Source organism: Pan paniscus, chromosome 10 (genome assembly GCF_029289425.2).
Source record: "Pan paniscus chromosome 10, NHGRI_mPanPan1-v2.0_pri, whole genome shotgun sequence".
Taxonomy (NCBI): domain Eukaryota; kingdom Metazoa; phylum Chordata; class Mammalia; order Primates; family Hominidae; genus Pan; species Pan paniscus.
Window position 1 is genome coordinate 48,127,104 of NC_073259.2, and position 132,897 is coordinate 48,260,000.

At 38.7% G+C, this 132,897-nt stretch overlaps 1 protein-coding gene across 5 annotated transcripts; it reads left to right on the forward strand.

Moving 5' to 3' along the window:
• The first annotated feature begins 44,660 nt into the window (after positions 1-44,660).
• SCAF11 (SR-related CTD associated factor 11) lies at positions 44,661-121,530 on the forward strand. Of its 5 annotated transcripts, XM_063593084.1 has the most exons (16): positions 45,282-45,400; positions 46,466-46,936; positions 76,301-76,382; positions 78,634-78,791; positions 88,978-89,055; positions 92,149-92,249; positions 95,377-95,441; positions 106,181-106,239; positions 106,401-106,510; positions 107,450-107,551; positions 109,075-109,181; positions 111,823-114,540; positions 115,607-115,953; positions 117,529-117,747; positions 118,099-118,218; positions 118,487-121,530. In XM_063593084.1, exons 3-16 carry the CDS (start codon positions 76,322-76,324, stop codon positions 118,631-118,633), a joined length of 4,392 nt encoding a protein of 1,463 aa, XP_063449154.1. In that variant the 5' UTR covers positions 45,282-45,400; positions 46,466-46,936; positions 76,301-76,321; the 3' UTR covers positions 118,634-121,530. The 5 variants fall into 5 exon arrangements, with proteins under 5 accessions (XP_034791881.1, XP_034791880.1, XP_063449154.1 ...); XM_034935990.3 differs by lacking the exon at positions 46,466-46,936 and having other exon boundaries at positions 44,661-45,400; positions 121,352-121,530; XM_034935989.3 differs by lacking the exon at positions 46,466-46,936 and having other exon boundaries at positions 44,663-45,400.
• The last annotated feature ends 11,367 nt before the right edge of the window (positions 121,531-132,897 follow it).

Below are 132,897 nucleotides of genomic sequence, written 5' to 3' on the forward strand. Positions count from 1 at the left end.
ACATGGAACAGCAACGACAAAACTCTCCCTGTCTTTGCCAACACTCCCTGTGTGGGTTAGGGCACTGAGCCAAGCAGTTTACAACTCTACCTTAGCCTTCCCTTGCTGTTTGTGTGGACTCTGAGGGTCAGATAGAGATGAAGACATAAGGCCTCCTGAGGTATTTCATAAAATGCACCCAGCACTGGGCAACATATGCCTTCTAGATTCCCCATAATATGCAGGAATTTATCAAGGTCTTTATTCCCCAAAGCATCTCTTCTCTACTCTTGCCTTCCAGGCTTTTTAGCTTCTCTGTTGTTCATCCCAACTATTATTCCTTGCTCCAGGTGGCAGCAGCAAATACATTTGCATTATAAGTTAGGCAAAATAAATGCAAAGCTCTGAGCTGGTATTTAGGAAGCCACCAGACAGGTCAAAACTAACAGCCACTATTCTTTGAGAATAACACCTATATTGCTCTTTCAGGTACCAGCAATATATGCCAGGAATAAGGGCTGTGGTTCTTAAAGGTCACTGCCATGCTGGGGAGTGAGAAATGATACCAATGGTTCCAAGGAAAATTGTACCAAGCTGTGTATAATTTATTAATGGTCACCTTTCTTGTAATCTTTAATTAGATTCCATAATCTCCACCCCCACCCTCGCAACACACACACAGACATACACACACACACACACACACACACACACACACAGAGTTAATTCTGACAGTTTTTGTCAGCTTATTCATTGCTTTTGTGGAATGATGGACTTTTGGAGTTCCCTTTTCTGCCATTTTCACTAATATCTCTCCAATCATCAAATTGGTTTCTTTGTTTGTTTTCCTATTGATGAGTTTTAAGAGTTCTTTGTGCATTTTAGATACAAATTCTTTACCTTATATGTAATCTGTAAATATTTTTTCCTAGTTGATGACTCGTTTTTCATTTTCTTAACAGTGTTTTTTTGCAAAGCAAAGTTCTTTAATTGTATTAACCTAATGTATCAAAGTTTTTCTTTTACAAATCATGCTTTTGGTATTGTATCTAAAAGCTCACCACCAAACTCAAAATCATGTAGATTTTCTCATATGTTTTCTTCTTCAAGCTTCATAAATTTTGTAGGTCTATAATCTATTTTAAGTTAACTTGTGTGTAATGAGTAAGGTCTGTGCCTAGGTTCACTTTTTTTTCTTTTTGCATATGGTTGCCTGATTATTCCAGCACTATTTGTGAAAAGACTATTCTTTCTCCATTGAATTGACTTTGCGTTTTTATCAAAAATCATTTTACTATATTTGTGCCAATATATTTCCTGATTCTATTAATATATGCTATTTCATTGATCTATGTGTCTATTCTTTCACCAATACATGCTGCTTGATTATTGCAGCATTAGAGTAGGTATTAAAATAGGGCAGTGTCAGCTGGGTGCAGTGGCTCACGCCTGTAATCCCAACGCTTTGGGAGCCCGAGGCAGGTGGATCATCTGAGGTCAGGAGCTCAAGACCAGCCTGACCAATGTGGTAAAACCCTGCCTCTACTAAAAATACAAAAATTAGCCAAGCGTGGTGACACACACCTGTAGTCCCAGCTATTCAGGAGGCTAAGGCAGGAGAATCACTTGAACCCAGGAGTCAGAGGTTGCAGTGAGCTAAGATCATGCCACTGCACTCCAGCCTGGGCAACAGAGCAAGACTCAGTCTCAAAAAAGAAAATAGGTTAGTGTGAGTCCTCCCATTTCTTTCTATTTTTTTTCTAGGGGAGGGGGGTCTTGCGTTGGCTATTCTGGGTCCAGATCTATATCTTTGCATTGTCTTTTTAAAACACCTCATAAATGAATAACCACCAAGCATGGTGAACTTTAAAACTATGAAATATTAGGTAAATGTGTTTGAGAAAGAGGAATAAAGGTGTACCAATGGTCCTCTGTTAGTCAAACATGAAAAACAATAAAAGGATTTGTTGAAAAGACATTTAAAAATGTATGAAAAATTAGAAAATGTGTGAAGCCTGCTACCCTAAAAAACTGTGGAGAATGTGGAGTTATTAACACCACAATTTTGGATCCCTAGACTCCATATATGATTATCATACAAAAGATTTAGTTAGATCAATGTTCGAATTTGTGAATCTACTATTAAAAAAAAACTATTACTATTACCAGAACCACTATGACACCTTGATCATCATGACAGAGGTCTAACTTTACTAGATTTAACACACAAAGGCTTCGACCCAAGCCTATGCTTTAAAATTAGGATAACTAAGAGTGTTGGGATTTTCATCTAAAAGTAATGTCTGCGACAAAATGCACCCAAGAGATAGTCTGTCACATTCCATGCTAGTATTGCCAATGAATAATTTTTTAAAATTTATTTTTTTATTATACTTTAATTTCTGGGATACATGTGCAGAATGTGCAGGTTTGTTACATAGGTATACACGTGCCATGGTTGTTTGCTGCACCCATCAACCCATCATCTACATTAGGTATTTCTTCTAATGCTATCCCTCCCCTAGCCCCCCACACCCTGACAGGCACTGGTATGTGGTGTTCCCCTCCCTATGTCCATGTGTTCTCATTGTTCAATTCCCACTTACGAGTGAGAACATGCAGTGTTTGGTTTTCTGTTCTTGTGTTAGTTTTCTGAGAATGATGGTTTCCAGCTTCATCCATGTCTCTGCAAAGGACATGAACTCATCATTTTTATGGCTGCATAGTATTCCATGGTATATATGTGCTACATTTTCTTAATCCCGTCTATCATTGATGGACATGTGGGTTGTTTCCAAGTCTTTGCTATTGTGAAGAGTGCTGCAATAAACATACATGTGCATATGTCTTCATAGTACAATGATTTATAATCCTTTGGGTATATACCTACTAATGGGATTGCTTGGTCAAATGGTATTTCTGGTTCTAGATCCTTGAGGAATCACCACACTGTCTTCCACAATGGTTGAACTAATTTACACTCCCACCAACAGTGTAAAAGCATTCCTGTTTCTCCACATCCTCTCCAGCATCTGTTGTTCCCTGACTTTTTAATGATCGCCATTCTAACTGGTGCAAGATGGTATCTCATTGTAGTTTTGATCTGCATTTCTCTAATGACCAGTGATGATGAGCTTTTTTCATGTTTGTTGGCCACATAAATGTCTTCTTTTGAGAAGTGTCTGTTCATATCCTTCGCCCACTTTTTGTTGGGGTTGTTTGATTTTTCTTGTAAATTTGTTTAAGTTCCTTTTAGAGTCTGGATATTAACCCTTTGTCGGAAGAAGAGATTGCAAAAATTTTCTCAGATTCTGTAGGTTGCCTGTTCACTCTAATGATAGTTTCTTTTGCTGTGCAGAAGCTCTTTAGTTTAATTAGATCTCATTTGTCAATTTTGGCTTTTGTTGCCATTGCTTTTGGTGTGTTAGTCCTGAAGTCTTTGCCTATGCCTATGTCCCAAGTGGTATTGCCTAGGTTTTCTTCTAGAGTTTCTATGGTTATAGGTCTTACGTTTAAGTCTTAATCCATCTTGAGTTAATTTTTGTATAAGGTGTAAAAAAGGGTTCCAGTTTCAGTTTTCTGCATATGGCTAGCCAGTTTTCCCAACAACATTTATTAAATAGGGAATCCTTTTCCTATTGCTTGTTTTTTTCAGGTTTGTCAAAGATCAGATGGTTGTAGATGTGTAGCATTATTTCTGAGGCCTCTGTTCTATTCCATTGGTCTATATATCTGTTTTGGTACCAGTACCATGCTGTTTTGGTTACTGTAGCCTTGTAGTATAGTTTGAAGTCAGGTAGCATGATGCCTCCAGCTTTGATCTTTTTGCTTAGGACAGCCTTTGCTACACAGGCTCTTTTTTGGTTCCATATGAAATTTAAAGTAGTTTTTTTCTAATTCTGTGAAGAAAGTCAATGGTAGCTTGATGGGGATAGCATTGAAACTATAAATTACTTTGGGCAGTATGGCCATTTTCATGATATTGATTCTTCCTATCCATGAGCATGGAATGTTTTTCCAATTGTTTGTATCTTCTCTTATTTCCTTGTGTAGTGGTTTGTAGTTCTCCTTGAAGGGGTCTTTCACGTCCCTTGTAAGTTGTATTCCTAGGTATTTTATTCTCTTTGTAGCAATTGTGAATGGGACTTCACTCATGATTTGGCTCTCTGTTTGTCTATTATTGGTGTATAGGAATGCCTGTGATTTTTGCACATTGATTTTGTATCCTGAGACTTTGCTGAAGTTGCTTATCAGCCTAAGGAGGTTTTGGGCTGAGACAATGGGGTTTTCTAAATATACAATCATGTCATCTGCAAACAGGGACAATTTGACTTCCTCTCTTCCTATTTGAATATGATTTATTTCTTTCTCTTGCCTGATTGCCCTGGTCAGAACTTCCAATACTATGTTGAATAGGAGTGGTGAGAGAGGGTATCCTTATTTTGTGCCAAACGGAATGCTCCCAGCTTTTGCTCATTCAGTATGATATTGGCTGTGGGTTTGTCATAAATATCTCTTATTATTTTGAGATACATTCCATCAATACCTAGTTTATTGAGAGTTTTTAGCATGAAGTGATGTTGAATTTTATCAAAGGCCTTTTCTGCATCTATTGAGACAATCATGTGGATTTTGTCATTGGTTCTCTTTATGTGATTGATTATGCTTATTGATTTTCATATATTTACCCAGTAGTCATTCAGGAGCAGGTTGTTCAGTATCCACGTAGTTGTGCAGTTTTGAGTGAGTTTCTTAATCCTGAGTTCCAATTTGATTGCACTGTGGTCTGAGAGACTGTTTGTTATGATTGCCATTCTTTTGCATTTGCTGAGGAGTGTTTTACTTCCAAATATGTGGTCAATTTTAGAATAAGTGCAATGTGGTGCTGAGAAGAATGTATATTCTGTTGATTTGGAATGGAGAGTTCTGTAGATGTTTATTAGGTCTGCTTGGTCCAGAGCTGAGTTCAATTCCTGGATATCCTTGTTAATTTTCTGTCTCATTGATCTGCCTAATATTGACAGTGGGGTGTTAAAATCTCCCACTATTATTTTGTGAGAGTCTAAGTCTCTTTGTAGGTCTCTAAGAACTTGCTTTATGAATCTGGGTGCTCCTTTATTGGGTGCATATGTATTTAGGATAGTTAGCTCCTCTCGTTGCATTGAATCCATTTACCATTATGTAATGCTCTTCTTTGTCTTTTTTTATCTTTGCTGGTTTAAAGTCTGTTTTAATCAGAGGCTAGGATTACAACCCCTGCCTTTTTTTTTTTTTAGCTTTCCATTTGCTTGGTAAATATTCCTCCAGCCCTTTATTTTGAGCCTATGTGTGTTTTTGCACGAGAGGTGGGTCTCCTGAATACAGCACATCAATGGGTCTTGACTCTTTATCTAATTTGCCAGTCTGTGTCTTTTAATTGGGGCATTTAGCCCATTTACCTTTAAGGTTAATATTGTTATGTGTGAATTTGATCCTGTCATTATGATGCTAGCTGTTTATTTTGCCTGTTGGTTGATGCTGTTTCTTCACAGTGTTGATGGTCTTTACAATTTGGTATATTTTTGCAGTGGCTGGTACTGTTTTTTTCCTGCCATGATTAGTGCTTCCTTCAGGAGATCTTGTAAGGCAGGCCTGGTGGTGACAAAATCTCTCAGCATTTGCTTGTTTGTAAAGAGTTTTATTTCTCCTTCACTTATGAAGCTTAGTTTGGCTGGATATGAAATTCTGGGTTGAAAATTCTTTTATTTAAGAATGTTGAATGTTGGCCCCCACTCTCTTATGGCTTGCAGGGTTTCTGCAGAGAGATCAGCTGTTAGTCTGATGGGCTTCCCTTTGTGGGTAACCCAACCTTTCTCTCTGGCTGCCCTTGACATTTTTTCCTTCATTTCAACCTTGGTGAATCTGACAATTAAGTGCCTTGGGGTTGCTCTCTTCCCGAAGAATATCTTCATGGTGTTGTCTCTATTTCCTGAGTTTGAATGTTGGCCTATCTTGCTAGGTTGGGGAAGTTCTCCTGGATAGTAACCTGAAGAGTCTTTTCAAATTTGGTTCCATTCTCCCTGTCACTTTCAAGTACACCAATCAAACGTAGGTTTGGTCTTCTCACATAGTCCCATATTTCTTGGAGGCTTTGTTTATTCCTTTTCATTCTTTTTTCCCTAAGCTTGTCTTCATGCTTTATTTCATTAAGTTGAGCTTCAATTTCTGATACCCTTTCTATCGCTTGATCGATTTGGCTATTGATACGTGTGTATGCTTCACGAAGTTCTCATGCTGCATTTTTCAGCTCCATCAGGTCATTTATGTTCTCCTTTAAACTGGTTATTCTAGTTAGCAATTTCTCTAACCTTTTTTCAAGGTTCTTAGCTTCCTTGCATTGCATTAGAACATGCTCTTTTTGCTCGGAGGAGTTTGTTATTACCCACCTTCTGAAGCCTACTTCTGTCAATTCGTCAAACTCATTCTCTGTCCAGTTTTGTTCCTTTGCTGTCGAGGAGTTGTGATCCTTTGGAGGAGAAGAGGCATCCTGTTTTTTGGAATTTTCAGCCTTTTTGCACTGGTTTTTCCTCATCTTTATGGATTTATCTATCTTTGATCTTTGATACTGGTGACCTTTGGATGGGGTTTCTGTGTGGATGTCCTTTTTGTTGATGTTGATGCTATTCCTTTCTGTTTATTAGTTTTCCTTCTAACAGGCCCCTCAGCTGCAAGTCTGCTGGGGTTTGCTGAGGTCCCCTCCAGACCCTGTTTGCCTGGGTATCACCAGTGGAGGCTGCAAAACAGCAAAGATTGCTGCCTGTTCCTTCCTCTGGAAGCTTTGTCCCAGAGGGGCACCCGCCAGATGCCAGCAGGATCTCTCTTGTATGAGGTGTCTCCCAGTCAGGAGGCATGGGGGTCAGGGACCCACTTGAGGAGGCAGTCTGTCCCTTAGCAGAGCTTTAGCGCTGTGCTGGGAGGTCTGCTGCCCTCTTTGGGGCTGGCAGGCAGGAAAATTTAAACCTGCTGAAGCTGCGCCCACAGCTGCCCCTTCCCCCAGGTTCTGTCCCTGGGAGATGGGAGTGTTATCTATAAGCCCCTGACTGGGGCTGCTGCATTTCTTTCAGAGATGCCCTGCCCAGAAAGGAGGAATCTAGAGAGGCAGTCTGGCTACAGTGGCTTTACTGAGCTGCAGTGGGCTCCACCCAGTTTGAACTTCCCTGTGGCTTTGTTTACACTGTGAGGGGAAAACTGCCTACTCAAGCCTCAGTAACGGCAGATGCCTATCCCCCCACCAAGCTCCAGTGTCCCAGCTCGGCTTCAGACTGCTGTGCTAGCAGCGAGAATTTCAAGCCAGTGGATCTTAGCTTGCTGGGCTCTGTGGGTGTGGGATCCACTGAGCTAGACCACTTGGCTCACTGGCTTCAGTCCCTTTTCCAGGGTGTTTCATGTGTCCATGTGAAGAGACCACCAAACAGGCTTTGTGTGAGCAACAAGGCTGTTTATTTCACCTGGGTGCAGGCGGGCTGAGTCCGAAAAAGGAGTCAGCAAAGGGTGGTGGGATTATCATTGGTTCTCATAGGTTTTGGAATAGGCGGTGGAGTTAAGAGCAATGTTTTGAGGGCATGGGGCGGATCTCACAAAGTACATTCTCAAGGGTGGGGAGAATTACAAAGAATCTTCTTAAGGGTGGGAAAGATTGTAAAGAACCTTCCTAAGGGTGGGGGCGATTACAAAGTACATAGATCAGTTAGGTTGGGACAGAAATAAATCACAATGGTGGAATGTCATCAGTTAAGGCTATTTTCACTTTTTTGTGGATCTTCAGTTGCTTCAGGCCATCTGTATGTATACCTGCAGGTCACTGGGGATATGATGGCTTAGCTTAGGCTCAGAGGCCTGACATTCCTGTCTTCTTATATTAATAAGAAAAATAAACAAAATAGTGGTAAAGTGTTGGGGCAGCAGAGATAATGGGTGATGTTTCTCAGGGTTGCTTCGAGCGGGATTAGGGGTGATGTGGGAACCTAGAGTGGGAGAGATTAAGCTGAAGGAAGATTTTGTAGTAAGGGGTGAAATTGTGGGATTGCTAGAAGGAGCATTTGTCGTATAGAATTATTGATGATGGCCTGGATGCAGTTTTGTATTTGTCAGGCCTCTGAGCCCAAGCCAAGCCATCACATCCCCTGTGACTTGCACGTATACACCCAGATGGCCTGAAGTAAATGAAGATCCACAAAAGAAGTAAAAATAGCTTTAACTGATGACATTCCACCATTGTGATTTGTTCCTGCCCCACTCTAACTGATCAATGTACTTTGTAATCTCCCCCACCCTTAAGAAGGTTTGTTGCAATTCTCCCCACCCTTGAGAATGTACTTTGTGAGATCCACCCCTGCCCACAAAACATTGCTCTTAACTTCACCGCCTATCCCAAAATCTATAAGAACTAATGATAATCCATCTCCCTTCGCTGACTCTCTTTTTGGACTCAGCCCACCTGCACCCAGGTGAAATAAACGGCCGTGTTGCTCACACAAAGCCTGTTTGGTGGTCTCTTCACAAGGATGCGCATGAAAGTATGAATTGAGAAACTAAATGGAAGACACAAGATCCGAATAAGAGAAGGAGAAAAACAGGTATTAAAGGACTAAGAATTGGGAGGACCTAGGACATCTAATTAGAGAGTGTCCAAGGGGGTCCAAGGGGGTTTAGGGGTTTAGCATAATTACTTGCTTGGTTGGCAAGTTTTTAGGCTCTATCTTTGACAGGTTTTTTTTAGTGTTGTCATATACCAGGCCAGATTGATTTAGGGAAAAACAATACTCTTCATTTAAAAATATACAGAGTCCCCCCTATTTTTTTAGCAGTGAGTAAGTCGAGGCCTCAGTGATTTTAGAGGAAAGAGAAATGCAAAGCCAGCAATTGTTTGTTAAAGAAGGATTAGAAATGGCTAGGAGAGAGTGACTGAGATTGATAGTGTGGTGGAGATAGCTGGGGAGAGGTAGAGGGTGGCATAAGAATGGGAACCAGAATAAGAGTAAATACAAAAGTAAAGAATAGGACTTCATCAGGGTGAAAGTATTGGAGGGTACCTTGCCATTGAAGATGTTCTATCCACTTAAAGAGAGACTTAAGGGTGGCGATTTGAGGTAAAACCAGGAGCCACTAAATACCAAGAGCCTGAGAAACTGCTTGGGTGACTTGACTAATAAAGGCCAGCCCGTTATTGGACTGTATAGAGATGGGAAGGCCAAACTGAGGAATTATGTCTGACAGAAGGGAAGAAATGACGGCGGTGGCTTTCTCAGACCTTGTGGGAAAGGCCTCTACCCATCCAGTGAAAGTGTCTACCCAGACCAAGTGGTATTTTAGTTTACTGACTTGAGGCATGTGAGTAAAGTCAATTTGCCAGTCCTGGGCGGGGGCAAATTCCCGAGCTTGATGCATAGGGAAGGGAGGGGGCCTGCAGATGGAACACTGAGAAGTGAGTTCCTTGAGGATAGATTTCCACGATGGAAAGGAAATGAGAGGTTCTAAGAGATGGGCTAGCGGCTTGTAGCCTATGTGGAAGAGGTTAGGAAATGATGACAGAATAGAATGGGCGTGTGAGGCTGGAAGGAGATATTTTCCTTGGTCCAAGGACTATTTGCCTCATGTGGGAAGAGATTGATATGTGGAAACTTCAGTAGGAAAGTAAATAGGAGTGACCAATGAGAAGGAGAAAAACTGGCCATGAGAGACAGAAGTTGGAATGCTAGCTGCTTTTTTTAGCTACCTTATCAGTATAATCATTGCCCTGAGCGATGGGATCTGATGCCCTTTGACGGCCCTTGCAGGGAATGACTCCAGCTTCCTTTGGAAGTAAAGCAGCCTTGAGAAGAGTTTTTATTAAAGAGGCATTAATGATGGAAGACCCTTGCATAGTGAGGAAACCTTTCAGCCCATGAAACAGCATGGTGGTGCAGGATATGGGGTCAGTATAAATATTGACTCATAGTCCCTTTGCAAGAGTGAGAGCCCGAGTTAAGGCAATGAGTTTGGCTTGCTGAGAGGTAGTGGAGGGGGCGGAGCAGTGTCCTCAATGATAGATGTGGAAGATACCATAGCATAGTCTGCCTTTGCTGGTGAGTGGCTATTAGGCCTGGTGGAACTGACATCAATAAACCAAGTGTGATCAGGGTGAGGAAAAGGAAAGAAGGAAATATGGGGAAATGGAGTGAATGCCAAGTGTATCAGAGAGATACAGTCATAGGAGTCAAGTGTGGTATCAGGAATAATGTGGGAGGCCGGATTGAAGTCCGGGCCAGGAACAATGGTAACTGTGGGAGACTCAACAAAGAGTGAGTACAGCTGAAGGAGCCAGGGAACAGAAAGTATATGTGTCAGGGGTGAGGAAGAAAATAGATTTTGGAAGTTATGAGAACTGTAGAAAGAGAGTTCAGCATAGTTTGTGAGTTTGAGGGCCTCTAAAACTATTGGTGGCAGTAGCCACCACATGCAGACATGAGGGCTAGGCTAAAACAGTAAGGTCAAGTTGTTTGGACAGAAAGGCTACAGGGCGCAGTCCTGGTCCATGTGTGAGAATTCCAACTGCAGAGCCCTTACTTCAGCTGTGTGTAATGAAAAGGGTTGGGCTGAGTCAGGGAGAGCTAGTGTGGGGGCGGTCTCTAAAGCTGTCTTCAAGGAACGGAAAGAGGAGTGGGGAAAGGATTTAGGATCTGTGGGGTCAGCTAGGTTTGCTTTTGTGAGTTTACATAATGGTTTAGTCAGGATGGTAAAACTAGGTATCCAAAGGTGGAAGTATCTAACCATGCCTAGGAAGGAAAGGAGTTGTTGTTTTGTAGAAGGGATTGTGGTTTGGGAGATTAGCTGGACATGATCAGCAGGGAGAGCATGTGCATTTTCATGAGAACTATGCCAAGATAGGTAGCAGATGAGGAAGAAATTTGGGCTTGACTGAAGTAATGGGGGCTGTCTGTAAAGCCTTGTGGCAGTACACCCCAGGTAGTTTACTGAGCCTGATGGGTGTCAGGGTCTGTCCAAGTGAAAGCAAAGAGAGGCTGGGATGAAGGGTGCAAGTCATAGTGAAGAAAGCATGTTTGAGATCCAGAACAGAATAATGGGCTATGGAGGGGGTGTGGAGGGAAGTATTGAGGACAGGAGACTATATGGCTTTGGCACCACGGGGTGGATAGGCAAGACAATTTGGTTGATAAAGTGCAGATCCTCAACTAACCTGTAAGACTTGTCCAGTTTTTTGACAGGTAAAATGGGGGAATTGTAAGGAGAGTCTATAGGCTTTAAAAGGCCAGCTGTAACAGGCGAGCGATAACAGGCTTTAATCCTTTTAAAGCATGCTGCCGGATGGGATATTGGCGTTGAGTGGGGTAAGGGTGATTAGGTTTTAATGGGAGGGTAAGGGGTGCATGATTGGTCACCAAGGAGGGAGTAGAGACATCCTATACTTGTGGTTTAAGGTGAGGAGATACAAGGCAAGGATGTGAAGGAGGCTTTGAACTGGGAAAAAAAGGCGGCAATGATGTGTGGCTGTAGCCCAGGAATAGTCAGGGAAGCAGATAATTTAGTTAAAATGTCTTGGCCTAATAAGCGAACTGGGCAGGTGGGGATAACTTAAAGAGTGCATAAAAGAATGCCCAAGTTGGCACCAGAGTTGGGGAGTTTTAAGAGGTTTAGAAGCCTGGCCGTCAATACCCACAACAGTTATGGCGGTGAGGGAAACAGGCCTTTGAAAAGAAGGTAATGTGGAGTGGGTAGACTCCATATTAATTAAGAAGGGGACAGACTTACCCTCCACTGTAAGAGTTACCCAAAGCATCTGTGATGGTCCAAGAGGCTTCTGAGGCGATTGGGCAGCGTCAGTCTTCAGCTGCTAAGCCAAGAAGATCTGGGAAGGAGTCAGTCAGAGCCTTGGGCCAGTTGGACCGTCCAATTTCCAGTGGGGTCCCACACAGATGGGACACGGCTTAGGAGGAATCCTGGGCTGTGGGCATTCCTTGGCCCACTGGCCAGGCTTTTGGCATTTGAAGCAAGGCCCATGAGGATGTTTTGAAGGAGCCCCTGGGAGCTGTGGCTTGGATGTTCTGAAGTTTTTGTATGCTGGAGATGTGGTTGTGGGCTGTCTTACAGCGGAGGCAAGTAGCTGTAACTCAGAAATGCATTGCTGTCTGGCTACCTCCTCTCTATTATTGTACACCTTGAAGGCGAGGTTGATTAATTCCTGTTGTGGGGGTTAAGGTCAGGAGTGAACGGTTCTGTGTCGCTGGCATTCCAGGTGCCACTGAATATGAAAAGAAACTCCTGCAGCTAGTTTGCTGTCTGCCCAAACAGCCTCCCAGTTTTATGCTTGAAACCCAGGGCCCTGGTGGCATAGGAACCCGAGAGAATCTCCTGGTCTGAGGGTTGAGAAGACCATGGGAAAAGAGTAATTTCTGGGTGGGAATGCACCATTCCTCACGACACAGTCCCTCATGGCTTCCCTTGGCTAGGGGAGGGAGTTCCCCAACCCCTTATGCTTTCCAGGTGAGGTGACACCCTACCCTGCTTTGGCTTGCCCTATATGGGCTGCACCCACTATCTAACCAGTCTCAATGAGATAAGCCAGGTACCTCAGTTGGAAATGCAGAAATCACCCACCTTCTGCGTTGATCTCACTGGGAGCTGCAGACCAGAGCTGTTCCTATTCAGCCATCTTGCTAGCCCTCTACCAATGAATAAATTTTTTAAGAAAATGTTGCTAATATGGACAAATGCCCTATATTGATTCCTGATGTCTCTGGAAGACGTGAGTAAATCTGAGAAAAAGTCATGAGAGTAGGTTCTTTTAAAGGACTGTAAAAACCCTTTTAGCTTCAGGGACAATTCAAGGCTGCAAACGAATTAATGTTCCTGCCTCTAAATTAGTCAAGGTACTCAGAATGATGGGTTTTTTTAAACAAGCAAGAAATCTCAGGGAAATTCATTTTTAATATAATTTAAAAAGAAACTTAATAATTCTCACTTCTTCCCTTGAGTAATATAAATTTCAAATGTCTTCTCTTTAGTAAAAAATGTTTCAGAATTTTCAGGAAATGTTAAATGTTAGAACTAAAACAATATGATATTAAAATAATCAATGAGGATTCCTCTTGAAATAACTTTATCTCTGCTTAAGGGAAACCGTCTATCCAGTATTTTCCTCAGGAGACAATACAGCAGGACAGCATTACATGGTCAATTATCTAACATCTCACTTCCTTGTGCCTCCAGAACACAGGAATTCTTTCTTTGGGGTTCTGTAATGAAGAAACGTTTTCTATTAGATGCTATTAAAGTTTTCTTTGTGTGTTTTAATTTGGAAGAAACAGTGTTGAGGTTGGTGGTCTTTAAACTAGATTTGTACTTTATTTTAAAATGTGCTGTGGGTGGGGGAGTGGAAGTTCTTCAATTTCCTTAGAAGAAATTAGGAAGAGTCCTTTCTTCAATATAGATTAATACAAAAAAATCATTTTGAAGAATGAATAATGTGACTTATGGGTAATAAATATTGGCTTGCTCTATCCCCTTTCACACTGTATGTAAGCCAATATGAGTGATACTTCATCCTCTCAGCAGATGAGTAGTTGTGATTTTAGTAGAGGTTCTTTCACCTTACTTGCCTCATTTCCTCAATGATTGCACTTCAGTCTAAGAAAAAAATCTTCTTCTTACTTATGGTAACAAGAGTAGGGAGGGCACAAGTCAAGGTATTGCATGGATATTAATATAGTGCAGCCTAAATTTCATTTGGCATCACTAATTATGACACAATGTTATTAAGGCCCACATTTATCTCCTAGTTACTCCCTGATGATGATGCATAGTCTCTGATTTCTCACAAAGTGTCTCTAAGTATTCCTGAAATGTCTCATTTGTCCTAAACTTCTACCATATTTATTCCACTGGACTGCAAAAAAAAAAAAAAAAAAAATCTCCTGTTGTTCCATCTAGCAAAGTAATTCTCTCCTGATGACTAGTGCTACTCTATCAAGCACTTGTGGAAATTTAACGCCATCCCATACTGTTCCTCTATATTCAATATAATCCCTACTGAGACTTTGCCACATGCAGCAGTTCTCCAGAGGTACACTTAGACCTCAAGGTGTGCAAACTGCATCGCTGTGCATATCAGGGATTAGCAGATGTTTCCTCAGCATTATAACTCACTCTATGAGTGCAATACTAAGGACATTTGGGAACCCATGGGTTAAAGATTTTAATGAAACAGTTCTTTTGGTTTTTACTTAAATATGTAGCTTTCTCTCCCTGAAACCCAGAAATGTATCCAGAAGGCTGGACTGAAGACAGATTGATCAACAACCATCAGGCTATATGCAGAATCCTTATTTTCTCAGAAGAAAATATGGCCAAATCTCAAGCTGAGATTTGAGAATCTTCTATGCTCAATTAGAGAGAAACTTCAACAAGTTGTTGTTTGTCTTATTAAATATAGAGTGTTCAAAGGGATAATATCTAACTTTCAACTGTTTTATTTTTGATTTGGCAATTATTTATTATTCCTTCACGTTTTTGTTTTAATCACTGTAAAGCTATCATGAGACTTTTGGTCTCTGCTCTAGCATGTAAAGAGGTTGAAAGTCACCATGCCATCCTAATTACAAGTAAAAGCCTGAACAAACTGAAAAATGAACAACTCTTCTTAGATCTGTCAGAGAGCAAGGTCACAGGGCAAACAATTGTCCTACAAATTGGAGAGACAGAGAATCCCAACTTACAGGAGCTGAAACTCCCAAGAAAAAAAATCTCCATGAGAACCAATGCCTGGGTAGCAAAATGTGAACTGTAACTGACAAATTGCCGGAGGCTCAGTGTGGAAAAACTCCAGTGCAACCCAGTCCTAGGGCTGAAGCCATAGTTTTGTGAATTTTAAAATCCAGAAGGTTGACCAGGTTTTCACAGTGAATATTGGAGGAAAATTCCTTCATGCTTATGGTGATGAAGGGGGAAAGAAACCTTTTGAAATTTGCCAGAACCTTTTGTTCTTCTTAAGAATGTCTGCTCTCCAGAGAAACTAATTTACCAGAGCCTAAATTATTGGGGTTTTGCTAGAGCTTAACTGACTTGAGGGAAGGAAAATAACCAACTCCAGCCTACTCTAACCATCTTGTCCCCAAATCTAAGAGGTTGGGGAGAGTGTGGGAGACGGAGAAGCACTTGGGAAATTCATAGTCCAGATACACAGTTTCACTAAAAGACTGAGACCTAATCACAGGACTACAGAACACATCCCCATCCCCACATATTACCACCACATTAGTAAAGTACCGTTTATAGTAATTCTTTAACTGCAATACATCAAAAAAAGATTATAAGGCACGCTAAGAGGCAAAAGACACATTTTGAAGAGAAGAACAAGCATAAGATCCAGACTTCAATATGGCAGGGATATTGAAATTATCAGAAAGGGAATTTAGAACTATGACTAATATGCTTAGTGTGGCTACAATTAACCTGCAGATAATCACCAGAGGTCCTCCCCTGGCTTAGCACAGAAAGAGTAGGCAATAAACTCTAGCTCACAGCTTCTTCCAGAAGAGCAAAAGAGTTGGACTGCACATCTAATGCCCCAAATTATTTAGGTGCTACCTGAGGAGCTGGCTTCCATCTTCCTGTCTTAGAAAGTTGACATGGCCTGGCATACACTGTCTTCTAGGAGTGACAGAGAACAAAGCAGTGGTTTGAACTAGTATCCAGGCAGTCAGCACAACTCCTCTCTATGGCTCAATTCAGAGCAAGTGGATAAAAAAACAAAAACCCCAAAAACCTCAGCAACCAGCTTATCCCTGGAGAGGGAAAGAGTTGGACCATGCATCTAGACTTCCAACTTCTATAGGAGCTACCTGATGACTTGGCTTCTTTTCCAGCTATCTAAGAGTGTTGACAGAACCTGGCATACTCTAAAGACCTGGAAGCCACTAAGAACAAAGACAGAAGTTTGAACTAGCATGAAGGTTTGAGAGGCCCACAAAAGTTTGGGCCAGGTTGATTGGTGAAGCTCTTCTCCTGTACAAGACAAATCCAGAAAGACTGGGAGATGGTAAAGTTTTTTCTAATGCATAGATACCAACAGGAAGAATCAAGGAAAATTAAGAAACAAAGAAACATTATCCAAACAAAAGAAAAAGATTAAACTCCAGAAACTGATCCTAATGAAATGGGAATATATAAATTACTTCAGAGAAAAATCAAAATAAGTGTCACAAAAAATACTTCATGAGCTTGGGGGAGCAATGTAAAAACAAAAGGATAATTTCAACTAAGAGAGAAAATTTTAAAAAGGACCAAACAAATCATGGAGCTGAAGAATACCAATAGCTGAACTGAAAAAATCAAAAGAGGGGTAAAACGTATGAGCAAAGCAAACAGAAGAAAAAATGAGAGAACTTGGAGAAAGATCACATGGAATTATTCATCAGAGGAGTAAAAGAAAAACAGCAAAGATAGCTTAAGGGATATACAGCACACCATTAAGAAAGACCAATACAAGCATTATAGAAGTCTCAGAAGAGGAAGAGAGACAGCGAGAGAAAAAATAAGCAGAAAGCTTATTCTAAGAAATAATGGCTGAAAAAGTATCAAATGTGAGAAAGGAAATGGACATTTAGATGCAGGAAACTTATGGAACCCAACTTAAGATGAACCCTAAAAATCCACACTGAGAAATATTATAATTAAATTGTCAAAGACAAAGAAAGATTTTTGAAAAAACAACATGTCACATATGAGGGAATCCTCATGAGACTATCACTGGTTTTTAGCAGAAATCTTGCAGGTCTGAATGGCATGGGATGATATATATTCAAAGTGCTGTGGGAACAAACAAACAAACAATCAAATAATAATATACATGGCAACACTATCCTTCAAGAATGAAAAAGAGATAAAGACAATCTGAGACAGAAAGGGGCTTTCAGTTCCAAAAGTGGCATACAGTGCTGAGATTATCACCAGCAATATCCCAGAACTCAAAAATGAAGATAAAGCAGTTCCTGGGGTCACAGGGAAGTGAAAAACCTCTGAGTAGATGATAAAAAAATCAGACTTCCATGTCCATAACACCCCTTCCCTCAATTTGCCCCACACCAAACATGCAGAAAATTTCTCCTCAACTCACAATTTTTACACTGGAAAAAGTGAGATCAAGATGAATAATCAGCTTCCCCACTATGTTGAGTTCCATGACAGAAGACACGTCCCTGCCCCAACCCACAGGAAGCATTGTGAATGCCTAATGGGAGAAATAGCCCTGTGGACAGCCAGAGACAAAGGGAGATGGTGGGACTGCCATCCCCTACCCTGGAAACTGCTCTGTAACTCAGCCAAAGATGATACTAAACCAGAGTGAATGTTCAGCAGCACCATGCTGTAGGAAAAGTGTTCCATAGGTATCCTGGACATGAACCCCTAACCAGCCTTCCCATACTGCTGGGATGTACTTTTGGGGCATTCTCCATTTGGGACAGGCAGCACTCTGATCCTTTTCTAGACCTGAAACAAACCTGGGCTTAAAATACTATCTAGTGCTAAATGGACACAGCAATCTAGTGGGAAAAAAAAGAAAGAAATTCAACAGGAAGGCCAGGTGCAGTGGCTCATACTTGTAATCCCAGCACTTTGGGAGGCCAAGGCGGGCAGATCATGAGGTCAGGAGATCGAGACCATCCTGGCTAACATGGTGAAACCCCATTTCTGCTAAAAATACAAAAAAAAATAGCCGGGCATGGTGGCGGGCACCTATAGTCCCAGCTACTTGGGAGGTTGAGGCAGGAGAATGGCATCAACCCAGCAGGCGGAGCTTGCAGTGAGCCGAGATCACGCCACTGCACTCCAGCCTGGGTGACAGAGCGAGACTCCATCTTAAAAAAAAAAAAAAAAAAGAAATTCAACAGGAAAATTACCAAAAAAAAAAAAAGTCTAAGAAAAATATCCAATTAAAAAAAAATAAGCTAGTCAAAGAAGACTGGAAAAATAAATAATCAGTGCAAAGACATAGATGCACATCATCAATAAACAACAGCAAACAGGGAATCAAGACCTCCACAAACTAATGAAGCAAGAAACCAGTGACGGACCCTAAAGAGATGGCAATATGTAAGCTCTCTGACCAAGAATTCAAAATAGCAAATTGCTGGGTGTGTTGACTCACACCTGCAATCCTAGCACTTTGGGAGGCCAAAGTAGGAGGGTCAGTTGAGCCCAGGAGTTTAAGACCAGCCTGGGCAACATAGCAAGACCTCATCTCTACAAAAAAAATTTAAAAATTAGCCAGGCATGGTGATACGTGCATGGTGATAGTTGCAGGTACTCAGGATAATGAGGCAGGAGGATCGCTTAAGCCCAGGAGGTCAAGGCTGCAGAAGGTCAGGTTCAGGCCACTGCACTCCAGTCTGGGTGACAGAGTGAGACCCTGTCTCCAAACACACACATACACACACACACACACACACACACACCAAGGCACAGTTTTAAGATAATTCAATGACCTCCAAGATAACACAGAAAAGCAATTCAGAATCTTATCAAAAAATCTAACAAAGAGATTGAAATAATGAAATCAAACAGAAATCTTGGAACTGAGAAATACATTGGCTGAACTAAAAATTTCATTAGGGGGTCCTCAATAGCAGAATGGATCATGCAGAGGAAAGAATCAGTGAGCTTCCCCTCTTCCCCGCAAGATGGGGAATTGGAGGCAATGTCAGCATGCCTCTCCACTTGGAAGGACAAAATAGGTGTAGAGATTCACGTTGTGAACTTTTTTCCAAGAAGCAATACAGGAACTTAACAGGAAAAGTGAAAGAATCCACAGACTCTTTGAAAGAAGTGGCAGGCTTCAGCCTACACCATGAAACAGGCCAAAAACTAAGTCCCCAGAGTGTTAGAGTGGGAGAGACTGCCTCCAGGATACATATCCCCATTAAGGAACTTAAAAATCCAGGCCACAGGTGAAGCCTTAATCCAACACAGAACTGGAACTGATTTAGGGAGCAGTGAAATATAAAAGTAGAAGCAGCAGTGGGAAGTGCCTTGCAGGCATTCCCAATCTCCAGTGCAGACCAAGGGAAGCCATTCCTTATTATATCTCACAGGAACCTCAGCAAAGTCAACCAACCAGCTCAGACAGTAGTCACAACTCCCAACTGAATTTCACAATATAACATCAAGTAGGGACAAATTCTCTTGGTCAGAACCCTGGAGGGGTGGGGACGGCAAGTGGAAAGTATGCTATATTTGTGAGCACAGGAGCCAGGCACCCATCCTTGCAGGTGGATGGGGAAGGATGTGGCCTGAAAGCTGTGGTTGCTATCCTCATGGGGAAAGTTTATGGCCTGAGGAAGGTTTGAGTTCTGAGTGCAGGCTACCTGAAACTTAGCCCAGTGCTACTAGCAGGGCACTGTGGGAGTGAGATCAGCCTGGCCAACTGTGTGGGATCTAAGTGAGGCTTACTGCCACATGTTACTCCCCACCTCTTGTACAACTTCTTCTGAACAGCAGAGCAGTTACACTCACCTATGGAACATTACCTCAGAGGCTTAAGAACGACCTTCCTACCCCAACAGGGGTCACAGCTTGCCCCACACACAGGGAGTCAGAATGCAGACCCACCTGACTCAGACCCCACCGGGTTATGGCCCTCCACACACCCTGGTAGCTTAACACAAAGGACAGAAATTTTGGGGAACTTTATGTCCTCACCCATCACCTGAGAAACCAAAATACCTCCCCTGGGCAACATAAGGCAAGCTCAAATCCCACAGTTACTACTGAAGCTGCTGCTCTTTTGCAGGCACCACCTGCTGGCTGGAGGGTAACTGACAGTCCATTACAGCATCTGCAGGCACACTAACATAGCACCCAGGAAGAAGAAAACCAGTGTGTGACCTCAGCTATCACCATTGTCAACAAGAGGTCCTGAGTCTGTCCACATGACCAGTTTACTACTATTGTAACCAGCATTTGAGAAAGACAGCACGCTAAGGCTATCTATAACCAAGGAATCTCACAGAGTTTACATTACTCCCCTGCCACCCTCATCAGAGCTGGTGCTGGTACCCACTGCTAGGAGACTTGAGGACAGGTCACATCACCAGATCGCTTGCAGACATTTCCTGGCACCAACCTGGAGTATGGCAGCCTCACGGGTGGCTAGACCCAGAAGAGCAATAGCAATCACTGCAGTCTGGCTCTCAGAAACTCCTACTCCTAGGGGAAGAGGGAGAACACTACATGAAAGGAACACCTCATAGGACAAAAGAATCTGGACAGCAAGCTTTGAGTTCCAGATCTTCACTCTGGTGGGAAGTTTCTTTCTGTAGAGATGCAATTGCAGTGCTGGGCTCAGCAGGGAAAGTCTGCAGTACTATCCCAACAGTCAGGCAGCCTTGGTGCTCATGAAGGGTCTTGGAGAAGGGGTCTTCTTTCTCTCCTTGTCCACCACTACAGACACAGCTGAGGCTTCTCCCGTGGTAGCTCAGCATGGGTGCATCTACAGACATCCTTCCTGGAACATTGCAGGGTGACTGCATCTCCACAGGAGGAGCACCTTCCAGGTTCAGTCTTCCATGAGAGGCAGAGTCACAGTTCTTCTCTATGTGGAACATCAACATTCATGCAGAAGAAAAGGGGTGCCTGTCTAATCTGAATAGCTGAAACATTGGGACAGGAGTGAGTCTGGGAGGTGGACAGCTTTCCTGCTGGCCTGGCAGGGGAGCTGGGGTGGCTCCTACCCTTTCCCCTGTTAAGACCTCAGTGCATCTAATTGAGAGCTCCCCCAGCTACCATCATCAAGGCTGGGATCTCTGCCCACCACTGGCCATTGCACTTACCCACCTGCTTTAGCTACAACCAGTTTCTCCCTAGGAAAATCTTCCCTACTCACCTGAGACCTGAATCATCAACTCAGTAAATAGAATACTGGGGAATAAATAAATAAATAAATAAATAAGTGCACACCACACGGAAATGGGATAAGCTTCAAAAGACCTCTGTCATTCCAACCCCATAGGAGATAGTGAACTTATCCACACACCAAGTACATAGCTTCTACAACCAGTATCTGAGGAAGCCATCATACAAACACTCTCCATAACCAAGGAACTCATACAGAGTCGTCACCCTAAAAGCACCACCAACCAAATTAGGCTATAATAAACTACACACATTAAAGTCACATCCTTAAGGGTAGAAAGAAAGAAAGAAAAGAAATCTTAAATTCAAGAATAATTAACAGAAATAGTCTACCCAAATGAGAAGGAACCAGAAAAGTTAATTTTGGTGACACACACACAAAAAAACCAGGGTTCTGTAACAGATCACACTAGCTCCCCAGCAATGGATCCAAACCAAGATGAAATCTTTGAAATACCAAATAAAGATTCAGAAGGTTATTAAGCTACTTGAAGAGATACCACAGAAAGGTGAAAACCACCATAAAGAAATTTTAAAAACAATTCAGGATATAGGCCAGGCACAGTGGTTCACACCTGTAATCATAGCATTTTGGGAGGCCAAGGCGGGTGGATTGCTTGAGCTCAGGAGTTCAACACTAGCCTGGACAACATTGTGAAACTCCATCTCTACAAAAAATATAAAAATTAGTTGGGTGTGGTGGCACATGCCTGTAGTCCCAGCTACTCAAGAGGCTGAGAGATCAAAGGATCAATTGAGCCTGGGTAGTCGAGGCTGCAGTGAGCTGTGATCATACCACTGCACTCCAGCCTGAGTGACAGAGTGAGACCGTGTCTCAAAAAAAAAAAACAGGATATGAATGAAAAGTGTCTTAGACAGACACATATCATAAAGAAAAACCAGTCAGAACTTCTGGAAATGAAAGACACACTTAGAGAAATATAAAATGCAGTGGAAAGTTTAAACAATAGATTAGAACAAGTAGAAGAAAGAATTTCAGAGCTCAAAGACAAGGCTTTTGAATTAACTCAGTCAGAAAAAGATAAAGGAAAAAGAATAAAAAGAAATGAACACAGTCTCTAAGAAATACAGGATTATGTAAAATGGCCAAAGCTAAGAATAATTGGTGTTTCTGCAGGAAAAGAGAAGGCTAAAAGTTTGAAAAACTTATCTGAGAAAATAATTGAGAAAAACATCCCTGGCCTTGCTAAAGATTTAAATTTCCAAATACAAGAACCTCAAAAACAAACAAACAAACAAACAACTGAGAAATTCACTGTAAAAAGATTACACCAAGGAACATGACCATCAGGCCACCTAAAGTCAACAAAAAGGAAAGAATGCCAAGAGCTGTGAGACAAAAGCAGCAAGTAACTTTCAAACTAACAGGAGACTTCTTAGCAAAAACCTTACAAACTAGAAGAGATTGGAGTCTTACATTTAGTCTCCTTAAAAAGAATAACTGTCAGCCACAAATTTTATATCCAGCAAAACTAAATTTCATAAATGAAGAAGAAATGAAATTATTTTCAGACAAGTAAATGCTGAGGGAATTTGCCACTACCAAACCAGCACTACAAGAAATGTTAAAAGGAGTTCTAAATCTTGAAACAAAAGCTTAATATGCATCTAAATAGAACCTCTTGAAAGCATAAAACAGGGCCTATAAAACCATAACACAACAAAAAAGTATCTAGGTAATTCTAACATGATGAATGGAACCGTATCTCATATCTCAGTATTAATGTTGAATGTAAGTGGCCTAAGTATTCCGATTAAAAGATACTGGATGATAGAGTAGATAAAAAAAAATAAAAAACCAAATATCTGCTGTCTTCAAGAGACTCACCTAACATATAAGGACTCTTACAAACTCAAGGTAAAGGGGTGGAAAAGATATTCCATGCAAATGGAAACAAAAGGCGAGCAGGAGGAGCTATTCTTATATCAGACCAAACAGACTTTAAAGCAACAACAGCAAAAAGAAAAAAGGTCATTATATAATGGTTAAAAGACCAATCCAACAAGATTACAATCCTGAATTTATATGCACCTAGCATTGGAGCTTCCAAAATTATAAAACAATTACTACTAGATCTAAAAAATGAGGTAGACAGCAACACAATATTAGTGGGGGACTTAAATACTCCACTGACAGGACTAGAAAGATCACTGAGACAGAAAGTAAACACAGAAACAATGGACTGAAACTACATTCTAGAACAAATAGACTTAACAGATATTTACAGAACATTCTACCCAAGAACTGCAGAATACACATTCTTCTCATCAGCACATGGAAAATTTTCCAAGATAGACCATGTAATAGGTCACAAAACAAGTCTCAATAAATTTAAGAAAATCAAAATCATCTCAAATATCTTTCAGACCAAAGTATAACAAAACTACAATTCAATGGCAAAAGAATCCTCAACACTATACAAATACATAAAAATTAATTAATCTGGTTCTGAATGATTTTTGGGTTAATAAAATCAAGATGGAAATTGTAAAATTATTTGAAATGAATGATGGTAGTGAAACAAGTTATCAAAACCCCTGAGATACAGCAAAAGCAAAAGCAATGCTAAGAAGAAAGTTCATAGCCTTAAATACCTACATCAAAAAGCCTGAAAGAGCACAAAGTGACAACCTAAGGTCACATCTCAAAAAACCAAAGAAACAGGAATAAACTAAACCTAAAGCCAGCAGAAGAAAAGAAATAACAAAAATCAGAGAAGAAATAAATGAAATTGAGACCAAAAATACAAAAGATAAATGCAACAAAAAGCTGGTGCTTTGAAAAGATAAAATTGATAGAACTTAGCAAGATTAATCAAGAAAATAGAGAGAAGATCTAAATAAGCTCAATTGGAAATGAAACCAGAGACATTACAACTGATACTACAGAAATACAGAAGATAATTCAAGACAACTCTGAACACGTTTATGTGCACAAGTTAGAAAATCTAGAGGAAACGGATAAACTCCTGGAAACATACAACCCTCCTAGATTAAATCAGAAAGAAATAGAAATCCTAAACAGACAAATAACAAGCAGAAAGATGGAATCAATAATAAAAAAAAAATTGCCAACAACAACAAAAAAAGCCGAGGACCAGATTCACAGCTGAATTCTACCAGACATTCAAAGAAAGAAATGGTACCAATTTTACTTAAACTTAAACTATTCAAAAAGATTGAGAAAAGGGGTGATATCTTGAGACACATGCCAAATAAACAAATAAAAGAGAAAGAGGGAATCCTCCATAAATCATTCTATGAAGTCCATATCACCGATTCCAAAACCAGGAAAGGTATTAAAATAAGAAAACTAGAGACCAATATCCCTGATGAACATAGATGGAAAAATCCTCAACAAACTCCAGCTAACCAAATCCAACAGCATATCAAAAAGAAAATTTATCATGATCAAGTGGGTTTCATCCCATCGAGGCAGAGATGATTGAATATATGCAAGTCAGTAAATATGATAGATCACATAAACAGAATTAAAAACAAAAAACATATGATCATCTCAATAGATGCAGAAAACACATTTGATAAAATCCAGCATTGCTTATGATTAAAAACTCTCAATAAACTAGGCACAGAAGGGATTTACCTCAAAATAATAAAAGCCATATATGACAAACCCACAGCCAACATTATACTGAATCAGGAAAAGTGGAAAACATTTCCTCCGAGAACTGGAACAAGACAAGGATGCCCATTTTTACCACTTCTATTCAGCATAGCACGGGAAGTCCTAGCCAGAGCAACCAGGCAAGAGAGAGAAATAAAGTACATCCAAATTGGAAAAGAGGAAATCAAACTAGCATTGTTTGCCGATGATATTGTGTCTGGAATTGGTGGGTTCTTGGTCTCACTGACTTCAAGAATGAAGCCGTGGACCCTCGCGGTGAGTGTTACAGCTCTTAAGGTGGCGCGTCTGGAGTTTGTTCCTTCTGATGTTCGGATGTGTTCGGAGTTTCTTCCTTTTGGTGGGTTCGTGGTCTCACTGGCTCAGGAGTGAAGCTGCAGACCTTCCCGGTGAGTGTTACAGCTCATAAAAGCAGTGTGGACCCAAAGAGTGAGCAGTAGCTAGATATATTGCAAAGAGTGAGAGAACAAAGCTTCCACAGTGTGGAAGGGACCCGAACGGGTTGCCGCTGCTGGCTTGCAGCCTGCTTTTATTCTCTTATCTGGCCCCACCCACATCCTGCTGACTGGTAGAGCCAAGTGGTCTGTTTTGACAGGGTGCTGATTGGTGTGTTTACAATCCCTGAGCTAGACACAAAGGTTCTGCAGGTCCCCACCAGATTAGCTAGATACAGAGTGTGGACATAAAGGTTCTCCAAGGCCCCACCAGAGTAGCTAGATACAGAGTGTCAATTGGTGCATTCACAAACCCTGAGCTAGACACAGGGTGCTGACTGGTGTGTTTACAAACCTTGAGCTAGATACAGAGTGCCGATTGGTGTATTTACAATCCCTGAGCTAGACATAAAGGTTCTCCAAGGCCCCACCAGAGTAGCTAGACACAGAATGTCCACTGGTGCATTCACAAACCCTGAGCTAGACACAGGGTGCTGACTGGTGTGTTTACAAACCTTGAGCTAGATACAGAGTGCCGACTGGTGTATTTACAATCCCTGAGCTAGACATAAAGGTTCTCCACTTCCCCACCAGACTCAGGAGCCCAGCTGGCTTCACCTAGTGGATCCCGCACGGGGGCTGCAGGTGGAGCTGCCTGCCAGTCCCGCGCCGTGCGCCTGCACTCCTCAGCCCCTGGGTGGTCGATGGGACTGGGCGCCGTGGAGCAGTGGGTGGCGCTCATTGGGGAGGCTCCGGCCGCACAAGAGCCCAGGGAGGGGTGGGAGGCTCAGGCATGGCGGGCTGCAGGTCCCGAGCCCTGCCCCGCAGGAAGGCAGCTAAGGCCGGGTGAGAAATCGAGCGCAGCACCGGTGAGCTGGCACTGCTGGGGGACCCAGTACACCCTTCGCAGCCGCTGGACCGGGTGCTAAGCCCCTCATTGCCCAGGGCGGCAGGGCCAGCCGGCTGCTCCGAGTGCGGACCCGCCAAGCCCACGCCCACCCGGAACTCCAGCTGGCCCGCAAGCACCCGCGCAGCCCCGGTTCCCGCTGGCGCCTCTCCCTCCACACCTCCCTGCAAGCTGAGGGAGCCGGCTCCGGCCTTGGCCAGCCCAGAAAGGGACTCCCACGGTGCAGCAGTGGGCTGAAGGGCTCCTCAAGTGCCGCCAAAGTGGGAGCCCAGGCAGAGGAGGCGCTGAGAGCGAGCGAAGGCTGTGAGGACTGCCAGCACGCTGTCACCTCTCAATATGATTGTATACCTAGAAAACCCTAAAGACTCATCCCTCATCCAAAAGATTACTAGGCCTAATAAATAAATTCAGCAAAGTCTAAGGTTACGGAATCAATGTACACAAATCAGTTGTCCTGCTGTACACCAACAATGGCCAAGCTGAGAATAAAATTAAGAACTCAATCCCTTTTACAATGGCTGCAAAAATAATAATAAAATTAAAATACCTAGAAATATCCTTAACCAAGGAGTTGAAAGATATCTACAAAGAAAACCACAAAACACTACTGAAAGAAATCATAAATGACACAAATGAATGGAAACACATCCCATGATGATAAAAGAATCAATAGTATGAAAATAACTATAACTGCTCAAAGTAATCTATAGATTTAATGCAATTTCCATCAAAATACCATCATCATTTTTCACAGAACAATAAAAAGCAATCCAAAACTTCGTGTGGAATCAAAAAAGAGCCCAAATAGCCCCAGTAAGCAAAAAGAACAAAGCTGGAGGCATCACATTACTGGACTTCAAATTATACAGAACTAGAATAAACAATTCTAAAATTCATATGGAACTGAAAAAGAGCCCACATAGCCAAAGAAACCATAAGGAAGAAGAACAAATCTGGATTTGTTCATATTACCCAACCTCAAACTATACTAGAAGGCTATAGTTAAAGTCAGGTACCACACCTGACTTTTCTTTTTTTTTTTTTTGACAGGATTTCACCATGTTACCCAGGCTAGTCTTGAACTCCTGGGCTCAAGCAATCTGCCCATCTTGGCCTCCCAGCTATAGGCATGAGCCACCATGCCTAGCTTTTAATTCTTATAGTAAGAAGTAATATTAAACTCGTATAGTAATAAAAATTTGTTTTAATTCTTACAGTAAGAAATGGACTTTTCCCCCTAGCAAGACTCATAAAGAGTTCCATTTCCAGGCACCAGAATGAGTGAAAAATGACCAAAACAGTCTTATCTGGGGAAATATCAGGAAGTGGACATGCCCCCCATTTGGCCTAATATCTGGACATTGACAAAGAATCAATTGCAAAGTACAGAAGAGAACTAGCAAATGGAATCCAGAAACACATAAAAAGAATTATACACCATGACTAAGTAGGATTTATCCCTAAAATGCAAGCTGGCTAATATTAGAAAATTAATTAATTTAATATACCATATCATTAGGATAAGGAACAAAAATGACATAATTATATCAATACACGCAGAAAGAGCATTTGACAAAATCCTTTCAGGATGAAAACATTCAACAAACTAAGAATACAAAGGAACTTCTTCAACCTGATAAAAGATATGTCTTTCATCAGGCATCTCCCTCCGACTTCTCCCTCCTCAACCACCTAAAGTGTTAAGATTACAGGCGTGGGCATGGTGGCTCACTCCTGTAATCTCCACAATTTAAGAGGCCAAGGTGGGAGGATTGCTTGAGCCCAGGAGTTCAAGACAAGCCTAGGCAACATAGTGAGACCTCTTCTCTATCAAAAAAAAAAAAAAAAAAAAAAAAAACTAGGCATGCTAGCACACACCTGTGGTCCCAGATACTCCAGAGGCTAAAGTAGGAGGATTGCTTGAGCCCGGGAGGTTGAGGCTGCCGTGAGCCAAGATTGGACCACTCACTACACTCCGGCCTAAGTGACAGAGTGAGACCCTGTCTCAAAAAAGAAAAAAAAAAAGATATCTACGAAAAGCCACAACTAACATTATAATTAATGATGAAAGACTGAAAGCTTTCCTCCTAAGATCAAGAAATGAAAAGAATGTCTGTTCTCACAACTTTTATTCAACATTGCATTGGAGGTTGTAGAAAGGGCAATTGGGCAAGAAAAAGAAGTAAAAGGCATTCAGATTGGAAAGAAAGAAGTAAAACTATATTTGTAGATGACACAATCTTGTATATAGAAAATCCTAAGGAATCCACTAAAACATCATTACAAACTAATAAATAAGTTCAGCAAGGTTTCAGGCTACAAGATTGATATATGAAAATTAGTTATATTTCTATATGCTGCAATGAACAATCTGAAAATAAAAGTAAGAAAACTGATGCAATAGCATCAAAAAGTATAAAATAGTTGGGAATAAATTAAACCAAAAAACTGTAAAACCTATATCCTAAAAACTATAAAACATTATTAAAATAAATTAAAGAAGAATTAAATAAATGAAAAGGCATTCCATGTGCTGGATTGAAAGATTTAATACTGTTAAAATGGCAATACTTCTCAACTGATCTACAGATTCAACCTATCGCTGTAAAAATCCCAGTTAAATTTTTTACAGAAATTGACAAGCTGACCCTAAAATTTATATGGAAATTCTCTTGAATTTCCTTTAGAATAAGTTTGAATTTGCTTTAGAATAGGAAAAACAACCTTGAAAAAAAAGAGCAAAGTTGAAAGACTCACACTTCCCAATTCCAAAATTTACTACAAAACTACAGTAGCCAAAATGGTAAGGTACTGGCATTAAAGATAGACATATAGATCAATGGAAGAGAATTAAGTGTCTAGAAATAAACTCTCAAATTCATGGTCAATTGGTTTTTGAAAAGGGTGTCATGACAATTCAATGGGGAAAGGATAATCTTTCCAGCAAATGATGCTGGTACAACTGCATATCCAGAAGCAAAATAATAAAATTGCATGTACAGAAAATTTATGCATATACATAGGCAAAAATCAATGGATCAAAGGCCTAACTGTATGAGCTAAAACTGCTAAATTCTTGGAAGAAAACATAGGCATAACTCTTTGTGACATTAGATGAGACAATAGTTTCTTAGATATGACACCAAAGCACACTCAAGGGAAGAAAAAAAGGATAAATTGGGCATCATGAAAATTAAAAACATTTGTGTTGCAAAGGATACCATCAAGAAAATGAAGACAATCCATAGAATGGGAGAAAATACTTGCAAACACATATCTAATAAGAGACTTGTATCTACAATATGTTAAGAATTATTACAACTCAATAATAAAAAACCAAATAGCTCAATTAAAAGTGGGCAAATGATCTAAGCGACATTCAAAGAAGATACACAAATGACCAACAAGCACATGAAAAGATGTTCAGCATCATTAGCTATCAGGGAAAGGCAAATTAAAACCACAATGAGATACCAATCCACACTCAACAGAATGGCAATAACCAACAACACGACTATTGCAAGCGATGTTGAGGGCATGAGGAAATTGGAACTCTCATGCACTGCTGGCGGGAATGTCAAATGGTGCAGCTGCTTTGGAAAAGCAGTTTGGCAGTTCCTCAAAAGGTTAGACATAGAGTTACCATATGACATTTCACTCCTAGATATATACCCAAGAGAAATGAAAACATATGTCTACACAAAAACTTGTATAAGAATGTTCATAACAGCATTTTATTCATAATAGCCAAAATGTAGATACAACCCAAATGTTCATTAACTCATGAGTGGATAAATAAAATGTGATATGTATATACAACAGACTATTATTCAACAATAGAAAAGAAGTACTACTACATACTGTAAGATGAATGAATCCTGAAAACATTATGCTAAGTAAAAGAAGCCAGTGGCAAAAGCCCCCATACTTGACTATTCTATTTTTATATAATATCCAGAAAGGGTAAATCCACCCAAAAAGTAGATTAGTGGTTGCCTAGGACTGGGGGGTTATGATAAAATAGGGAGTGACTGCTGAGGTATATGGGGTTTTAGAGGGTGATGAAAAAAATATTGCGGCAGGGCACAGTGGCCCACGCCTGTAATCCCAACACTTTGGGAGGTTGAGGTCAGTGGTTTGCTTGAGGCCAGGAGTTGGAGACCAACTTGGGCAATATGGTGAAACTTCATCTCTACCAAAAACACAAAAATTAGCTGGGCATGGTGCTGTGAACCTGTAGTCCCAGCTACTTGGGCAGTTGAGGTGGGAGGATCACTTGAGCCTGGGAGGTGGAGGTTGCAGTGAGCCGAGACTGGCCACTGCACTCCAGCCTGGGCAAATGAGTGAGACCCTGTCTCAAAAAACAAAAAGAAAAGAAAAGAAAAGAAAAGAAAAGAAAAACATGTTCTAAAATTGATCGTAGTAACAGTTGCATGTTTCTGTGCATGTCTCTAAAAACCACTGAAGTGTACACATTAAATATGTGAATTGTGTAGTGTATGAAGTATACCCCAGTATAGCTGTTATTTTTAAAAAATGGAAAAGAGAAATCAATTAAAGTCAGAAATTAAACCCAGGAATTACTAGAAATAAAGTAAAATCCTGGAACTTTCAGAATCACTTGAAGGACTCTACCCCAAGACACAGAATAGAAATTTTAAGAAAATCTCAACTAGTTTTTAAGGGAAGAGTGACTGGCATATGCAAGAGGACTACATTTGTCACAGTCCACTTAGTGTTGCTGTAATGGAATACCTGACGCTGGATAATTTATACATAAAATAGATTTATTTGGTTCATGATCCTGGTGGCTGGAAAGTGCAAGATTGGGCAGCTATATCTAGAGAGGGTCTTGTACTGCTTCCTTACACTCATGGTAGAGAGTGGAAGGTGGGGGAGGTGTATGCAAAGAGGCCACATGGTGAGAGAGGAAGCAAGAGAGAGAATCCAAGGAACCCAGGCACTATTTAGCAAGCTGCTCTCTCTGATGTAAAATAATCCATTCCTGAGAAAGGAAGAACTCATTGCAGCCGGAAGGCATTCATGACAGTGGTGTCCCCGTAACCCAAACATCCCCAAGTAGGTCCCACCTCTGAATACTGCTGCCACATCGGGGATCAAATTTCAATATGAGTTTTGGCAAAATAATCACATCCAAACCATGGCAACATTATTGTTGGTGAATATATGAGGAAACTGGCAGTCTCATGCCCTGTTGGTATATAGGTGAATTGGTACAATATGCCAAATTTCTGCACATGTGTACCATTTGGCCTAACAAACCCACTGCAAAACATGAATATACAAAGATGTTCATCAGAATATTTTTAGTATTGAAAATTGAAGATACTCTGTGTCCATCTACAAGCAGTGCTTCTCAATCCCAGCTGACTTCATGCCCTTTTTATAATAAATACTTTGTAACACTCCCTTACAGTCCTGAAATGAAAGTCATAGGTACATACAACAAAATATACCTAACTGTAATGTGAAAAAAGAAGTAATTTATAACAAAATATGTATTTCATCATGTAAATAGTCGAGACACAAAACATACTCTAGAGGGCAGTACCACTCAATTAAGAATTATCTATAGCAAACTGGTTAATTTATGTTATATAAAAATAGTGTTTAATCAAAAAGCAGCAATTTGGATGGGTTCAGTAGCTCATGCCTATAACCAAAGCACCTTGGGAGGCTGAGGAGGGAGGATTGACACCAGGAGTTTAAGGTCAGCTTGGGAAACACAGCGATACCTTCTCTACAAAAAACAAACAAACAAAAAACAACCAGATGTGGTGGTGTGCCTATAGTCCCAGCTACTGGGGAGGCTGAGGTGGGAGGGTCATTTGATCCCACGAGTTGGAGGCTGCAGTGAGTTTGATTCTGCCATGGCACTCCTGCCTGGGTGACAGAGCAAGACCCTGTCTCTATAAACAGAGTAAATAATAAATAAAAAATAAATTACAGACATAGTTCTATTTGTATAAATATATAGTAAAAGGTTTAAAATAATGCTCACTAGGATATTGATGAATCGACAAATTGTCTCCAGTTATAGGATTTGGAAAGATTTTTATTTTCTTAAGCATTTCAATGTTTGAATTTCCTTGCCTTTGTAAAAATAAAAAAGTTTACATCAAATCCCATTTGAAGAATCACAACACAGATCTCTATGGTTATGAAGCAAGGTCATGCCATCTGCAGTGCAGACTTAAATCCCTTTGGTAAAATAGTTCCTGGCCTTTTCCAAGTGGCTGTTGAAGATGTTGAAGGGGCAGGTTCTGGTGATCAGATGGCCTAGGCCTCTCCTGAGTTGCCTGGTGGTCATAATGACCAAGCAAGTACTGCTGGGCAGGAAGCTGGAGGTCCTGCACTGCAAGGACATCAGCATTTTTGTCAACTTCTACAGGAACAAGTTTCAGTATCTAACCTTCCACAAGACCAGGAGCACCAACTCTCTCTTTAGACCCTACCACTTCTGGGTCTCTTCTACTTTCGGGCACCTAACTGCATCTTTTGGCTGAACCATGAGTGGTATATTGCCCCATAAAACCAAGTGAGGCCTGGCCACCTGGACCACCTCAAGGTATTTGATGGGATCCACACCCCCTGTGCCCTGCCCTTTGCAAAAGTGGATGGTGATTTCTACTCTACTCAAGGTTGTGCACCTGAAGCCCACACTGAAGTTTGCCTACCTGGGGCACCTGGTTCATAAATTTGCCTGGAAGTACCAACCAGTGACAGCCATTCTGGAGGAGAAGAGGAAGGAGAAGGTCAAGATCCATTAGGAGAAAGAATGGGTAGGGGCAAAGGGAGAAGGAGCAGTTTATGAGGCTGCAGAAACAGGCTGAGAAGAATCTGAAGAAGAATATCGACAAATACGCAGAGGTACTCAAGACCCAAGGACTCCTAGTCCGAACCCAATAAAGACTGTTTATTCCTCACTCTTGGCCTAGCCTGCCCTTTTTCCATTGCTGCCCTAGTTTTTGGGGGGACCCAAAGGTGACAGTTCTGATGTGCAAGTGCCACAGGCAATCACTTAGGAGTGTCCTGAAAGACAGTAGTGAGGGGAATATCTCTAAGTGGGCAGAGCTTTGGTTTGTGGCTCAAAGTAAACTTATACATTAATTTATGGGCACTAGCAAAAGGCTTACTGTTTGGTCAGGGGCTGGAAAGACAAAGATTGGGGATAAAGAGTTCTGGGAAAGAGGCATGTGGATGACCCTATAAAATGGATATGAAATGTGAAGATCTTTGCTTCATGTGTTAATAGGCAACAGAGAGAATCCATCACAGAATAAGCACTAGACAACCATAAGGAACAATGTCCTGGCCAGATGACATCAGCCAGTCTCTGCCATTGGCTACACTAGTATTGGCCCAATAGGCACATGACAAGGGTAGCCACAGGTGCAGAGATGGAGGTTATACATGGGCCTAATAGCATGGTTCCTATTAACAAGGCTGATCTAGCTACCACCACTGTCAAATGTCCAATTTGCCAGCAACAGAGGCCAATGCTTGGCCCCCAATGCAGCACCATTCCTTCAGCAGACTTACCAGCTACTTGGTGGCAAGTTGTCTACACAGGACTCATTCCATCCTGGAAGTAGTATCAATTTATCTTTATTGGAACTTAAACATATTCCAAGTTGGATCTCCTGCCTGAAGGGTCTCAGGTAGTACCACTGAGGGCTTAAATTGTTTGATCCACTGACCTAAGATTTGGTGCAGCAGTGGGCACAGGACCATGGGTTCCACTGGTCCTACAATATACTACACTACCTTGAAACTGTACTGATTGAGCATTGGGATGACCTGTTAAAGTTTCAGCTGGGGTGCTAGCTTGCAAAGGATACCCTGTGAGGAGGCATCATACCCCAGGACTCAGTGTACACTCTAAATTGATATTCTCAAAAGTAAGAATACAAGAATCCAGGAGCTAAAGAGTGCAAATAGGAATATCTCCATATATTATGATTCCCAGGGATTTGCTTAGGGAAGTCGTACCTTCTTTCTCCGTAAGTTAGAGATTTTGGCTACGAGAGAGAAAATGTTTCCACTAGCAGACACAGGAAGAGTCCCATTAAACTCTAGCTGCTGCCTGGTCATTTTAGTCTTCTCATTCCAAGAAACAAGGAAAGGAGTCACCATTCCGGCAAGGGTAATTGACTCTGATTTCAGTAGGGCAGCTGTTCCACAAAAGGGATAGGAAATAATATGTTTGATACCCAAGTGACCCATTTGTTTTTCTCTTGGTTTTTGCTTGCCCAATTTACATGGTCCATGGAAAAGTGCAGCAGCTACAACCTGGGAAAAATTTGGTGATGAAGGACTTGGCCCCCTCACTGAAGAGAGTTTGAGTTATTCCACTAGGTAAGCTACTGTCTTAGTGTGTTTGGGCTGGTATAATAAATATCACAAATTACATGACCTATAACAACAGAATTATTTCTTGTAGTTCTGTAACCTGTAAACTCCAAGATCAAGGTACAAGCAAATTTAGTGTTTAGTGAGGGCCCACTTCCTGGTGCCTTCTTGCTGTGTCTTCACGTGGTGGAAGAGGCAAGGCAGCTGTCTGGGACCTCTTTTATAAAGGCACTAATTCCATTCATGAGGACTCTGTCTTCATGACCTAATCACTTCCAAATCACCCACCTCCTAATACTATCACATTGGTGACTAGTTTCAACATACAAATTCTGGGGATACCCAAACATTCAGTCCATAGCAGCTACCTAGACCAGCAGAGAGTGAGGGGACTCTAGAATAGGTAGTGGAAGAAGGAAATGATCAGCACCAATTATGACCCCAGGAGCAGCTTTCGAGGCTGTAATTAATCCCACCAACCTTCTTCTAGTAAGTTTCTCCAGTTTCTTGGAAGCCCCACAGAATTTTGGAAGAGCTGCTCCTAGATCTTATATTCATAGAGGTAGACAGTAGTGGATATCATGCATGGTGTACTGTAGATTTCCCCCAATCCAGGAATGAAGCAGTCATTCCACCAGATGCTGAAAGTGTTTGAGGCTGACAACTCTCAACTGAATCCTTCACTATCACTTACCCTCTGCTGAAGAGGGCCTCCTCACATTTCTGGGTACAGCCAAAATGATTGGTCAATGAGATGGCATAAAGTCTTCAGAGTTCCCTGTAGGAATGGCTGAGGCCTCTGTTGGACTTCACTGCAGGTCAACTTCTTCCTTTGCCTAAGCCTGCTTTCTTTACTCTCACTACAGGCGGATTCTAAGAGCACCCACCAATGACATTTCTGCACTCTAATCTTTATCTTAAAGTGTTTCCCAGGGAATTTGACCTGTGACAGTTTCCTTTCCCCACATATCCCTTAACTGCGAAGACCCTTAGTATTGTAAATTTTTAAAAAATCAAAATTGCTTAAATAATGAAGGGGACTTATTGGCTTACATAACTAGGCAGGTATCAGGATTTATTTGATCAGTGGCTTACTAATTTCAACAAGAAACTAGTTTTGTTCCACCTCCCTTCTGGGCCTTCCACAGAGGCAGCATTATTCCAAAGCTAGACTAGTTTATGATAACAGAGTAGCTACAGTAATTCCAGGTTTAAATTCTCACCTCTCATCATCCAAACAGGAAGAGAGCACACTTTTAGTAGCTTTATCTGAAGAACAAGGAAGTCTTTCTCAGTCACCAGCTCTTCAAGTGTTACTGACACAAATTGGCTAAAGAAATGCTTGCGTTTCCTAAACTACCCACTGTAGCAAGAAGTATAGGATTACCTTGAATGATCTAAAATAGTCAGGGCTGATTCCTGGAATTGGTGTTGTGTTTTTTTTTGTTTTGTTTTTTTTTTAAGTATTTATTGATCATTCTTGGGTGTTTCTCGGAGAGGGGGATGTGGCAGGGTCATAGGATAATAGTGGAGAGAAGGTCAGCAGATAAACACGTGAACAAAGGTCTCTGGTTTTCCTAGGCAGAGGTCCCTGCAGCCTTCCACAGTGTTTGTGTCCCTGGGTACTTGAGATTAGGGAGTGGTGATGACTCTTAACGAGCATGCTGCCTTCAAGCATCTGTTTAACAAAGCACATCTTGCACCGCCCTTAATCCATTTAACCCTGAGTTTGCACAGCACATGTTTCAGAGAGCACGGGGTTGGGGTAAGGTTATAGATTAACAGCATCCCAAGGCAGAAGAATTTTTCTTAGTACAGAACAAAATGGAGTCTCCTATGTCTGCTTCTTTCTACACAGACACAGTAACAATCTGATCTCTCTTTCTTTTCCCCACATTTCTCCCTTTTCTTTTCGACAAAACCACCATCGTCATCATGGCCCGTTCTCGATGGTCGCTGTCTCTTTGGAGTTGTTGGGTACACATCCCAGATGGGGCGGCCGGGCAGAGGCGCTCCTCACTTCCCAGACGGGGCGGCCAGGCAGAGGCACTCCTCACTTCCTAGACGGGGTGGCGGCCGGGCAGAGGCGCTCCTCACATCCCAGACGGGGTGGCCGGGCAGAGGGGCTCCTCACTTCCCAGATGGGGCGGCCAGGCAGAGGCGCTCCTCACCTCCCAGACAAAGGGCGGCTGGGCAGAGGTGCTCCTCACATCCCAGACGATGGATGGCCAGGCAGAGGCACTCCCCATTTCCCAGATGGGGCGGCCGGGCAAAGGCGCTACTCACTTTCCAGACGGGGCGGCGAGGCAGAGACGCTCCTCACTTCCCAGACGGGGTGGCTCCCAGAGGGGGTGGCGGCCGGGCAGAGGCGCTCCTCACATCAGAGACGGGGCAGCCAGGCAGAGGTGCTCCTCACTTCCCAGACGGGGCTGCCAGGCAGAGGCGCTCCCCACTTCCCAGACAGGGCAGCCGGGCAGAGATGCTCCTCACTTCCCAGACGAGGCGGCTCCCAGAGGGGGTGCCGGCCGGGCAGAGGCACTCCTCACATCCCAGACGGGGTGGCCAGGCAGAGGCGCTCCCCACTTCCCAGATGGGGTGGCGGCCGGGCAGAGGTGCTCCTCACATCCCAGACGGGGCAGCCGGGCAGAGGCGCTCCTTACTTCCCAGACGGGGAGGCCGGGCATAGGCGTTCCTCACATCCCAGATGGGGAGGCCGGGCAGAGGCGCTCCTCACATCCCAGACGATGGGTGGCCAGGCAGAGACCCTCCTCACTTCCTAGACGGAGTGGTGGCCAGGCAGAGGTGCTCCTCACTTCCCAGATGGGGCAGCCAGGCAGAGGGGCTCCTCACATCCCAGATGATGGGCGGCCAGGCAGAGACACTCCTCACTTCGTAGACGGGGTGGCCGCCAGGCAGAGGCTGTAATCTTAGTACTTTGGGAGGCCAAGGCAGGCGGCTGGGAGGTGGAGGTTGTAGTGAGCCAAGATCACGCCACTGCATTCCAGCCTGGGCAACATTGAGCATTGAGTGAGCGAGACTCCGTCTGCAATCCCGGCACCTCAGGAGGCCGAGGCGGGCAGAACACTCGAGGTCAGGAGCTGGAGACCAGCCTGGTCAACACGGCGGAATCCCATCTCCACCAAAAATACAAAAACCAGTCAGGCAGGGCGGCGCGTGCCTGCAATCCCAGGCACTCCACGGGCGGAGGCAGGAGAATCACAGGAGCCCGAGGCAGGGAGGTTGCAGTGAGCTGAGATCACGGCAGTAGAGTCCAGCCTCGGCAACAGAGGGAGACCAAGGAAAGAAGAGGGAGAGAGAGAGGGAGAGGGATTCGGCAACAGAGGGAGACCCAAGAAAGGGGAGAGGGAGAGGAAGAGGGGGAGGGGGAGGGAGAGGGAGAGGGTGTTGTGTTTTATTCTTTGCCCCCCTCACAATCACATGACTACTACACGAGGGGTTAGAATGGAAGGGATGTTGTGGAGGCAAACTCTATTGGTTTGCTAGGGCTGCCATAAAAAAAAAATCACAGACTGGGAGGCTTCAACGAACAGAAATTTATTTTCTCACAGTTCTAGAGGCTTGAAGTCCAAGATCAAGGTGCTGGCGGGATTGCTTCTTCAGAGGCCTCTCTACTTAACTTGTAGATGGCTGTCTTGTCTCTGTTTTTATGGTCTTCCTTCTGTGTGCACACATGTCTGTGTCTGTATCCCCTCTTCCTATAAGGACATCAGTCATATTGGATTGAGGCCTACCCTAAAGAGCTCATTTTAAAACAGTCACCTCTTTAAAGACCTTATATCCAATATGGTTATGTTCCCATTACTGGGAGTTAGGACTTCAAAACATGAATTTCAGGGGACATATTTCAGCCCCTAACACAAACCCAACATCAGCATCAATTACATACTAATTATGTTCATCTGCTTGACTGCTGCATTAAACCGTAATTTCTTTAAGGGCAAGGACAACATGCCTAGTGTAGAGCCCAGTACACAGTAGGTACTCAATATGAGATAATTGCTTGTTGAGGACTATAAAGAGTTCATTGTAGGCCGGGTGTGGTGGCTCACGCCTGTAATTCCAGCACTTTGGGAGGCCAAGGTGGGTGGATCACCTGAGGTCAGGAGTTTGAGACCAGCCTGGCTAACTAATAGTGAAACCCCTTCTCTACTAAATGTACAAAAATTAGCCAGTCATAGTGGTGCATGCCTGTAGTCCCTGTAGTCTTGGGAGGCTGAGGCAAGGAGAATTGCTTGAACCTGGGAGGCAGAGGAGGTTGCAGTGAGCCAAGATTGTGCCACTGCACTCCAGCCTGGGTTACAGAGCGAGACTCCTTTTCAAAAAACAAAAAACAAAACAAAACAAAACAAAAAAAAGAGTTCACTGTATTTGGCATGTATGAGGTCACAGTGACTTTTTCCAGGTCAGACTTGACAGTATAAAAATTAAAACCTTCTTATGACAAAAGCTACCATGAGCAAAGTCCAAAGATGATTATGAAAAAAAAAATAGTACCTGCACATATGGAATGCCAGGAGTTAAGAGTTGTAATACACAAGGGATCATATAGACAGATCAGAAAAGGATGAAAACTCAACACAAAAATACAATGACTATGAACAGTCCAAAAATATACAAAAAGAAATCAACCGCACTAGCAGTCAGCAAAAAGCGAATTGAAACAACAGTGAAATAGCATTTAATGCCTATCAGACTGACAAAAATTTAAGATTCATGCGTTAGTCCTGGCAAGGGTGTGGGAAATGGGTTTCTTCTACATTTAGATTGGAAAATGAACTAAAATAATTCTAGAGGTAGAGGTAATCTGGCAGTGTGTCAGTCATAACAGCATTGGTCACAAGTAACAGCAAACCCAACTCAAAAAAGTTACTTATTAAGTCACATAATTGAAAGTCCAGACACAGCTGTATTTAGGTTACCTAAATGGTATCATTAGAACCTAGTCTCTTTTCATGTCTTACTTTTGTTCTCTGAGGAGAAGTCATTCTCAGTAAGGGTCTCTCTTTGTGAAGGGAGCTTACATATTCACATCGACAAGTCCAGCATAGAACAAAAGTCTTCGATGTAATTCTGCTTGGCTTGAATTGATTCATGTACCTATCTCTGAACTACAGAACATTAAAACTAGTGGGGTACTACATTCTTGTTAGCCAGTCCTGAGTTGAAGTCCAATGTAGAAGCCAACGGAGGACCCAATTCCATTGGTAACCCACAGATTAAGAGAGGAAGAAGACTAATTCATCTGAAAACTGTTACCAAAAAAATCCCAACAAAACATAAAACCCCACAACCCTCTGCAGGCAGTATCTATTAAAATGTATTTTTAAAGGCACGTATCTATGGTTTTGACAATCTCACTTTTAGGATCAATTCTACACAAAAATGCATAATTTAAAAAAGATATACATATAAGGATATTTATTCCAGCATCACTTGTAATGACATAAAATCTGGAGAAATCTGTATTATTTATCAATACAGAAATAGTTTTAAAAATTATGGTACAACAGGCCAAGTGTGGTGGCTCACATCTGTAATCCTAGTGCTTTGGGAAGCTAAGGCAGGAGGGTCACTTGAGGCCAGGAGCTGGACACCAGCCTGGGCAACATAGCAAGACCCTGTTTCTACCAAAAGTTAAAAAAGAAAAAATTAGCCAGGCATGGTAGCTCATGCCTGTAGTGCCAACTACTGGCAAAGCTGAGGCAGAAGGATCACTTGAGTCCAGGAATTCAAGGCTGCAGTCAGCTATCATCATTCCTGAGTGATGATAGAGAAAGATCTCAAAAAAAAAAAATGGTACATTAATACTATATAATATTATGCAGCTAGTTAAAAGAATGAGCTAAATAAGCTAAATATTTATAATTAACTGTTGAGTTAGAAAATTTGCCGAAAAACATACATAGTGTGATTGCTTGTAAAAACAAAAATAAAAACCTCCTATGTGTTTCTAAAACACATTAGAAAAAGCATTGAGAGAAACGTCAATCTTTTAACATTGGTTTTGTCTAGGACTGGGATAGGGAGAAGAAAATGATCTTTTTCTTTATATACTTCTGAATATATTCTATACAGTTTTGTGTTGTTAGAATTGTTAAAATGCATGCTTATTACCTTTTAAAAAGAGTAAATAGAAACTGAAATGAAGAAGTAGTCTTAGAATTTAAATTGTGTTTAAACCTGGAGCAAAGAGACATAAGTTAGTCTTTAGTAAAGGAGACATTAAACCTATCGAAGACCAACTAACTCACGGAGCCACATCCTGAGGGGACAGAAGGGAGCTGTTTCAGAGCAGAGCCCCAATGTACAAGGGCTGTGATGGCTTCACTGTTCCATAGGGAAATGTAAACAAACAGAATAGTATTTCATAAAATTTAGGTTTTTTTGGCTTGAAAATGTACTTAAGAAATCATGGTGACAAACATGGAAGGACTTTACAAATATATAGTTATTTGTCAAGATTAAAAAGTTACCAGCCCTATATCTGTTTTCAAATTGTTAGAAATGTGAATGGTCTATAAATCAAAGTCTGAAAAAAACAGATCTACAGCACAAGTAGAAAGCTAAGCCATGCCTAGTGTTCCATTATTGGAACGCTAAGCATGTGGGAGTTATTTATATCCTACTGCTCAAGATCATCGCCGAGGTCTGATTGCAAAAATTCAAAAAATTGTGGCCTTGCGCGGTGGCTCACGCCTGTAATCCCAGCACTTTGGGGGGCCGAGGCAGGCAGATCACGAAGTCAGGAGATCGAGACCACCCTGGCCAACACGGTGAAACCCCGTCTCTACTAAAAATACAAAAAATTAGCCGGGCGTGGTGGCGGGCGCCTGTAGTCCTAGCTACTCTGGAGGCTGAGGGAGGAGAATGGCGTGAACCCGGGAGGCGGAGCTTGCAGTGAGCCGAGATCACTCCACTGCACTCCAGCCTGGGCGAGAGCGAGACTCCGTCTCAAAAAATAAAAAAAATTGCAACCTCAGGCATGAATGGGTTAAACAAGAGACTAGATAGTTCTTCCTCTGTGATAGAGGAAGACAAGTAGTCATGGATGTACACAGTTCTAGATAGACTTTGTCGGTAGAGGGAAAGAAGTTGAGGAGTTTCTCTCTTATAATGACTGTGGTGAGATCCTTTGCTGGGTTCAGGGTTAAGGGGCTCAGCAGCAGTGGCTGTGAGGTTGAGACTTCAGGGGAGTGATAAACATGTAGAAGAGGTGGTGTCGGGGATGGAAGACCAACCTGAGAGTGTACTAGAGTCTTCAAATTTGGAATAATACCTGTCTGTATTTGGTTTGGGTTACCACTTCTTTAATGAAATTGTCTTTGGTTCCTGTATTAGGGTTCTCCAAAGAGAGTTCTCCCTGTCTCAAAAAAAAAAAAATTATGGTACATTAATTCTACATAATATTATGCAGCTAGTTAAAAGAATGAGCTATTTATAATTAACTGCTGAGTTAGAAAGAGTTGAAGAAAAATATATATGGCGTGATTATTTGTAAATATCCAAATGAAAACTTCCAAGTGTTTTAAAACATTAGAATAAGTATTGAGAGAAACTTCAATCTTTAACATTGGTTTTGTCTAGGACTGGGATACGGAGAAGAAAACAATCTTTTTCTTTATATACTTCTGAGTATATTTTACATACTTCTGTGTTATTTAAATTGTTAAAATGAATGCTTATTACCTTTAAAAAAGAGTAAATATAAACTGAAATGAAGAAGTAGCCTTAGAATTTGAACTATTTTTAGATCTGAGGCAAAAAGAACTAATAGGATATATAGACACATGAGGGGGGCTTTATTAGGGGAATTGGCTCATGTGATTATGGAGGCTAACAAGTCCCACAACAGGCTATTTGCAAGCTGGAGATGCTGGTATGCTGGGAGTGTGGCTCAGTCCAAGTCTGAAGACCTGATGGCAGGGGTGCTGGTGTTAAGCACTAGAATCCAAAGGCCAGAGAGCTTGGTATTTTGATGTCCAAGGCCAGGAGAAGAGTGTATCCCAGTTCCAGAAGACAGAGACTGTTTTTGTTCTACCCAGGCTCCCAGCTGATTGGATAGTGCCTGCCCACTTTGAGGGCGGATCCTCCCCTTGTAGTCCACTCAGACTCACATGCCAATCTCCTCTGTAAACACCCTCACTGACATACCCCAAAATAATGCTTTACCAATTCTCTAGGTATTCCTAATCCAGTCAAGTTGACATCTAAAATTAATCATCACAGTTTCCTTTCTATTCTCTCCTTCTTTTATTCCATCTCCCTCCCCAGGCTTTGTTTTTATTATTTTATATTCTTTTTATATTTATATTCTTCCTTTGTTTTTTGTTTTCTATTTTCTTTCAAGGAATGCAGCTTTGTCTTTGTACATATTTGAAACCACTATACTGTCTGTGAGACACTGTATTCATTTATATACAAGCTCAAAGCACCTCCCAAATAGATGTCCAATTAATTGTTGCTGAAATAAATTTAATTCCACATGGAAAATAATTGGATAGTATCATCCTGATTAAAATACTTCATAGTTGTGACATGAAATAACTATTCTTCTTATTATTATTGGAGACAGGGTCTTACTCTGTTGCCCAGCCTGGAGCGAGGTGGCATGATCATGGTTCACTGCAGCCTCAACCTCCTGGGCTCAAACGATTCTCCCACCTCAGCCTCCCAAGTAGATGGACTACAGGTGTGTGCCACCATGCCCAGCCACCACTGGTTTTTAAAAAAATTCCTGCAAACTATTTTTTCCTCACATGGATATTGTATATTTGGTCATGTTTTCCTTACATGAATTTTAAAATTTACATCACCCCTTTTTGTTGAGACAGGGTCTCACTCTGTCACCCAGGCTGGAGTGCAGTGGCGTGATCACAGCTCACTGCATCCCTGACCTCCCAGGCTCAAGCAATCCTTCCAGTGCACGCCACCACAGCTGGTCATTTTTTTAATTTTTATTTTTAGTAGAAACTAGGTCTCACTATGTTGCTCAGACAGTATATCCTTTGAATTCACACATTTTTATTGCCATAAAAATGCCAGAGATCATTAAAATAAAAATGTCCTCTCTTATAGAAACTAAAGACCAAAAAGTTAAGTGATTTATTCAAAACTGAAAAGGTGTTAAGTGACAGTATTAGAACCATGTTTTTCTTTTTTTTCTTTTTCTTTTTTTTTTTTTTTTTGAGATGGAGTCTTACTCTGTCACCCAGGCTGGAGTGCAGTAGCGCCATCTCGGCTCACTGCAACCTCCGCCTCCCAGGTTCAAGTGATTCTCCTGCCTCAGCCTCCTGAGTAGCTAGTAGCTGGGATTACAGGCACATGCCACCATGCGGGCTAATTTTTGTATTTTCAGTAGAGATGCGGTTTCACCATGTTGGCCAGTCTGGTCTCGAACTCCTGACCTTAAGTGATCCAACCACCTCAGCCTCCCAAAGTGCTGGAATTACAAGCATGAGCCACCATGCCTGGCCAGAACCATGTTTTTCAATCCAGTATATTTACAGCATGATTTCCTCCCTTAATTTGAATTTTATATTGTATTCTATTTATAAGTTAAATTAAAATAGCAGTTATTTCTGAAAAAGCTCCATCAAAATCAATACGTTGATTACCCATTTTTAAACATGCCACTGTGGGTTTCTGTTGCTATGTGACAGGACTGATATTTTAAGTGCAAAGTGCAACACACCAAGTGGACATTCAGTTTAAGGCTGTTTTATGATGCATATCATTTGTGCTTTTTACGGTTAAAATCAAATCTAAAATGTTGACAATGATGGTTCATATATCAACTTTACTCCTCCATTTTATAGCCCATCTTTTATTGATTTAGAACTCTGTACCTCTTTATTATATTGTAAATTTTAAAAATATGAAAACATCAGAGAGAATAATAAATCTTTACGTCCAAACATAATAAGGAGGATGCTGCATATACAGAAATACACATGAACTTTTCTCTGGGAAGAATGGCCTATTACAAACCACCACTCTCTTCTATTTGCACATGAAGGTAGAAACCACAGTGGCATTAAGAGCATTTTTCCTTAAGACATGCTCACATGATATCTAGGAGGCCAATAGTAAGAACGTGAAAACTTAATTCTCTGCTAGGAAACAAATACATCAAAAGATTTGGTATTTTTAGTTTTGATGAAACTATACTGTTATTATCAATTTAAAATAGTTTTCTATTTGGCAGATTTTATCATTTGGGCTTTAATTAAATTTTGAGAAAAAACACTTTCCTAAAACAAAACTGAGATTTTTAAAAATATATTTAGATTTTAAATATATATAGATTTTTTAAAATATAAAACATACACAGAAGCATGTTGCACCAGGAGTCCATATCAGGAGTTACACTCTCTAGAGTGAATCCTAGAGATTGTATACATAAAAAAGCTACACCCTTATTCTGTTGGATGGCTCATAAATGTTGATCTGGTTATAGCTTTCCACACTAATTTTCACTATTTCTCTTAACAATCATCCTTTATAATCATTCTTTATATCCAAATAGTATATATCCTTTACTATTTGCTCTGATTTTGACAGGGAAAGGTCCTTCATAAGAATTTTGTTGTTCCATCAGAAGAAAGCATTTTAACGCCTCTAGCTCATTTTCCCCTCAAATATCCCAAATACAGTAAAGCCACCTAAATTCCCAAACCCCATATCAAAAACAGTACACTGAAAAACTCCAAAGACTTTGACAGCGACAAGACCGCCATTCATGTGTTCCTTCAGCAAGTGCCAGACGCTGTTATGAAAGTGATAAGACACTGTCCCAATCCTCACAGTGTGAGACAGTGAGCAGACTCAACAGAATGCATAGGAAGAAAGTGCCAGAAAAGCGACGTCCTCAGGGCGGGAGCAGGGGACGCCGCAACGTAGTCTGCGAGAATGCGGGAAGGCGGCAGTGAAGCGGCCGGTCGGCGGGGCCGCGGCAAAGTGGGGAGGAAACTCATCCCGGGCAGGCGTCAGGGTGGCTGGAGAGCGCAGCACGCGCGGACAGAACGGGGGCAGGCGACAGGAAAACGTGTGAGCGCGCGGCTGAAAGCGACTGGGACCTGGGTGAGCCGCGCGCGGGGAGCAGAGCTTAGTCCTGCGGGAGCCGCAAGCAGGACAAGGGCGTGGGTGGGAGGACTGGAAGGTCAGCTGGTAGATGGGGGACACTGAGGGCAGGCAGAGCAACCGGAAGCTTGCTGCAGTCGACGAGAAGAGAAACTAGGAGGTTAAATAATCAGTGACTTTGAAAAAGTCAAAATACCTCCGAGGTAAAACAAAACATTTAACAACCCGCCGGGGGAAAAAGTGGAGGATAGCACACACGTCACTATCTAACCACAACGCGGAGGCCTTTTAAGTAAATAATGCTAAAGTTTTTGTTGTTGTTTGAGACAGGGTCTCGCTCTGTCGCCCAGGCTGGAGTGCAGTGGAACGATCTCGGCTCACTGCAACCTCCGCCTCCCGGGTTCAAGCGATTCTCCCACCTCGGCTTCCCGAGGAGCTGGGACCGCAGGTGCGCGCCACCACGGCCGGTTAATTTTATTTTTTGTAGAAACGAGATCTTAATACGTCGCTCAAGCTGGTCTCGAACTGCTGAGCTCAAGCGATCCGCCGGCCTCGGCCTCCCAAAGCGCTGGGATTACCGGCGTGAGCCACCGCGCACCTGGCCCAAATTTAATTTTGTGATGTGGGGTTAAGACATGGGAAAGCCCCTAGGCTCGGGGAGTCAGGCGGGAAAGCTCTCCCCCTGGCATCTAAAAAAATGCCCACCAGAAAGGAGGAAAGGTGGGCTTCCAAACTGCCGACTCTTCACTCCACAGGCTGCATTTCAGGTGGGCAGCGCAGCCAGGTGAACACTCAATCCACCGCAAACATACGGACACTCTTTTCAATATCAGATTACCATAAAGATAGAGGAGCACACCCTGCGCAAAATCCTTCCTGTCCAGTCCCCTTAAAGCCTCTTTCATTGTCCTCCGCGACGCAGCCTGTAAAACTGCCAAAGGAGGGCAGAGGCCAAAGTCCACGCGCTGCGCATGCGCACCATCCGCAGTGTGGGCGAAGGGCGGTGCTGGAAGGACGTTTCCCAGAAGGCCCCTCCAGCGCAGCTGCCCTTCCTCCCGCTCACAGGCCGCGTGACGTGACTCCACCCACCACGCTTCTCGGTCTCAAACAGCAGTTTGCCAGCGCCCCCCTGCGGCCCAACTGGGTACTACGAACATGCACTCAGGGCCAGAGCGAGCGAGTAGGCAGAATGTGGCGAGTCCGGCTGCCGCCGTCGTCACCTTAGCGCGCCGACAGTGAGCAGAGCGAGCGAGGGAAGGGAGGAGGAGGGAGACGCGCAGGGAGGGGAGGGGAGGGACAAGGCGGGGGAAGGGGGAGTAGCGGTGGCGCAAGCCGCGCGGAGCAGCGCAACCTGGGTCGCTCCCTGCTTCGCCGCCGCCTCCGGACCGAGCCAGCGGAGTCAGTGTCCCAGAGACCCTGTAACACCACAAAGCGGACGAAGGAGTCCATGTTGGGGAACTTGGCAGCGGAGTGACTGGGACCTGGGAACCTGCTGTCGGGCCGCGGCCGGACCGAGCGCCTCGACCTCGGTCTGAGGTAAACACTGGTCGACCCGCGGGGTGGATGGGCTTGGGCAGCTGTCTGGGCGAGACGAGGGTTAGCGGCCGGCGCAGAGCGCTGGAGCGGGCCTAGGGCGACGCGAGGGCTGACAAAGTTTCGGAATCTCGCGCGGCCCGTGCGACGTCGTGCGCTGGGAGGAAAGTTAGAGCTGCCTCTCGAAGTGGGGGAGGCTGCGGCCGGGAGGGCCCCTTTCCCTCTCGCTGCCCCGCGAGGGAGGCTCGGCCCGGCCCTGGGCCGCCGCCGCCTCTCTGTCGCACTCCGTCCCATTTCCTCCTTGTGGCCTACGCGCCTCCCGCCGCCTTAGCTGGCGAAGCCTGTCCCCGTCCGGGTGCAGGGTCCTACGGGGGGGGAAGGGGCTCCACGCCAGAACCGCCACAGACACCCTCCTCCCTGCAGTGGAAACGTGTCCTGCTGAGCTTCCGGGCGCTCCCGACCGCGGTGTCGGCTTTTCTTGGGAGACTTTGGTCGCGAGCGTCCAAGCCCGTTAGTGAAACCAAACTTCACTACGCCGTGACCTCTCGAGTGCGCGAATGGGGAAGAGCCGGCGCTTCTAAGTATCAGCCTTTTTCACTCCTTGATCTGAACTTCAAATTACTCATCCACCCCCAGTGTTTTAAATTCGCTACCTGGGCTGACAACTACGGGGCCGGGAGATATAAATTTAGCCTAATCAGTCGCCCCTTCTCAGACCTAGGAATTTTGAACCATTAAAAAGATTTCCTACAGATGGCCGGCGGTCTTGCCACCAACACGTATTTTGAAGTATTGTTTCAAAAGTAGACGCCTGATTTGGAGTACTTGATTTAGACATTCACGGATTCAAATGTTGAATTTTGAAATACTTCCAATATATTTCCGTATTGTATTACATACAGTGTCTACCAGCTGACTGTTGTTCATTCATTTTGGATTACATTTTGGCTAACATGCTACCACTGACCTAAGATACTTAAGCAAAACTGCTGAAAAATGTTTTTAATGCTTTGTGTAGTAGATGCTGATGTTAAATTTTTTTCTCCGATTTGGGAATTTTCCCCGAATTTTGGGAAAAGCATATTAATAAATGCATTATTTTTTCGTTTTAAAAGAAAAATTAATTTCTACATATCACTACCTACCTCAGCAGCAGAATATCAGGGCAGTACATTTTAAAATAACGGTTGGTTTTTGTATCTTATTAGTAATTGTATTAAAATTTTCACATGTAATCAAGTCTGTTTCTAAACAATTGCTTTCTCTTTCCTGTTTCTTTGGCAGTTGGGTTGATCATGTCACTATTTTGGTTAAAAGATGCAAGAAAAAGTTTATGGGCCTTTTGTTTTTGTTGTTTTAACTAAGCAAGAGAAATGAAATCTTGAAACTGTCTTTGGATTTCTTTTGTTTTATATTATCCTATCGGATAATCTGAATTTATATTTTTTATGCAGTGTGAGTTTTTTAAAAACAGTTCTTAGGGTAGCTGCATTTTAGCTATAATATTTTTTGGTGCTTGCAGATATTTTAACAGTCATTCAGTTTTTCACATTCAGATAGTGAACTTTTTGCCTGAGAGTTTGAGTACATTTTAAGATTTCACTGGGGTAAAATTTGAATGTTTGCTTACTGTAAGTATACTCATGCTTTAAAGACATTCTTCAGTATAAAGAGGAAGAAAACTGTAGAAGAAAATTTAAAGTTTCTAAATATGTTGCCAGAAAACATGTCATGGAGAAAATTTTACGGATAATTTTTTAATTTTTTCTGTTAATACCTTCATGTGGTAATAGGGCTAGTGTGTTAAGATCGAAGCTTTTCAGGAGTTACTTAGCTCTCTATCGTCCTTTGGCACCAACTAGAGCTTAGACAGTTTTCTTGAAAACCTGTGCTTTTATTCAGCAGAGATAGGATGAATCAGTGCAGTTACATGATACTGTTGATTCATCATCAGTAACATCTTTTAGTAATCAGAAAATACAGTACTGTACTACCCATCAACTTAATACTGAACTTTTAAAGTATATCAGAGATAGTTGTAGCACCTTAATTAAAGAGAGTAGCAGGCATAAAAGTAATAAAAAGAAAGTCAACTATAGAATAATTTTCATTGTAACTTCCCTTTAGCAAGCCCTGCTATCACCTGCTTTTGTCTTTTAAGATGTAAATTGTACCTTGACTTACCTTGCCCAGTGAAATAAACTTAAAATCCAGATTTTTAATTATAGTCTGTCCCCCAAAATAAGTTAATAACCTTGCACCTTGTCTTGCTTCTGAGCAGTAATAACTGTTAGTAGTGCTGAGTAGAGCCCAGAGTTAAAATATCCAATATCATTCTCTTGCTATTCCCAAAACTCATCTTTGCATTGTATTTTTTTAAGTTGTGTCTATGAACTTAATGTATGAATTCCTAGTACATAGACACATAAAAATTCAATACCTAACGTAAAAACACAACCACTATTTTGCTTTCAAAAATATCTTCCTAAAAAGTCACTGTGACCTTTGCTGATCTACAGTCTTTAACACTCCATAGCCAGAGTGATCCTGATAAAATGTCAGGTCATGTAACTTCTTTTCTCAAATGGCTTCCCTTCTCAGTCATAGTAAATTCCATACTCCTATGGTCTACAAGGCTCTATGATTTAAGTCTCTTCTTCCTCTCTGACTTCATCTCCTCACCCTTTCTCCAATCTCCTTTCCCCTACGCTGTTGTGGTCTTCTCTAACTACTGTGTATAAAACAACAGCCTTCCCGCGATATTTTGTATCTGTTTTTATGCTAGATTTTTCTCCATTGCATTTATCATTTTGCAACATATTATGTAATCTAACTTAGGTTTATTGTTTATTTTCTTCACTCTAATTTATCTTCTGTGAGATCAGCATTTGTCAGTGTTTGTCACTGTTTTGTCCCTAAACACCTGAACAATGCCTTCAATGTAAGTTAATGAATTAACCTGCTTTCAGCTGTAAACGTTACAAATAGTGATTGTGGTTTGAAACTTTAGACTAAGCAAGTCTCAGTCTGTGGCATAAACTGCCAAGTTACTTATATCCAAGCATGTGGACCATGTTCATTTCAGGGGTCCTTGTTTTTTGTTGTTGTTTGTTTTGTTTTTGCTTTCAGATAGCATCTCGCTGTCTCCCAGGCTGGAGCGCAGTGGTGTGATCACAGCTCTCACTTTGGTGCCCAGGCTGGTCTCAAATTCCTGGGCTAAGTAATCATCCCGCCTTGGCCTCCCAAAGTGCTGGGATTACAGGAATGAACCACCACACCCAGCCTAAGGGGTCTGTGTTTTTAGAGGAGTATAACAGTATGTGACCTTGAAACTATCATTTGTCTTAATATAGAAGGAGCTAAGAATGCCTCAGCTAAGAGTAGAGCAGTGCATTAGCCTGATTTCATGCTGCTGACATACCTGAGACTGGGAAGAAAAAGAGGTTTAATTGGACTTACAGTTCCACATGGCTAGGGAGGCCTCAGAATCTTGGTGGGAGGAGAAGGGCACTTCTTACATAGTGGTTGGTGGCAAGAGAAAATGAGGAAGATGCAAAAGCGGAAACATCTGTTAAAACCATCAGATCTTGTGAGACTTGTTCACTACCATGAGAACAGTATGGGGGAAACTGCCCCCATGATTCAAATTATCTCCCAACAGGTTGCTCCCACAACACGTGGGAATTATGGGAATACAATTCAAGAGGGATTTGGGTGGGGACACAGCCAAACCATATCAAGCAGTATAACTATCTTATTGTTAAAAATGTTGTCATTTAGAAGCCATATTAATTTCTTATAGTTCCAGAAGGCAAAACTAGGATTGTGGTGATGTGTATTGAAAGGGAGGAGAGAGGCAGCAAGAGATCTGGGAGAATTAGTTAGCAGGCTTTTTTAGTAGTCTGGGAGAGATGAGGATAGCTTGAATTAGGATGATAATTGTGGAGATGGGCTCAGTGGATGGGATTTGAGACCAGCAGGCCTCAGTTAATAGATTGAAAGTGAGGGAGAAAGAAATTTGAAAGACGATTTCTGGATTACATTCCTGGGTTGTGCCAGATAAGGACCAGAGCTCTTTTGGTTTTAACATATCAGGCTTAAAGTACCTTTGGAGCTTTCAGGTAGAAGTTCCTGTAAGCAATTAGATACATGGTTCTAAAATTCAGAGGAAAAGTATTGGCTGTAAATGGAAAACTGGAATCGCCCATACAGGTAATTGGAACTATAGGTATGGATGAAATTGCCTAGGTGAGGGAATATAGCTTGGGGGAAAAAAAGCCTAGGATGGAACCACAATGACCTCTAACATTTAAAAAACTTTGCTGGAAGAATGTGAGCTCCCAGAGAATACCGTGAAGATCAGAGAAGTAGAGGGTGAGTGGGGTGTTACAGAAACCAAAGAAAGAGAATGTTACAAGGAGAGAGAAGTCAAGGAGAGTTGGGTCAAGTGTTGATAAGAGCTTAATAAGGTAAGAACTAAAAAAAATTCTGTTGAGTGTAACAATGTGAAGCTCATTGGCCTTTTGAACAAGCAGGACAGTAAGGTTCTTATTTTCAGATTGATGCTTCTCTAATTGCTTAACTAGATCTAAAAGTATTGAGATCAAAGTTTAAGAAATTATCACCCATATTACAGAAGACAGCTAATGTTTATCAGATATTTACTATGTGTCAGCCACTCTGTTGTGGACATTTTACATACATTTTCATTTGATCTTTTTGGTAGCCTTGCAATGTTGACTGTGTTAGTCCATTTTACAGAAATGAGTCTGGGGCTCTGGAGAAGTTAAATGACTTGTTAAGTGTCAGAGAAGTTGCTAAATATCTATAGCTGGGTCCATCTGACTTTCGGCCTTCAGTTGTTTCACTGATCTAGAGGAACCTCTAGATCAGATTAAGGTACTAGAGCTCAAACAGAATGGTAAAATCTTCAGTATGGGGTATCTAAGAAGTATGGGGTAAGGGGTGCATCCCAGGACAGGATGTCAGAGCCTAAGTAGAGAAAAAAGTTATGCAAAGAAGGTAGGGAACAGCAAAGGCAATGGGAAACTGGCCACATGCAGGGGGTTGATCAAATTTAGTAAGTAATGATAATGAGTCAGAGTTCTCCTGGTGAGAAGGGAGTTATAAATTTGGTAATGGAGAAAACAAGAACAAATCTTGCGGACTGAAATTGGAGAAATTGGTACCAATTCATGGTTTTCTACACATAGACATTGAAATAATTAGAGCATCCAAATCTTGTTTTCTAAATACCTTTCTCCACTAAAAGCAACCACTCTTTGGAGGAATGGTTGATTCCAGTGCTGGGGCAGGGAAAATACAAGGTGAGCTTCATTTTCTTATGTCCAAAAGTAAGGAAGTGGCTGGGTGTGGTGGCTCACACCTGTAATCCCAGCACTTTGGGAGGCCAAGGCAGGTGGATCACTTGAGGTCAGGAGTTCAAGGCCAGCCTGGCCAACGTGGCAAAATCCTGTCTCTACTAAAAATACAAAATTTAGCCAGGTGTAGTGGCCCATGCCTGTAATCCCAGCTACATGGGAGGCTGAGGCACAAGAATCGCTTGAACCTGGGAGGTGGAGTTTGCAGTGGGCCAAGATCACCACACTGCACTCCAGCCTGGGCGACAAAGTGAGACTCCACCTCAAAAAAAAAAAAAAAAAAAAAAGGAAGTGCGAAGAGCAAGTCAAAAGAAAACAGAAACTATCTTGAAAGGCTTTCACTAGCCAAAGCTGAGATAATCTCGGAATAAATAAATAGCAAGTTTAATAAGGAATGGGCTATTTTACAGTCTCAAAATACTTTTCCACAAAAATGCATGTTAATTACCAATGGGACAAAAGTAACTTTACAGTGAAGACGCTTGGATGATATTACCTCAATCAACTTATCAAAGTGCACATCATTAGTAATGAGACAAACAGAAATTGTATGCCATTTGACAGGACACAATGAGAAAAACACATCATAATTACTGTCAAATAGTGTACAACCTGAATCTAACCATAAGGAAATATCTGGCATCCTACAGAAAGAAAACTACATCTGAAAAAAAAAAAAAGGAAGTATCAGGCAAACTCAAATTGGAAGACATTTTGCAACAGAACTAATCTATAAGCTTTAAGGAGTACAAACAATGTCATGAAGGTCAAGACTGGGGGACTGTTCCAAGTTGAAGGAGTCTAAAAAGAAGTAATCCCTTTTTCTTTTTATTAAGGTAAAAAGAATCTTAATCTGGGTTCCCTCACTATTCGTAACATGGGCATTTTGCTCACTAACTTGGGCTCCAATGCCTCCAGCCAGAATAGCAGCATACAGACGTGTTCTTTTAAAGTTTATACTTATTCCTTTTTGTAAAAGATTATTATACCAACACTTTTAGTGAAAATTAAAAGTGTTCTCAATCTTTAAACCCTCTTGAGTAAATTTAAACCCTCTTAAGACTCTCACATCTCTATTAGGGATAAGACTAAACTTCTTCCTTTTTTATCCTTTCTTTTACCCTAGACTTCTCAGATGTACTTTTAGGGTTGTCTTTTTATTGTAATTTTGACAGTAAGGTAAAAATTAGTTCAGTCGTGTGTGTGTGTGTGTGTGTAGGTTTAGGAGTCAGTCAGACCTGGTTTTGAACTCTGGTTGTCCTAGATGACTGATTGTCACCTTTTATAGGTGATCTAATCAGTATCTCAATTTCCTCACCTAATTTTTTAATAACATTTATCTAAGTCCAGTGGTAATAGCAGCTAACTCTGTCTCTGTTCATACTCTTAAGTTAGCTTTGTTTAGTGGGTGATTTTTAAGCCTTTTTAATGCAGTGTTCTGTTGTTCAGTATTGACGGTGTTTTAATTTTTTAAATGTATCGTGTTCTGGTATTTTGAGGATTAAATGTGGAAAGACATGCCAGAATGTGTAGTTCATTACGTAGTATATTGTAGGCATTCACTCTACCCATAGTTCTGAACTCCAGGTTTGTTGATATCTATGTGTCTATTAGGTCTGTGCCCTAGGGGAGCTTAGTCCTAATCAGGCCTTCTTTATTGATATCTAGTCTTCTTTCCATTTTCTCCTAACTAGTTTCTCGTACTTTCCATCTCTCCACCACTGCCACCTTTCTGCTACTACATTAAGCTCAAAATCCCCAATTTAAACATCTTATAAACCACTTTCAAAACAAATAAATGGGAGAGAGGTAGACTTGAAGTCCACCTAAGGAAACACAACGTAAGTCCTAATTGGACTTAAGAACATTAACTTTTTGCACTTTATTATCATTATTTTTCTTTACTTGCCTCAGTCGTTAGTTACTCCCCCACTGGTACATTTAAAAAATGTCTTAGAAACTCTTTGCCTATTTCTCACATTTGGCACTTGCCATATGCTATCTTGTTCATCTTCTGTATCCTATGTCTCCAAGTCTACTCTTTGTACCGGGAAGGGATACAGTATCTTAATCCGTCTTTATATTCCAATACCAGGCTCAGTACCCTGACCACAGTAGTTATTTGGCAGCTTAAAGTAAACCAAAACAGAAGTACAAACATGAAAGACAGCAACCAAAACAACACTGTTATAAAAATTCTCTGGGATCAATGAAACAGCCTACAAATGATAGGTTTTATTTGGTTTGTTTTGAGGCACAGTCTCATTCTGTCACCCAGGCTGGAGTGCAGTGGTACAATCTCGGTTCACTGTAACCTTTGCTTCCCAAGTTCAAGCAATTCTCCTGCCTCAGTCTCCTGAGTAGCTAGGATTACAGGCGTGTACCACTACACCCGGCTAATTTTTGTATTTTTAGTAGAAACTGTTTCGCCATGTTGGTCAGGCCGATCTCGAACTCCTGACCTCAAGTGATCTGCCCGCCTTGGCCTCCTGAGTTGCTGGGATTACAGTCATGAGCCACTGTACCCGGCCCCGATAGGTGATTTTTTAATGTAAATATACGTATAGCACTATTTTGTATGCCTAGATGGCTTGTCAAGAAGAATGATTCTGTAAGCTGTTATAATGGGGAATAAATATTAATGACTCAAAAAATTTATAAGCTATCATTCACCTGAAAACTTCATCATAGAAAACCCTTCAGATAGGACAGTTTTAATGTAATAGGTCATATTTCTTTAGAAACTGTTGTGCATGTCCAGTTACTTAAGGCATCAGCTTGAGTAATATGAGGGAGATGCATGAAACGAAATAGCTTCATTGTTTCAAAACTGCCACAGAACTAGATATAATTAAAATTGAATGGAGGGTAAACAAATCCACTTAGACTCTTTAAAAAGGTTTAAAATATAGTTCATATTAATATAGCCATTCCAACCATCGTTTATTATTATTTGACATATCTTGTTCTATACGTTTAACCTATCTTTATTTTTAAAGGGAGTTTCTTGTAGACGGGCATATAATTCAGTCTTTCTTTAAAATCCAGTTTGATAATCTCTTTTAATTGGTGTGCACGATTATTTACATTATTTACATTTAATATAATAATGTTTGTTCCTCTGTTTTCTTCCTTTTTTGGGAGGTATGGGGAGAGACAAGGTCTCACTCTGTCCCCTGGCTGGAATGCTATGGGATGGCCATAGTTCCCTGCAACCTTAACCTCCTGGGCTCAAGTAATCCTCCTGCCTTAGCCTCCAGAGTACCTAGTACTACAGGCATGCCACCACGCTCGGCTAATTTTTTAAATTTTTGTTAGAGATAGGTGTCTCACTCTGTTACCCAGGCTGGTCTTGAACTCAGCTGCAGGCAGTCCTCCTGCCTCAGCCTCCCAAAGTGTTTGTCCTTTTTTAGATTATATGAATATGTTTTGATATTTTATTTTCAATGTATCCCTTGGTTTTTTAACTCTTAAGTCTTTGTATTATTTTTTAGTGATTGCATTAGGGCTTCATGGTCCAGTTGAGTAGCCAGTAACTAAGTATGTGACTCTTGAGCACTTGAAATGTGGTTAATTTGAATTAAGATGTACTATAAGTATAAAATACACACTGGATTTTACAAAAAGAATGTAAAATAGCTCATTAAACAATTATTACATCGATTACATCTTTAATAATTTTTAAATTTATTACATGTTGAAATGATAATATTTTTGACATATTGGGATCTGCCATTTGATCCAGCAGTCCCACTACTGAGTACCCAAAGGAAAAGAAGTCATTGTATGAAAAAGACACATGCACACACGTTTATAGTAGCACAATTCGCAATTGCAAAGATATGGAACCAACCTTAAGTGCCCATCAACCAACAAGTGGATAAAGAGAATGTAGTATATATACACCATGGAATACTACTCAGGCATAATGTCTTTTGCAGCGACTTAGATGGAGCTGGAGGCCATTATTCTAGGGGAAGTATCTCAGGAATGGAAAACCAGATATTGTATGTTCTCATTTATAAGTGAGAGCTAAGCTATGAAGATGCAAAGGCATAAGAATGATATAATGGGCTTTGGGCTGCGTGCTGTGGCTCATACGTGTAATACCAGCACTTTGGGAGTCCGAGATGGGCAGATCACTTGAGGCCAGGGGTTTGAGACCAGCCTGGCCAACATGGTGAAACCCCGTCTCTACTAAAAATACAAAAATTAGCCAGGTGTGGTGGTGCGCGCCTGTAATCCCAGCTACTCCAGAGGCTGAGGCGTGAGAATTGTTTGAGCCTGGGAGGTGGAGGTTGCAGTGAGCCGAGATCGCACCACTGCACTCCAGCCTGGGCGACAGGGCAAAACTGTCTCAAAAATAAATAAGTGGAAAGATACAGTGGACTTTGGGGACTCAGGGTGAAGGTTGGCAGGGAGTGAGGGATAAAAAACTACATACTGGGTACAGTGTAACACTGCTCAGGTGACAACTGCACAAGAATCCTAGAAATCACCACTAAAGAACTCATCGATGTAACCGGGAACCACTTGTACCTCAAAAACTATTGACATAAAAATAAATGTAAAAAAAGGTTTTTTTCTTCATGTTTGCTTTGTTGCAGTTGATTATGATTGATTGATTGATTGATTGATTTTTCAGACAGAGTTTCGCTCTTTCTGCCCAGGCTGGAGTGCAGTGGCACGATCTCAGCTCACTGCAACCTCTGCCTCCACGGGTTCAAGTGATTCTCCTGCCTCAGCCTCCTGAATAGCTGGGGTTATAGGTGCCTGCCAACATGCCCAGATAATTTTTGTATTTTTAGTAGAGACGGGGTTTCACCATGTTGGCCAGGCTGGTCTTGAACTCCTGACCTCAGGCAACCCACCCGCCTCGGCCCCCCAAAGTGCTAGTATTACAGGCTTGAGCCACTGTGCCCCGTCTTTGATTATGATTTATAAGCATGTTTTTCTATTGCCTTTATCTTATTTGGTGTTCTCTGAGCTTGGTGAATTTCTAAATTTGTGCCCTTCTTCAAGTTTGGGAGGCTTATGAACATTATTTCTTCAAGTATTTTTTTCTGTACCAATTTCTTCCTCTTTCTGGTACTCAAGTGACAAATAAAACTTTTGATGTTGTCCACAGGACCCTGAGACTCTTTATTTTTTTCTTCTTTCTTTTATTTCTCTGTTCAGATTAGATCGTTTCTGTTGATTTGGCTTCGTGTTCACTGACTCATTCCTTTGCATTTCTATTCTGTTATTGTACCCTTTTTTTAGACATATTTCTTACCTCTAAAATTTTAATTTTTTAAACTATTTCACTGTTGAGAATTCTGTCTTTTCATTTTTTTGAAAGTGTTAATTTTTTTCTCCATGGAGAATAGTTATAATAGCTAAAATCCTCAATAATTCCAATATTTGAGTTATGTTGGGGTTGGCAGTTATTGATTTTCTGTTCCCTTGAGAATTGGTCACATTTTCTGGTGCTTTGTATATCAAGTAAGTTGGAACTGTATCCTGGACAATATTGTGTTATGTAGATTCTAGGTCCTGTAAATAGTCTTCTAGAGATGTTTTGTTTCTGTTTTGTTTTAGCAAACAGCCCCTTAGATTCAGACCGTACATTTTGGTGAGGTTTTTGTTGTTGTTGTTGTTGTTGTTTTGTTTTTGAGACAGGGTCTCACTCTGTTGCGTAGGCTGGAGTGCAGCGGCACGACCATAGCTCAAGCAATCCTACTGCCTCAGCCTCCCGAGTAGCTGGGACTGTCTGTGTGCACTACCACACCTGGCTAATTTTTTTTTTTTTTTTTTTTTTTTTTGGTAGCAATGAGGTCTCACTATGTTGCCCAGGCTGGTCTTGAACTCCTGAGCTCAAACAATCTTGCCACCTTACCTCCCAAAGTGCTAGGATTACAGGCATGGGCCACCATGCCTGGTCTCAGACTACAAACTTTGTCTTACCTTTTGGGGTTGATAGTTCACCTTTAGTTTAGTTTTCAAAGTCTTTGCTGTATTGCCCTGGGTCTGTCCTGTGCTAACTGAATGCTTGCATAGCTCAGCTAGGACTTGTGTAGATTCATGCAGAGAATTAAGGAATCCCCTTGATCAGACTCTCTCCAGGATTTTTTCTCCACCCTGCAGTGTCCCCTTTTCCTGGTTCCTTTGGCTAGAAATGCCCAGAAAAATGGGACTTCTCTCAGACTTTTAGCCACCTGCCACTGCCACCGTGTAGCCACCCTTAGGACAAAGCTATGAGAGAAAAGATGAAAAATAAAACAGGAAGACTCAATGCAGTTCACTTCTCCAGATTTTTACTCCCCTCCACATTCCACCCGCTTTAATTTACTTTTCAGAGTGTAGTACTCAGATGAATTCCTTTAGTATTCTGCCCAGATTTTTTGAGATAGGCTATAATGGGGCCTACTTTGTGTTGGCCAAAACCATATTCCAAAATATGTCTGAAAATAAAATTTGAATCAAATATTTCTAAAACTTAAGAAATTTGAAAACCAGTGGGCTAGGGAGAATACTCCAGATTTTCAGACTGAATAGCCCCGTGAACAGCCTAGAGTTAATCTGTAACTAGAATAACTTGGGGAAATGAGATAAAAAACAAAAACGTATTTATTCAAGGATGACGGATTATATTTATTCCTCAGAAAATGGGAGAATGGTGTTTCGGTTTTTGGATCTTTTTGGGAGACAGGAATCTCAGAGCTGTAAGGGGCTATTTGTTTAGAGATTATTTTGATACAACTTTAAGGGACTTGGATTAATATCAGGGTTATTTCTTTGGCATGGATTTGTAAGACTGTTCTCTACATTATCACATCATTTAGAATAGTTTATTTTAGGGATGAGTTCATTCATCGTTTTTGACTCTTCATCCCTGTTTCCTTTCTCATTAACATGTCTTACTGATATACTTTTATGGTGTCGAACAAATCATATCCTGTGTTAGTCATGGTGAACATAGCAGAAGACTGGCCAGTTAGAAATTTCACTTGAAAAGGTAGTTGGCAGTTTGTAGCATTTATAATAAGATTACATTTAGGTGATAATCCGAATATCACTCAATCTCTAACAGCATTATTTTGGTCTGAGTTGTCTCTTCCAAAAACCAACTATATATACTCTTTGACAATATTTCTTTATTTTGTTAATTTATAAATCACCTGCCCTGTTTCCCTAAAACAAACTATTCTAAATGATGTGATATATTAGGTTATGTCCTAAGACATTGACAACTAGTATCTTACTAATATCAGTTTAGTTTTTCCTATTAGTGTATTTTGGGAGGAGGAACACTCCTCCCAAACACAGGTATTTTGGAACCTGGTGGAGCAGGACAGTCTTAATCCAGTTATTCTACTCTCAGGTTCTTTGCACTAAAAGGGCATGAGAGTCACTCACTAAATAGAGCTAATTTAAGAGAATGGAACATAGAGTTAGCTGCTATTTATTACCACTGGAATCAGATAAATGTTACTTAATTAGTTACATAAATACTGTAAGGATATGGTGTTCAGGTGAGTTGTTGGGTAACTTATGACCCTTATAGAGATCTTTTTGTGTATTAGGCCGTTTAGTGTCAATGGTTAAGAGCATAAGGGAGCCTGATTATCTGAATTTCAGTCCCAGCTCCATCACTTGCTAGGTGTTTCCACAATAAAATGGGGGTAATGACAGTATCACTGTAAAATGAAGTTAATCTCTCAAGATCATAGTGGTTTGTTAATATATGTAGAGAGAGGGACTAAGTGTGTTTAGAATCATGCCTGACAAATAACATGTGCTATGGTTGCTAAACATATCCATAAATAATTGGGCATTCCTTTGAAGGCATGCTGTTGGATCCTAGTAATATAGTGATAAAGAAGGCAGGTTAAAAGCTTAACATTTTTGCAGTCATTTGAATCATTAAGAATGTTACCACTTCTTGTTGTTTGAATACTCATAATTTCTGGTGACTTGGATTAATATTTGTGTTATTTGTTGGTAAATTGCTGATGGGTTCCAGTCCTACTACTTAATGCTGGCTTTTCGATCTTGGGCATGTTACTTATTTTCATTGTATGTAAAATTGAGATGCCTCTTTCACCAGGTTCTATAAAAGTTAAATGAGATCATTCGTGACCTGTTAGAAAGTAGTAGCCAAAAATAATATGAAACGCTTACACAAAAATCTAGGTTATGGGCATTTGTAGCATTTGTGATATGATTACATTTAGGAAAGAATCCCAATATCTATTCATGCCTTATGCTAATGTGGCAGAAATTTTTTTTTTTAATTTTAAGTTTGCATAGTATGTAATACAATCGGTATCTGGGTTAGAGTTGTATTTCATAGGAGTAGGATTGTGAAATGCTTCTTTAAATTATGTGTAAAATATTCATATGAGGGCACATTGATACATATACATTTATGTAACATAATTGTACTTATCTCTGAGATACCTAGAAGGATGAGTTTGTGTTTAAGAAATTCAGATAATAGGCATAGCTAGAGAAAAGAGTAGATGTCCTGTTTACACTGTGCAAGATAATTGCTTTTTTCTGTCTTGGTTTTATAATAACTACTTGTACCAATTTGTAAGGGATTAGTATGAAGAAAGTGATCAGTTCTCGAGAAACCAACAAAAGAGTAACTTTCAGCATTTGTGCAAAATAAACTAATTTCTGGAATTGAAACTCTGTAAAGTTTTAAAAATCTTGTTTAAACAGAACGGGGTAGAATTTCAGAAGTAGTGTTTTGAACATCATCCCTTTTTTCCTATTAAATCCATTCTCATTTTTCTGTGACAAGCATTTTTATGTGGTCATTTATTTTCACTAATTCTCCCCCTTTAACTCTTAGGATTTTTCTGTGGTTTCAATGTTTATGCCCTCTCCAAAATTCATGTTGAAACTTAATGCTGAATGCAACAGTATTAAGTGGTGGGGCTTTTAGGAGGTGATTAGGCTGTGAGGGCTCTGCCCTCATGGATGGAATTAGTGCCTTCTATAAGGGCTGGAGAGAACTAACAGGGCCCTTTTATAAGGCACTAATTCCATCCATGAGGGCATAGCCCTCACAGACTAATCACCTCCTAAAAGCCCCACCACCTAATACTTGAAGATGCAGTAACAGGTGCCATCTTGGAAGCAGGGACCGGATCCTCACCAGGCACTGAACCTGCTGATGCCTTGATCTTAACTTCTTAGCCTCCACAACTGTGTGAGAAATTTCTATTTTTTATAAATTACCTGTCTCAAGTGTCTTTTGTTTGTTTGTTTTTATTTGTTGTTTGTTTTTGTACAGCAGCACAAATGAACTAAGAGAGCTTTCTTTATTATTTGCAAGTATTTTCTATGCCCTACACAATTTTCCCATCTCCCTTTTTTGGGAGGTGAGTAGATGGACAGGCATTGTCATTTCTGCTCAGAAGTCTTTCCAGGGTACACCAAGTGTTGAAGTAAAAATATAGTTGACAGTTTTCCTGTTTTTCTTAAAAGGATAAAAATTCACCAGTTCTTCCTCTACTTCCATACTTCCATCCAAGATGCCTTTCTTCTCTTTGTTATTCTGCCTCCCAGATGTGAAAATACAGTGCTGTTGAACCAAGTGCTCCTGTAGTCTTCTTGGGAAGTTTGGTTGTAAAATGAGTCTGTAACATCTCACTGCTCTTTTGCTTTTTGTCACTAATAGGCATAAAGTTTAGTTTTCTACATGTAAACTCTACTTTTCCAAATGTATAACTCATCCCTTAAAAGTACCTGTAACAGGCATTCAGAAATTGCCTGGCGGAAATAAATATAAGAGAGCTTTAGGTTTGCCCTTAGCATATAAATTAGTTATGTCATTGCACTTCAGTAAATGGGGATGAGAATCTTGAGGATAAGTGAAGATTGTGTAACCAACTCTTTGTGTTCTGTCCTCCATAACTTAAGCAGGGGTGGGGTGATATATTAGGTTATGTCCTAAGACATTGACAACTAGTATCTTACTAATATCAGTTTAGTTTTTCCTATTAGTGTATTTTGGGAGGAGGAACACTCCTCCCAAACACAGGTATTTTGGAACCTGGTGGAGCAGGACAGTCTTAATCCAGTTATTCTACTCTCAGGTTCTTTGCACTAAAAGGGCAGGGGTGGGGTTATTAGACAACAATTGCATAAATATATTGAAGTTATCAAAGGACATATGCTACTGTTTACAGTTGTTTCTTATTTGGAGAAATAATGGAAGCCTGTCATTTGATGATTTTTCAGACTCTCATGGTAAACTATCCAGGCACATAAAAGGCACTCATTTGTATTTTCTTAAATAAAGTACTGCATTGTAAATATATTCTTCCCATAGAGTGGATGACTGTCACATAAGAGTGTAACCTAACTGGGAGTCATAATAGATGTCTTCTTTTGGTGATCACCCATGCTATCATTAGGGTTTTGGAACTGATCTGTTTCTGCAACTCTGCCTTAGAATTTAGTGCAGTTGTTAAATTGAGCCTGTTGTTTTTAATCTATATCTGTACAGGTTATAGATATCTGTTGTCTCTCAGACCTGTCAGTGCTGTAGAAATGGAGAAAGCAGAGATAAAACATTCAAACACCCCCTCCCAAGCTCATCTTGTGGCAGTATAATTTGGGTGCCTTCTGTGTTGGCAGTAGTTATAAGAATTGGAACAACTGAAACTATGAAGTTGATAGTGAAAAAGTGCCTTTCCTGAAAATGTTAACAATTTATATTTTAGTTCATAATATTTTCAAAAAATTGCTCTCATGTTAGTCTTTTTAAGAAAGTTTAACTTTTATTATATACAGTAAAATTGAGCTTTTTGAGGTGTATAGTTCTGTGAGTTTTAATACATGTATAGATCTGTATTACCACTACAGTCAAGATTTGCAATGGTTCTATCATCCCACCCCCGCCAAAAACTGTGTTGTCATACATTCCCCTAACCCAGGTAACTGCTAACAAGTTCTTCATCACTATAGGTTTGCATGTAAATGCAATTCTAGAATATGTTGCCTTTTGAGACTGGCTTCTTTCACAAAATAGAATGCCTTTAAGATGCATACAATTTGTTGAATGAAATGCTAGTTCATTCCTTTTTATTGCTGAGCAGTATTTCATTATATGATTGAATGTACCATAGTTTTTGTTTTGATGAGGAGCAGAATATAAATTTGTTCTTTTCATGTACTATTTTTTTTTTGCATGAGGATAATGCTGGATTCATAAAATGATTTGGGAAGTGCTCATCTTCCACTTTCTGGAAGAGATTGTGTTGATTTGGTGTTATTTCTCCTTTAAATATTTCTTAGAATTCACCAGGGAAATTATGTGGGCCTCGAGGTTTCTTTTTTGGAAGGCTTTTAACTACAAATTCAATTTCTTCAAATAGTCCTAAGGCTATTCAGGCTATCTACATCATCAGTCTGGCAAGAGGTTTAAATTTTATTGATCTTTTCAAAGAATGAGCTTTTGGTTTCATTGATTTTTATCTGTTTTTCTGTTTTCAATTTCATTGATTTCTGTTCCTTTATTTTCTTCCTTCTGCCAGTTTTGTATATACTTTGCTCCTTTTTTAGTTTAAGGTGCAAGTTTAAATTACTGATTTGAGACCTTTTCTGGTAGAAGAAATTTAATACTATAGTGCTTTTGCTACATCTCACATATTTTAAATATGGATATGTTTGGGTTCAAGTCTATTTTCTGTTTGTTCCCTCTGTTTTTGTTCCTCTGTAACTTCCTTCTTTGGGTTATTTGAACATTTTTTTAGTATCCCATTTTAACTGGCCAACTTGGACTGATTTGAAGGGAACTGGGTATAGTAGTTACCCCTTTTCCATGTGGGATATATTTCAAGTAGATGCCTGAAACTACAGATAGTACCAAACTCTATGTCTATCATGTTTTTTCCTATATGTACATACTCATGGTAAAGTTTAACTTATAAATTAGGTGCAGGAAAGATTAACAATAACAAATAATAGAACAATTATAACAATATACTGTAATAAAGGTTATGCGAATGTGGGCTCTCTCAAAATATCTTACTGTACTTTACTCACCCTTCTTGAAATGAAGGCGGAACGACACAAGACGTTGACTAATGTTTTTAGTGGTAGCTCTAAGAATTATACATACTTAAAATTTTAGTCTACTTAGAATTGATATTTTACCACTTGAAGTGAAATAGAGGTCTTACCACCATGTATGTCCCTTTACCTTTCCCCCTTTATGTTGCAGTTATCTTGTGTTAAATGTACACATATAGGCATACCTCTTTTTATTGCAGTTCAGTTTATTGTGTTTTGTAGATACTGCATATTTTACAAATTGAAGATTGTGGCAATTCTGCATCAAGCAGGTTTGCCACCATTTTTCCAACAACTTGTGTTTACTTCATGTTTCTTTCACATTTTGGTAATTCTCACAGTATTTCAAATATCTTTGTTATTATTATATCTGTTGTGATATGTGATCAGTGATCTTTAGTGTTACTATTGTAATTATTTTGGGGCACCACGAAGAGCGCCCATATAAGACAGGTAACTTATGTTTGCCTGTGTGCTGACTGCTCCACTGACCAGCTGTTCTCTCATCTCTCCCCTTCTCCTTGGACCTCCCTGTTTCTCAACAATATTGAAATTAGACCAAACAGCCTTGTCACTGATATGAAGAAAGTTTGCCTGATCTGGGTAGAAGGTCAAACCAGTCGTAACATTCTCTTAACTCAAAGCCTAATCCAGAGCGCGGCTCTAACGCTCTTCAAGCCAATGAAGTCTGAGAGGGATAAGGAAGCTGCAGAAGAAAAGTTTGAAGCTAGCAGAGGTTGGTTCATGAAGTTTAAGGAAAGAAGCCATCTCCATAACATAAAAGTGCAAGGCGAAGCAGCAAGTGCTGATGCGGAAGCTGCATCAGGTTATCCAGAAGACCTAGCTAACATCATTGATGAAAGTGGCTATACTAAACAAAAGATTTTTAATGCAGATGAGCCAGCCTTCTGTTGAAAGTAGATGCCATCCAGGACTTTCATAGGTAGAGAGGAGAAGTCAATGCCTGGCTTCAAAGCTTCCAAGGACAGGCTGACTGTCTTGTTAGGGGCTAATGCAGCTGGTGACTATAAATTTATAAACCAGTGCTCACTGACCGTTCTGAAAATTCCAGGACTCTTAAGAATTATACTGAATCTGCTCTGTGCTCTATAAATGGAACAACAAAGCTTGGATGACAGCACATCCGTTTACAGCATGGTTTACTGAATATTTTGAGCTCACTGTTGAGACCAAATGCTCAGATAAAAAGATTCCTTTCAACATAGTACTTACTTACTGACAGTGCACGTAGCCATCCAAGAACTCTGATGGAAATACACGGAGATAAATGTTGTCATGCCTGCTAACACAACATCCATTTTTCAACCCAGTGATCAAGAAGTAATTTTGACTGTTAAGTCTTATTCTGTTAGAAATACATTTCATAAGCCTACAGCTGCTTCAGACAGTGATTTCTTGGATGGATATGGGCAAAGTAATGGAAAGGATTCACCATTCTAGATGCCATAAAGAACATTCGTAATTCATAGAAGGAGGTTAAAATATGAACACGATTGTGAAGAAGTTGATTCCAACCCTCATGGATGACTTTTAGGGATTCAAAACTTGTGTGGAGGAAGTAACTATTACAGGTGTGGTATAAACAGCAGGAGAACTATTATAGAATTAGAAGTGGAGCCTGAAGACATGACTGAATTGCTGCAATTTTATGATAAATTTTGAATGAAGAGTTGTTTCTTAGGGATGAACAAAGAATGTGGATTCTTGAGATGGAATGTGCTCTTGCTGAAGATGTTGTGAACATTGTTAAAATAGCATATAAACTTAGTTGATAACACAGTGGCAGAGTTTGAGAGAATTAACTCCAATTTTGAAAGACATTCTGCTGTGGATAAAATGCTGTCAAATAGCATCTTGTACACAGAGAAGTTTTTTGTGAACGGAGTGTCAGTGTGGCATACTTGAATGTTATCTCATTTTAAGGAATTGCCACAGCCAACCCTGCCCTTCAGCAACTACCATCCTGTGATTAGTCAGCAACCATCAACATCAAAGCAAGACCCTCCACCATCAAAAAGATTATGACTTGCTGAAGCCTTGCTGAGATGATTGTTAGCATTTTTAGCAATAAGGTATTTTTAAATCAAGTATGTACAGTTTTTAGACATAATGCTGTTGCACACTTCATGGACTACAGTATAATGTAAACATATATACCAGGAAACCAAAAATTTTGTGTGACTTGCTTTATTGCAATATTGTTTTATTACTCCGGTCCGGACCTAGACCCATGATGTCTTTGAGATATATATGCCTGTATTGGAAATCTTATCAGAAAGTGTTATAAATATTTGCTTTAATGCCAAACCTATTTTAAAGAATTCAAGATGAGAATAGTTAACTATGTTTGCTCAGGCATTTACTGTTTCTGTTGATCTTCCATCATTCCTAACATTGTTTTTCTTCTGACACAACTTCATTTAAGAATTTTTTTAGAGCTGGAAAAGAATTCTCATCATTTTTCTTCCACTTTGAATACCTTTTGTTTCACATTCATTCCTGAAGGATATTTTCACTAGATAGAGGATTTTAGGTTTACAGTTCTTTTCCATTTTAGCATTTGAAGGATGTTGTTCCCCTTTCTTCTGACTTGCATGGTTTATGATAAGAAATCACCGGTGATTCAAACCATTAAACTCCCTCCCCCTCGTAAGTAATGCATCATTGTTTTTTCTGGGTGCTTTCAAGGTTTTCCTTTGTAACTTTCAGTAGCTTGACTCTGATGTGTGTCCAGGCATGGATTTCATTGGGATTATTCTGTCTGAGGTTTTGAGAACTTCTTAAATGTAGCAGTTTATGCCTTTCACCAAATTTCAGGAAGTTTCCACCCATTATTTCTTCCTCTTCTTTCTTCTTTTTCTTCTTTCTACTTTCTTTTTTCTTCTTTTCTGCAGTGATTTTCCTTTTCTTGCATTCTTGATGTGAATGTTGGGTTTTTGGTACTGCCTCACAGGTCCCTAAGCCTTTAATATTTTTTTTTTTTCAATGTTTTTCTCTTTGTTTTTTAGGTTGGGTAATTTCTAGTGGTTTATCTTCAAGTTGACTGACTCTTTACTCTTTTATTTCCATTCTTCTGTTGAGTCTATTCAGTGTATTTTTATTTCCGTTTTCACTTTTTGTTGGTTTCCATTTGGTTGTTCTTTATGTCTTCTATTTGTTTGCTGTGATCTTTTGGCTTTCCATTTGTTTCAAAAGTATTTGCTTATACTTGTTGGGATATATATATATATATACTGGCTTTAAATCTTTGTCTGCTTGTTAGGTAATTCATTTTAGATAATTCACCCAGCTGTGTCATCTTGGTGGTGTTTTCTTTTAATTGTCTTTTCCCATGAGAATGTTATTTTTCCCAGCTCTCTCTATGCCAAGTAATTTTGGATTGTGTTCTGTACATTTTGAATATTATGTTACAAAACTTTGTCTTTTGTTTAAATGCTATGGAAAATGTTGATGTTTTTGTTTTTGTTTTTTGGATTTTTTTTTTTTTTTTTTAAGAGACAGGGTTTTGCTGTCGCATCCAGGCTGAAGTGCATGGCATGATTGTACCTTCCTTCATCCTTCAACTCCTGGGCTCAAGGGATCCTCCTGCCCCAGTCACCTGATTAGCTGGGACTACAGTGACACACCACTATGCTTGGCTACTTTATTTTCTATTTTTTGTAGAGAGAGGATCTCACTTTGTTGCCCAGACTGGTCTCTAACTACTAGCTTTAAGCAGTCCTCCCATCTTGACCTCTTAAAGTGCTGGGATTACATGCTTGAGTCACTGTGCCCAGCCAATATTTTTATTTTTACAGGCAGTTGATCCAGTTGGGTTCAGGTTGGTCACAAGTTCCAATTAGCTTTCTGTAGGTTGTAGTTTTTTAACTTCAGTTCTGTTTTCAAAACTTTACATTACTATTTATACTTTTTCAATATGCGCTACCCAGTAGCCAGTCTGTGACATGTGTGGAGGTTTATCTTATATTTCAGTTTTCAGAGTCAGTGGTATGCTGCTTGGGTTTAAATCCACATACGTTCAGCTTGGGTGAGTTAGGAGTTCAAAAACAGCTGTTACTTTCTTGAGTTCTGTTCTCTCTGTTATATCCATGGTATTTTCTAGATCCCTGGGACACTCTTTTCTGTCTTTTGGCCAGAAAATTGGTTTTCATTTACTCCATTTCCTGTAACTGTGTCTGGATCCAAGTAACAGGAAGACAGAAGTCAACAAGATTGGCCCAGAGTTTTTTTATTTGGTGAGGATGGTTCATCTCTCTCTTTTCTTAAGAGTTTTAGGTTCCTGCTGCTGCCACTGTTGCACCCACTACCATCACCAGATCATTTGCGAATTGGGACATGAGGAATGAGGAACAGAGAAAGGGGGAAAACAAAAAAAAGGAGCAGTTTCCCCCTCTCTTTCTGAACATTAGGAAGGAGACACTCCTTCCCCCCAGCTCCCCTCCCCCTTACCCACCTCACTTTATATTTAGAGGGATTCTCTTAGAGCTTGCTCTCTGTTGTTACCAGTGCCTACTTTCTAGGTTTCAGGCTTTATTAATCCCAGGCCAGGGGATTCTGGATGGAGAAAAGGTGGTAAACTTACTGACAGTTTGATGATGCATCAGATTCTGGTGTCTTCTCTAGTCCATATGCTATTATTTACTCCTGAGTCTTCATATAGCTGCTCCATTCATTCTGTCAGTATTTTGTAGTTTCATTCAGTGAGATTAACAAGGTGGGATGTGTTTATTCCATCTTACCCGGAACTGGAACTCCTTGATCTCACTTTTGATATATTTTAGAATGTAATGCCAACTTTAATCACCTCATATTCATGTTAAATACAGTTTGAGAATTATATTTTATAATTTTTTTCAACATGTATGTGACCTTGCTGCATGCAACAGTACAATTTCTGTTAAGGAGATGATGCTACATTAAATGAAGAAGGAAGCAGGAAAATTAATTCTTTTTTTAGAACACTTGATGAACTTTCTAAATAAATGTATTAGCTTTGAAAAACTTGTCCTATTTTCAATTCAGTCTTCATTGTCTGGCTGACGATTTCTGGCTTGCCTTTCACTTTGAAAATGTTTTATTCTTTATTCATTTTACTCTTTAGAAAATGATTTGTTTCAGTAATTAGGTTTTTGATCATTGTAGAGCATAGTGTGAGGTGACATGCATCATTATGGATTATTTTGGCACTCGCTTCCACACTGCACGAGAATTTTAGAGACGTTCTGAAACATATCCTTACTTTCTGGATTGATATAGGAAACTGATTTTATTAAAAGACCTGTAAATGTGGGTGACTTCAGCTTCTTAATTTTCCATTTATCTGGTAAGCACAAGATAATAGGATAATTTGTTCATCAGTGAATGGTGCTTGGTCCTTTTCTTAATATAGGTCCACAGTGGAGGAAGTGAATATGAAAGATTCCTAGAAATTGCTTTTGTTGATCAACTGCTAACAAGCAATCAGGTCACTGATAATCTTCTTAGAAACTGAACTAGAAACTAATTCTGGGGACTGGTATGCCCTTGGCATAAGTGTGCCCAACATAGAGACTGCTTCTACTTTCCCATTTATTCAACTCTGTCTCTCATTTATCATATCAGTGCTCATCCATAGTAGGGTCTGTCATGGCAGGATTGGGCTTGGGAGTAGGGTTGGTAATAGTGTGATATTTCCTCGTGGCCATTTATATCCCTCTTCTTTCTGTGTAACCAGAGAATCTGATTCTACCTTTTTGACAAAATATCACTAGAAGGCTGGGCACAGTGGCACATGCTTGTAATCCCGGCATTTTAGGAGACCAAGGCGGGAAGATTGCTTGAGGTCTGGAATTTGAGACCAGCCTGGGCAACAGAGTGAGACTCCATCTCTACAAATAAAAAAATTAGTTGAGGCTGGGCGCGGTGGCTCATGCCTGTAATCCCAGCACTTTGGGAGGCCAAGGCGGGTGGATCACAAGGTCAGGAGTTCAAGACCAGCCTGGCCAAGATGGTGAAACCCCGTCTCTCCTAAAAATACAAAAATTAGCTGGGCATGGTGGCGGGCACCTGTAATCCCAGCTACTCAGGAGGCTGAGGCAGAGAATTGCTTGAACTTGGGAAGCGGAGGTTGCGGTGAGCTGAGATGCGCCACTGCACTCCAGCCTGGGCGACAGAGCGAGACTCCGTCTTAAGAAAAAAAAAATGGTTGAATGTGGTGGTGTGCACCTGCAGTCCTAGCTACTTGAGAGGCTGAGGCAGGAGGATTGCTTGAGCCCAGGAATTCAAGGCTGCAGTGAGCTGTAATTGTGCCACCACGCTCCAGCCTGGACGACAGAGCAAGACTATTTCTCTTAAAACAAACACACACACACACACACACTCACACTCTAATAGGAGACTTGATCAATTTAGTTGTTATTTAGTAATGTTGATTTATCTTTTTTCAGTCCTTGCATTTGCTTTAGGGAAAACAAAGTGGCAAGCAACAGTTTTATTACTATTTCCTATTTCTGTGTTGTTTCTGACAATAAGAATAATAATGATTTTGATAACAGCCATTTATTGAATGATGGTAGAGTTAGGATTTGAATCTAGACCTGTTGGATTCTAGAGTTTGTAGTATTAACCAGGATGTAGATATCTTTAGATACCATGGGCTTACTTGAAGAACAGCAAGAGCAAGGAGATAGAGGGAGTTTTGAAGTGAACTGGAAGGGAAAGGAGCTCTGTTTTGTAACAGCAGAAAGAAACAGACTTTGGAAGAAAAAAAATAGAAGGAAAGAAGGGTAGTAATTTGAAACCAAACCAGACTAGGCTAAAGAATAGTTTACATTATTAGGAACCCTGGCTACTTCTGATTCCCTGAGGCTTGAGGTACCCAGCAACTGTTAAAATGGAATGTACATTCTTAGCATCCCAAATATAACTTGAAACAGGTTTTTAACAGTTGTGCTCTACAGTAGCAGTGCAGCTATTAAATATATTTTAAAATAGCTGTACAGTAGCACATTGGGCTATTTAAATTAACTAAAACTTCACAAAAATTTAAAATTTAGTTTCTCACATGTGCTGTCCACACTTGAAGTGCTTGATAGAAGAATTCCCTGTTGGGCAGCACTATTCTAGAGAACTGAAATGCCTTAATACAGACCATTTTTGTTTTTTGCTTTTTTGGGTGTTCTTTAAGATGGAGTCTCGCTCTGTCGCCCAGGCTGGAGTGCAGTGGCGTGATCTCGGCTCTCTGCAACCTCCACCTCCTGGGTTCAAGCAATTCTCCTGCCTCAGCCTGTAGCTGGGATTACACCATGCCCGGCTAATTTTTTGTATTTTTAGTAGAGACGGGGTTTCACCGTGTTGGTCAGGCTAGTCTCAACCTCCTGACTTCAAGTGGTCCGCCTGCCTCAGCCTCCCAAAGTGCTGGGATTACAGGTGTGAGCCACTGTGCCCTGCGTCACTACCATTATTTGAATGCAGTGTAGTGGCTGGCCTAGGACACTCATTTCCATGTATTCTACTATGGGAAAATGAGTTTTGAGTTCCTAAAAACTGATTTTTATCAGTGCTTTTTTTTTAAATTTTAAATTCCAAACTTTAATACCTTCTTATATGATAAATAAAATTTAAAACTTAGACCATTCTTCCCCAATTATTATATGAACATATTTGGAGTATCACTTTCAGTATCTAGCAGAAACAATATGTTATGAAATGGAAAACAGCAACTGGAAGATAGAAGTATGTTAGATCATTATATTAGGGGTAACAGACTAAAAAGATATTTTAGCTTGGAAAGATAAAGCCTAGGAGGAAACATTAAAGATTGACATTTGTAAATTAAAATAATTAGAAAAGCAAAGTTTACTGAAAATCTAGAATTAACATCCATTTAGTAAATGTAGAACCAATAAAAGAAAATACAATTTGACTTATAGATAATTAACTTACAGAACTTAGTAGAACTAATAAGTAGTATAGGTAGAATATAACTTATGATTATAAAGCCATAAATAGTTAATAACACAAAATTGAGATATATCTAACTTTTCAGGTAACTACAAGGAAGGGTAGTCCTACCTACCCACATCTTACCTCTTAGGGCTATTGACCACAAATTACTGGCTAGGACTATGACTCTGTGTGGTATTACTGTGTTCCTGTCACTGGATATTCAAAGCAAAGCTTTTATTCAAAAATACTTGTGGATCCTTGGATTGAAAACTGGAGTCCAGGCAGATAGAACAGATAAACAGGACAAGTTACAAGTTTATAAGTTGTTGAACTGAGACTTATGACTTTCATATAGCAAAATGCTAAGTTCCTGTCATTTTAAATGACTAAATTAGTAACATGGCATAATCATTTTCAGGTATAAAAACAGTTAATGCAGGACATGTTAAGGAATAAAGCATGCAACTTCTAAAACTTTGGAATGCTTAAACAGTTTTTAAAGCAGATTTCTTTCTTTTTGAGATGGAGCCTCACTCTGTTGCCCAGGCTGGAGTGCAGTGGTGCAATCTCGATTCACTGCAACCTCCGCCTCCTGGGTTCAAGCAATTCTCCTGCCTCAGCCTCCCTTGTAGCTGGCATTATAGGTGCCTGCTACCACACCCGGCTAATTTTTGTATTTTTAGTAGAGACAAGGTTTCGCCATGTTGGCCAGGCTGGTCTCGAACTCCTGATCTCAGACTCTCCTCCCGCCTCAGCCTCCCAAAGTGCTGGGATTACTTGCGTGAGCCACCGGCACCTGGCCATTAAGGCAGATTTCTAACAAAGGCAGTCTGTAACTTGATTGAGGTTTCTCAGTTTCTCATGTATATTTCACTATATGGGTCTTAAAATAGAGAAGACAGTGCTTACTATAAAATATTAATTGTAGGTTTGTTTTTTTTTTTAACAGGGTCTTGCTGTGTTGCCTAGGCTGGTCTTGAACTTCTTGGGCTCAAGCGATCCTCCCACCTCGGCCTCCTAAGTAGCTAGGATTATAGGCATATACCAATGCACCCCACTTTAAAATATAAATTATAAATTATATATCAGGTTAGTATGCTTAAAGGAGGAAATGTGAAAATAGCATAGGTTAGACTATTAAATAGGACAAATAAATCATTGCGTTACATAAAGGGATAGTATATTACATCTGAACATCTCTTAGGTTTTTAAAATACTGTGTTAACTTTCAAATGACATTTTATCACATTGAATTAACTCCAACCTTAATATTTTTTTATTCTCAGATATTTAGGATAATGAAGGAGATAGTATGGTATGAATTTCCCCAAATAAAAAATAATAATATACAGCAGAGCAATATAACTCTGTCCTCATCTACTTTTCTTCTTTCACTGTATTCCAGTCATTCATCTCTTTGTTGTTCCTTGAACATACCAGACATGCCTTAGGACTTTCATATTGGCTATTCTCTCTGCCAAGAATGCTCAACCTGGAAGCACTGGATGATATTCACATAACTGTCTCCCTTGCTGCTTTCTGATTGCCAGTTCAAATGTCCCTTTGTCACAGAAGCTTTCCCTGAGTATTCTGTATGAAACAACAGCTTCCTCTTTTTTTATTCCTTAATAGCCACACTGTTTTTAATTTTTCTCCATAGCACTTCTCAACGTCTAACATACTAGATATTTTACTTACTATTTTGTTTATTTTGTCTTCCCCACTAGAACATAAAGGTAGAGATTTCTGCCTTGTTCAGTACTAAGAGAATTGCCTAGTATACCTATAGTATTCTATAAATCTTGGAGCTAAAAAAAAAAATCCCACAAAAGATCACTGGGCCTTTGCTTGAATACTTTCATTGATAGATTATTCTACCTCCCTTCAGAACAGTTCATTTTATTTGAAGATAATTGCTAATGTTCTTAAGCTTTCTGTTCTTCCAAGCTAAACATTCTTACTAGTTTACCTTTCTGCATATGATAGGGTTTCCAGGGCTGTCACCATTTTAGTCATCTTCCCTGGACATTCATCATTATGTTGTTTGTCCTTAAATACCAGAACTAAAACAAGTTAGTTTGCACCAGAACTAAAACAAATGTTGCACACATAGGCTAAGAGTGGGAAATATTCCTCATCCAACTTTTATTGTCAGATTGATTGGATTAAAAAAAGTTTTTAGATTCTAATGCTGACTCATTTTGAGATTGTATTTAATCTGCTACAACCTTTAAATCATTCTTACATATGCTACTAAGTTTCTTCTGCTTTTATGGTTAGTTTTTGAACTATAAGTCTGGGACTTTGTATTTCTCCTTATTTAACCAAATAGGGAATTTTCCTGGGCAGTTCATACCTTTAATGTAGAAACTACCATGTGTAAATTATTTTAGAAATTAATAGAAAAACCCATTCAGATACATATAGGAGAATCACAACTGATAAAATCAAGGATTTCTTGTGCGTAGATATAAATGCATATTTGGACATTTCATTGCAATTATGTCTTGCATCAGTTCAGGAAGGAATATTAAGAGTTGATTTAAGGCCAGGTGCAGTGGCTTATGCCTGTAATTCCAGCATTTTGGGAGGTGGAGGCAGGAGGATCGCTTGAGCCCAGGAGTTGGAGACCAGCCTGGGAAACACAGCAAGACCCCATCTCTTAGGAAAAAAAGTTGATTAAAAAAAAAATGTTACTGTATGAATTTCTTGCCTTTGCCATATTAACATCCTTTCCCACTTTTCTCGTTTTTACCTTTTTATAAGCACCATTTTCCTAGTCTTTTAGGCCAGGATATTGTCTCCTTCACTGTAGTTGCTCACCAAATCTCAGAATTTCTTCAGCCCTTTAATTCCGTGCTTTTCAAATATACTTCACAGCCAGTTACTTTAGCTATGCAAATATCTCTGCTTGTAATCTCTTTCCATTGTAATTCAATCCATACTTGGCTGGCATATCTATATTTTTTTTAAAAATTCACTTATATCACTTTTGTCACTCTTCTTCATAGAATTTATAAGATTGAATCTAAGGTTCTCAGTCAATCATTAGTGATCCATCTATAATCTAGCCATACTTGATTTACATTGCTCTGCTTATTTCTTATTACCTCTCACTGTGATTTTTCAGATAAAATTCATGGCTTACATGCCAACCCCCTCCTCAGTAGAGACACACACATACACACAAAGTGTCTCCTTAGTAGACACACACACACACACACACTTTCACCCACTGTTTTCTCTCACCCACTCAATTGTGAGATTGGCCTAGCTAAATGTTATTGTATTTCTCCATACTGTGTTGCTCCTTGAATGCCTGAAGTTCCTCAACACATATAACCTATCACATTCTCTGAAAACTCTATTCCAAATTGATCTCTGTTCCTTAAGCTTCAATTGCATTTATGTCTGTGCCACAAAATATATCATTTAGGCTTTGTTGCTTAATAGTTATAAAAGGCTTTTCCTTTCCTTTTTTTTTTTTTGAGACAGAGTCTCACTCTGTCACCCAGGCTGGAGTGCAGTGGCGCGATCTTGGCTCACTGCAAGCTTTGCCTCCCAGGTTCACACCATTCTCCTGCCTCAACCTCCCGAGCAGCTGGGACTACAGGCACCTGCCACCACGCCCGGCTAATTTTTTGTGTTTTTAGTAGAGACAGGGTTTCACCGTGTTAGCCAGGATGGTCTCGATCTCCTGACCTTGTGATCCGCCCGCCTCGGCCTCCCAAAGTGCTGGGATTACAGGCGTGAGCCACCGTGCACCGCCAAGGCTTTTCCGTTCAATAAGACTGTGCATTTTGATAGCAAGGAATATAAAAGAGTACTGGATTATCCACAAACTGGCTTGGCTCGTACTGTGTTCTTTTATGTGTAAAATAATTTCTTACAGTTTAGGATTTTTTTTTAATTGATATTATTGGGAGAAGGCAAACATAAAAATTCTCTATTATAATTTATCTTATAGGAAACCCTTTTCCAAAGAGAAATGAAGAAGAAAACTGTATGTACCCTAAATATGGGAGATAAGAAGTATGAAGACATGGAAGGTAACTTTTCATTTTTATAAAGTTTGTTTGTTGAAAGCAAAACAGTTGTTTCCAAACTGTCCACTTGTATACATTTCAGAATACACAGGAGTTTTTTGTTATTGTTGTTCTTAAATTCCAAAATAAGCTGCCTAAGTATACACATTTTTCTCTTCCCATATCTTATTTTCAACTGATCAAGTTTTTTGATTTGTTAAATTGTTTACTTTTCCCTTTTTTCTTAAAGGTTTACTCTCTACTGGTTTAGGAATTACTGTTTCTGTTTTTGTCCCTGTCTTTTTAAAAAAGAAAAAAAGTTAGCATTGGTACTGTCCTCTGCTTCTAAAGCTAATTTAATCTTCACTACCAACAGAAGAAGAACCCAAGAATGCTTTAACTCTGATCATCCTAATCTCAATGTATAGGTTATAGTTCCATTATTTGAGTTCTTTTATTTCAGACACCACCAGTTAGATGATGTTTTATGCAATGTTTGCTTGAGTTTATTTCCTCTTCATTTATTTTCTTTCTGAAAATAAATCTGAGAAGTTTCTTTAGTGAAGGTCTATTGGTGGTAAACTCTGAATTTTTTTTTATCTATTTTATCCACTTTAAAACTATTCAAAGATAGTTTTACTGGGTATATAATTCTGAAATGATAGTTTTTTTTCTCTTAGCACTTTGAAGATATTACTCATTTTTTTCCCTTGCTGTCTGGAGATTTCTTCCCAGTCTAATCATTCTCTTTTGTAGGTGATCTGTCTTTTCCCATTTTCTGCTTTTAAGGTCTTGGTTTCGTCTTTGATATTTTACAGTTTTACTCCATTGTTTCTAGGCATGGATTATTTTTATTTCTCTTAACAGTATGCATTGTGTTTCCTTTGTTGGTTCATGTGTTTAATCATTTCCCGACCATTACCTCTTTGTTGCCTTTCCTTTATTCTCTTTTGGATTTCAATTAGTATGTTACACCATTCTGTAACCTCATTTCTTAACCTCTGTTTCACAGGCTATGTCTTATATTTCCTTTTCTGTCTCCTAGAGTCTAGCTGGTTTCCTCAGATTTGTCTTCCAATTCACAAGTATTTTTCTTGGATCTAATCTGCTGATTGTCCATTTTATGTGGTATTTGAAACTTCTGATATTTGAAGTTAGTGGATTTCTAAATGTGTTTCCTGCTGCTTCTCACTCAAGACAGCTTATTTTCTTAGGTTTGGTAATGTTTGATTATGAGCTTACATTTGATAAATTAAATCTATGAGGGCCTAATTTAGGTATCCTTTCCTCCAGAGGGTTTGTATTTGTTTCTTCCCAGGCCCATGCTGGGACCTCTTTAGCCCCATTTAAAAGTCTTGGCTTGATACTGGAGTCTATCAGGATTAGTTTTCCTTCCTGAAGCGGTTCTAAGGCTTAGTCTCCAGATCTAAACACTGGTTTGGACAGTTGTGCCCAGGACAGTTCCAACTTTGCTTGATATTACTGTTCACATTTCAGCTGACCAATCCTTTATTTCTGTTTTATTTTTATGTTGAATTTCAGAGTATCTATTATTTTCTTATGAGCCAGTGATGCATACTTTTGTATGAGTTGGTTACATTACTGGTGGGAGTTTAAAGTAGTACAAATCCTAAGGAGAATAATTTGTTAATACCTATTCATAATACAGATGTATACACACATTACTCTAGCAGTTCCATTTTTAGGAACTTACACTACAGATATACTTTTAAAAATGTGAAATAACTAAATTTTTATTGCAACATTGTTTGTCATAGCCAAAAGTTGAAAACATGTGAATGTCCATCAATAGATTTGAATAAAGAAAAAAGCAGACTAGTGTGTATAGTATTCTTGCATTTGTGTAAAGAAAGGAATGTGGAAGAGTTTGTATTAGCATTTGTTTTTCTGTACATTAAAAATTCTTAGGAAGAACACAAAAGAAGTTTAACAGTTGTTACTTATTGGATTGGTTGGAACTGGATGGGGATAAATTTGAATGAGAAATTTGCTCTTAAATTTTTGATCCGTGTGAATATTACTCACTTTAAATTTAATTAATGAAAAGTTTGTTTCAGTCCCCCGTTAAAAAAATTTAAGAAAGTAAACGTTGGGCATGTTGGGCTCAAGCAGTATGTTTGCTATAATTTATCTAAGATCTATTTGCTTTATAGTAGGAGGGTCCTTTAGAGTATCTAATCCACTATACTCCTAGAAACACAAGATTTTTGGTCTGGAGAACTTGAAAGCACATATGGCTGTTTTACTTTAACAGGTGAAGAAAACGGAGATAATACTATTTCCACTGGTCTGTTGTACAGTGAGGCTGACAGATGCCCAATATGTCTTAATTGTCTATTAGAAAAGGAAGTTGGTTTTCCAGAAAGCTGTAATCATGTCTTCTGTATGACTTGTATTCTTAAATGGGCAGAGGTAAGTCTGACACATTAATGTATTTTAATTTCCTAGCATGATTTCATTTCACCTAAAGCGTTGATACTGCCTTTCATAAATTATTTCACAGTAATGTATTTTCTTCCTACTTTGGACAAATTTCCTTGTATTATTCAAATTCTGTCAGTCATTTTCTTCTAATTTTCTTATATCAGGTTTTGATTTTGCAAATAATATTTTAAATGCATACTTTTTTAAAAAAAGTTAATAACCTTATAGGAAGAACAGATCAAACTTTTTTTTCTGGTAGAAATGCAGTAATTAATTTTTCAGTGTACTTGACTCTGTGCTTAATAGGATAATATCTGTTTACCACTAATAACACCTTCTGTCTGCTTTTTGTTTTATATTTTTCAGGGACTTTTCACATAGGTTATTTGATTTCTTCTTTATATCAGCCTTGTGGAATAACCAGAGCAGATACGATAGTGTCCTTCCATTTTACAGATGAGGAAACTTGGATTTTATGTTCTATGACTTGGTCAAGATCTCATAGTTTAAGAGGCAGAAGTGAATTTAGAACTGATTTTCTAATTCCTGTTTTTAATTTAGTGTGGACTAATTTCAGAGTCTGAATTAGAGATATTACCGTCATAGACAGTGAATAAGAAACAAGACATTCGTGACTTTTAATGTATTATGTTGACTCAATTTGGGCCAAATACTTTGAAGTAAATATTAATTTAATATAAGCCTTATTGTTATGAAATGTTAAGTAAAAAATTATTGTTCATATTAATCATGCTATATTTTCTAAGTTAATATTTGTCAGTCTGTAAAAATTAGTAAAGAAGATAATATCTTAAAAATATTTTAACATTAGCTGCATTCAAATTGTTAATGTTCTTAAATACGTTGGAATTAATTGCATATTACATAATTGGGGTTTTCAAAGCGCTATGTTTTGCTTAAATTTTCATTAATAGTGTGGAAAGGAGAATATAACTGTATAGTGACTCTGGCAGAGTTCTCAAAAGAAGGAAGAGAAGATTTGTTATACAAATTGAATTAATAATAGTATACATATAAACTATTTTAATTTAGTAAAACCTAAACTGGTCTTTAACAAGAAGTGACAGGATAGGTGAAAATGTATTTTGGGGAAAAGTATTTTGAGTTTTGCTGAATTAATATGGTTGGTAAATCTCTCTCTGTGTAGGATCACTGTTTAATGAAATAATGCATATTTTTTTTCTGCCACCCAAATAAAGATTTTTATCTGTGTTGAATTTAGTGCACATGGTTGCTTTGTGGTTAAATTTTTTTAGAGATTTTGCTTTGGGTAAAGAAATAATATTGTTGGATGGGTGGAAGGTTTCAGTACAGTGCTTTTTTATAAGATTGTATTTGGTGACCACATAATTGTGAACTTCAACAACTTAATCTGAGTATATGTTTTGCTCTAAGAAAATTATAATGTGTATGTAATAAGTAGATAATGGTTCTCCATCCTTTCTTTCAACTTCAAGTGCATCTTTCACACAACCTTTACCCTGATGTACATGTTCCAGGTTTCTCTAGGGTATGTATCTAGAGGTGGAATTACGGGTTGTAGATGATGCACATACTCAACTCTACTAGATAGTGGCAAACTTGTCTATATTTTTAACTCTTGTTGAATATTTTTAAGTTGAAAATACTGGATAACATACATGGTATGGCAGCCAACACCTTTCCCGCATGTAATATTTTTCAAATTGCTTTTCAAAAGAAAGTACTTATCTTTATGCTGCTATTATAAACTGTGGTGCTGGGTAGGCAGGGAGGAGTTGTGATAGTGTTTAAACAAAGGTAATTAATCTTTAAAGGGGAGAATAAACAGAACATTCTGAATTATTTCGTTGTCCCTGATGGGGATAGCAATCATCAGTTAAATAAACGTTTCAGTTGAGCAGTAACAAGAGAGCAATCTATTAATAAATTGCTTATTATAAATTATAAGTGAATGCTGGCTAAAAAAATCACGTAGACTAAGTTTTCAGTTTGAATCTTTTATTGCTGTGATAAAAATAGATATGTTTCAAAGCATGTAAGTGCTTTCACAAATAGAATCAGATTTCAAATTCAGGAGTATGTTTCCTTTTTTCATCATTATAAATTAAGCTCCATCCTCTCATTTCCCTCAGTCTTCTTCCATCTAAAAGCAAAGTTTACAGTTTACTTCGGATTTCAGGATCAGGAATAAGTGTCTTCAGTCTTCTAACAGGCCATGCCTTATGCCTAGGCTGTCATACACATTCTAACATTTAATTTCATTTAATTCACTATGTTAATATTTATTTGCTATACAAGACAAGGATTCTAAACTTATGATTTTTAAGTACGTCAAGGGATAGCCTGAAGTTAAAATCTTTTTAAAAAATTGGTTTGTGGTGTACAATTTTATGCATGTTCACTTCTTTTTTTTTTTTTTTTTTTTTGAGACAGAGTCTCACTCTGTCACCCAGGCTCGAGTGCAGTGGCACCATCTCGGCTCACTGCAACTTCTGCCTCCCAGGCCAAGCGATTCTTGTGCCACAGCTCCTGAGTAGCTGGGATTACAGGCGCGTGCCACCATGTCAGGCTCATTTTTTTGTATTTTCAGTAGACACGGAGTTTTATGTTGGCCAAGCTGGCCTCAAACTCCTGACCTCAAGGTGGCCCACTCGCCTCAGCCTCCCAAAGTGCTGGAATGAATGTTCACTTCTAGCAGTAGAGTAGAAATCAAAGTGAGATTTACAGTGGTTGGAAATCTGCATAAGAGAACAGTACAATTTGCAGTTAGGATCATCTTTCTAGATTTCTGTATCTTTCAAAATTTCTGTGCTTTCTGAGATTTGTACCCAAGGTTCACTGAAATATGATTCAGAAGGAATATCAAGCACCAAAAAAGGACTCATTTATTTACTTTCACCTTAATATTTTAGGCATTGAACACATTCTTAAAAACACTGGTCTGTAAGAAACTGGTGTTTTGAAAAATTAAAGTGTTTCGTAGTCTAGTATATTTATTTTGGACACGTAGATCAAAGTTAGTTTCAGTCTTTTCAAGCTCTAAAATTTTGGTTCTGTGGTTATTTAAACAAAAGCTATGTAAGGACTTTAAAGTGATTAAGTAAAAAGTCTTTAGGTATGTCAGAATCTTCTTCACTTAGGGCAGAATGTTTCAGGGTGAACCTGTGGTAGCCTTCATGGCCCATAGCCTAATTGCCTGCCCTTAGGGACACTAGAACAAATTGAAATTAATCATGTCCACTATGATTATATTTAGTTTCAAGGAATTCATAGATGGTAAACCTGTTGATTTATAAAATAATGATGATTATATAGAAATAGAATATTGAACAATGACACAATAATTGACATTAAGGAAGGCTGAAATTTTTGTTAATTTAAACCGTAACTGTTAGATCCAACAATCTAAAATTAATCAAAGACATTTGAACTGATGAAATGTATATAGAGCCAGTATGCTAAAGCTTATCATCTATTCAGTTAGGAAGTTATTTATTTTACCCATATTGTGGGCAAAAACAATATATACTTATTGATAGCTTTTAATAAATATATCTGAGTTTGCATACTTTAGGAAGGTAAAGGACAGAGAAGTCTTGACACACATCGTAGTAGTGACAATTAATTATGATTTCCTACAGACAAGATAATCTCCAACACATACAAACACACACAGGTTAAGTAAATGGGATTTATTGGCCAGGCATGATGGCTCACGCCTCTAATCCCAGCACTTTGGGAGGCCAAGGAGGGTGGATCACTCAAGCCCAGGAGTTCAAGACCAGCCTGGGCAACATGGTGAGACTTCATCTCTACTGGGGAAAAAAAAAAAAATTAGCCAGGCATGCTGGAGTATGCCTGTAGTCCCAGCTACTTGGGAAGCTGAGGTGGGGAGGTTGGAGGATCACTTGAGCCTGGGAGGTCGAGACTACATTTATCTGTAATTATGCCTGCACTTCAGCCTGGGTGACAAAATAAGACCCTATCTCAAAAAAAAAGAGAGAAAGTAGGAATCATTATTTCCCACAGTTGCCGAGAAGTGATTAAAAATTTGGCCCTTAAAATAAGGTCATGGTTTGAAGACACATGTTTAAAGCATTTAAGAGTTCTTAAGAATGTTTAATGGAACCTGCAATATATGTGATGAGGATGTTCTTGATATCTGCTGGCATTCTTTTCCCTTTTACATAATATAAAATATTTCCCTTTTAAGTATTATTTTTAAAAATGTGATTAGTTTCCCATTATAAGCAGATTATTCTCCCTCCATTTTATATAAAATCACCCATTTTGTATAAAATGCCAACAGCTTCAGTATGAGAGAGTAAAGGTTAATGAAATCAAAATTCGGCAGTTGGCAAAGGCATGGTTTCTCTCATAAACTAGAAATGAAGTGTCTTATTAAGGTGACATGCATTTCTTGAAGAAGTCAAACAATAGTGTTCAACATAGATGAAGGTTATATTTTTGAATTAATAATAAATACCAAAAAATCAAGATGTGAGTTCTTGACTTATGTCTGGACTGCACATGTGTTTTATATACAGGTGTTTCTTTATGCAGTAGGTGGAAATTTGTCCATTCTGGTTGTTAGACTACTTTTAAGTAATATAATTCAGTAAAGCTTTATTATCTGGAATTTTCAATCAATTTTTCCTCAAATTCTAATTTTAAAAAAATTAACCAGAACTAACCCAGACCCCTCTGTTATGTAGCTCTCTGTGAACAGTAATGTAAATGTACCTGTGTAGTACCACTAACATTAGTTCTTTATAAAGTATTGTCAGATACATTTTTTAAATTTATTACACCTATGCAATAGATGATCAGGGCTCTCTCCATCTTCATCCTTAGTGTGGGTTGGAGTGATTGCTAGCTCCACAAGAACTTTAACTTGTAGCTAATTTTTTCAGATCCACCATGATTTTTCACCCTGTGAATTAATCCTTTGGGAAATTTTTTCGTAGAGCAAAGAGGATTTTTGCATTGTGAACACCCATTACCTAAAGCATATATCTAAAAGAATTTAAGTACTCTGTTTACCAGTAAGGTAAATTAACATGCATTTCTTTGTGCCTAGTTTTAAATGTCAGAATATGTAAAATGATCTATATGGGTAGTTTACTGAGTTTCTTGTTTTTACACTAGATAAAGTGTTGCCTATTAATTGTCAGAATAAATTAAGATTACATGTAATTCTCCCCAACTGGTATCTTGGAGAACATGAAAGGATTTTAAGTAGTTTGATGAAATGTGTTCTTACTGGGGGTTAATTTTATCACTGACAGCCATTTGTCCTTTAGGGATACACTCCTGAATGCTGGTATAAAGAACCACAGTTTCACTAATATGGATTGACAAAGACTGTCTTGAAAGAACTGGTTAAATGTGATAGGGAACATGTAGGCTGACTGCAGGTGAACAATTAATTTGGAAGTACAGGTGAGGTGTCTTAGAACCATAAATGAAAAAAGATAGGTCCTGGAAAATAGCTTTAAAATAAGCATTAGCCACTAATGGTATGCATTTCTAAGTCATCTTTATTTGATTTTGAACTAGAATTTTGTATAACATGCTCTATTTTGTTAGTAGAGAGATAGATGTTCGAGATTCCCACAAACAGGCAAACCTACCTATAAACTTAGGTATTGAGATTTAGTCTTTAAGCACTTGTCTTAACACTTGTTTCTCTCTCTCTAAGAGGAGCTATCTATAAGCAGCCTATGTGATTGAGGATAGAGCAGCAGGAGGAAGCGAGGAATTAGAAATCGAGGATCCTGAATTCCCAAATAAGGAAGGTTTCTTGTTCTTACATTTAAATGTGGGTTTGTCTGAGCTGAGAATTTATAATGCTTCAGAATAGTAGGGTGTGTTTTACTGAAATCATTAGGAAGATTATTTTTTTCTATCAAAATTGCCTTCTTAACTGATACAACGTTAGTACAGAGCATTCACAGTAAAACATATAATACACATTACACTGTAAAGCAGTGAGCAAATTCCATTAATTTTGTAGCTGTATCAAAGCCAATGATGTTATTAGACTACTTGGTTATGAAACTGAATTAGATACTTTAAAAATTATTGAAATGAAAGTCAGTAATTCAAACAAGTGAGTCATTGAAGGATATTTTGTTGTATATAAGGAATCAAAATGGTAAATAATTGAAGGATATTTTTATTGTATTTAAGGCAACAAAATTTGAGATAATTTTCTTCAAAATTAAAATAACTTAAAAATAGAGTAAGTATTAGTTAAAATTTCTTTACATTAGTTTAAAATGTGAACTTTTAAAACCTCACAACTTGGAAATTTAATTGTAAATTTTACTCTGAAAACTAAAAACATCTTTGAGACCTTTCTGGATGGATATCTGCTGGATATAAGAGTGAGGCATCCTTGGGAGTTCCTTAAAATTAGGCCAGTCTGGGCCGGGTGTGGTGGCTCACGCTTGTAATCCCTACACTTTGGGAGGCCGAGGTGGGCCAATCGCTTTGAGCTCAGGAGTTCGAGACCAGCCTGGGCAACATGGCAAAACCCGATCTCTACAAAAAATACAAAAAATTAGCTGGGCATGGTGGTGCGTGCCTGTAGTCCCAACTACTTGGGAAACTGAGGTGAGGCCATTGCTTGAACCTAGGAGGTTGAGGTTGCAGTGAGCCGTGATGCCGCTGCACTACAGCCTGGGCAAGAGGGTGAGACCCTGTTTAAAAAAAAAATTATGATGGCCGAGTCTGTGTCAAAGAAAATTAACTTATTTTTTGGTGTTAACTAAATTATCTTTAGGAAATTACATTTTATATAGATTGTGATGATATATGGCAGTAGTTTTCCTATTACTACTACTTTTTTTTCTTGTTTTTCCTTTGTGTTTTTGTAATACCAGTGGAGCCTTTTCTTAAAATGAAACTTTAGGCAAACCTAAGACAATTATGCTTAAGGAAAAAAAAGGGGGGGAAAATCTTACTCAGAACTGTTTTTTGAAACGGATCAAATGGAATGGCTCAGAGCAGGTGTGATGGCTCCTCCTGTAATCCCAACACTTTGGGAGGCTGAGGTAGGAGGATCGTTTGAGCACAGGAGTTCAAGATGAGCCTGAGCAACATAGTGAGACCCTGTCTCTATGAAAAAGTTAAAAAAAAAAAAAAAAAAAAAAAGCTAGGCACGGTGATACATGCATGTAGTCCCAGCTACTTGGGAGGGTAAAGTGGAAGAATTGCTTGAGCCCCAGGAGTTCAAGCCTGCAGTAAGCTGTGATCAGGTGACTGCACTCCAGCGTGGGCGACAGAGTGAAACCCTGTGTTAAAAAAAAAAAAAAAAGTAACAGCTTAGATTAAAACTGTCATAATTCGAAATTGTAAAGGAAGGCTAGGCACAGCAGCTCACGCCATTAACCCCTCCAAGGCAGGTTGATCGCTTAAGCCCAGGAGTCCAAGACCACCCTGGGCAACATGGTAAAACCCCATCTCTATGAAAAATACAAAAATTAGCTGGGTATGGTGGCATGCACCTGTAGTCCCAGCTACTCAGGAGGCTGACATGGGAGGATCATCTGATCTCAGTCTGGGAGGCAAAGGCTGCAGTGACCCATGATAGCGCCACTGCACTCCAGCCTGGGGGCAGAGCAAGACCCTGTCTCAAAAAATAAAAAAAATAAAGAAAAAATTGTAAAGGAAAAAATGCAATTTAGCTGATGTCAGTAGAGGAAATTTAATAAAGAAAAAATGAGATTGTATGATTTGAGAGTCTTTGAAAGATTTGATGCATCTGATACAAATTTCTTGAACACATGACTTTCTTTGGATCTTAGTGTCACAAATCAAAATAGCTAAAATAATGAAGTACTTGGATTTCCATCTACGTCATAAACTTTGCAAATTCCAATAAAAATTGTTAAGAACTCATGTCTCTCACTTGTATATGTATCATATTGTGGTTGTCTTTTGTTAATTAACCAAGTTTTTTTGTTACTAAAACTAGTTGATTACAAGACCTTACATAATATTTAGTATATGCCACACTTTCTTCTAGGAATTATTTATTCCCATAAAAACCTTAGAGGTAAGTTATTTTTTCTCATTTTCACAAGTAAGGTTACTGAGGCACAGAGAGACTGTAACTTGCTCAAGTTTATTAAAAAGATACGAAAGTAGTACAGTAAATTCATGGCCTCTATATATCTTAGTTTTTACAAAAAAAGAACAAATTTTCATTTATTACCACATAACCTTTTTATTAATGTTTCTCTAAATTTACCTTTAAAATAGGAATAAAAAACATATTTTGAAGCTTTTGTAAAAATAGGAAGCACTAGAAATATTTCACTTTTAATTTTATTTATCTATGTTTCAGAGATGGGCTCTCACTCTGTTGCCTAGGCTGCAGTACAGTGGTGTGATCATGGCTTACTACAGCCTCGAACTCCTAGGCTCAAGGGATCCTCCTGCCTTGGCCTCTCAAAGTGTTGGCATTACAGGCATGCACCACCATGCTCAGCCAGATTTCAACTTTTAAATATTTTTGAAAACCATAAATGTAGCATTAATATAATCTCTTAAGAAATTTCATACAGGGTATGCCACTGGGATAAACAGCAATAGTTATGATGTTAAGTTCTTCGAACTAGACAATGCATTATTAAAAAATATATGAACTTCTTTGTTGCTGAAGCAAACCTTCTTAAGGTCAAGTTTTCTATAGGGAAAGTAATAGCCTCCTAAATCCATAGTACTTAAAAGTAGGCTGAACTGGTTTCTTCCAGTCTGAACCAATTTAATATAGTAAGGTCACATTTCCTAATTCAGATGTGGTAAAGCTTTTTTCCCATTGAAGCCCACTTAAAAGAGAAAGAAAATAGTAACTCAGCCCATATTTTGGCTGCTCCCAAAGTGACTTGTGAGCTTTGTGAAAATGTGTTAAATGATCAAGGACCATACACAATCTGCTCTACTTTTACTTGTATAAGCATGTCTTGATACGTGGTAAAACCCAGAAAGGCAAAGATCACATTTTTTACATAGGAATAATATATCTAGTTTCCATTACTATCTTTGCTCTTTGAGACTATTGCTATTAGATTGTTAAAATTCTGTTTTATTTTTGTAAACATAGGTATTAATAATATCACCTTTTGGTATGCTCTTTGCAGAGTTTTCCCTCCTACCCTAATAGAAAATACATTTCATCTTAAATTCTTTAAATAATGTAAACCTATTCTTACACAAATATTCAGTAGTTTTATCAGAGAAACTCTTAGAGTTGATGCACAGGAATTTTAAAAGGACAGGAAATAAAGCAAGATAATAATGTTGACTTATAATCATAGTATCACTTAAGGACCAATTTCCTTAATAAATAAAGAGCACCTATAACTCAATTTGAAAAAGAGTAGCAACTTAATAAAAACCTAAGCAAAGAACTTGAATAGGCAGCTTAAAGAAAAGGAACTTTGGATAGTCCTTAAAAACAGGAAAGTGTGCTCAACCTTACTCCTATAAAAGGAAATGTAAACTAAAAAACTCTTATTCATATTATGCTGTTAAGGATAAGGCAGCTCTGAATTACTAATATGAATCAATCTTAAGTTTATATATTAAAAAGATACACATATATGCATATGCAGTGGATATCCACAAAAGGTTATGTAAGAAACTGCCTCTGGAGTGGCCATCTAGGTGGCTGAGGGGAGGGGTGGAGGAGTACTTCATTTTCTTCATATCTTTCAAATGTTTTTATTGCTGGCACAACTGCCTATTTAATGTAACTAATTTGGGGGGAAAATATTAAGTCATAGAATATTAAAATTTGTGAGGGACCTTTCGGAGCCATTTGGAGTGGCCCAAGTTTAGCGTAACAGCCAGCTTTACATCACAGAACTACTGCTGTCAGCCCAACTCATCTTTCACTATACTAGTAGTTCTCAACTGGGCAGCATATCTTAATGGGATTTTAATAACAGATTCTGTCTCATTCATCATTGTATTCCAACTATCTAGCATACAGGAGGTATTCAGTAAATGTTTGAATGAATGAAACAAATTTAAGGTATAAAAATGTTTTTTTCTTTCGAAGATAGAGATAAAAATAATTTTATGGAAAATTTATAATTGTATTTATAATTTTGATCTAAAGAAACATTTCTAAAGATATAATTTGTTAATCACTTTTCAGACACTGGCTTCATGTCCTATTGACCGTAAACCTTTTCAGGCAGTGTTTAAATTCAGTGCATTGGAAGGTTATGTTAAGGTAAGTCTTTTTATTCTGCAACATGAATTATGTAAAAATTAATTGAAGCTGTTTGACTTTGATTTCCAGTTTGTGTATATTTGAAAATTGTTCAACTTAAGGTTTAATATGTTATTTTAATCCTCCTTAGCATGATAAATTTATACCTTTCAACTAATATACTTAAATTCTGAACCTTTTATTCATTTGCCCCCTAAAGAGGGCATATCCATAATAATCACCTTGTAATATACCACAAAATGTATTAGATCTCTGATAATCTGAAGGATGTTTCGTACTAAGGCTTAATTATAAAATACTTAACATTTTAGAATATCTTGAATGCGAGGACTTCTTCCCATATTTCAAACAATTTAATTGGATAGCACTTTGAATACATGTTTTCCGTTGAAAAAATGTTTGAAATGAAGTATTAGATTCAAAGACCAACTCCCACAAAACCTTAAGTCCAAAATAACTGAAAACTGTGTTTTCCTGAAAAACATAATAATTTTGAAATTAGCCAATAAAATTAAATTCTGCTTACCTCATTAATGTTACTTACTGTTGTAAGCCATGATTATGATTTGTATTTATGTTAATTTTTTGCTTACCTGAAAAAACAAAAAAACATGTCTGAGTTGAGTAAGAAGAAAAGAGAAAAGGAGAAGAGTAGTAGTTAAGTATATGAGAAAGATTTCTTGATGTATCACTACCAAATCATGAATGAAAAATAGCTAAAAATGAGAGTATTCAATATAAACATAAGTGATGCCGTTAATAGGAGAAACAAACGGTTTTTAGGTAGCACTGTTAGTCTTTGTCCACTTGGTTACTGTCTATGTAAGTAGAAAAGGGGATGGAAGCAATGTACAACTATTTAATTATTTGTCTTTCTCAGTGTAGGTTTTTATAATTTGTTTTGATATATTTTTACCAGATGAATCTTGATGCAAGGTACAAACAGGACCGCAATTCAAATAAACGGTTTGCTTGTTGTAATTGTATAACTTTGCCATCAATGCAAATTAGTTTATATCTCAGAAAAAAGATAAAACATTATAGAAGTGTAATATAGTAAGTGTGGCTTTTCCTGAAGACATATTCTCCATTTTTCCAAACGCTGTTTGTATGTATAATTACATTGCAAAAGATTCATTAGTGTAAAGTAGATTCCAAATATATTTTTCTGCGAAATTATGTTTTCTTGCTTAGAATAAAATTTTGTTTATTTGATAGAGTTTGTATTTTACTTAAAAGTTTGGTACAGTGCTAGTTTAATTTTTGTTTAACTTAAAAGGTATTTCTTGGCACATGAGATATCTTCCACATTCTCTTAAGTGCCTTCCCTAGACCTTTACTTCTTTCGAATCTTCACTTCATTATCTTTTTCCCTTTGCAATTGAACTTCTTGAATTCTACAACTACCTCTTCTCAATTCTTACTCACTTTTCAGTTCCCATAGAACATTTACCTCTATTATCTTATTTTACAAACACTACCCTCACCAAGGTCTAGGCTCAGACTTCCACATTCCATGGTTTGTTTTCTGCGTGTAGTGCTGCTGACTACCCTCTACTTCCTTCAGCTTCTAAAACATCCTTCTCTTGTGGGTATGTATGTATGTATGTATGTATGTATGATTGTATGATTGTTTTACTTCTCTGTCCTTTCACAATCTTCTTTGTCATATCCCTACCCTCCTGTTCCTTTTCTTAATCATTAGGACTCATAGGATCTTCATTTAAATTCTTTCAGTATACTTTCTTTCTAAGTCTTCTCAGCTATTATACTTCAGTAGCTTTAAGTACTACCTATATTTGGATGCTTCTAAAATTCTGTCACTGTCCTAGACTTCTTTACTGAGAGCCAGACATGTATTTACAACCACTTGTGCATCTCTATCTGGAATACCAACAAAATCTGACATTAACAAACTCCAAATTAATCACATTCCCTACCCCTTTCCCCAGCCCCAGTTGTTAATGGAATCACAGCCCTAGTCACCAAGATCAGAAATATCTGGGACTTTTCCAGTTTTCTCTCCCTCGTCTGTTTTTTTCTGCTCAATGTCTTAAATATGTTTCTTCTGTATACCTCCATTGTTCCCTCTTTGTAGACCCCTATTCTTTCATCTAACTAGTGCTGTCTGATAGAAGTATACTATAAGCCACTAAATAACTAAAATTTTAAGTAAGCATCCTAAAATAATAAAAAAATGAAATAAATTGAATGATTTATTTTTAATCCAATATATCTAATGTATTAGCTCAACGTGTAATATTTTAAAATTATTATTGAGAGATTTTACATTCTTTTAAAAAATTATACTAAGTCTTTGAAATCTTGTGTCTATTTTATACTTGCGGCACATTCCAATTTAGACGAGCCACATTCCAAGCACTGAGTAGCCATATGTGGCTAGTGACTGTTGTCTTGGACAGCATAGATCTAGTCTATCTTAAGAGCTTTCTTTTTGATTTCCTGGTTTTTATATTCTCTCCTTAACTGGTTGATTCCCCATATCACACCAAAGTTATCTTCCTAAAAACAAATTTGATCATCGCATTCACTTGCTTTAAAAAGTCCGCTTACTCTCTGATGCCTGTAGATTTTCTTATTCAAGAACCTTTACAGTCGAGTCCTAACACATTTCACCAATTTCACATCTAGCTACTCTGTTTTTACCTGTCTACATTGGCTTCTCACTGTTCCTTACAACTCTGTTCTTTCCTCCACCTAGAATATTTTTTTCTTAGACCGATTCCTAACTATCCTTTAAGACCAACTCATACATCATCTACTCATTAAAGTCTTCTGTGACATCCTCAGTTAATTTCTGAGTCCTATATGTATATACAAATCTGTGTTCATATCTCTGTTATAAGCACTTAATCTGTTTATGCTTAGCTGTCACTATTTTGTTTCTCCAGACCTAAGCACACTTACTAAGCTTATGGTTTAGCATGCTTGAATGAATAAGCATATGTATTTGGACTACACTTTTTAATTGGACAGTTTTGTTTCTGTAATTTTAATCATTTCAAGGAAGAATTTAAAAAGTTATTCGTAAGGCTGGATTGTTGCTCTAAATTGATTTTGCTTTTCTCATAGGTTCAAGTAAAAAAACAGCTGAGAGAAACAAAAGACAAGAAAAATGAAAACTCATTTGAGAAACAGGTCTCCTGTCATGAAAATTCTAAAAGCTGTATAAGGTTAGTGATTAACTTTAGAAGTGGAATGCAAATGAGTGGAACAGAAGTTAACTAGTACAAAAAAGGTATTAAAAAAATGAAGTGGGGTTTAAATGTATTTAATCACTTATTCAGAAGCATACACTTGATAATTTAAGGAGGGACTAGCTGAAATCTGAGAATCTGATTTGAGCTCTACTCTGTTTTTGGTGAAGAATTGGTTCTGGCTGGGCATGGTGGCTCACTCCTATAATCCCAGTGCTTTGGGAGGCTAAGGTGAGAGGATCACATGAGACCAGGAGTTTGGTACCAGCCTGGGGAACATAGTGAGGACCGTCCTCCCCTCCTCTGTCTCTACTAAAAAATAACACAAAATAAAAAGAATTAAAAGAATTCGTTCTTTTCAGTTTTATTTCTGAATCTGTTTTAGACCAAACCTTTTGTAAAATAAAATGTTCAGCAATGTAAAATTTCTGAATGCTGGCCAGGTGTGGTGGCTCACACACCTGTAAGGCTAGCACTTTGGGAGACTGAGGTGGGAGGATCACTTGAGCTCAGGAGTTCAAGACCAGCCTAGGCAACATAATGAGACCCTGTCTCTACTAAAAATTTACAGATTAGCCGGGCATGGTGACACATGGCTGCAGTTCCAGCTACTCAGGAAGTTGAGGCAGGGAGATATCTTGAACCCAGGAATCTGAGGCTGCAGTGAGCTATGATCACACCAGTGCATTCCAGCCTGAGCAACAGAGCAAGACTCTGTCTCAAAAACAAACCAAAATTCTGAATGCTTACCCTCATTTTTGTACTTAATCACATACCAATATTAAACACCTAATAGATAAGCATTGGTGCTCATACCACACTGTGAATAGCACTGATCAAGTTATTTATGGACAAAAAGTACAGAATACCTAATAGTATAGCACAACATTCTTCATCAGTTATAATTTAAACTGTTTATTAACCTTCACGTACTGCTTTCCTGTGTTGCAGCAGGCACTTGCTGTCTACTATAACAAGTGTTTATGTTAAAACATTTTTTTAAATATACAGGTTTCTTTTTTTTAGTTGCTGTTAAAACCATTGCCTATTTTAACATAAATGCCTAGAAATGCGGTGTTTAATACTTGAGTTTAGTAGGTGTTTAACACATTTTTGAGGTAAATTGAATATGAGTAGTACACTGGAAATTAAGTAATGCTTAAATAACTTGTTCTAATACATTTGAAACTTAAGCTCATTTTGATCTGAAATGTATTTAGAGCTGTCCAAGAGTTGAATTTTTAAGTCAATATGTTGTCAGATTCATAATTAAATCTATGATTCATTAGTACTTTTCATCAGAATACTAATTTCTTAAAAGAGTAAGTTTATTTAGTTCCTAAAACAGTTGGCAGTAGTCACTGAGGTTAATTCAACCTATCACTAATTTATAACACTGTAAGCTCCTTAGATGTTAACTTTTGGGTAGTTATGGCATTCTTTAAGAATGTGAAGAATGATTCAGATTTCTTCTGCTAGAAAAATACACGTTTACAGACATAAAACTTTGTATATGATTTCAAGGTATTCATGGAATACCCACTCCAAGAGCCTACCCATGAGCCCCAAAGTTAGTAACTGCATTAGACCAAATTTTATAATTATTTCTGAAAAATACTTATCAGCTTTGGTTCTTGCATTTGTATTTACATAGTAGATAGTAGTACACTTTTCCCAGGCATAGTGAAGAAATAACCTTTTGGTAGAAATACTTTTAATTCTTGATACAAATCATATCACTGGCTGTGACAGTATCATAGATATGCATTTTTTTTTTTCTCCCTCAAAATTACCCAATTCTCTTGGCTCTTGCCAAGGGTGTAGTGGTCATCACAGAATTACCTATAAGGCTCACAGCTCTTATTTGAGTCTAACACAGCAAAAGTCGTCCCCATATTTAACTGCTTTTTCTGAGATTTGTCATAAGGAAATAACAGCTGCAAAATTAATAATTTGCCTTTGCCGACCAAGGCATAGCTTAACTATTTTTCCCAAGGTGGAAAATCTCTGTCAGCTGTTGGATATTTACATTATACTCTTTTTGGAGTCTTGGATGTTTTTAGTAGTCCTGTCATTCAGTCTTCTATTTACTGGATACTTGGTCTTCCAACACACAGACAAACTTCATTCAATTTTGCCTCTCCCTTCCAAAGCAATAAAACCCTGGGACCTCTCTGTTTCTGATACTTTTTACCAGTTCCAAAGAAGGCATTGCAGTGGTATTTTGTTTCTTGGTAGTGAACCTCCATTTTAAGTCATTGTAGAGAATGGTAACTGATTGAGGAGTGAAACTAATCATGCTTTCTTTGCTAGAATTTCCTAATGGTCCTTTTAAAAAAGACAATATCTGCTTACCTCTAGTCTGCGTGGCTCAATAGCCAGTCAGTCATGATCAGCCAGTAAGATTGTTGTTCAAAGACTGAGATGAGGCCAGACGTGGTGGCTCATGCCTGTAATCCCAGCACTTTGGGAGGCTGAGGGGGAGAATCGCTTGAGATCCGGGGTTTGAGACCAGCCTGGGCAACATAGTGAGACCTCGTGTCTAGTAAAAAAAATAATAATAAGAATAAGAATAAAAAATATATTAGCCAGGCATGGTAGCTTACACCTGTAATTCCAGCACTTAGGGAGGCCAAGGCGGGAGGATCACTTGAGCCCAGGAGTTCAAGAACAGCCTCAGGAGCAAAGGGAAACTCTCTGCAAAAATAGAAAAAATTAACCTGACAAGGTGGTGCATGCCTGTAGTCCCAGCTACTCAGTAGGCTGAGCTGGGAGGATTGCTTCTGCCCAGGAGGTCAAGACTGCAGTGAGCCGTGATTGCACCACAACAGTCCAGCCTGGGTGTCAGCAAAATCCTGTCTCAAAAAAAAAAAAAAAAAAGACTGAGATAATACAACTCAATAGATATTAAAACCTAACTTGACATTCTAATATCTCATAGGAGTCTTTGAGAATATCCTTAAACCATTTACCAGATTTCAGCATAGTTACCAAAATCAGTGCATGATAGATTTCATTTTGATGGAGGAGAATGAGTTGAAAATAAGTGAGCAAAATAACAGTTTTTTTCTTAATTCTTTCCTGTCTTTATTGATGTTTACAGAAGAAAAGCCATCGTAAGAGAAGATCTATTAAGTGCAAAAGTTTGTGACTTGAAGTGGATACATAGTAAGTTACTTTTTGCTTGTGTATTCTACCTTTTTTTTGTTGTTTTTTAATTTAATGGTTGTGTCAGAGTTCTCATCAGTAACACTTCAGGCTGGAAAATAGTCCTCAGAACTCTGTACATTGTGTTAAATCCTACATAAATTTTGTTTTCATGGAGCAATTTATACTGTTTTCTGCCCCTTTTTTCCTTCTTGCTCCTCTTAAAAGGGGTGTGTGTGTGCGTGTGTTGGGAGAAAAGAGTGTTTCACAATTTCTTGGTGTTGACCAGCTCATACTGTGGCCTTATTCCACCCATTAGTGCAGAAGTCCTTGGGGGAGATGAGATTAAATACCTTGTGGGCCAGTTACTGTAAGCAGTAGCAAAGGAAGACTGTGACAGCAAGAAAGTAATTCACAGTTCCTGAAGGAAATTGTAGTTTGGCCTCTAGCCTTACTTCTAATTTGAAACTTTAGAAATAAAGCACCTCTAACATATTTATCTACATGAGCAGTTAAATATTCCTGTCTTCTGTTTTTGTCTGGTACATGATTTTCTAATACACAGGAAGGCTTTGCAGCAGAGCCTGAATAAAAATGACAACATCCATAGTTCTTTGTGACTCCTCCTTGGGGGTTCAGGCTGTTTATTCTGTCCCAAAGAACATCTTACTATGATCTGTTTGTAAGCAAGGAGGTGGGCATTTATTTTCCGGACTAAGTCACAGTGAATTTCCACTTACAGCTAGAACTAGTGAATTAGTGAGCTGTGAAAGAATTAATTTATTGTTTTAAAAAGTGAATAACTTCATTTTTTATGCACTATGAATACCAAGTTGTTGGTTTTTTGTTGGCTTTGTTTTTGATTAGAATTAATATGATCCCTCAGGTTAGACTTACAGATTAACAAACGTTCTGCCTTTGAAATTTTACTGTTAAAGTGAAATTGAAGCAAAAGTTGTTTTGATCTCTGGACTTCTGTGGTTAAAAAGGCATTTTTCTTTTGTCAGCTTTAGATATGAAAACAGTCTTTGCTTTTCTATGTCATTGCATTCTTTTTTTATGAATAGCATTTGCTTGCCAATTCTAAGAACCAATATAAAATTTACTGCTGAGGAAGATTAAATGATGTTACAGATTTGCTCTAGATAATTTGGCCCACTAAATTATGCTAGTCTTAGTTTTAAGACCACTGACAACTGTAATTTTCTTAAAGTGTTTATCTCTTGCCTGGGCTCATTTTTAGAAGGTGAAACACAGGAAAATCTTAAATACCATATGCTTCAGTATAGTAAAGCTCATTTATAAGCATCTATGATTAATTCTGATTTGAGATTTTGTTTTACTGTTTAGAATGTGGCATATTAGACTGGATAGCTATTTTAAAATTATAATGAGGAAAAAAACAATTTCTGCCAGAAGGTTAGCATTGTCTAAGGCCTGTAACTCAATGCTGTATCTACTTAAGATGCCTGAAGTCATTTGTTTGGTTTAGGATAGGCAGAAATACTCATTATACTTTGAGTGGGTAATACAAGAGTGCTGATGCTGAGGTAATTATGAGCAAATGTCTTCACTGACCAACCTGGACTGATTTGAAGGGAACTGGGTATGGTAGTTACCCCTTGTCCATGGGGGATATGTTCCAAGTAGATGCCTGAAACTACAGATAGTACCAAACTCTGTGTATATTTTGTTTTTTCCTATATGTACATACCCATGATAAAGTTTAATTTATAAATTAGGTGGTGGAAAGATTAACAATAATGAATAATAATATAGAACAATTATAACAATATACTGTAATAAAAGTTAGGTGAGCGTGGGCTCTCTCAAAATTTCTTATTGTACTTACTCTTCTTACTCTTCTTGTGATGAAGGTAGAGTGACACAAGATTTCATCATGTTATTCAGAATGGTGTACAATTTAAAACTTAAGAATTGTTTGTATCTGGAATTTTCCACTTAATATTTTTGGGCTGCATTTGACCACAGGTAACTGAAACTGCAGAAAGAGACACCATGAATAAGGGGGGACCACTTTACTCATGGATTATCCATTTCGTTATTAATAGTTTTGCTGTGATGTTACTTTTTACTAGGGAAATTTGATAAGTCTAACATGGTCAGTTTTTCTTCCTATATTGAAATAGATTATTTATTGGATGAAGCAGCTTATATTTAGATATTACATTTGATGAAAATTATTCAGGTTTAAATTCTAGATTCATACTCAATACGTACTCAGTATTGGATGTTCATACTCGGAGAAGCAAAAGGGAATTGAGATCACTCATACATTCAACAAATACCTAACTATACTGAGCACAGTGACTCTTAGGGATATAGTAGTGAACAAAAACAACAAAGTGCTTGTCAATGGGATCTTCTCGTAGACAAACGCAAATATAAATATATATAAAACAGGCGGTAATAAATGCTTTAAAGAAGAATAAAGCTGGGTAAAAGGTTAAAGGGTGATGACATTGTGGAGATGACACTTTATTTAAAGTGTTAGGGAAACCCTCTTGAATAAAGATATATTTGAGCAGTGACCTTCAAGAAGTAAGAAGATAAGCCATGAAGATATCTCAGGGAATCTTGTTTGGGGCAAGGGAACAGCAAGTGTAAAAGCCTGAGACAGGAATATTCTTGGAATGTCTCCAAAGAATAGCAAGGAGGTTAGTGTGGCTAGAATGACTGAATTAGGTAGATGGAGGAGAAAGAGTAAGACATAAGGGGAGATCATTTAGGGCCAGTGTGAGCTAGGGAGTGTTTTCAGGAGTAACGTGATCTGGTACATTTTAAAAGGATTACTCTGGCTGTGAAGGGAAGAAAATCATAGACGAATAAGAGTAGAAGTGGAAATTGACTATTTAGGTGGCTTTTTTCTTTTTTGTTCTTTTTATTTTAGGTGACGTTTTTCTAGGCCACAAATTGTAGTGGCTTGGGCCAAGGAGATATTAGTGGAGATGATGAGAAGTGGTTCCATTCTGCATGTACCATTGATCCTTGAAAACACAAGAGTTAGGGGTACCCCTGCACAGTCAAAAATCAGTGTATTACTTTTGACTGCCTCAGAACTTGACTACTAATAGCCTGCTGTTGACTGGAAACCTTACAGATAACATAAACAGTTGATAAACACATTTTATATGTTATATGTATTATATACAGTATTCCTACAGTAAAGTAAGCTGGAGAAAGAATGTTAATTAAGAAATCATAAGGATGAGAAAATACATTTACTGTTCATTGAGCAGAAGTGGATCATCATAAAGGTCTTTGTCCTTGTCTTCACATTGAGTGGGCTAAGGAAGAGAAGGGGTTGGTCTTGCTGTCTTGGATGGCAATGGCAGAAAAGGTGGAAGGGGAGGCAGGAGAGGCAAGCACACTCAGTGTAACTTTTATTGAAAAACATTGATGAATAAGCAGACCCATGGAGTTCAAACACATGTTGTTCAAGGGTCAACTGCATCGTACTTGAAAGATGAAGCTAACAGGATTCATTGATGGATTGGATATAGGCTACAAGAAAGAAGGAAGTCAGGGTTGACTACAAGGTCTTGACCTAAGGAACTGGTAAAATAGGAGTTGCCAGTTACTGAAATGGGGAAGGCTGGTGGGAGAACGTTTGGGAGGGTATAATGAAGAATTCTCTTTTGGAAGTAGAATGGTGGTGGTTTTTGGGAGCGGGGAAAATAGGGAGATGTTTGTCAAGGGATTCAGAGGTTCAGTTATGCAAGATGAATAAATTCTGGATACCTAATGTATAGATGTACAGCAGTGTGGATATAATTAATAATGGTGTATTGTACACTTGAAATTTGCCAAGCCAGTAGATCTTGTGTTCTCACTACAAGAAAAAGGGAGAATGGTAACTGTGAGGTGATGCATATGTTTAGTTTGTGGTGATTATTTTCACAATGTGTACATATATCAGAACATTAAGTAGTATACCTTAAATATATACAATTTTTGTCAATTGTACCTCAATAAAGATGACAGGCAAATTCGTTTTTCGATAAGTAAGGTGCCTACGACCATAGAGATGCTCTGAAGAAATTGTATATTTGCATTTCATGTACAAATAAGATCTACTCATCTTCATGTTATTTTAATGGTGAACAGTTTGTGTCGATATATGTTTATTTATGCTTGACTCCTCAGTTAAATTGATGGTTTCTTCCAGTTGTCATTTCTTTTCTCACTCTTGAGTTCAGGCAGAATGTTTAAGACTAATGATGATCAGAAATAAGATTGAGGCAACGTGGCGAAACCCACCTCTACAAAAAATACAAAAATTAGCCAAGTGTGGTGATACACACCTGTAGTCCCAGCTACTCGGGAGGCTGAGGTGGGAGGATCACCTGAGCCTGGGGAAGTTGAGGCTGCAGGTGAGTCATGATCATGCCACCGCACTCCAGCGTGGGCGCCAGAGTAAGACCCTTTCTCAAAAGAATAAATAAAAGGAAATAAGACTGAAAAGGAAGATTGCTATGCAAGTAGACACAATTAAAAGTTTTTTTCATTGAGATACAATGCGGTGAAACTGTTTTAGATAAACTAACCTGGTTAAAGTATTCCAAAAGGATGGGAAGCCAAGTAATCTGTTAGAAAGTTTCTAAAGATGTCAAAAGAGGAGGTTAATAAGATAACTCTGTCTTCTGAGATTATGTATTAACATCATTTTGTAAAGTCTTTTTTAAAAGGCTAAATGTCTTGTCCGAGATCACATTGCTAATAATTGGAGCCACCAGAATTTGATCCAGTCTTCTGACTCTATATCCAATGCCACTTTCTACTACAAAATAATACCAAAGCATGATATTGTTAGTGTTAACGACCTTAATTAAGCCTCTCACTTTATGGTTGTCTGCAACCTTTGTAACTGAAATTATTGCCATTCTGATGGATCTTGTTTGGATGTACTTTTGAGCTCAAAAATAATTTTTAATGTAAAATTAGTTCTCTTTCATTTTGATAGCAGAATGTCTGCTCCCCACTTATCAGTTAACTGTGATTTTTTTTTTCCTTCAGGCTAAAGGTCATAAATCATAGCTGTAAGATTAGAACCTTTAAGAGTTTTTGCCTTTAATTTGGACATTTCTTTTGTTTTTAATTTTTCTTTTAATTTTCACATTTCTTATGAGGTTTCTTAGACAGTATTTATTAACAAACTGACTAATTAGAAGACTAAGAGAACCTGTAAGTGTAACTTGGAATTATTGCAAAGTTTAGGGGCAGAAATGAGCCTGTCATGCAACAGAAAAGACAGCTTGTATCCTTAAATGTTGACATTTGATGACTAAGCAAGGAACCAAGAGACAAAGTCACGAAGGTAGAGTTAGTGGGGGATTGTGCAAATTGAATACATCTTTATTTACCCAGTTACACTGAACAGAAACCATGATATAGCCTAAGGATAATTTAAATTTCTTTTTATAAAAGAACTACTTGAGAAACTGTTGTCTGTCTCTTTATCTAGGATTGATTGGTTAGATTTTAGAAGCAACTCTACTTAGCTTAGGCTTCTTGTTTTCTTATTTATTTATTTATTTATTTGAGATGGAGTTTCGGTCTTGTTGCCCAGGCTAGAGTGCAATGGCACGATCTCGGCTCACTGCAACCTCCGCCTCCTGGGTTCAAACAATTCTTCTGTCTCAGCCTCCCAGGTAGCTGGGATTACAGGCATGCGCCACCATGCCCAGCTACTTTTGTATTTTTAGTAGAGACGGGGGAATTTCACCATGTTGGTCAGGCTGGTCTCAAACTCCTGACCTCAAATGATCTGCCCGTCTCGGCCTCCCAAAGTGCTGGGATTACAGGCGTGAACCACTGCACCTGGCCAAACTTCTTTAATTTCTTAAAGTTTTGTGAAGCAGGATGGGACTGTTCTTTAAACATAGGTGTGTGACTTTCTATCTGAAGTCGTTTGTTATACAGTAATCAAACTAATGAATAGAGCTTGTGAAGTTGCGAATTCTTATATCTTGATTAGAGATTATTATAGCCTATAAATATAGTATACTATTAGTTAAAACTTCAGCAGGTCTAATAGATGGTTTTACTGGAAGTCAAGCCCCTTGAGTTTTGTACAGTTTTTACCATTAAAACACCTGTGACTTTAGTAAAATTATATAAACTGTCTAGTTTTCTCATATAATGAAGATGATGTTGCCACACTAGAGGTATAGTGAAAGGTTAGACAGCAAACCTATTAGCAAATTTGTTGAGGAAATATCACTTTCTTTCTTCTGTCATACTAGATAACTGAATTATACATTTTTGTTTTTAATCTCCTTTATGTTCACTTTGTTTCTTGGAATGAACATTAATCTTTGGTTTGGGATAGTAGTTTATAATTGTTATAGTTTACAGACAGAATCTCCCTTTCAGGCATTTCTTAATGTAGTACTTCTTTAAGTACATACTAGATCCATCTAATTATGTCTTTATTAAACTTTGGAATCAATTAGTCAGACTTTAATTGGATGCCTGCCAAGTACTGGGTTCTAAGCTCAGAGCCTTTATTATACTTGTTTGGATCGTAGAAAAGGATGTTTTCATGAAACATCCTTTCAGATTAGTGTTTCATGAAACATGTTTAGGGATATGCTGAATTAACATAAATAAAACAAGGTTCTAGTTAAGCATAGCAGATTGAGTACTTGTTTAATGCTGTGATCCCTCTCATCCCAAATCTCTACTAAAATGACAATAAAGGAATGAAAGAAAAGTGTGTTTTTTGTTTGTTTGTTTGTTTGTTTTTTGAGATGCAGTCTCGCTCTTGTCACCCAGGCTGGAGTACAGTGACACAATCTCAGCTTACTGCAACCTCCGCCTCCCAGGTTCAAGTGAGTCTACTGCCTTAGCCTCCTGAGTAGCTGGGATTACAGGTGCCCGCCATCATGCCCGGCTAATTTTGGTATTTTTAGTAGAGCGGGGTTTCACCATGTTGGCCAGGCTGGTCTCGAACTCCTGACCTCAGGTGATCCGCCAACCTCGGCCTCCCAGAGTGCTGGGATTACAGTTGTGAGCCACTGTGCCTGGCCGGAAAGAAGAGTTTTAAGCCACAAAGTTTAAGCCACAAAGACAAGAAAGCTGGAGAGAGGGGGACAGCACATAAGTGTCCACAAAATAGAAAGTAAAACAGTATGAGGGGGATGGTAAATTGTCTTAGCAGAAAGCTGATACATAGACATTTCATGGGAAGAATGGAGTTAAGAATCTCAAGACAGTACACATACCATCAAACCTTAGCAAGTTGAGTTTGGAGGCCTCCATTATCTGTGAAGGCAGAGATATGGGGTGGTTTTAGAAAACAGAATTGGTTAAAAATTTTTAGATCCTGAAGATTCCTGGCTGTGGGTAGAGGAAGGGGAGTACCCAATGAAAGACTGGAGATTTACTCTCTAAAATGAGTATTTGAACCAGATTTAAACTTCAGCATAAATGATGGTACAGGAAACAACAGAGAGGGAAATTAAGTCAAATGATGAGGCTTCTAGTCCTCTACCTAAGAGCATTTTTCAAAGCACTGGCAGTCTTGATTATTATAATTTTCCAAAGTAGGAAATAAGGGACATCTTTTGGAAAACTGACTTGCCCAAAAGAAAAGACTTAAAGATAATGTCATTTGAGAGTCTCCCAATGAAGTAACCAGATGTCTGCTTGATCACCCTACAGTGAAACACATTAGCTGAAAGGCTCTGACCACCCATCTACACTATTTTCAATCAATATTTTAGTGTCCCGCAAACAATCAAGGATCTCCAGATGTTTGAGGGAAATCAACATAATAGAGATCAAAACAAAGACAAAAGCAACCTGATGGGACAGACCCAATGCTGAAAAATAGGGAATAACTTTAAAAAACTTAATATCCTCAAAGCCTGAAAGAAGGGATATTTTATCAATGATACAAGAAAAATAATATTTAAGAAAAAGCTTTTAGAAGTTAAAAATATTACAGCAAAAATACAAAAATTCAACAGGAGTAGAAGATAAGTTCTTAAGTCTCAAAGTAGGACTAAAAAAGAGATGATAGGATATTCATTTAAGAGATTCAATATCGAATAATAAAATTTCAGGAAGGAAAAATGCAAAAATTTATTTTTAAAAAAGTAATACAAAGGAAATTTTTTCCGTAATAGTAGAGCACAGGTGTCCAGATATGAAGAAATAATATAATACTTAGTAAATGAAAAAAAAAATCATACCAAATACTTCATAAAGTTCTAGAAGTCTGAGGATGACAAGAGAGAGAGTAAAAACAGACCACATAGAGGATTGGGGTTACAGAGTGTCATCAACAATAGTTGGAGTAGTGAAGCAATGCCTTGAAAACTCTAGGGAAAATAATTACTAACCTAGACAATTCTATAACCTATCAAACTATCCATCGTGCACTAACTCAGAATTCCCACCCTTTTCCACTTCTGCTGGAGGATGTATGTGTATACTTCACTAAATGAGGTAGTAAATGGAAGAACAATGTGAGATTCAGAAAATGAGTTCCAACTCAGGAAAAGATTAAACAGGACAAAGAGGATTATTGGGATAATGACAAAGGACAATCCCAGAATGACTATTGAACAGCAGCTTTGAGAGTTACCAGTTCATATTGGACCAGGACAAAGAAAGAGTTTTGCCAGGAGAGTGGGGAACAAACTTTATGGATGAGTTGTTGTGTTTGAGTGTATTAAACTCAGATTTATACTTTTGTTGTAGTTAGCTAAATTAATGATGGATAATAAGGAAGAAAAGGAAAAGAGAAAACAAAGACATTATTAACCCTAGGAAAATACCTGAAGCTGGCTGGGCGTGGTGGCTCATGCCTGTAATCCCAGCACTTTGGGAGGCCGAAGTGGGTGGATCACCTGAGGTCAGGAGTTCAAGACCAGCTTCACCAATATGGTGAAACCCCATCTCTACTAAAAATACCAAAATTAGCCGGGCGTGGTGGTGTGCGCCTGTAGTCCCAGCTGCTCAGGAGGCCAAGACAGGAGAATTGCTTGAACCTGGGAGGCAGAGGTTGCAGTCAGCCGAGATTGTGGCACTGCACTCCAGCCTGGCCAACAAAGCGAGATTCTGTCTCAAAAAAACAAAAAAAACAAAAAAAAAAACACACATAGAGTAGTATAAGGGTGTTATTTAGTAATAAAGAAGTAAATGTTAGAAGAAGCAGCCAAAGGATTTGATGAGTGCTTCGGGGAAGCAGAAATCAAGAGTGGGTATTTCCATAATTTTTCTTTATAAGTTTGGAAGTACTGTTTGACATCTTAAAGTATGTACATGCATTACTTTGATAAAAATTAAATGAAAGGCGTATCACTGCCCACCAAAAACAGACAAGCAGGGTGGATTTGTGAAACGATCTTCAGGAAACCACAATTTAGACAAATTCACCAGTATCGAATACTTCAGAGATTGCCATTGAAGCTGCTCAGTAATTACCTGAGAATTACCCAGAAATATGTGAAACAGCTTTTGAACTGGATTTTCACATGTAGCATTGCTCAGAGAAAACTAACAGTTCTTTCAGTAGAGAGCATTTTATCTAATGATGGCTTTCTAAGATAGGTTTCCAAATGAAAGAATGCTATGTAAACACTACATACTCGTTAAGTGTTGAGTGAATGCAACCTGAAACAAAACAACTCAGCATCCTTAGGGCATAAAAGACACTATGTAGGTATAGCACAGCAATTCTATGTCTAGCTGAAGGAACATGGTTATTTCTAAGAGTGTTATCTGTGTACCTACCACACATTTTTACTTCTTGCCTCTTAAGCCATTTTAAAAAATCAGTGTATCATCTTTTAGATATAGATTTTCAAAGGGGTAAGGCAGTAAGTTCCGGAACTCAGCCTGTTCGCCTTCCACTAGCATTGAAATTACATTTGTTACAGTAGTTCTGAGAGGGACTTGTGCAAAACCAAACAGCTGTTGTATAATAACTAAAAAGGAAATTAGTATGCTATTAAGTAGAAAGTAGGCTATTACCAACTGAACTAACAGAAGTAAACCAAAATACATATGATCTTGCATTGCAGGAAACAAGCCTCCTAGTTAGTGTGATTTATTTTGAACAATGTCAATAGGCCCTTTGTGAGGCAAGCAAGGGGGAAAATTAAAAGGCAGTTGTCATATGCACTGTGGACAAGTCATAAGCAATGCAGCCACCAACGTTGTAACAGAAAGCTGTTTCAGTCAGCACATCTACTTTTCCCTCTTAGTATAAAATTGGAAGGAAAGAACATACCTGAAGTGGGTGCCAGTGGCTAAATGGTAATTTATGGTTAACAAGAGCTGATGGCCCCAGGCCACCTAGTCAGCCCCTACTTGAGATAGCTACCTGTTTTCTAGATGATAGCTGGAAAAGAAATGTTAAGTGTATTATTGATATTAAATAGCTTGACTTCTTGTGTATACCTTTTGTTACAAGATAGTTTAAGTTTGCATAAGGTAGCAGAAAATGTTGATTAGAATTTTAACTCATATGTTGTAAACATAGCAGGTTTGACATACTTCACCCAGTTTCTGTATTGTGGCCTTTTATATTTTACTTGTAGTAGTAGCTTAACAAGGTAAGATGAAATCAGCATTTGGGAAAATTGTGTAAAAAATTGTGTATTATTTGAAATACAGCTTTTCTACGTATTTCAACCCTTGCCAATGTGCTGGTATCGATGCTGGTTTACAGCCTTTTAAATAAAAATTAATACAAGGTAACCAAGTCCTTTTATGTCTTTGTACAGGAAACTCTTTATACAGTGAAACAGGAGGAAAGAAAAATGCAGCAATAAAGATAAATAAGGTTTGTTGAAACCAAGAAAAATCTTTTTCTTAGATGATAACACTTTAGGGTTATTTAGTCCATAAATAACCAGTGCTTCAGGTGTATCAATATATTTAAGTATACCTATTATTTACCTGTTATTTATTTGCTGTTTCACTAACTACTTTTTACTTTTCTAGCCTCAGAGATCAAATTGGAGTACAAATCAGTGCTTCAGAAATTTTTTCTCCAATATGTTTTCTTCTGTTAGCCACTCTGGAGAATCTTCCTTTACCTATAGAGCTTATTGGTTAGTATTTTCTACTTTTAATTTATGCTGTTTATACTTGATGTTTAATAATTATTAACTTTTGCTAGAAATTTAAACTCTGGGCCCAATAAAAACTGAAAGGCCCACCTGGTTTTTTTGCTTTAGTTTTTTTTGGGGGGGGGGAAGGTAAACTAGCTCTAGCAAAGAGAAAACCTGTTAATTTTGGGAGCTTCTCTATTGTGCAGTGATTGCCTATGCCAGTGTGCTTTGTTTTCATTAATAAGTTGTTCTATATAAGCTGTTTATATGATAGAGAAGTAGCTTTTTTATTAGCTTGTGGGGATGTTACCTAAAGAAGAACCCTTTTACAGCTGATCCATTCATCTTTGAATCCTAGTGACTGGCATGTAGATACTAAGTTGATATTTATGGAATTTGAAGATTAAATTGAGGCTTTAAAATCACGTACAGTTAGTTGAGCCAGCAGCACAGAATAAGATTGTGTGATTTAATTTTAGAACTTGGCAAGGTACCAAGAAAAAAAATTATGTCTAAGTAGGCTTTTGAAAAGCTGAACTATACCCATTTTTGGTTGCAGTCATCTTACCCTACTTTATTTTCTTCTTTTGTCTTAGGCTTAGTTTCAAGTAGGAAACTATTGCACCTAGAATTTCTTCCTTTCAATAATGAGGATATTACTCTGACTTGACTTTATTTAAAAAATTCTGTCACTTAAGATAGAAATTCAAGGGTTATTTTTAACAATAATATAAATACAACTCTGATTTGCAATATAAAAATTGTACTTATTTTAGGAATGAGTTTATTTTGAAAGTGTTTAAATAGAAAAGAGCTCACATTCTTGTAAGTGTGATTCATAATGCCAGGTACAAAAACGACTGCTATTTGTACGACCTAATTGTTTTTTTGAACCTAAAATTGTGAGATTCTGATGAAGGTCTAAAATTTATCTTTTAGTACAGAATTTATAGAAGCCAGTGAAATCAGTGCATTGATTAGGCAGAAGAGACATGAACTGGAATTGTCATGGTTTCCTGATACATTACCTGGAATTGGAAGGTAAAAATAAAAAATTATTTACTCAGGTGTTTACATGCTAACATGAACAAGATAGCATTAGTACTTAAGTACAAGGGTACCTTATTCAATTGTTATTTTCCTAAGGAAGTTTTGTGCAAATTAAACTTTGGTGTTTCAAATGCCCAATAAAGATTGCTATATAAAGGACCCCTTAGAAAGTAAAGAATCATTAATTTATCTGTTTAACAAGTATAGCTGTGTATATGCTAGATTTATTTAAAAGGGAGAGAACCTGAATATTAAGATTTATTGTTAGTAATACATCTGTCATCATTCCTCTACTCTTCTCCCGTTCCAGTCTTTACCTGCATGCTGTCAGCTGAATCACGCTTTTACCATATTCCTCTCCTCAAAAATGTTTTTCTAAATAACTATTTGATCAAGTGCCTACTCTACCCTGGCACTCATGACTTTCTGTAATCTAGTTTTTTATTTCTTAGTTTATTCCTGAAGCTACTAAGATGGTGCTAGATATACAATATATACTTAAATCAAGCTCCTAAGTAAAGATTAGGGTCACTGCCTGAGTTTTATATTAATTCCTATAACATATTATGACTTTATTTTATATGTTACTATAATATAGTTCTGTATAGGGCATTCACCCTCTAGGAATGATGGCAGAACATAATAGAAGTCAGATGAAGAAGTCCAGATGTATGTATTATGAAACCCTTGTTTATAGTTACATATTTTTATACATGTACAAGTTACATTTTTTTTTTCCATGCTTCTCCTACTCCAGAATCTCACCTTATACTGAATCAGATAGTCTTTTGTTAGGAGACCTAAATGAATAAGAAAAAGAAAGCCGAGAAGTGGTTTGGGTTTGAATGGAGAAAATTTGAAGGAGGGGGTCTTAACAGGTCTCTAGGGACACTGAGAACTTTGAAGAACCATCACCAGGTCGAGGAATTTTAGAATATAACATAGTGGTATAAATCAGTTCCTTGGTTGCCTGGAAAGGAGGGAGAAGGATACAAAGGAGTGTGAGGACACTTTCTAGGGGGGCAGAAATGTTCTCTTTCTTGATTGGGGTGGTGGTTAACACAGACATATATATATATATATATATGCACACACTTTGGTCAAAAGTTAGCAAATGTATGCTTAAAGTCTGAATTTTATGTTGAATTACACCTCAAAGTTGATTTTTTTTTTTAGAGTAGTGAAGAACATGATGAAAGCTGGAAAAATTCTTGACAAAATACTACATAAATTATTTCAAAGAGAAACATCTGTGTTAAGTTGCTTTCATCTTTTCTTTGCCATGAATTTATCAGAAAAACATACTTTTAAAGGTTTTTTTCTGAATTTTAGCCAATTGGTAGCTATCTTTAGACAAGGAGTAACCTTGAATTTACATTTTTAGCTATTTGGGCAAAAAACATTTAAGCACTGTATTTTAATATTGCTAACCTGATTTAGAGAATTAATACTTTTAAATTGGTGGTTTAATTTTTTAAACCATTTAAACAAAAATGTCTTTATTATGTTTTCAGAATTGGTTTTATACCCTGGAATGTTGAAACAGAAGTCCTTCCTCTCATTTCTTCTGTGTTGCCAAGAACTATTTTTCCAACAAGTACCATATCTTTCGAACATTTGGGTAAAGTTTGTGAAATCATTTTCTATTTTAAAAATTATTATTATTAGTTTCTTCCAGTTTCATAAAAATGTGTGTTCGATGACTTAGAAAAGCTGTAAAGTAAGGCATGGTAACTTGTAAATACGTCTATAAATATTTGGACAATGAATTAACTTTAGAATTGCTTCAACTAGAGTGTATGTATATATAGATAGATAGATACATAGTCTCTCCATATATCTATATACACACACAGTGGAATATTATTCTGCCACAAAAAGAAGGAAATCTTGTTTGTGCCAACATGGATGAACCTGGAGGACATTAGGCTAAGTGAATAAGGCAGGCACAGAAAGGCAAATAACCACATGATCTCACTTATATGTGGAATCTAAAAAAGTTGATCTCGTAGAACTAGATTGTAGATTAGGGGGTGGGGTAGGTGTGATGGGGTGGAGGTTGTTGGTCAGAGGATACAGTTTCAGCTGGATAGAATAAGTTCTAAAGATCGATTGTGAAACGTGATGACTATAATAATACAGTTGACCCTTGAACAACATAGGTTTTAACTGGGTGGCGACATTATACATGAATTTAAAAATATATATATATCGGAAAATGTTTGGAGATTTGCAACACTGAAAAAACAGAAAAATCGCATAACCTATAAATAGTGAAAAAAATTAAGAAAAAGGTATGTCATTAATGCATAAAATATATGTAGGTACTAGTCTATTTCATCATTTACTACCATAAAATATATACAAATCTATGATAACAAGTTAAAATTTATCAAAACATATACACACTCAAACCACATGGTTTCACCATTTGCAGTCATAAGAAATGTAAACAGCTGTAAGGATACAGTATTAAATCATAGCTGTGTAAAATTAAATATAGTACATATTTACCAGTGTAACAATTTTTGTGGCCGCCACCTGTTGCTATTCTGGTGTACTCAAGTGTTGTGAATGTCTGGGAGGTTGAGGCTACAATGAGCCATGATTGCACCACTGCACTCCAGCCCGTGCAACAGAACAACAGCCTGTCTCAAAAAAAAAAAAAAAAAAAAAAAAACCACACAATGCAAAACTTGGTTTAATGTAATCATCTCCATGTGAGCATTTGTCTTTCTAATAGATTGCATATCACAGTAAAAAGTGATCTCTTGCAGTGCATGCGTATTTTTCATAGAGTTTAGTGCAATACTGTAAACCTTGAGTAACACCTTTGGGACCCCATAAGTGCCATTAGTGATGTAGGAAGTGCTCCCAAGAAGCAAAGTTATGGCTTTATAAGAAGAAGTTTAATTCCTTGATAGGAACAGATTGAGATCTATAGCTGCAGTTGCCTGCCATTTCAGACAGATGATTCATCTTGTAAACAAATGATATAAACTTAGGGTATCAATAAATACAGTACAGCATTATAATGTATTTTCTCTTATGATTTTTGTAATAACCTTTTCTTTAGCTTCTTTTATTGTAAGAATACAGTATGTAACACATAACATAAAAAATATGTTAATTCACTGTTATCAGTAAGGAGTCTGGTGAATAACAGTTAAGTTTTGGGGAGTAAAAACTGTGCCAATTTTTGACTGTGTTGGGGGTTGGTGCTCCTAATCCCTGTGTTGTTAAAGGGTCAACTATATTGTATTTTTGAAAATTGCTAGAGAGTGGACGTAAAGTGTTCTCACTAAACAAATTATAACTATGTGAGGTAGTGCATATATTAAGTAGCTAGATTTGGTCATTCCACAATGTATATGTACTTCAAAACATCATGTTGTACATGGTAAACACAGTTTTATCTGTCAGTCAGTTTTAAAAATAAAAAATATTCCAACTAGAAACTCTGTTGTAGTTTTTGAAATTACAACTTGGAGGCTTTGAGGAACTGATTAGAAGTCTCCTTTCTGTTTCAGGCTTTCATATCCAAACCATAGATCTTTAGAAGTAACATCTGTTAATTAATTATTAATAAATAGTTTGAGTCTTTATTAATTCATGGATAACTTGACCATTTTCTCTCTCCTTTTGCTTAGATAATCCCAGATCATGGCCGGGCACAGTAGCTCACGCCTGTATTCCCAGCAGTTTGGGAGGCCGAGGCAGGCAGATCACTTGAACTCAGGAGTTTGAGACCAGCTTGGGCAACATGGCAAAACCCTGTCTCTATTAAAAATACAAAAATTAGCTGGGCATGGTAGTGCATGCCTGTAGTCCCAGCTACCTGGGAGGCTGAGGTGGGAGGATCGCTTGAGCCTGGGAGGTTGAGGCTTCTGTGAGCGATGATTGCTCCAGTGATCACGCCATTGCACTCCAGCCTGGGTGACAGAGTGAGACCCTGTCTCCAAAAAAAAAAAAAAAAATTAAGCAAGTAGCAGTTACAAGACCAAAAGTTATTTTCCTTTTTTTCTCTATAAAATTGCCCACTTGGACCAAATCTAGTTATAACTTATTTCAGTGTCATTAAGAAAGTTGATGAATACATCATATTACTCAGATGTTAGTAGCTATGCATTTATCAATAGTTTTATTTATAAGTATTTAGTTTCACTCTGTTGCAGACTATTTTATGCTAAAATTAGCTAAAGCCAAATTACTATTTCTTAAAACATATTTTTTACTTTTTTTTTTTTTTTAAATATTATTAGGTACTTCTTGCAAGGGATATGCATTGGCACATACTCAAGAAGGGGAAGAAAAGAAGCAAACTTCTGGTACATCAAATACCAGAGGATCAAGACGAAAACCTGCAATGACAACTCCTACAAGGAGGTCTACACGTAACACAAGAGCTGAAACAGCCAGTCAGTCTCAGAGATCCCCAATATCAGACAATTCTGGGTGTGATGCCCCAGGTAACAGTAATCCATCTTTAAGTGTTCCCTCTTCAGCTGAGTCAGAAAAGCAAACAAGACAGGCTCCAAAACGGAAGTCTGTAAGAAGAGGAAGAAAACCACCTTTACTGAAAAAGAAACTTCGGAGCTCTGTAGCTGCCCCTGAAAAATCATCTTCCAATGATTCAGTAGATGAAGAAACAGCAGAATCTGACACATCACCTGTGTTAGAAAAAGAGCACCAACCAGATGTAGACAGTAGTAACATTTGTACTGTGCAGACTCATGTAGAAAACCAGTCTGCTAATTGCTTGAAAAGTTGCAATGAGCAAATAGAAGAAAGTGAGAAGCATACTGCAAATTATGATACAGAGGAAAGAGTAGAATCTTCATCTTCTGAGTCTTGTGCTCAAGATCTTCCTGTGCTAGTTGGTGAGGAAGGGGAAGTTAAAAAACTCGAGAATACAGGTATAGAGGCTAATGTTTTGTGTTTGGAAAGTGAGATTTCTGAAAATATTCTTGAAAAAGGAGGTGATCCATTGGAAAAGCAAGACCAGATATCTGGACTTTCACAATCAGAGGTAAAGACAGATGTATGTACAGTTCATCTTCCAAATGATTTTCCTACATGTTTAACATCTGAAAGCAAAGTGTACCAACCTGTATCTTGTCCCCTAAGTGACTTATCTGAAAATGTAGAGTCAGTGGTTAATGAAGAAAAAATGACAGAGAGTTCCATAGTAGAAATTACTGAACATAAAGATTTTACACTAAAAACAGAGGAGCTTATAGAGAGCCCCAAGTTAGAATCTTCTGGGGGTGAAATTATACAGACAGTGGACAGACAATCTGTTAAGAGCCCAGAGGTTCAATTGCTTGGGCATGTTGAAACTGAAGATGTAGAAATAATTGCAACATGTGATACTTTTGGGAATGAAGATTTCAATAATATTCAAGACTCTGAAAATAACTTACTAAAAAATAATCTTCTGAGCACCAAATTGGAAAAATCTTTAGAAGAAAAAAATGAATCGCTGACCGAACATCCTAGATCTACAGAGTTGCCTAAAACACACATTGAACAGATTCAGAAGCATTTTAGTGAGGACAACAATGAAATGATACCTATGGAGTGTGATTCATTTTGCAGTGACCAAAATGAATCTGAAGTTGAACCATCTGTAAATGCTGATCTTAAACAAATGAATGAAAATTCTGTGACACACCGTTCTGAAAATAATATGCCGTCTTCTGATCTTGCAGATGAAAAGGTTGAAACTGTTTCTCAACCATCTGAAAGCCCAAAAGATACCATAGATAAAGCCAAAAAGCCTCGTACTCGAAGATCTAGATTTCATTCTCCATCTACAACTTGGTCACCCAACAAAGACACTCCACAAGAAAAGAAGCGGCCCCAGTCTCCATCTCCCAGAAGAGAAACTGGGAAAGAAAGCAGGAAGTCTCAATCACCATCTCCTAAGAATGAGTCAGCCAGAGGCCGGAAAAAATCCCGTTCTCAGTCCCCAAAAAAAGATATTGCAAGAGAAAGGAGGCAATCTCAGTCTCGGTCTCCAAAAAGGGATACTACTAGGGAAAGCAGAAGATCTGAATCACTGTCCCCAAGAAGAGAAACTTCTAGAGAGAACAAAAGATCTCAGCCAAGAGTGAAAGATTCTTCCCCAGGAGAAAAATCCAGGTCCCAGAGCAGAGAACGAGAAAGTGATAGAGATGGGCAGAGGAGAGAGAGAGAAAGGAGAACCAGAAAGTGGTCTAGGTCCAGATCTCATTCTAGGTCCCCCTCAAGATGTAGAACAAAAAGTAAGAGTTCATCGTTTGGTAGAATTGACAGAGATAGTTACCCTCCCCGGTGGAAGGGAAGATGGGCAAATGATGGTTGGAGATGTCCACGAGGAAATGATCGGTACAGAAAGAATGACCCAGAGAAACAGAATGAAAATACAAGAAAAGAAAAAAATGACATCCATCTAGATGCTGATGATCCAAATTCTGCTGACAAACATAGAAATGACTGTCCCAATTGGATAACAGAAAAAATAAACTCTGGGCCTGATCCAAGAACCAGAAATCCAGAAAAGTTGAAAGAGTCTCATTGGGAAGAAAATAGAAATGAAAATTCAGGAAATTCTTGGAATAAAAACTTTGGTTCTGGTTGGGTATCTAACCGTGGTAGAGGCAGAGGCAACCGTGGCAGAGGCACTTACAGAAGTAGTTTTGCCTATAAAGATCAGAATGAAAATCGGTGGCAAAATCGAAAACCCCTCTCAGGGAATTCAAACAGTTCAGGGAGTGAATCTTTCAAGTTTGTGGAACAGCAATCCTATAAGCGAAAAAGTGAACAGGAGTTCTCATTTGATACACCAGCAGATAGATCTGGATGGACATCTGCATCCAGCTGGGCCGTGAGAAAGACTTTGCCAGCAGATGTACAAAACTACTATTCACGACGAGGCAGAAATTCTTCAGGTCCACAGTCTGGATGGATGAAACAAGAGGAGGAAACATCTGGACAGGGTAATGTATTCTTGTTGGTTTATTGATACTGTTTTATTTGAGGAATTATAAATTTAATATGTTATTTGTATGAGTTGAAATGATCCTTATTTGTAGTTTTTATAATAAGCTGAACCTTAGTTGTTTACAAGTCACTTTGCATTATATAAATATATATACACGTACGTTTATCTACATAAGTATATTATTAATGCTACCTCTGCTCCAAACCTTGCCAAAGACTTAAATATTTTCAGCACTGTTTGCTACAGTAGAAGAGTTTGGGATATTCCTATGCAGGATTTAACCTCTAATTTGTTTATTTCAGATATGTACACTTTTAATTTTTTTGATAATTATTCTCATACAAATAAAATAAGCCATTGTTTTAATAGTAAAGATTTATATTTCCTTGTTTTTTTTCTTGTTAAGAACATTGCAAGAAAAAGGCTGTTGAAGATGTAAAAATTGAATAACCTTATAATTTAGTAGTTAAATTTTATGTGATTTTTTTTTTAACTAGTCAGTTTCTTGAGCTACTGATTGTTGATGTATGTTTTGCATGAACTTATTCTTAAAAATATTTTCAGGTGAATGTTTGTTTTGTTTTTCGAGATGGAGTTTCTCTGTTGTTGCCCAGGCTGGAGTGCAATGGCATGATCTTTGCTCACTGCAACCTCCACCTCCTGGGTTCAAGCGATTCTCCAGCCTCCCGAATAGCTGGGATTACAGGTGCTCACCACCACGCCTGGCTAATTTTTGTATTTTTTTAGTAGAGACGGGGTTTCACCATGTTGGCCAGGCTGCTCTCGAACACCTGACCTCAGGTGATCTGCCCGCCTTGGCCTCCCAAAGTGCTGGGATTACAGGCTTGAGCCACCGTGCCTCGCCAAATGTTTTCTTTCATTAGAAAGTCAGTCCACATTATTTAGAAATGACAGGATTAAATTAAGCAATTGGAGATTGGTATTGGTATACTGAGCCTATTAATTGCTATTTAATTTTACTGTAACCAGTGGTTCTTTGTTTCTCTGTCTAAAGAGATTTATAACATGATTTTTTTCACAAGCTTTTTTTCTTTTGATAGATTCTAGCCTAAAAGACCAAACAAACCAGCAAGTTGATGGTTCTCAGCTACCTATAAATATGATGCAACCGCAAATGAATGTAATGCAGCAACAAATGAATGTACAACACCAGCCTATGAATATCTTCCCATATCCAGTGGGTGTTCATGCTCCTTTGATGAACATCCAACGCAATCCATTTAACATTCATCCTCAGCTACCCTTGCATCTCCACACAGGAGTGCCCCTCATGCAGGTAGCCACTCCTACCAGTGTATCTCAGGGACTACCACCACCACCACCCCCTCCCCCACCATCCCAACAAGTCAACTACATTGCTTCACAACCAGATGGAAAGCAATTGCAGGTATGTTTTTAGCAACTCAAGTTTAATCAATATAGCCATTGTAAACATTTAGCTGTTCATGACAGATGTTCAAAAAAAGGCATCCTGGCATTCAAAAACAATTGTTTATTTGATTTCAGTTATGGTAAACCTTCATAATCCCTCTTTCACTATCCTTCTCAAAACCCCCCAACTCCCAAATTAGAAAATTAATTAAATACTTATTACCAAATCCAAGCTACATATATGCTGTTACTTATATCTGAACAGGATTTTTTTTTTCATATTAAGTAAACCAAATTATAAGCCAAATTAGAATCGAGTGGTGGGTGCTTTACATTTTTCCCCTGTTTTGCACTGTTTAGGGGGTATATGGGGACGGTGGGAACTAGTGATTAAGTACTGTGATGAAGCTTTTATTGTCTTGTTCAGACAAACACTGGATAAAGCTGTTTATTATCCATTACCATCTGTGTTTCATTTTCATTAATTTATCATGCTAAAAAGAAAGGAGAAGTGCCTCTGTGAGACATAGAAAATTTGAATAATTTGCAAACAATTTGTTGCTTATAATTTTATGACTGCCTTTTAAAAATTTTAGAATCCTAGGCCGGGCATGGTGGCTCACGCCTGTTATCCCAGCACCTTGTGAGGCCCAGGTGGGTGAATCACGAGGTCAGGATCAGCCTGGCCAACATGGTGAAACCCTGCCTCTACTAAAAATACAAAAATTAGCCGGGTGTGGTGGCAAGCGCCTGTAATCCCAGCTACTAAGGAGGTTGAGGCAGGAGAATTGCTTGAACCCAGGAGGCGGAGGTTGCAGTGAGCCGAGATTGCACCACTGCACTCCAGCCTGGGTGACAGAGCAAGACTCTGTCTCGAAAAAAAAAAAAATACAAAAATTAGCCAGGCGCGGTGATGCATGCCTGTAATCCCAGCTACTCGGAGGCTGAGGCTCAAGAATCACTTGAACCTGGTAGTCGGAGATTGCAGTGAGCCAAGATCGCGCCACTGCACTCCAGCCTGGGAGACAGAGTGAGACTTCGTCTCTAAATAAATAATTAATTAATTAAAATAAAATAAAATAAATAGAATCCTGACAGTAAGATAGAGTTGAAGGAATAGGGAAATTGGATTTTAGTATTTGGGATCTTAATCTTTTTCTCCTGTCAACTTACTGCAAGCCTTTTTTCTCCTGTCAACTTACTACAAGCCATTTGACTTTACTGCCTTATTTTTTCCAGGCTTTAAAGTGAGGGCACTTTAATATTCGTTAATATTCCTAAAGATCCTTGCAGGAAAGATATAATTCTTTAAATGCTATTCTCCTCCTTGTGTTTAGTGTTGCTTTCAAAATGTTACAATACATATATATAATTTAAAAGTCATCTTGACATATCTAAATAAGGCCCCATTTAAGAATGTTACTCATTTTTCTTTAAAGGGCCCTTTAGATATAATTACCTGAAATACGCATTTTTCTTTAGTACTAAGGTTGGTTTGCTTTGTGTTTTTTAATGTTATTTCCAATGCATCACTAAAAGACTTCTATCGAGTACAAGTAATTCATTAACTGATGATAACTCTTTAAAACAGGGTATTCCTAGTTCTTCTCATGTAAGTAATAACATGAGTACACCAGTTTTGCCTGCTCCGACAGCAGCCCCAGGAAATACGGGAATGGTTCAGGGACCAAGTTCTGGTAATACTTCGTCATCAAGTCACAGCAAAGCCTCTAATGCTGCTGTAAAATTGGCAGAAAGCAAAGTAAGTGTTGCAGTGGAAGCCAGCGCAGATAGCTCGAAGACAGACAAGGCAAGTTCAAGGTTGAGAGCAACCTTCATAATTCTGTATATGATAAAGGAGAAAAAATATCAACTTTTTATTGTATGAGTGGTGAAGGGAATTTCTTATTGGCCGTCTAAATGCCATTATTATTTGAAGGATTCTCTCTAGATGTGTTGATGTCCAGTAAATTACTGGTAATATTTTATAATTGTTTTTAGAAATGTTTGATATGTTTTAGTAAATAAACTGTTTTATATTTGTCACGTTAATAGTTGGAGAGTCTCATTGTAAATATGAAGTATTCTCAATTTCTTGTTTGGGATTTTGTGAGAGCAATATGACTGGCAAATAATAAATTATACGTTTTCTTCTCGTCAGAAATTGCAAATTCAAGAAAAAGCAGCACAAGAGGTAAAATTGGCCATCAAGCCATTTTACCAAAATAAAGATATCACCAAGGAAGAATATAAAGAAATTGTACGGAAAGCAGTAGATAAAGTAAGTTATGGCTTTAGTGGAGTATGTGCACGTTGTTTTGAACCACCTCTGTTTTAATAAATGAATGCTGAAGTTTAATTAAAATAATAAAAGCTAGCTCCTACTAATTCCTGTCTACTTTTTTGCCTTTTGATTAGTTTGTGTGAGATAATGAAACATGAAAATAAGTCTGGTTATCTCTTTGGGGTTGTTTTTCACAAAGCTTTCTATTTTGGCTTTAATCCCTTTAAGCATGAAAAAAGTTTACCCGCCACCCCTTTTTTCTTAGGTTTGTCATAGTAAGAGTGGAGAAGTAAATTCTACTAAAGTGGCAAATCTGGTTAAAGCCTATGTAGACAAATACAAATATTCACGGAAGGGGAGCCAAAAGAAAACTCTGGAAGAACCTGTGTCTACTGAAAAAAACATAGGCTGAAATGGGGAACGCTGTCAAGGACATTATCAGGATATCTGCAAAGTGCAATTTCAACATGTACCATTAACTGAAAATCATACATAACTGTGATTGAAATTTGGTTTTGATAAAATTATTTTTTTAACATAGGATATGATGTTTTGTTCTAAATAAATATAGGTCTGCACTGCAACTTCTGTATCCTTCCTTGCCCTCCACCCTCCCCTACAAAATTCAAGGGAAGGTAAAGGGTTTAAAGGAATGTGCATCTTTACTAGGACTGTGTTATAGTGTGGATACTGGAAAATGTATAGCTTTTTGATTAGGGCAATGGAGTGCATAAATTAGAAACTTCTAAGTGCACTGGTTTTCAAAGAGATATATATAATGCATTTATTCTGTCAGGTTAAAATATAAAGTATGATCTTTATGATTTTTTCCCTCTAATTATAGAAAGTTAAATAATGTATTACCATGAAAAATGTTTCTAATATTAAATAGAACATATCAGTTGCAAAGTTCCTAATGTGTATTTTTAAAGCACATATCTGAATAAATTGCCTAGATAGAAAAAAAATTATCACATGAGTAAAATTTAGTGTTCAAAACATTGAGACACTCTTCACTTATTGTATGACCAAATAAAGGTTATGCTGCTTGTTTTTCTTTTGTGCCTTTGTTTACCCCTAATTGAGATGAGCAGTTTGACTTACTAGATTACAACTTTGGCAGTTCAAAGTCTTTGTTGAAGACTTTGAGGAAAAAGATTTGGAAAAATTGTTGACTTTCGGCCGGGCATGATGGCTCACGCCTGTAATCCCAGCACTTTGGGAGGCCGAGGTGGCGGATCACCTGAGGTCAGGAGTTCGAGACCAGCCTGGCCAACATGGTGAAATCCCGTCTCTACTAAAAATACAAAAATTAGCCAGGCGTGCTGGTGGGCGCCTGTAATCCCAGCTATGCGGGAGGCTGAGGCAGGAGAATCAGTTGAACCCGGGAGGCGGGGGTTGCAGTGAGCCGAGACCATGCCATTGCACTCCAGCCTGGGCAACAGGAGCAAATCTCCGTCTCAAAAAGAAGAAAAAAAAAGTGTTGACTTTGTAGAAATTATGTTCTTTCATAGTATCTTCTTCTACCCGTTGCAGACGATAAATTATTTGTGCCAATTCGAGAATTGCTGTTAGGCTGTTATCCTCCCTTCCTTGGGGCTAAGAATTACAAGACTCATGGCACTGGCGTAAAGTTATTGTTTATCTAATCACTGATGAAATATTTTCACACTTGAAAATCCCCAAATGCTTTACAATGAATGAAGTGTTAATTTGGTGACCAGGTGGTAGCCATTAGCCATGTTGCAAAATTCTAGACAGTAAAACCTGTGTTTTAGAAACGGAGTCCTGGTTAGCCTTTCAGGGATTAGGGATTTGGGGTTTTTTTTTTTTCTCTTTTTAATACTAGAATATCTCAGTTTTTATAAAAGGTAAGTTTAAAATGTTTATTGTGCCATTATTTTAACTGGCATCTTGAAAGAACAGTGGGTTTTCTCCATGATAAACTGATTCCAGTAAGAATTTTCAGTACATACCAAGTACCTGGAAAGTTCTTCAGATAAGTTAATAGATCCAAGGAGATACATGCCTCAGTGAGATAAACTGACCTTTTTACTAGCTAAACTATTTAGCCAGAGCAATACTCTGTAGAACTGTGCTTTTCTAAAGTAAAGATTATCTGTTTCTCAATTTTATGTGCATAATACTTTTCCTGGTGCTAGCTTTGATAGGCAAAATATTTTGAAATGTTGGCCCCATAATGATTGTGCTAGTTCATAAGCTTTGTTGTTATGAGTGTAATCAAAAATATTTCCAAGCAGTTTTTGACCTTTATTCTACATTTCTGGGCATTTGTAATATGGTATTCTACTGGTATATATTTTTAAAGTTTGCGTTTAGATTATGGTAAAGAAATTTCAAGCATATTTCTTCTAATAAAGTATTAAGACAGTGTTTCAGAATATCAAGGCACACCTCCTTAGTTGTTTTAGATTAGAACTCTAGAAACAATTTTGTGAACGTTCAAAGTATTTTGAGTTAAGCCTAAGCTGATTAATCACACAATACATACTTTTCCTGCATTTTCTTTCAGTGACATTTGAGAATTGGGTGACATTTTAAAATGTGTTTTATACCATTTAGCTTTTGCAAACAAGTTCTAAAGTTTTGGAGAAAAAGTGATGTGGTCAAGAGTTGAAGTCTCATATATCTTTAGTAGCACTCCCATGAATTATTTCCATGACAGTAACAAGTGTGTGTTCCATATCTGATTTGGGGCACTGGTTAGACTGCATTAATAGCTACTTGATTAGAATTCAAACTTTTAAAATTTTGAAATGTTTAAGAATGTATTAGAAAATGCATGCTTTATGTTGAAAAAAATACATTGCTTTAATATTCCTCATTCTTGAGTTCTTTAAGAAATTTATGTTAATTTTGCATGGGCACAAACTTAATCAGAAACATTTTGTGGAGTTACATTTCCTCTTATTATCAAGGTTCAGTATTGATCTTTGAAACCTTGGTCCCTTTAACTTACTAGTCACATTGACCAATGTTTTATAGAAATGCCTAGAATTTTGAGACTAATAGTAGTTATCCATTAACATTCCAAAAGTTTTGTGCTTTTTAAAATTTGTTTTGGTAATTATCACATTTTTTTCTCTTACCTTCCTTTAAATGGCCACAGTGTGTACTGCTGGAATGTTCCATCCAAAAGATGTAGCTTCAGAAGCACAGTGATTGCCCCAGGGTCCATGAGATATTGTTTGTATTATGAAGTTGGAGTGCTGTCTACTGAAATTATACTCTTAAATAAATATGTATGTAGTGTGTAATATTTTCTAATAAATTCTTTTGATAAACTAATGTCTTTAACATTTTATTATTAAGGTTCCAGGGGAATGGTGACTTTTCAATTATAATCCCTTACAAACGTGTTGAAGTGTTACTTGGATTTGTACCAGTCATTCGCATCATGGTTACATAATACCCAAGCTCTAAAGCAAGCTTAGAGTTAGCTATAAGCATATATTTTAATGGCATTTTCCCCTGATTACATAATTATTGTAAGAAATTAGAAAAACTTTAGTAAATGTGTAAAAGAAGAGACTGTAAAAGGAGAAAAATCACCTGTAATCCTACCAAAGGTAATAACTAATGCCAAGCAAACTGCACATAATATGTTGTAACCTTTCATTTTCACTTGACATACTGAGAATTTTCCATTTTAGTAAAAATTACAGCATGATTTATACTGGCTGTATAATATTCTTTTTTTTTTTCTTTTTTTGAGATGGAGTCTCACTCTGTTGCCCAGGCTGGAATGCAGTGGTGCCATCTCAGCTCACTGCACCCTCCACCTTCCGGGTTCAAGCAATTCTCCTGCCTTGGCCTCTTGAGTAGCTGGGATTACAGGCACCTGACACCACGCCTGGCTAATTTTTGTATTTTTAGTAGAGACGGGGTTTCACCATGTTGGTCTCGAATTCCTGACCTCAAGTGATCTGCCTGCCCAGCCTCCCAAAGTGCTTGATTTACAGGTGTGAGCCACCACACCTGGCCCAGTGGCTGTATAGTAGTCTATAACGTGACTGTACCAGTAAAAGAATCCTCCACTGTTGGATATTAAGTTGCCTTTTTTTTTTGAGACAGAGAGTCTTGCTCTGTCGCCAAGGCCGGACTGCAGTGGCGCTATCTCGGCTCACTGCAAGCTCCACCTCCCGGGTTCACTCCATTCTCCTGCCTTAGCCCCCAAGTAGCTGGGACTACAAGCGCCTGCCACCGCACCCGGCTAATGTTTTGTGTTTTTAGTAGAGACGGGGTTTCACCGTGTTAGGATGGTCTCGATCTCCTGAACTCGTGATCCGCCCGCCTCAGCCTCCCAAAGTGCTGGGATTACAGGCATGAGCCACTGTGCCTGGCCTAAGTTGCTTTTATGAATATAAATTAGTAAAATATAAATAAGATGTATAAACAGTCTCTACCAATTTCAGATTTTCTTGGGATTGATTCTAGAATATTTTATTAAAAATCTTTTAAATGTAATTAAACATACATGATGCATACTTTCTAAAAATTGAATTACATATACTGTGAAACTTCATTTTCGTAAGCTGATTTTTCTATCCAGAGAACCACTACAGAGGTTTGTATATATTTCCAAACTCTTTAATCCATTTACAAAATTTTTTTTAACTTGGCAGCAGGGTGGTTCCCACCTGTAATCCCAGCACTTTGGGAGGCCAAGCCAGGAGGACTGCTTGAGCTCAGGAGTTGGAAACCAGTCTGGGTAACATAGCAAGACCCCGTCTCTACAAAAAATAAAGAAGTTTGCCAGGTGTGGTGGTGTATACCTGTGGTCTCAAGATACTTGGGAGGCTGAGGTGGGAGAATTGCTTGAGCCCAGGAGGCAGAGGTTGCAGTGAGCCAAAATTGTGCCACTGCACTCCAGCCTGGGTGTTAGAGCAAGATACTGTCTCAACAACAAAATGTTTTGTAAAGTTGCAGGAAAGCAGGTTGCACAGATCATTTTTCCCAGCATATGAATTATATTTTTTAAATTGTTCTGCATCTCTAGTTCCCTTAATAAATTGAAGATATATTCTAATGTCAGTACATATAAATGTGCCATGTTCTTTATAATGGCTACATCATGTTCCTCTATTGGTGGTCATTTAAGTTATGTGCAGGTTTTGGCTATTACAACGCTTTAATGAACACCCTTCTTTGTGACTTAATCGCTGAACAATTTTTTTTTTTTTTGAGACAAGAGTCTCACTTTGTTGCCCAGGCAAGAGTGCAGTGGCACAATCACTGCTCACTGCAGCCTCAACCTCCCAGGCTCAAGCAGTCCTCCCACCTCAGCCTCCTGAGTAGCTGGGACTACAGGTGTGCACCACCACGCCCGACTAATTTTTGTATTTTTTGTAGAGATGGGGTTTTGCTGTGTTGCCCAGGCTGGTCTCAAACTCCTGGATTCAAGCAGTCCACCTGCCTCAGCTTCCCAAAGTGCTGGGATTACAGGCATGAGCCAGTGGCCTGTTCATCAGTTTTATTGAACATTCAGTTGTTCATCAAACAATGCATGCCTACTGTGTATAAGGAATTCTTAGATTCTTGATGTCTTGTCAGGTTTAATCTTACCCCAGTATTCTAAAAGGAATAGTACAGTAAATATTACCATATTAAGCTTTTAGTATGTGCTAGGTATTCTGTCAAACATTTCATATGTATTACATTTCATTTATAAAACCAATTCTAGTAATCTGATGAAAAAATTGAGATGCATAAAGGATTAACTGAGTTACCTAGTTGCACAGCTACTTAATGGAGCCAAGATTCACATCAAAGTCCATGCTAGACTTCGGGATGTTACATTGTTGAGTTCACATACATAAACTTAACATTTGTATAGTAACGCAGGAATGATAGCTGATAGAGAGAAGTGAAAACAGCATAGGGAAAGTGAGAGGAAGGGGCATTTATCATGTGTCTATTCAGGTCCACTCATTTTTTACTTTTTTTTTGGAGACAGTCTCACTTACTTTGTTGCCCAGCCTGGGGTGCAGTGGCATGATCTTGGCTCACTGCAGCCTCAACCTCCTGGGCTCAAGTGATCTTTACACCTCAGCCTTCCAAGTAGCTGGGACTACAGGCATAGGCCACTCCGCCCAGCTGATTTTTTTAATTTTGTAGAGACAGGATCTTGCTCTGGTGCCCAGGCTGGTCTCAAACTCCTGAGCTCAAGCAATTGTCCTGCCTTGGCCTCCCAAAGTGCTGGGATTATAGGCATGCACCATGGTGCCTGGCCTCATTTTTGACTTTTTAATAGCACTCCCATATTTCCTATTTTGGAGATATTAAACATTTAACCATGAAGCCATCTTTAGTGAATTATTTGCTTTTCTCACCCTGTTTTCATTTTCTCAAACAGTTGCAATCTCCTGTGCATCAATTCCTCCTTTACAATAAACTCCAGCTCCAGTTTCCAGCCATGTTACCTTTGACTTTTTTCAGTAGTTTTACTTAAATTCTGCGGAAACCAGTTTCATCTCAGAAACTATAGACTAATCATCCAATAGTACAGTTTTGGTCAAATTATTCCACGTCATTTCTTCAACAGATAGTGCCAGCCTGTGTGTGTTACACAGTAGAGAAGAGAGAGCAAAACAGTATCATCATGGAGCCATATGCTTGGTGGGGAAAACAGGTACATATATAACTGATGAGGGTGCAAATAGGACAACCAGATGCTCCAAGAATCTGATGGGTTTATAAAATCTAAGATTGGTCAGGGAGGACCCTTGGGGTGGGAAGGGGGTTGACACTTCAGCTAAGAGCCAAATGGTAGCTAGGCAGGGAGAGGATGAGCTGGCAGAGGGAATGGGGCAAGAGTGGGTCTAGCCAGAGATAGCATGTCATCTCTAAACCTGGAATGGCTGGAATGAAGATTGGGAGGAGATTTTGGCAGCATATTTTGTAAGGAAAAGCTTTTAAACTGGAGGTGTTTGTTTGACATGATCAGATTTGCATTTTGAAATGAGTGCTCAAAATGTTTCAATGGCTCAATACAAGCGGTTAGAACAAGAGAAGTGGGCCGGGCGCTGTGGCTCATGCCTGTAATCCCAGCACTTTGGGAGGCCAAGGCGGGCAGGTCACCTGAGGTCAGGAGTTCCAGATCAGCCTGACCAACATAGATAAATCCCGTTTCTATTAAAAATAATACAAAATTAGCCGGGCGTAGTGGCGCATGCCTGTAATCCTAGCTACTTGGGAGGCTGAGGCAAGAGAATCACTTGAACCTGGGAGGCAGAGGTTGTGGTGAGCCAAGATCGCGCCATTGCATTCCAGCCTGGGCAACAAGAGCGAAATTCTGTCTCAAAAACAAAAAAACGTAAGAAGTGTTCAAGCAAGAACATTAAACAACAGTGTTTTAAATTTTGTCGAATTGATAATTTCCAATTATGGCAAGAGTGCCACGATCAAACACTACTGTGGGCAGGGGGGTGCAAATATGTACAATTTTTCTGAAAGGCAATTTGAAAATAGGTATAAAGAACCTTAAAGGGATTATTCTTTTCATAATATAAACATCCTGGTCCACATATTTCTTTCCAGTATTAGTGGAAAACTGGAGAGGGATGGTTAACATAAACTATGGTTCATTCATATGAAAGTATTTTACAGCTATTTTAAATGTTTCCGGGGGGCAGGAAATGGAAGAATGTACTCCTTTAATACTAAATGGAGAAAAAATAATAGGACACAAATTATATACCATTATCCTAACTTTCTTTAAAAACTTTAAGGCAAAAAAATACATATTATTAATAGAAGTTGTTTCTGGGTAATAGAGGATTTTTTCCCCTGTATGCTTTTGTCTCCCAAATTTCACACAGTTAATAAAAATTGCATGATCAGAAAAACTATCTTCAAAATTGCAGGCCTCACTGCTCGTGGTATGAGGGTGAGAGACGGGGTGAAGGCTTTGCTCTAGGCTGAAGAGCTGAAAGTCCCACACCAGAACTGGTCTGAGTTCTCAGATGCTTGAGCATCTGACTGTGATGGGCAAGTGTCTGGTGGCTCCTCACACTCAGCTCCTCAGGGAGGAGCTTAACTTCTCTGGCAACTGATGAGTTCTAGTCTAAGTAGTCAGCACGCACTGGCTTTGTGGGGTGAGAAATGCTTTAGTCATGAAGCAGTGGACTTCCCAAACCATAACTAGCTGAGCATACTGCCCACCAATCCTGTGAGTACCACAGAAGATAATCCATTTCTGGTGATAAGCAGGGGTATCACAGAGGGCCCCAGTATGCTATCTCTGAACCTGAATTGCCTATAAAAAGGGGTGCTGCCTATCTACCTTGCAGGGTTACTGAGGATTGAGATAATAGATGGGAATGTCTTGAAATTTCCTCCACATTTACTTGGGGAAATTCCTGCCTATATAACCAGGACTGTTTTCTCAGTGCTTTCATCCCTGTTGCATCCCTGAAATGCAACTTAACTTCTTCAGTGGTTTGCAATCTAGCTGCATACTTAGGGGTCATGTAGAGAGTTTTATAAAAGGCCATGCTCAAGCACAGGCCCACCCCAGACCAATTATATCTGTCTCTGGGGATGGGGTATTTTTAAATCTCCCAGGTGGAGTCTAATGTGCAGCCAAGAAGCAAACCATGTAACTTTTTTAGATCCCCTGCAGATCACAGCTGTTTGGTTAGAATAACATAATTAATTAGATTACAACTTGTTCTCTTTTTGAGACAGAGTCTTGCTCTATCACTGAGGCTGGAGTGCAGGGGCATGATCACAGCTCACTGTAGGCTCAACCTCGTGGGTTTAAGTGATCCTCCCACCTCAGTCTCCCAAATAGCTGGAACTACAGGCATGTGCTATCATGCTACTTTTTGTATTTTTGTAGAAATGAGGTTTCACCATGTTGCCCAGGCTGGTCTCAAACTCCTGGGCTCAAGCAATCCACCTGACTCAGCCTCCCAAAATGCTGGGATTGCAGGTGTGAGCCACTACGCCTGGCCAGATCACAGCTTGTTTGAAAGCCATTTGGATTCTATCCCTGCTCTCTGAAACATCAACAGCACCTGATAGTTTGTACACACACGTAACTCTTCTTAACATTGTTTTCAAATTCAAATCTACCATATTATCTGGAATTTTGAGCCCACTAAGCACTAGGAAGATGGCAAAACAGCACCTTCAGAGACAAGATGTCAAACATTTCCAGGATGTTCACACAGTAGTTCACGGTGCAATCAACCTCTTGTAGGAACCCAGCTGTTGGTAAAGTTAGGATGAGTGTACTTAATTTAACAAGATTTTTATTTACACTCTTGCCTAACGGAGTTATAGCTTCTAAAATTATCATTGTAGTATTGCTTTTTCAAATAATTTCCAGAAATCTTTTTCTTACACACTTTCAAAGCTGATAGCAGGTTCTCCTTACTGCTAGCTAAGTACAGTCAATCTTAATTACCAACAGCAGTGGCTAACACTGAGCACTTATTACTGGCTCTGTGCCAAGACTTTTATTGTATTATCTACTTCAATTTTCCTAACAACCTTGAAAAGTAGGTTCCATTATTTACTTCATTTTAGAATGGAAAAAATGCTCTCAACCATCTTATAATATTCCTCTCAGCTCATTACATGGTCTGCCCAGCGATATTTCCTTTGTGAAGTATCCAGGTCCTAACACTGACCCTTCCTCCAACCTATCTAGCAGTTTGGGCACTAGAAATAACATCTGTATATTTCTGTTTCCATTATCCTGCTCCAAAGTGTGTGAAGTCCTCATAATCAGTCAAATATTATAAATATAATAAACTAAGTGGTCACCCTATTTAGTCTTTCAGATCATCCTGCTGACTTCTAAATTAATCATCTAATTCAACTAATATTAATTATATACTTGTGATGAGCCACGTAATTCCTGTATGCCATATTGCCAACAAACTTTACAGCAGAACTCCACAAACAAAATCTTAATTACAAAGGAATGAGTCTGCTCAGGCTGAAGGTGAGGACTGCACACCTGCTTAGCCATCCTCTTGCCTATGGCTCTCAATCTGACTTCCTTTGAGGCACCTCTGGTTAGTCCCATTCACCCTCAGAACCTAATTTGGATTGTATTTGTACTTGCCATTTGCACACTTCCAGACTGCTCTGTGGAATTATCTTACTAGATAATAAGGGAAATTCTGCTCCTAAGTTAATGTCCAACAGAAACACATGCCCCAGTGCATCAAGAGACGAGTAGAATGTTTATAGCATCATATGTAGTTGCCCCAAATTAGAAACAATCTAAATGCCATCAGTATTGGGAATATTCAGCAATAAAAATAAGGGAACCTACAATCATTGCTACATCAACAATATAGGTGAATCTCACAACCAAGCTGAGTGAAAGATAGACACAAAATATAATCCAATACTGTATTTCTGTAATAGTTCAAAAATTGACAAAACTAAATTATAGTGTTTAGAGATCCATACTTACATAGTAAAGGTTAAAAAACCACAAAGAATAGAAGCAATTGCCTTGAAAATTCAGATAGTGGTTACTGATGGGGGTTTAGGGGCTTTGATTGAGATGGGACATGAGAGGCTTCTGGGGGGACTATCAAGGTCTTTTCTTGATCTGGGCAACGGCTACATAGGGTTTGCTGTAAAATAATAAGCCAGGCACTGTGAGTCATGCCTGTAATCCCAGCTACTTGGGAGGTTGAGGCAGGAGGATTGCTTCAGGCCAGGAGTTCAAGACCAGCCTGAGCAACATAGCAAGACCCTATCTCTAAAAACATAAAAATAAAGCTCTACTCTACATTTTACTCACTTTGTTATATGTGTTATATTTCATAATTTAAAAGTTTTTAAAGAAAGTACCAAGGGGCTAGCAATTAACCCAAGGCCATTGTTTTAGATTTGATAGTCAAATCTACATTTTTCCCATTCTCTCAATCCAGTCCCAATGGGAAAAAGAAAATCCATGAACTTGAAGGGGGAAAAAAATCTCCATTCAAAGAATAATTTTGCATCACATAAGACATACATCTGTTAGGAACCAGAAATAAGTAAAAAGCAACAAACATTCAAGGGCCTACTCTGCACAAGATTGAAGTTGTGTGTTCATTTCAAATAGTGCTCAGCCAGGCATGGTGGCTCACGCCTGTAAATCCCAGCACTTTGGGATGGCAAGGCAGTAGGATTGCTTGAGCCCAGGAGTTGAGACCAGCCTAGGCAACATAGTGAGGCCTCGTCTCTATAGCCAATTAGTCAATCAAAAACAATGCTTTCTGTATTAGATTGCACCAACTTTCAGGTCCTTTCTTTTTCTAAGTTACTTTAACCATGCCATTTTCTACCTAAAGATGAAAAACAAGCTCATTTTCAATGGTTGTACAATTTAGAAAATTGCCTGTCCCAGGCAGCTGCCTTGCAAAAGTGATTTCGTTTAAAAGGTCAACCTGAAAGCCAGTCTAGTTTTGTCTTTCACAGTTTAGCTATAAATAGAGCATCATATTTGATAATTCAAATCAATACATCTTCTCAAAAGCAAAGGCTAAACATTTTCTCCAGTTTAGGGAAGTCATAATGTATAGTCCAGAGATTCCGAAGCCCCTCTCAACCAAATGTGTTGGTTAAACTTACTACATTTGATTTCAAAACTACACTTTGTGGGGCCCTGTTAGTTCTGTTTACTAGGTGGCCAAGACATTTCTATCATCTCACTCTGCTCCTCCCTGATATTGTTGAGTTTCATTTTTGTGCATTTTGTGTGTGGAGAATGTTTATAGCTTTGACCTCTTACTAGTTAACCCCTGCACTTGTCAATCTATAACCTCCTCTCATCCTCAACAAGACCTCTCCAAACTCAAACTCTCTTACTACCATTAGGTCTGTCCATTTCTATTTTTTTATTATTTTGAGACAAGGTCTCACTCTGTTGCCCAGGCTGGAGTGGAGTGGCACAAACACAGTTCACTGTAGCTTCAACCTCCTGGGCTCAAATATCCACATGCTTCAGCCTCTCCAGTAGTTGGAACCACAGGTGTGCACCACCACACCCAGCTAATTTTCTTATTTTTTGTAGAGACAGTCTGCACCATGTTAACCAAGTTGGTCTCAAATTCCTGAGCTTGAGCAATCTTCCTGCCTCAGCCTCCCAATGTGCTGGAATTATAGGTGCGACCCACCATGCCTGGCTGAGGTCTGTCAAATTTCTACTAACCCTTAGAATCTCTCATTAAAAGACATTTTCCCTTCTCAGGGGTCGGGCACAGTGGCTCACACCTCTAATCCCAGCACCTTGGAAGACCGAGGTGGGTGGACTGCTTGAGGTCAGGAGTTCAAGACCAGTATGGGCAACATGGCAAAATCCTATCTCTACAAAAAAATAAATAAATACAAAAATTAGCCAGGCATGGTGGCTCGCACCTGTAATCCCAGCTAACTCAGGAGGCTGAAGTGGGAGGACCGCTTGAGCCTGGGAGGCGGAGGTTGCAGTGAGCCAAGATTACACCACTGCACTCCAGTATGGGTGACAGAGCCAGACCCTGTCTTAAAAATAAAGAAATAAAAGATAAAAAATAATACAAAGTACTTAAAAAAAAAAAGACATTTTGCTTTCTCCACAAAGTCTTTCCTACTTTCCCTTTCCAACTCAGCATCAAATGAAGCCTGCTACATGATTAAACTCCCCAAACTGTTTATAATTTCCTTATGGCACATGTTTTTATCTTTTATCGTATTGGGTATTATTTGTAAGTTTGGGCTACCTTCAGAGCAGGATGTCTCCGCCTTCCAAAGCAGCAGCATAGGTACTCCAACAGTATTGTGCATTGAAGGTGATTTAAAGGTGTACGCTGGGGAAAATCCTATTAACATCATACTATTGTTAAGGAGTATGACTCTTTCCAAAGGAGTCAGCAGATGGTTGTTTGAACTAGGCACCAGACGGATAGTTGATTAGAAACTGTGGTTTCAACTTACTATAAATATTTGTCTTAGAAATGGCCCTTTGTCAAGGGTATTTCCAGAAAATTTTTCTGGCTGTATAAAGTGGTGCCAAGTTAATGAATGAAATACTTGGGAAATCTGAAGAATTATGGAAAATCTTAAAAAGACAAAATGCAAAGAAAGAAAATACTAGGAACAATGAGGCAAATACAAACGAAAAGATCCACACCAAAATTAGGGGTACATAGTGTTTATACTAGCAGACTCCTGGCCTTGAGTCTGACTCTCTGAGGAAAGAATTCTCCCAATTACTCTTCATAACTAGGCTTCAGAGGAGCTGGATAGTTTAACCACTTACTTGCTGTTAAGAACCTGGTCAAGGTACTTACTCATCTTAACCCTCTTTTCCCCACTTGTGAAATATTAGCTATTACATTGGGCTGTTGTGAAGGCTGAAACAATACATGTAAAATGCTTAGCACAGTGCCTGACAGAGTAGTGTTCAGCAAAGTATTAGTGACTAGTTTAAAACAGCACCTTAAATTTTGGAAACAATTTAAATGTCCATCGATATGGGGTCTAGTTAAATATAGTATATCCATACAATGGAAAACTATATTGTATAGCTGTAAGAAGGATAAGAAAGCTATGTACCAATAGGGAATAAACTTAAAATATTAAAATTTCAAGAAAGTACAGCATATTATTTATGGTATGACATATTTTTGTGTAAAAAAGAGAAAATATTGAATTCACTTGTATGTAATCAACACCAGAGATGTACTCAAGAAATGTGAACAGTGGTTATCTGGTTGGGGGACACGGGTGGTGAAGCAGATGGGAATGAGGCTTTTCATATAATTTAACTTTTTGATTAAGTTACTTTCTAAAGGCAGTTTATGTTTTAAATAAATGTATACAATGTGGGTTGTATCTCAGACTAAAATCCACAGGAGCCAGGACTTGACTTAATAATAGCCTTTTCTTTTAATATTTAAATGTAGTCTTATTAATCAAAGGAAATGGATCTACTTACTTAAGTATATGCCAGTGTGTCTTAGTGTTTCTTATCCACACACAAGGCAATCCTGGACTTAATTTTTACCAATAGGAAATGAGGCTATATAATTGCAATTAAAGAGTTACAAATACCAGTGTAGTAATGTAATTAGACAGTGGTACTGTCTTCATTTGTTTTGTTGCCTCTGGAGAAGGCTAGTGTAGTTGTTGTATGACTGACTGCTGTATGAGTCTGAGAAGAGTCAAGCAGTATGAAAGTGATCGGCTAAAATTTCCTAATAGATACTGGATTTTGTTCTCATTTAACTTACTATTTGGTAACAATGACAGTGCCAGGTGTCCCACGTGGCTAACCCCATAGCTCCACTTCTGCTCTTTAGCAGCTTCTGCTTTGCATCATGTTTCCTCTGTTTGGTATTTAACAGCAGTGGTGAAGATCAGGACAGAAGTCACTTATCCAAAACATTCTCACTTTAAAAATCATTTTATTGTCATTTCATGGTTAAAAAAACATACATGACATGACTATAAAGTAATGAGACGAGTTCTCAGGTGTGGGTTGGATTACTGAGTCTCATTAATATATAGTCACAATCCTGACTTGAGCTTGGAAGAAAAATATGCCTTCGCTATATGATTATCAATTTTGTTACTTAAAATTTATTGAGTGCCAACAGAGCACTAGGCACATATATAACACAGAATTATACAGTCTCTATGTTGTAGACTATATTATTTACA

What these genes read in the sequence shown, in the direction of transcription:
- SCAF11 (XM_034935989.3), top strand. Translation starts at nt 45,230, where the DNA reads ATGCGGGAAGGCGGCAGTGAAGCGGCCGGTCGGCGGGGCCGCGGCAAA. An exon ending in TTTACCTATAGAGCTTATTG is followed by an intron (nt 106,511 to 107,449) that starts GTTAGTATTTTC and finishes TTTATCTTTTAG; the next exon opens with TACAGAATTTATAGAAGCCA. An exon ending in ATAGCTCGAAGACAGACAAG is followed by an intron (nt 117,748 to 118,098) that starts GCAAGTTCAAGG and finishes TCTTCTCGTCAG; the next exon opens with AAATTGCAAATTCAAGAAAA.